The 121,323-nt window shown below is 48.6% G+C and overlaps 2 protein-coding genes across 5 annotated transcripts; both read right to left on the bottom strand.

Moving 5' to 3' along the window:
* Window positions 1–4,155: 4,155 nt before the first annotated feature.
* Window positions 4,156–42,205, bottom strand: DGUOK (deoxyguanosine kinase). Of its 4 annotated transcripts, none has more exons than XM_038746611.1 (7): window positions 42,142–42,205; window positions 34,883–34,995; window positions 26,811–26,986; window positions 19,947–20,091; window positions 16,871–16,986; window positions 7,817–7,916; window positions 4,156–4,612 (listed from the first exon to the last, which is right to left on the bottom strand). In XM_038746611.1, exons 3-7 carry the CDS (start codon window positions 26,957–26,959, stop codon window positions 4,586–4,588), a joined length of 537 nt encoding a protein of 178 aa, XP_038602539.1. In that variant the 5' UTR covers window positions 26,960–26,986; window positions 34,883–34,995; window positions 42,142–42,205; the 3' UTR covers window positions 4,156–4,585. The 4 variants fall into 4 exon arrangements, with proteins under 4 accessions (XP_038602539.1, XP_038602537.1, XP_038602538.1 ...); XM_038746609.1 differs by having other exon boundaries at window positions 26,811–26,989; XM_038746610.1 differs by lacking the exon at window positions 4,156–4,612 and adding an exon at window positions 5,134–5,241 and having other exon boundaries at window positions 26,811–26,989.
* A 3,627-nt stretch (window positions 42,206–45,832) lies between these two features.
* ACTG2 (actin gamma 2, smooth muscle) lies at window positions 45,833–112,595 on the bottom strand. Its single transcript, XM_038746369.1, has 9 exons — window positions 112,516–112,595; window positions 94,098–94,255; window positions 88,956–89,084; window positions 76,095–76,205; window positions 73,335–73,419; window positions 69,230–69,391; window positions 64,785–64,976; window positions 58,277–58,458; window positions 45,833–46,048 (listed from the first exon to the last, which is right to left on the bottom strand). The coding sequence occupies exons 2-9, from the start codon at window positions 94,221–94,223 to the stop codon at window positions 45,905–45,907; spliced, it is 1,131 nt and encodes a 376-aa protein (XP_038602297.1). The 5' UTR covers window positions 94,224–94,255; window positions 112,516–112,595; the 3' UTR covers window positions 45,833–45,904.
* Between the last annotated feature and the right edge of the window lie 8,728 nt (window positions 112,596–121,323).

A 121,323-nucleotide genomic window follows, 5' to 3' on the forward strand; every position in this document is an offset into this window, starting at 1 on the left:
ACTTGGGCTTCCCAAGCGCTTAGTACAGTGCTCTGCACACAGTAAGTGCTCAATAAATATGACTGACTGAATGAATGAATCTCCAGCCTGGTTCTCAAGAAGAACGATAGAAAATGGCAATGGCCTCTCGCCTCCTGCTCTGAATCCCAAAGCCTTGTGGGTAGGAGGGTGGGGGGCCTCCTTCCGGCAGGATAATAATAATAATAATAATAATAATAATAATAATAATAATAATAATAGCATTTGTTAAGTGCTTATTATGTGCAAAGCACTGTTCTAAGTGCTGGGGAGGATACAAGGTGATCAGGTTGTCCCACGTGGGGCTCACAGTCTTCATCCCCATTTGACAGATGAGGTCACTGAGGCCCAGAGAAGTGAAGTGACTTGCCCAAAGTCACACAGCTGACAAGTGGCGGAACCGGGATTTGAACCCATGACCTCTGACTCCAAAGCCCGGGCTCTTTCCACTGAGCCACGACGCTAATGCGGAATCCAGTGCCCGCGAACCAACATACAAGATTTTTCAACTGCGGCATTTTGGGGCCAACATCCATCTCCCCCTTCTAGCCTGTGAGCCCGTTGTTGGATAGGGACCGTCTCTATATGTTGCCGACTTGGACTTCCCAAGAGCTTAGTCCAGTGCTCTGCACACAGTAAGCGCTCAATAAATACGACTGACTGTATGAATGAATCTCCGGCCCGGTTCTCAAGAAGAACAACAGAAAATGGCAACGGCCTCTCACCTCCCGCTCTGAATCCCAAAGCCTTGTAGGTAGGAGGGTGGGGGGCCTCCCTCCAGCAGGATAATAATAATAATAATAATAATGTTAAGCGCTATGTGCAAAGCACTATTCTAAGTGCTGGGGAGGATACAAGGTGATCAGATTGTCCCACGGGGGACTCCCAGTCTTCATCCCCATTTGACAGATGAGGGAACTGAGGCCCAGAGAAGTGAAGTGACTTGCCCAAAGTCACCCAGCTGACAAGCGGCGGAGCCGGGATTTGAACCCGTGACGTCCGACTCCAAAGCCCGGGCTCTTTCCACCGAGCCACGCTGCCTCTCGGGATCCCGCCCACTTCCGCGGTCTCATTAACGGGCCCACTGGATCGGCGCACCCGCGCGGCATCGGGGCTGGCCGTCCCCTTCACGATACAACTTCCGCGAGCTTGTCGTGGGCAAGAATGCGTCTGTTTATTCTTCTATTGTCCGTTCCAAAGCGCTCAATACAGCGCCTTGCGCACACCAAGCACTCAATAAATCGGATTGAATGAACGAAGGAACGAACTCCAAGTCCCAAACCACGCGGCGAGGTGTCGAGGCCCGGAAACTCCTAACTTATTTCCCGTCCCTCAGCCCGGGCCCTTCGTCGGGACGTCCCAGGGGCGAGCTGGCCGTGGCCCGAGCCGTCCGGAGGTCCGGGCCCGGAGGGTGGGCTCGTCAATCAATCAATCAATCAATCAATCGTATTTATTGAGCGCTTACTATGTGCAGAGCACTGTACTAAGCGCTTGGGAAGTGCAAATTGGCAACACATAGAGACGGTCCCTACCCAACAGTGGGCTCACAGTCTAAAAGGGGGATCCCTCGGGGATCCCGTGGGACCGGGCCGCTCCGGTCCTCCGGCCCCTACTCGGACGCCGGGGTTCGGCCAAGCTCTCGATCTCCCGTCCCCTCAGACGTCCAGTACACTGAGGAGAACGCGGTGGGCGTTCGGTGGCGGAAGTCCCCAAGGGAGGAAGAAAATATTCAGGACATTTGCTGGCCGGAGGCCCTTCCTTCCCTGGGCATCTTTGGCCCTGTGTGTGTTTTTGTGGGGAGACGGGGGTGGCGTGTGTGTGTGTGTGTCATTCTGGGTGCGTTTCTGTCCGTCTCTGGGGGAGTGGGGGTATGCCTGAGGGTGGGTGTGCTTGTCTCTGGGGGTGTACGTGTGTGTGTTTGCGTATGTTGTGTCTGTGAGTGTGTGTGTATCTTGGGGGGGTGCAGTGGGTTGTGTGTGTGTCTCTGAGAGCGTGTGTGTCTCTGGGTGTGTGCCTGTCCATCTCTGGGGGAGTGGGGGTGTGCCTGAGGGGGTGTATGCTTGTCTCTGGGGGGGAGTGTGGTGTGTGTGTGTGTGTGGGGGGGGGGGTGCGTCTGTGTCTCTGGGCATGTGTGTGTCTCTGTGTGTGTTTCTGTCTGTCTCTGGGGGAGTGGGGGGTATGCCTGAGGGTGGGTGTGCTTGTCTCTGAGGGGGAGTGTGGGGTGTGTGTGTGGGTCTCTGGGTGCATCTGTGTCTCTGGGCATGTGTGTGTCTCTGGGTGTGGGTCTGTCCATCTCTGGGGGAGTGGGGGGATGCCTGAGGGGGTGTATGCTTGTCTCTGGGGGGTGTGGTGTGGTGTGTGTGTGTGTGTGTCTGGGTGCATCTGTGTGTGTCTCTGGGTGTGTTTCTGTCTGTCTCTGGGGGAGTGGGGGTATGCCTGAGGGTGGGTGTGCTTGTCTCTGGGGGGGAGTGTGGGGTGTGTGTGTCTGGGTGCGTCTGTGTCTCTGGGCATGTGTGTGTCTCTGTGTGTGCTTCTGTCTCTGGGGGAGTGGGGGTATGCCTGAGGGGGGTGTATGCTTGTCTCTGGGGGGGGGGGGGGGGTGGTGGTATGTGTGTGTGTGTGTCTCTGGGTGCGTCTGTGTCTCTGGGCATGTGTGTGTGTGTCTGTGTGTGTTTCTGTCTGTCTCTGGGGGAGTGGGGGTATGCCTGAGGGTGGTGTATGCTTGTCTCCGGGGTGTGTGTGTGTGCTGTGTCTGTGTGTCTCTGGGTGCATCTGTGTCTCTGGGTATGTGTGTGTCTCTGTGTGTGTTTCTGTCTGTCTCTGGGGGAGTGGGGGTATACCTGAGGGTGGGTCTGCTTGTCTCTGGGGGGGAGTGTCTCTGGGGGGGGGGGTATGTGTGTGTGTTTGTGTATGTTGTGTCTGTGAGTGTGTATGTATCTTGGGGAGGGGAGTGTGTTGTGTGTGTGTCTCTGGGTGCGTCTGTCTATGGGAGCGTGTGTGTCTCTGGGCGTGTGTGTGTGTCTCTGGGTGTGTTTCTGTCCGTCTCTGGGGGAGTGGGGGTATGCCTGGGGGGGGGGGTGGTGTTTGTCTCTGGGGGGGAGTGTCTCTGTGTATGTTGTGTCTGTGAGTGCGTATGTATCTCTGGGTGTGTCTGTGTGTGTCACTCTGGGTGTGTGTTTCTCTGGGAGCATGTGTGTGTCTCTGGGTGTGTGTGTGTCTCTGTGTGTGTCTGTCTTTGGGGGAATGGGGGTATGCCTGAGGGGGTGTGTGCTTGTCTCTGGGGGGTGTATGTGTGGGGGGGCCCATTCCCCGGACCTGGAATGCCCCCAATCCCTCTGCCCCTCCGCCAAGCTCGCTCTCTTCCTCCCTTCAAGGCCCTGCTGAGAGCTCACCTCCTCCAGGAGGCCTTCCCACACTCAGCCCCTTCCTTCCTCTCCCCCTCGTCCCCCTCTCCATCCCCCCATCTTACCTCCTTCCCTCCCCCACAGCACCTGTATATATGGATATATGGTTGTACATATTTATTACTCTATTTATTTATTTATTTATTTTACTTGTACATTTCTATCCTATTTATTTTATTTTGTTGGTATGTTTGGTTCTGTTCTCTGTCTCCCCCTTTTAGACTGTGAGCCCACTGTTGGGTCGGGACTGTCTCTATGTGTTGCCAATCTGTACTTCCCAAGCGCTTAGTACAGTGCTCTGCACATAGTAAGCGCTCAATAAATACGATTGATTGATTGATTGATTGATTGATTCATCCCTTCAAGGCCCTGCTGAGAGCTCACCTCCTCCAGGAGGCCTTCCCACACTCAGCCCCTTCCTTCCTCTCCCCCTCGTCCCCCTCTCCATCCCCCCATCTTACCTCCTTCCCTCCCCCACAGCACCTGTATATATGGATATATGGTTGTACAGATTTACTACTCTATTTACTTATTTATTTATTTATTTTACTTGTACATTTCTATCCTATTTATTTTATTTTGTTGGTATGTTTGGTTCTGTTCTCTGTCTCCCCCTTTTAGACTGTGAGCCCACTGGTGGGTAGGGACCGTCTCCATGTGTTGCCAATCTGTACTTCCCAAGCGCTTAGTACAGTGCTCTGCACATAGTAAGCGCTCAATAAATACGATTGATTGATTGATTGATTGATGTGTGTGTTGTGTCTGTGAGTGTGTATGTACCTTGGGGGGCGAGTGTGTGTTTGTATGTGTCTCTAACACGGTGTGTTTGGCTCTGACTGAACAGTCACTTGAGGGACCCAGCTCTCTCTGGTTTCTAAAAAAAAAAATAACGCCCAACAACAAAAACATCCCTCTGCGCCCAAACCAGCCGAAGAGAAGCGGCAGACGAGGGGCGGGAGAGGAGAAGCTCCCCGCGGCCTCTCCTCACCGCTCAGGATCGACAACGACACGCTTCGCCTTCACGCCCCGGGCCTGGCCGACGACAGACAGACAGACAGACGGTCAAGCAGCAGGAGGAAGAGGAGGAGGAGGAGGAGGAGGAGGACGACGACAACGACCGCCCCACCGACCGACCGACGGATTTCGTTCCGAAAACCCTGGTTTCACAGATTCTGCACAAAGGTCTTCACCTACAGGAAGAGAGAGAAATCAATCAATCAATCAATCAATCGTGTTTATTGAGCGCTTACTGTGTGCAGAGCACTGTACTAAGCGCTTGGGAAGTACAAATTGGCATCACATAGAGACAGTCCCTACCCACCAGTGGGCTCACAGTCTAAAAGGGGGAGACAGAGAACAGAACCAAACATACCAGCAAAATAAAATAAGTAGGATAGAAATGTACAAGTAAAATAAATAAATAAATAAATAAATAGAGTAAGAAATATGTACAACCATATATCCATATATACAGGTGCTGTGGGGAAGGGAAGGAGGTAAGACGGGGGGATGGAGAGGGGGACGAGGGGGAGAGGAAAGAAGGGGCTCAGTCTGGGAAGTCAGGGAACCCACGCTGGACGGCCCCCAGAGTGAAAGCAACCAAACCGGGAGGGTTTTCGGGAGGCCGGGGAAACTGAGGCCACAAAAAAAAAATGATGGCATCTATTAAGCGCTTACTATGTGCAAAGCACTGTTCTAAGCGCTGGGAAGGTTACAAGGTGATCGGGTTGTCCCACGGGGGGCTCACAGTCTTAATCCCCATTTTCCAGATGAGGGAATTGAGGCCCTGGTTTCACAGATTCCGCACAAAGGTCTTCACCCACAGGAAGAGAGAGAAAGTCAGGAAGCCCACGCTGGACGGCCCCCAGAGTGAAAGCAACCAAACCGGGAGGGTTTTCGGGAGGCCGGGGAAACTGAGGCCACAAAAAAAAAGATGGCATCTATTAAGCGCTTACTATGTGCAAAGCACTGTTCTAAGCGCTGGGAAGATTAAAAGGTGATCGGGTTGTCCCATGGGGGGCTTACAGTCTTAATCCCCATTTTCCAGATGAGGGAACTGAGGCCCAGAGAGGTGAAGTGACTTGCCCAAAGTCACCCAGCTGACAAGTGACGGGGCCGGGATTTGAACCCACGACCTCGGACTCTTTTCCACTGAGCCACGCCACTTCTCTAAGACGGGACATCACAGCTCGGGGTGAGCCAAGAGGCCGGAGGCCCAGAGCTCCAGTTCCGGGCCATCCTGCAGGATGACATGATTCGTTCAATCGTATTTATTGAGCGCTTACGGTGTGCAGAGCAGGGCAGAATAGCTTACTGCGTGTCAACGGGAGAGCCTGATCTGTTACCGCGTCCAAACAGACGATCTTCGATCAACCCCGGCGCTTAATACAGCGCTTGGTCATTACCATATTTAATCGATCGATTAACTAATTAACCGGGACCTTTCTGCCAGCCTTTCTCTGGGTCGGGGGCATTCATTCATTCATTCAACCGTATTTATTGAGCGCTTACTGTGTGCAGTACTAAGCGCTTGGGAAGTCCAAGTTGGCAACATATAGAGATGGTCCCTACCCAACAGCGGGCTCACAGTCTAGAAGGGGGAGATAGAGAACAAAACCAAACATATTAACAAAATAAAATAAATAGAATAGATATGTACAGATAAAATAAATAAATAAATAGAGTAATAATGCCAGGAGGGCAGAGTTTGACTCCCCTTTCTCCGGAAGGGCCGGGTCAGGGGCACGCGGTTGCCAGCTTCATGGTGACGGAAGAAATTAGAGGGCGATTTGCCATCCTCCCATAGAAACAAACGTTCCCTCGCTTCACATGGGGGCATGGACGGTGCGAAGGTGAACGACAATGAGGTCTCGCGACCCCTTGAATTTTGGGGTTTCCCACTCGGCTCGTTTCATCACAACATCCCCACCAGGAAGCCGGAGAAAGAGGCATTCCTGGCCCCATTTTACAGAGGAGGGAACTGAGGCCCGGAGGGGTTAAGTGGCTCGCCCAAGATCCTGCAGCGGGCCGGGACTAAAACCCAGGGCCTTCTGATTGCCAGGCCCATTCTCCCTGCACCGGCCCAGGGTCCCTGGGTGACGAGGAGGAGGATGAAGACAAGGAGAAGCAAGAGGAAGAAGAGAAAGATGGGGATGAGGAAGAGGATAGGAGGAGAACGAGGAGGAGGAGGAGCAAGAAGAAGAGGAGAACAAGGAGGAGTGGGAAAGAAGGAGAGGAAGATGAGGAGAATGAGGAGGAGCGTCAGGAGGAGGGGAAGATGAAGAGGAGAAGGAGGAGAAAAAAGAGGAGGAGGAGGAAAAGGTGGAGAAGGAGGAGGAGAAGGAAGAGGAGGATCAGGAGGGGAAGATGAAGAGGATGAGGAGGAGGAAGAGGAGGATCAGGAGGAGGGGAAGATTAAGAGGAGGAGGAGGAGAAAAAGGAGGAACAGGAGGAGGGGAAGAGGAGTAGGATGAGGAGGAAAAGATGGAGGAGGAGGAGGAAGAGGAGGATCAGGAGGAGGGGAAGATGAAGATGAGGAGAAAAAAGTGGAGAAGGAGGAAGGGAAGATGAAGATGAGGAGAAAAAAGTGGAGAAGGAGGAGGGGAAGATGAAGATGAGGAGAAAAAAGTGGAGAAGGAGGAGGGGAAGATGAAGATGAGGAGAAAAAAGTGGAGAAGGAGGAGGGGAAGATGAGGAGGATGAGGAAAAAAGGTGGAGAAGGAGGAGGAGGAAAAAGGAGGATGAGGAGCAGGGAGAAAGAAGAAGGAGGAGGGAGAGAAGGAGGAGGAGGAGAAGGAGTGGGAAAAGAAGGGGGAGGGAGAGGAAGATGAGGAGAATGAGGAGGAGGGTCAGGACGGGGGGAAGATGAAGAGGAGGAGGAGATGAAAAAAGAGGAGGATGAGGAGGAGGAAGAGGAGGATGAGGAGGAGGGGAAGATTAAGAGGATGAGGAGGAGGAAGAGGAGGATCAGAAGGAGGGGAAGATTAAGAGGAAGAGGAGAAAAACGGAGGATCAGGAGGAGGGTAAGAGGAGTAGGATGAGAAGGAAAAGATGGAGGAGGAGGAGGGGAAGATGAAGATGAGGAGAAAAAGGTGGAGAAGGAGGAGGGGAAGATGAGGAGGATGAGGAAAAAAGGTGGAGAAGGAGGAGAAAAAAGGAGGATGAGGAGCAGGGAGAAAGAAGAAGGAGGAGGGGAGAGAAGGAGGAGAAGGAGTGGGAAAGACAGAGGAGGAGGAGGAGGAAGGGAAGATGAGGAGGGGGAAAGAAGGAGTAGGAGGAGGCGGAAGAAAAGACTGGAGCAAACCCTTTCGTGGAGAAATGAAGCCAAGGCCCGGCGAGAAGAGGAAAGGCCGGGCCATTAGGGACCCACCCGCCAATCAGAATAGGGTTTGGACCTTTTTCAGAAGCGCCTCCTGTTGCGCCGGGTCATCGGCAAAATCTCTGTCCACGTCAAGCAGGAGCACCGGGGCCTCCTTCAGATCCGCAAAGTGGAGCCTGCGGGAACAGAACAATCACCAAAATCTCCGCGGCACTTGTGAAGCGCTCACCGCGTGGCCAGCGCCGCACCGGGCGCTGGGGGAGACCAGAGGTGAGCCCATCACGGCCCCAGGCCCCGGGGCCGACCCCGGGGCGCGCAGGCCGAGGCCTCGGACCCGCTGTTCCGACGAGGAAACCGAGGCCCAGAGATGGTGAGGGACCGGCCCGAGGTCACCCAGGACTGAGGAACGTAAGGAAGCCGAGCGGAGCCGGGCTGAGGCCCCTCCCTCCTTAACCCTGAAGTTGGGGACCAAAAAAAGAGGATTAAATAATAATAATAATAATAATAATGGTATTTGTTAAGCGCTTACTATATGCCAAGCACTGTCCTAAGCGCTGGGGTAGATACAAGGTGATCAGGTTGTCCCATGGGGGGCTCACAATCTTAATCCCCGTTTTCCAGATGAGGGAACTGAGGCCCAGAGAAGTGAAGTGACTTGCCCAAAGTCACCCACGTGACAAGTGGCGGAGCCAGGATTTGAACCCACGACCTCTGACTCCCAAGCCCGGGCTCTCTCCACTGAGGAAGGACTCTCTCAGAGGAGGACGGGAATTCTGCCGGCCAAGGGGAAGACTCGTCCAACTCCACCATTTAACACTAATGATGGCATTTATTAAGCGCTTACTATGTGCCAAGCACTGTTCTAAGCGCTGCAGCACCATTTGCAGCGTGGCTCAGTGGAAAAAGCCCGGGCTTTGAAGTCAGAGGTCGTGGGTTCAAATCCCGGCTCCGCCACTTGTCAGCTGTGTGACTTTGGACAAGTCACTTCACTTCTCTGGGCCTCAGTTACCTAATCTGTCAAATGGGGATTAAGATTGTGAGCCCACCGTGGGACAACCTGATCACCTTGTAAATTCCCCAGCGCTTAGAACAGTGCTCTGCACATAGTAAGCGCTTAATAAATGCCATTATTCTTCTTCTTCTTATTATTATTATTTGCCTGCTGGGTGACCTTGGGCAAGTCACCTCACTTCTCTGGGCTTCAGTCCCTTCATCTGTAAAATGGGGATTGAGACTGTGAGCCCCACTTGGGACACGAACTGTGTCCAACCTTCATTCAGTTCTATTTATTGAGCGCTTACTGGGTGCAAAGCACTGTACTAAGTGCCTGGGAGAGTACAAAATAACAACAGACACATTCCCTCCTCACAACGAGCTCACTTTCATTCATTCATTCAATCGTATCTATTGAGCGCTTACTGTGTGCAGAGCACTGTACTAAGCGCTTGGGAAGTACAAGTTGGCAACATATAGAGACGGTCCCTACCCGACAGTGGGCTCACAGTCTAGAAGGGAAGACAGACACTAATATACCTAAATAAATAAGTAAATATATTGCAGATGTATACAGATCCATAGGTGCTGTGGGGCTGAGTGGGAGGATGAATCAATCAATCAATCAATCGTATTTATTGAGCGCTTACTGTGTGCAGAGCACTGTACTAAGCGCTTGGGAAGTACAAGTTGGCAACATATAGAGACAGTCCCTACCCAACAGTGGGCTCACAGTCCAAAAGATGAATGAAGAAAGTGAGTCAGGGAGATTCATTCATTCATTCAATCGTACTTATTGAGCGCTTACTGTGTGCAGAGCACTGTACTAAGCGCTTGGGAAGTACAAGTTGGCAACATGCAGAGACGGTCCCTACCCAACAGCGGGCTCACAGTCTAGAAGGAAAGACAGACACTAAAATACCTAAATAAATAAGTAAATATATTGCAGATGTATACAGATCTGTACATAGGTGCTGTGGGGCTGAGTGGGAGGATGAATCAATCAATCAATCAATCGTATTTATTGAGCGCTTACTGTGTGCAGAGCACTGGACTAAGCGCTTGGGAAGGACAAGTTGGCAACATATAGAGACAGTCCCTACCCAACAGTGGGCTCACAGTCCAAAAGATGAAGGAAGAAAGCGAGTCAGGGCGATTCATTCATTCATTCAATCGTACTTATTGAGCGCTTACTGTGTGCAGAGCACTGTACTAAGCGCTTGGGAAGTACAAGTTGGCAACATGCAGAGACGGTTCCTACCCAACAATGGGCTCACACTGCAGAAAGGAGTGGGGGAAGAGACGGGCTTAGTCTGGGAAGGCTTCCTGGAGGAGATGGGCCTTCAAGAAGAAGGGGAGAGGAATTATCTGTCTGATGGTCTTGTATCTACCCCAGCTCTTTGAACAGTGCCTAGCACATAGTAAGCACTTAACAAATTATTATTAAGTGCCGTCGAGTCATTTCCTGTGGTGGCTCAGAGGGAAAGTAACAGCCTTGAAAGGCTGGAGGCCTGGGTTAATTAATTAATTAATTAATAATGGCATTTGTTAAGCACTTACTATGTGCAGAGCACTGTTCTAAGCGCTGGGGGGGGATACAAGGTGATCAAATTGTCCCACGTGGGGCTCACAGTCTTAATCCCCATTTTACAGATGAGGTAACTGAGGTTCAGAGAAGTTAAGTGACTTGCCCAAGGTCACACAGCAGACATAGGGTGGAGTCGGGATTTGAACTCATGACCTCTGACTCCGAAGTCCGGGCTCTTTCCATTGAGCCACGCTGCTTCTCGTTCTAATCCCCTCTCTGGTATGAGAGTTAAAAAAAAAGATTGCAAATACCTAGGAGGGTCTAGAATAGGTCACCTAAGAGTGCTGAGCTAAAATTTCGGTGCTTAGAACAGTGCTTGGCACGTAGTAAGCGCTTAATAAATGCCACCGTTATTATTTCCGATTCCCAGCGACTCCACGGATATACTTTCCCCAAAACGTCGCGTCCTCTGCCACTATCCGCAGCCTTTCTAACGGTTTTCCCGTTAGCGTTGCTCTGGTCTCTCTCCGTCTAGCTGCCGGGCGGCCTTCCACGTTTTCCCTGGACTTTTCCTAGCATTAGCGCTTAAGCGCTTAGTCCAGTGCTCTGCACACAGTAAGCGCTCAATAAATACGATTGAATGGACAAATACTATCATTATTATTATTATGGGGGTGAAGACTGTGAGACAACCTGATCACCTTGTATCTCCCCCAGTGCTTGGCACATAGTAGGCGCTTAACAGATGCCATTATTATCCCCATCCCCCCTGCCTTACCTCCTTCCCCTCCCCACAGCACCTGTACAGATGTATATATGTTTGCACATATTTATTATGTTGCCGATTTGTACTTCCCAAGCGCTTAGTACAGTGCTCTGCACATAGTAAGCGCTCAATAAATACGATTGATGATGATGATGATGATTAGCGTCTTCTCCAGAGAATCCGTCCTCCTGATTTTGTGTCCAAAACACGCTAATCTCCGTCGAGTCATTTGGCCTTCCATCATCATCATCATCAACCGTATTTATTGAGCGCTTACTGTGTGCAGAGCGCTGTACTAAGCGCTTGGGAAGTACAAGATGGCAACATATAGAGACGGTCCCTACCCAACAGTGGGCAAAGACCACTTCGGTTTAATTTGCTCTACGATCCATTTGTTTGTCTTTCGGGCAGTCCGTGGTAATCGGTCTTCTCGACTGTGAGCCCGTTGTTGGGTCGGGACCGTCTCTATCTGTTGCCAACTTGGACTTCCCAAGCGCTTAGTACAGTGCTCTGCACACAGGAAGTGCTCAATAAATACGATTGAATGAATGAATACGATTGAATGAATGCACCACAAAAGCCATCTCCAACACCACATTTCAAAAGAATCCACACAATAAGCGCTCAATAAATTTACGTTGCCAACTTGTACTTCCCAAGCGCTTAGTACAGTGCTCTGCACATAGTAAGCGCTCAATAAATACGATTGATGATGATGAATAAATACGACTGACTGAATGAATGAATGAATCCTTGTTCTTTCTATCCTGTTTTTTCACTGTCCGGCTTTCGGACCCATATATCAATCAATCGTATTTATTGAGCGCTTACTGTGTGCAGAGCACTGTGCTAAGCGCTTGGGAAGTACAAGTTGGCAACGTATAGAGACAGTCCCTACCCGACAGCGGGCTCGCAGTCTAAATATCATCACTGGAAACACCACAGAGTCGACAATTTGTATTTCTGTGGCAATAGTTACATCAGCCCATTTTGTGACTTTTTCCAGGCTCTTCACAGCAAGCCTTCCTAACGTTAATCTTCGGTGTATTTCCTGGCTACTATTTCCCTTATTATTGACTATCGATCCCACGACGGGAAAATTGTCAATTGTTTCAATCTTCTCTCCGTCCGCTACAAATGTGGTAAATAATGGTATTTGGTTACCATTAACCGTTCCCATTAACCAAACGGTGACCCCTTAATAATGGTTAAACAAATGGTATTTGTTAAGAGCTTCCTATGTGCAAAGAACTATTCTAAGCACTGGGGAGGACACAAGGTGATCAGGTGGTCCCACGTGGGGCTCACAGTCTTAATCCCCATTTTACAGATGGGGTAACTGAGGCCCAGAGAAGTGACTTGCCCAAAGCCACCCAGCTGACAAGTGGCAGAGCCGGGATTAGAACCCATGACCTCTGACTCCCAAACTTGCGCTCTTTCTGCTGAGCCACGCTGCTTCTCTGCTGCTTCTTAAAACTGCCAGTCGTCGTGATCGTTGATTTCTTGACTTGACAAATACCATAAAAAGCCCCAAATCGTCATCATCATCAATCGTATTTATTGAGCGCTTACTGTGTGCAGAGCAAATGTCAAGGGAAAGACCATAAGGGACCAAAGGAGGATAGGGAAAGCCCCCTCCCTGCCCACCCACCTCCAGTTTTTCCCATGATCGCCGGCAGGCATGCCGCCTGGAGCGAAAACCAGATTCCCGGAATAATAATAATAATAATAATAATAATAATAATGATGGCATTTGTTAAGCGCTTACTATATGCAAAGCACTGTTCTAAGCGCTGGGGGGGATACGAGGTGATCGGGTTGTCCCACGTAGGGCTCACAGTCTTAATCCTCATTTTACAGATGAGGTCACTGAGGCACAGAGAAGTTAAGTGACTTGCCCAAGGTCACACAGCAGACATGTGGAAAAACTGGGAATAATCCCGGGAAGGGTCTGTGAAACGGAGCGTCCGCAGCTGGAAGAGCCCGGGAGGTGGCCGGAGTTGGAGAAGGTCACCTCTGACCCCTCTTTCTCCCCTTCTAGACTGTAAGTTCGCTGTGGGCAGGGAATAATAATAATGACATTTATTAAAGCGCTTACTATGTGCCAAGCACTGTTCTAAGCGCTGGGGAGGTTACAAGGAGATCAGGTTGTCCCCTGGGGGGCTCCCAGTCTTCATCCCCATTTGACAGATGAGGGAACTGAGGCCCAGAGAAGTGAAGTGACTTGCCCAAAGCCACCCAGCCGACAAGTGGCGTAGCCGGGATTCGAACCCACGACCCCTGACTCCCGAGCCCGGGCTCTTTCCACTGAGCCACGCTGCTTCTCTTTCTATTGGTCTATTTTTCTCTCCCAACTGCTTAGTCCAGTGTTCCGCCCACAGTCAGCGACAGATAAATTACTGTTGTTTTATTAAATAACAATAAAATCAATTAAATAACAATTAAGTATTAGTTACAATTTATTTATAAATACAATAAACATACCTATTTATAAGGCAAATATTATTTGATTATTAAATAACAATAAAATAATGTTATTTTATGAAATAAAATACAATTGAACGAATGAATGAATACTCTTCCAACTGCTTATTCATTCATTCATTCAATCGTATTTATTGAGCGCTTACTGTACGCAGAGCACTGGACTAAGCGCTTGGGAAGTACAAGTTGGCAACATATAGAGACGGTCCCTACCCAACAGTGGGTTCAGTACAGTGCTCTGCGACAGTAAGCGCTCAATAAATATGATTGACTGACGGACCTCTGAAGTAGTGGACTGGGCCTGGAGCATTGTTATTAATAACGATAATAATAATAGCATTTGTTAAGCGCTTAGTATGTGTGAAGTAATTACAGTGGTATTTGTTAAGCGTTTGGTATTCATTCATTCAATCGTATTTATGGAGCGCTTACTGTGTGCAGAGCACTGGACTAAGCGCTTGGGAAGTACGAATCGGCAACAGATAGAGACGGTCCCCACCCAACAACGGGCTCGTGTGACAAGCACTGTACTAAGCGCTGGGGCAGATACGAGAAGTAGCGTGGCGCAGTGGAAAGAGCCCGGGCTTGGGAGTCGGAGGTCATGGGTTCAAATCCCGGCTCCGCCACTTGTCAGCTGTGCGACTTTGGGCAAGTCACTTCACTTCTCTGGGCCTCAGTTACCTCATCTGGAGAATGGGGATTAAGACTGTGAGCCCCACGTGAGACAACCTGATTACCTTGTATCTACCCCAGCGCTTAGAACAGTGTTTGACACATAGTAAGAGCTTAACAAATACCACCATTATTATTATTATTATTCTCTGGGCCTCAGTTCCCTCATCTGTAAAATGGGGATGAAGACTGTGAGCCCCCCGTGGGACAACCTGATTACCTTGTAACCTCCCCAGCGTTTAGAACCGTGCTTTGCACATAGTAAGCGCTTAATAAATGCCATTATTATTATTATTAATATACAAGGTCATCAGGTTGGACACCATCCCTGTCCCAGGTGGCGTTCGCCGTCTTCATCCACTTGTCAGCTGTGTGACTTAACACTCTGTGCCTCAGGTCCCTCATCTGTAAAATGGGGATTAAGATTGTGAGCCCCCCGTGGGACAACCTGATCACCTTGTATCCCCCCCAGCACTTAGAACAGTGCTTTGCACATAGTAAGCGCTGTGAGCCCGCTGTTGGGGAGCGACTGTCTCTATAGGTTGCCAACTTGTACTTTCCAAGCGCTTAGTCCAGTGCTCTGCACACAGTAAGCGCTCAATAAATACGATTGAATGAATGAAATGAATGATGACTTGACACCTGTCCACATGTTTTGTTTTGTTGTCCGTCTCCCCCTTCTAGACTGTGAGCCCGCTGTGGGGTAGGGACCATCTCTATATACCTGTATATATGTATATATGTTTGTACATATTTATTACTCTATTTATTTATTTTACTTGTACCTATCTATTCTATTTATTTTATTAGTATGTTTGGTTTTGTTCTCTGTCTGCCCCTTTTAGACTGTGAGCCCACTGTTGGGTAGGGACTGTCTCTATATACCTGTATATATGTATATATATTTGTACATATTTATTACTCTATTTATTTATTTATTTAGTTTACTTGTACGTATCTATTCATTTTATTTTGTTAGTATGCTTGGTTTTGTTCTCTGTCTCCCCCTTTTAGACTGTGAGCCCGCTGTTGGGTAGGGACTGTCTCTACATATTGCCAATTTGTACTTCCCAAGCGCTTAGTCCAGTGCTCTGCACATAGTAAGCGCTCAATAAATACGATTGATGATGATGATGATGATGATGACTGTCTCTCTATGTTGCCAACTTGGACTTCCCAAGCGCTTAGTCCAGTGCTCTGCACACAGTCAGCGCTCAATAAATACGATTGATGATCGATTGATTGATTGGGAATGTTGACGTTGGTATCCCGGGCCAGGCTCTGAGGAGGACGATTGGTGCCTGGCTCCGGAAACATTCTCCCTCTGTGTGCCGTGGTGGCTGGAATGAGATTCATCCATATGTAATCAATCCATCATATTTTTAAGCGCTTAGTCCAGTGCTCTGCACACAGTAAGCGCTCAATAAATACGATTGATTGATTGATTTCCAAGCTCTTAGTACAGTGCTCTGCACACAGTAAGCGCTCAATAAATACGATTGATTGATTTCCAAGCTCTTAGTACAGTGCTCTGCACACAGTAAGCGCTCAATAAATACGATTGATTGATTGATTTCCAAGCGCTTAGTCCAGTGCTCTGCACACAGTAAGCACTCAATAAATACGATTGATTGATTGATTGATTTCCAAGCGCTTGGTCCAGTGCTCTGCACACAGTAAGCGCTCAATAAATACGATTGATTGATTTCCAAGTGCTTAGTACAGTGCTCTGCACACAGTAAGCGCTCAATAAATATGATTGATTGATTGATTTCCAAGCGCTTAGTCCAGTGCTCTGCACACAGTAAGCACTCAATAAATACGACTGATTGATTGATTTCCAAGCGCTTAGTCCAGTGCTCTGCACACAGTAAGCGCTCAATAAATACGATTGATTGATTGATTTCCAAGCGCTTGGTCCAGTGCTCTGCACACAGTAAGCGCTCAATAAATATGATTGAATGACAAATACCATCATCATCATTATTATTATTATTATTATTATGATCCATCCCCATTTTACAGATGAGGGATTCCCCCTTTAAGACTGTGAGCCCAATGTTGGGTAGGGACTGTCTCTATATGTTGCCAATTTGTACTTCCCAAGTGCTTGGTCCAGTGCTCTGCACACAGTAAGCGCTCAATAAATATGATTGAATGACAAATACCATCATCATCATTATTATTATTATGATCCATCCCCATTTTACAGATGAGGGATTCCCCCTTTTAGACTGTGAGCCCAATGTTGGGTAGGGACTGTCTCTATATGTTGCCAATTTGTACTTCCCTAGCGCTTGGTCCAGTGCTCTGCACACAGTAAGCGCTCAATAAATATGACTGAATGACAAATACCATCATTATTATTATTATTATTATTATTATGACTCATCCCCATTTTACAGATGAGGGATTCCCCCTTTTAGACTGTGAGCCCACTGTTGGATATGTTGCCAACTTGTACTTCCCAAGCGCTTGGTACAGTGCTCTGCACATAGTAAGCGCTCAATAAATATGATTGATGATGATGATGATGAGGGAACTGAGACCCAGAGGAGTGAAGTGACCTGCTCAGGGTCTCGCGGCAAAGTGGCGGAGGGAGGCGGGATTAGAAGGCGGGTCCTTTAGACGCCCGGGCCCCCGGACGGTCCCACGGCGGCGGCCGGGACGACGGACTCTGTACTTACTCTGTGGTCCCGTGTACGAACCAGCCCTCGTGTTGAGCGTGAAGTCTCTCCAGATAATCCAGGCCGACGCCTTTCTCCTCCGGCCGAGCCCGCCGCTGAATCCGCTCCCAGCACACCTACGAGACCGGCCCCGTTTCCCCGCCTGAGACGAGGGGTTGCTCGCTTGGCGTCTGCAATGTTTTCTTTTCGGTGGCACTGGGGAGGCGCTTACTATGTGGGAATCAATCAGTCGTATTTATCGAGCACTTACTGTGTGCAGAACACGGTACTAAGTGCTTGGGAAGTACAAGCTGGCTTGTGGGAAGAGGAGAAGCAGCGTGGCATCAATCAATCAATCAATCGTATTTATTGAGCGCTTACTCTGTGCAGGGCACTGATACTAAGCACTTGGGAAGTCCAAGTTGGCAACATCTAGAGACAGTCCCAACCCAACAGTGGGCTCACAGTCTGAAAGGGGGAGACAGAGAACAAAACAAAACATACTAAGCAAATAAAATAAATAGAATAGATATGTACAGGTAAAATAAATAGAGTAATAAATCTGTACAAACATATATCCATATATACAGGTGCTGTGGGGAGGGGAAGGAGGTAAGATGGGGGGGATGGAGAGGGGGACGAGGGGGAGAGGAAGGAAGGGGCTCAGTCTGGGAAGGCCTCCTGGAGGAGGTGAGCTCTCAGCAGGGCCTGGAAGGGAGGAAGAGAGCGGGCTTAGCGGCGGATGGGCGGAGGGATTGGGGGCATTCCGGGCCCGGGGGAGGACGTGGGCCGGGGGACGATGGCGGGACAGGCGAGAACGAGGCCTAACGGGGAGGAGATTAGCGGCGGAGGAGCGGAGGGTGCGGGCTGCGCCAGAGAAGGACAGAAGGGATGGTGGCATGGTGGAAAGAGCCCGGGCTTGGGAGTCAGAGGTCGTGGGTTCTAATCCCGCCTCTGCCACTGACCGGCTGTGTGACTTTGGGCAAGTCACTTGACTTCTCTGGGCCTCAGTTCCCTCATCTGTAAAATGGGGATTGAGACTGTGAGCCCCACGTGGGGCAACCTGATCACCATGTACTCCCCCAGCGCCTAGAACAGTGCTCGGCACATAGTAAGCGCTTAACAAAGGTCATGGGTTCAAATCCCGGCTCCGCCACTTGTCAGCTGGGTGACTTTGGGCAAGGCACTTCACTTCTCTGAGCCTCCGTTCCCTCATCTGTAAAATGGGGATGATGACTGTGAGCCCCACCGTGGGACAACCTTCTGCGTCGCCCCAACTTGCTCCCTTTATTCATCCTCCCCCCGTCCCAGCCCCACACTACTTACGTTCATTTCCATCACTTATTTATTTTTATTAATATCTGCCTCCCCTCTAGACCATCAGCTCGTTCTGGGCGTCTGCTTATTGTTCTAGTGTCCTCTCCCAGGTGCTTAGTCCAGTGCTCAGCGCCCAATAAGCTCTCAATAAATACGACTGACTGACTGAATAAATGAAAAGGTCTGATTCTACATCCATCCTGGTCCCCGACGCTGGCTCACCTCCTCCAAGAGGCCTTCCCAGACTGAGCCCCCTTTTTCCTCCCCTCCTCCCCATCCCCCCTGCCCTACCTCCTTCCCCTCCCCATGGCAGATTTTGTGCAGATTAAATAACAATAAAATAATGTTATTTTATGAAATAAATACAATTGAACGAATCATCAATCATCAATCATATTTATTGAGCGCTTACTATGTGCAGAGCACTGTACACGAACAAATGAATGAATACTCTCCCGACTGCTTAATACAGTGCTCTGCAACAGTAAGCACATTCATTACACGCTTGCTATGGGCAAAGCACTGTTCTAAGCGCTGGGGAAGTTACAAGGAAAGAGCACAGTCTGTGCAGATTTATTACTCTATTTTACTTGTATATATTTACTACTATTCTATTCTACTATTCTATTTATCTTGTTAATGATGTATATATGTATTATATGTATATAATTATCATTATCATTATAATCAATATATTATCATTATCATTATATTATCATATATAACATCATTATATATATTATATATATCATTATATCATTATAGATCATGATATATATCATGATACATATCATTATATATATACATATGTATATATATATATATATATATACACATCCTGTATATATGTTTCTACATATTTATTACTCTATTTATTTATTTTACTTGTACATACCTATTCTATTTATTTTATTTTGTTAGTATGTTTGGTTTTGTTCTCTGTCTCCCCCTTTTAGACTGTGAGCCCACTGCTGGGTAGGGACCATCTCTATATGTTGCCAACTTGGACTTCCCAAGCGCTCAGTACAGTGCTCTGCACACAGTAAGCGCTCAATAAATACAATTGATTGATTGATTGATATATATGTATATCCTGTATATACGTATATGTTTGTACATATTTATTACTCTATTTATTTATTTATTTTACTTGTACATACCTATTCTATTTATTTTATTTTGTTAGTATGTTTGGTTTTGTCTCCCCGTTTTAGACTGTGAGCCCACGGTTGGGTAGGGACCGTCTCTATATGTTGCCAACTTGGACTTCCCAAGCGCTCAGTCCAGTGCTCTGCACACAGTAAGCGCTCAGTCAATACGATTGATTGATTGATTGATTGATGATGTGCATCTAGCTTTACTTCTATTCGTTCTGACGCCTTGACACCTGTCCCCGTGTTTGGTTCTGTTGTCCGTCTCCCCCTTCTAGACCGTGAGCCCGTTGTCGGGGAGGGACCGCCTCTCGATGCTGCCGACTTGGACTTCCCCGGCGCTTAGTCCGGTGCTCGGGGAGCGCTCAATAAATACGACTGAATTAACGAACGAATGAACCGGGGACCGGTTCTGCGTCGGTCCGGGGCGGGGAGGGGGTCCCGTCCGGGGCTGTCCGGGGCCTCGCCGCAGGGACAGAGTAGGGACTGTCTCTATGTGTTGCCAATTTGTACTTCCCAAGCGCTTAGTACAGTGCTCTGCACATAGTAAGCGCTCAATAAATACGATTGATTGACGGCGGGAGATGGGGTGGGATCGTGGGTCCGTCCGGGGCCGGGCCCGGGGTTACCTGGGGGGCGGCGCGGAGGTAGAGGAAGGCGTCCAGGCGGGCCCGGGGGGCCAAATGGAGCAAGAAGTTGTGCCAGTCTTGGTAGACAGCCCACTCCAGCGCGTTCAGGGACCCGCTCTCGAACAGCGTCTTGGCGAACACGTACCTGGTTGGCGGGAGGACAAGGACGGGCCCGGGGTAGTGGTCAATTCTTCTGTTTTTTTATGGTATGTGTCAACTTGGACTTCCCAAGCGCTTAGTACAGTGCTCCGCACACAGTAAGCGCTCAATAAACACAATTGATTGATTAAGCGCTTACTACTACTACTAATAATAATGATAGCATTTATTAAGCGCTTACTACGTGCAAAGCACTGTTCTGAGCGCTAGGGAGGTTACAAAGTGATCAGGTGGTCCCACGGGGGGCTCACAGTCGTCATCCCCATTTTACAGATGAGGGAACGGAGGCTCAGAGAAGTGAAGTGACTTGCCCAAAGTCACCCAGGTGACAAGTGGTGGAGCCGGGATTTGAACCCATGACTTCTGACTCCAAAGCCCGGGCTCTTTCCACTGAGCCACGCTGCTTCTCTGACAAGCACCGTTATTAATAATAATAATAATTACGGTGTATGTTAAGCGCTTACTATGTGCAAAGCACTTTCCTAAGCGCTAAGGAGGGTACAAGGTGATCAGGTTGTCCCACGGGGGGGGGGGGGCTCACAGTCTTCATCCCCATTTTCCAGATGAGGGAACGGAGGCTCAGAGAAGTAAAGTGACTTGCCCAAAGTCACACAGCTGACAAGTGGCGGGGCTGGGATTTGAACCCATGACCTCTGACTCCAAAGCCCGGGCTCTTTCCACTGAGCCATGCTGTTTCTCTGACAAGCGCTGGGTATATAATAATACTAATAATAATAATGGCATTTATTAAGCGCTTACTATGTGCAAAGCACTTTCCTAAGCGCTAGGGAGGTTACAAGGTGATCAGGTGGTCCCACCGGGGGCTCACAGTCGTCACCACCATTTTACAGATGAGGGAACTGAGGCTCAGAGAAGTGAAGTGACTTGCCCAAAGTCACCCAGGTTACAAGTGGTGAAGCCGGAATTTGAACCCATGACTTCTGACTCCAAAGCCCGGGCTCTTTCCACTGAGCCACGCTGTTTCTCGGCCAAGCGGTGGGTAGATAATAATAATAATAATAATAATAATAATAATAATAATAATAATAATAATAATAATGGCATGTATTAAGTGCTTACTATGTGCAAAGCACTGTTCTAAGAGCTAGAGAGGTTACAAGGTGATCAGGTTGTCCCACGGGGGGCTCACAGTCTTCATCCCCATTTTACAGATGAGGGAACGGAGGCTCAGAGAAGTGAAGTGAGCCCACTGTTGGGTAGGGACTGTCTCTATATGTTGCCAACTTGTACTTCCCAAGCGCTTAGTACAGTGCTCTGCACACAGTAAGCGCTCAATAAACACGATTGATGATGATGATGAAGTGACTTGCCCAAAGTCACCCGGCTGACAAGTGGTGGAGCAGGGATTTGAACCCATGACCTCTGACTCCAAAGCCTGGGCTCTTTCCACTGAGCCACGTTGCTTCTCTGTCAAGCGCTGGGTAGATCCAAATGAGTCAGATGGGACACGGACCCTGCCCCTCGTGGTGCTCCCAGTCTCCATGCCCATTTTCCAGATGAGGGAACTGAGGCCCAGAGAAGTGAAGGGACTTCATTCATTCACTCATTCAATCGTATTTATGGAGCACTTACTGTGTGCAGAGCACTGGACTAAGCGCTTGCGAAGTCCAAGTTGGCAACATCTAGAGACGGTCCCTACCCAACAGTGGGCTCACAGTCTAGAAGGGAGAGACAGACAACAAAACAAAATATGTGGACAGGTGTCAAGTCATCAGAATAAATAGAAATAAAGCTAGATAATAATAATAATAATAATAATGGCATTTATTAAGCGCTTACCATGTGCAAAGCACTGTTCTAAGCCCTGGATAATAATAATAATGACATTTATTAAGTGCTTACTATGTGCAATTCACTGTTCTAAGCGCTGGGGAGGTTACAAGATGATCAGGTTGTCCCACGGGGGGCTCACAGTCTTCATCCCCATTTTCCAGACGAGGGAACTGAGGCCCAGAGAAGTGAAGTGACTTGCCCAAAGTCACACAGCTGACAATTGGCCGGGCCGGGATTTGATCCCATGACCTCTGACTCCAAAGCCCGGGCTCTTTCCACTGAGCCATGCTGCACATCATTAAGAAAATAAATAGAATAGCCCAAGGTCACACGGCAGACAGTGGACGGAGCCGGGATGAGAACCGGGGTCCTTCTGATAATAATAATAATAATAATAATAATAATAATAATAATAATAATAATAGCATTTATAAAGTGCTTACTATGTGCAAAGCACTGTTCTAAGCACTGGGGACATTACAAGGTGATCAGGTTGTACCACGGGGGGCTCACAGTCTTCATCCCCATTTGACAGATGAGGGAACTGAGGCCCAGAGAAGTGAAGTGACTTGCCCAAGGCCACACAGCTGACGAGTGGCGGAGCCGGAATTTGAACCCATGACCTCTGACTCCAAAGCCCAGGCTCTTTTCCACTGAGCCACGCTGCTTCCCCCGATTCCCAGGCCCGGGCTCTTCAGAGAAGCAGCCTGGCGTAGAGGATATAGCCCGGGCTCGGGAGCCAGAAGGTCATGGGTTCTAATCCCGGCTCCGCCACCTGTCTGCTGTGAGACCTTGGGCAAGCCACTTCACTTCTCTGGGCCTCAGTTACCTCACGTGGATAATGGGGATGGAGACTGGGAGTCCCATGCGGGATGGAGACTGTGTCCAACACGATTTGCTTGTATCCTCCCCCCCAGCGCTTAGAACAGTGCCTGGCACGTAGTAAGCACTTAACAAAATTATTAAATATTAATTAATTAATTAATGAGAAGCAGCGAGGCTCAGTGGCAAGAGCACAGACTTTGGAGTCAGAGGTCACGGGTTCAAATCCCGGCTCTGCCAATTGTCAGCTGTGGGGCTTTGGACAAGTCACTTAACTTCTCTGTGCCCGGGATGAAGACTGTGAGCCCCCCGTGGGACAACCTGATCATCTTGTAACCTCCCCAGCGCTTAGAACAGTGCTTTGCACATAGTGAGCGCTTAATAAATGCCATTATTATTATTATTACTATTATTATTACCGTGGGAGACCCGAAAGATTCTGGAAATTCCTCAAGAGCTTCAATCCCGCGTCTCACTCGTACTTAGACTGGTAGCCCCATGTGGGACAGGAACTGTGTCCAGCCTGATGACCTTGTTTCTACCTCAGCGCTTAGTACAGTGCCTGGCACATAGTAAGCGCTTAACACATCCCATAAAACAAACGAAAAAAAAAATGAGGTGAGCAGCCTGGAAAGCTGGTGTGTTTTAGGAAGAAGCCGGCCCTGTGGAAGGGGTGGAAGTCCTGGAAAGTGACGATTCATTCATTCAGTCAATCGCATTTATCATCATCATCATCATCAATCGTATTTATTGAGCGCTTACTATGTGCAGAGCACTGTACTAAGCGCTTGGGAAGTACAAATTGGCAACATAGAGAGACAGTCCCTACCCAACAGTGGGCATTTATTGAGCGCTTCCTGTGTGCAGAGCACTGTACTAAGCGCTTGGGAAAGCACGATACCGTAAGAAACGGCAGAGAAGCAGCGTGGCTCAGTGGAAAGAGCCTGGGCTTGGAAATCAGAGGTCACGGGTTCTAATCCCACGGTAATCTTCTAGACTGTGAGCCCACTGTTGGGTAGGGACCGTCTCTGTATGTTGCCAACTTGGACTTCCCAAGCGCTTAGTCCAGTGCTCTGCACACAGTAAGCGCTCAATGAATACGATTGAATGAATGAATAATCCCGGCTCTGCCACTTGTCGGCTGTGTGACTTTGGACAGTTCGCTTAACTTCTCTGGGCCTCAGTTATCTCATCTGTAAAATGGGGGTGAAGTCTGTGAGCCCCACGTGGGACAACCTGATTATCTTGTATCTGCCCCAGCGCTCAGAACAGTGCTTGGCACATAGTAAATGCTTAACAAATGCCATCATCATTACTATTATTATTATTATAAAACAGACACATTCTCTGCCCAGAGCGAATTTACTCTCCTTTCAGAAGCAGCCGGCTGTGTGACTTTGGACAAGTCGCTTAACTTCTCTGGGCCTCAGTTATCTCATCTGTAAAATGGGGATGAAGACTGTGAGCCCCACGTGGGACAACCTGATTATCTTGTATCTACCCTAGCACTTAGAACAGTGCTTGGCACATAGTAAGCGCTTAACAAATACCATCATCATTACTATTATTATCATTATAAAACAGACACATTCTGTGCCCCACATGGGACAACCTGATTATCTTGTATCTACCCCAGTGCTTAGAACAGTGCTTGGCACATAGTAAGCGCTTAACAAATGCCATCATCATTACTATTATTATTACTATAAAACAGACACATTCTCTGCCCAGAGCGAATTTACTCTCCTCTCAGAAGCAGCTGGCTGTGTGACTTTGGACAAGTTGCTTAACTTCTCTGGGCCTCAGTTATCTCATCTGTAAAATGGGGATGAAGACTGTGAGCCCCACATGGGACAACCTGATTATCTTGTATCTACCCCAGCGCTTTAGAACAGTGCTTGGCACATAGTAAGTGCTTAACAAATACCATCATCATTACTATTTGGAAAAAGCACGGGCTTTGGAGTCAGAGGGCATGGGTTCGAATCCCAGCTCCACCACAAGTCTGCTGTGTGACCTTGGGCAAGTCACTTAACTTCTCTGAGCCTGTTACCTCATCTGCAAAAATGGGGATTAAGACTGTGAGCCCCATGTGGGACAACTTGATCACACTGTATCCCCCCCAGCGCTTTAGAACAGTGCTTGGCACCTAGTAAATGCTTAACAAATGCCATCATCATTACTATTATTATTATTATAAAACAGACACATTCTGTGCCCAGAGCGAATTTATTCCCCTCTCAGAAGCAGCCGGCTGTGGGACTTTGGACAAGTCGCTTAACTTCTCTGGGCCTCAGTTACCCCATCTGTAAAATGGGGATGAAGACTGTGAGCCCCACGTGGGACAACCTGATTATCTTGTATCTACCCCAGCGCTTTAGAACAGTGCTTGGCACATAGTAAGCGCTTAGCAAATTCAATCGTCATTACTATTATTATTATTATTATTATAAAACAGACACATTCTGAGTCCCACATGGGACAAACCTGATTATCTTGTATCTACCCCAGTGGTTTAGAACAGTGCTTGGCACATATAAGCGCTTAACAAATACCATCATCATTACCATTTGGAAAAAGCCCGGGCTTTGGAGTCAGAGGGCATGGGTTCGAATCCCGGCTCCACCACAAGTCTGCTGTGTGACCTTGGGCAAGTCACTTAACTTCTCTGAGCCTCAGTTACCTCATCTGTAAAAATGGGGATTAAGACTGTGAGCCCCACGTGGGACAACTTGATCACATTGTATCCCCCCCAGCGCTTAGAACAGTGCTTTGCACATAGTAAGTGCTTAACAAATGCCATCATCATTACTATTATTATTATTATAAAACAGACACATTCTCTGCCCAGAGAGAATTTACTCTCCTCTCGGAAGCAGCCGGCTGTGTGACTTTGGACGAGTCGCTTAACTTCTCTGGGCCTCAGTTATCTCATCTGTAAAATGGGGATGAAGACTGTGAGCCCCACGTGGGACAACCTGATTATCTTGTATCTACCCCAGCGCTTTAGAACAGTGCTTCGCACATAGTAAGCGCTTAACAAATACAATTGTCATTACTATTATTATTATTATTATTATAAAACAGACACATTCTGAGCCCCACATGGGACAAACCTGATTATCTTGTATCTACCCCAGCGCTTTAGAACAGTGCTTGGCACATAGTAAGCGCTTAACAAATACCATCATCATTACTATTTGGAAAAAGCCCGGGCTTTGGAGTCAGAGGGCATGGGTTCGAATCCCAGCTCCACCACAAGTCTGCTGTGTGACCTTGGGCAAGTCACTTAACTTCTCTGAGCCTGTTACCTCATCTGTAAAAATGGGGATTAAGACTGTGAGCCCCATGTGGGACAACTTGATCACACTGTATCCCCCCCAGAACTTAGAACAGTGTTTGGCACATAGTAAGCGCTTAACAAATGCCATCATTATTACTATTATTATTATTATAAAACAGACACATTCTGTGCCCAGAGCGAATTTACTCCCCTCTCAGAAGCAGACGGCTGTGTGACTTTGGACAAGTCGCTTAACTTCTCTGGGCCTCAGTTATCTCAACTGTAAAATGGGGATGAAGACTGTGAGCCCCACGTGGGACAACCTGATTATCTTGTATCTACCCCAGCGCTTTAGAACAGTGCTTGGCACATAGTAAGCGCTTAACAAATACCATCATCATTACTATTATTATTATTATTATAAAACAGAGCAAATTTACTCCCCTCTCAGAAGCAGCCGGCCCATGCCCCGGACTGGGACTCCCGTCCGGAAAGTGACAATTCATTCATTCATTAAATCGGATTTATTGAGCGCTTCCTGTGTGCAGAGCACTGTACTAAGCGCTTGGGAAAGTACGATACCGCAAGAAACGGCGGAGAAGCAGCGTGGCTCAGTGGAAAGAGCCCGGGCTTGGAAATCAGAGGTCATGGGTTCTAATCCCAGGGTAATTAGGTAATGGGTCTGGAAGGAGACCCCAACCCTCACCCCAACGCTTGAAGGCGGGAGACGGCGACAACGGTAGGCCGGAGGCAGCAGGCCCCGCTCTCTGCCGGCCAGGGCCGTGGGGCGGGTTCCAACCCCTTACCTGTCGCTGTAGACGGACCTCTCGAAGATCTGCGCGGCCCCGGGGGTGCGGGCCAGCCCCTCCGGGAAGGGGGCCAGCTGGGCTTTGAAGCGGCTCAGGCAGGAGAAGGTTTGGAAAGTGTAGGACCAGCGGGTCGGCTCCTGGTACATCAGATCCAGCAGGTTCACCACCGGCCCCTGCTGCGGGGAGGAATTTGTCTCTCCATCTTTCTCTCTTTCGTTTCTTTCTCTCTCATTTCTCTCTCTCTTTCTTTCTCACTCACTATTTCCCCTCTCTTCTTTCTCTCTTTCTCTTTCTATTCCCTTGCTCCCAACTGCCATTCCCATTCCTCCCTTTCCCCTTCCCCTCTCCCACCCAGCTTTTTCCCTCCCTCTCCCCCACCAAGACCAGTCCCCCTCACCCCCTACCAAGGATTCCTCTGTACCAGCGCAGGTCCTCCGCTTCTCCCTCCCGGCCCCCTCCCTCCCCTCCTCCCGGCCCCCACCCCATCCCAGTTCTCCTTTCCCATCGCCACCCCCCTTCCCACGCTCCCCACCCAGGCCCCCGCCAACTCATCCCAATCCAAACCCTCCCCACCCCTCGCACCCTTCCCCCTCCCTCCCCTCCCTCGACAGCTGCTGCCAAGTGTGGCTTTTGGAACCCCCGCTCCGTTTTAAGTAAGATCCCTTTCATCCTGGACCTATTCCTTTCCAGCTCTCTACTCCTTCTCGCCCTAACTGAAACTTGGCTGTCTCCGGACGACACGGTCTCTTCTGCTGCTCTCTGCAGTGTAGGCCTCTTCTTCTCCCACTCCCCCAGGCTCACCGGAAAAGGAGGAGGTGTTGGTTTCCTTCTCGCCCCCCAGTGTCGCTTTCGCACTATCCCTCCTCCCCCTTCCCTTTCCTTCCCTTCCTTTGAAGCCCACATTATTCGCCTCTCCCACCCCCTCCAGATTCTTGTAGCCGGCATCTACCGCCCTCCCGGCCCCACCTCCAACTTCTTTAACGACTTTGACCCCTTCCTCACCTTCCTTCTCTCCTTCTCCATGCCCACTCTGATCCGCGGAGACTTCAACATCCACATGGATATCCCTGATGACTCCTCTGCCGCCGCCTTCTATCTCTCCTTGACGCTGCCAACCTCTTGCTCCACCCCACCTCACCCACCCACCAACTTGGTCATACCCTCGACCTCATCATCTCCTATCGCTGCACTGTGTCCACCCTCACCAACTCTGAAATCCCTCTCTCTGATCATAATCTTCTCACCTGCCTCCTCACTCACACTCCTTTCCCCTGTAAATCCGTATTACTCCCTCACAGAGATCTCCGCTCTCTGGACCCCACCCATCTTTCGGAGCGCCTCACACCCCACCTCGCCACCTTCTCCTCTACCCAGTCTTGATGATCAGATTACTGCTCTCAACTCTACCCTTTCTACTCAGCTAGACTCACTCGCTCCCCTTTCCCTTCGCCGCTCTCGTACCACTAACCGACAGCCCTGGATCACTGCCACTGTCCGCCTCCTTCGCTCTCACGCTCGAGCTACCGAACGCTGCTGGCGAGAGTCTAAACACCATGCCAACCTCATTCACTTCAAATTTATCCTTTCCTGCCTTAACTCAGCCCTCTCCCCTGCCAGACAAAACTATTTCTCCTCCCTCATTGACACCCATGACCATCACCCCCGCCAGCTCTTCCATACATTCAACTCCCTTCTCAGACCCCCAGTTCCTCCCCCTCCTCCTTCCCTCACCCCCAACGATCTGGCCTCCTACTTCATTAACAAAATTAAATCCATCAGGTCCGACCTCCCCAAAGTCACTTCCCCCCCTTCTCCAACCCCCCGGCTCTCAACACTCTCTGCTACTCTCCCATCCTTCAAAGCAGTATCCTCAGAGGAGCTCTCCTCCCTCCTCTCAAGTGCTACTCTGGCCACCTGTGCTTCCGACCCCATTCCCTCTCATCTCATGAAATCTCTCGTTCCATCCCTTCTCCCCTCCTTAACTTCCATCTTCAACCGCTCACTCTCCACTGGTTCCTTCCCCTCCGCCTTCAAACATGCCCATGTCTCTCCCATCCTAAAAATACTCTCTCTTGACCCCACCTCACCTTCTAGTTATCGCCCCATCTCCCTCCTACCATTACTTTCCAAACTCCTTGAACGAGTTGTCTACACGCGCTGCCTAGAATTCCTCAACAACAACTCTCTCCTCGACCCCCTCCAGTCTGGCTTCCGTCCCCTACATTCCACGGAAACTGCCCTCTCAAAGGTCACCAATGACCTGCTGCTTGCCAGATCCAACGGCTCATACTCTGTCCTAATCCTCCTCGACCTCTCAGCTGCCTTCGACACTGTGGACCACGCCCTTCTCCTCAACACGCTATCTGCCCTTGGCTTCACAGACTCCGTCCTCTCCTGGTTCTCCTCTTACCTCTCCGGTCGTTCATTCTCAGTCTCTTTTGCAGGCTCCTCCTCCCCCTCCCATCCCCTTACTGTGGGGGTTCCCCAAGGTTCAGTGCTTGGTCCCCTTCTGTTCTCAATCTACACTCACTCCCTTGGTGACCTCATTCGCTCCCACGGCTTCAACTATCATCTCTACGCTGATGACACCCAGATCTCCATCTCTGCCCCTGCTCTCTCCCCCTCTCTCCAGGCTCGCATCTCCTCCTGCCTTCGGGACATCTCCATCTGGATGTCTGCCCGCCACCTAAAGCTCAACATGTCGAAGACTGAACTCCTTGTCTTCCCTCCCAAACCCTGCCCTCTCCCTGACTTTCCCATCTCTGTTGACGGCACTACCATCCTTCCCGTCTCACAAGCCTGCAAACTTGGTGTCATCCTCGACTCCGCTCTCTCATTCACCCCTCACATCCAAGCCGTCACCAAAACCTGCCGGTCTCAGCTGCGCAACATTGCCAAGCTCCGCCCTTTCCTCTCCATCCCAACCGCTCCCCTGCTCATTCAAGCTCTCATCCTATCCCGTCTGGACTACTGCATCGGCCTTCTCTCTGATCTCCCATTCTCGTGTCTCTCCCCACTTCAATCCAGACTTCACGCCGCTGCCCGGATTGTCTTTGTCCAGAAACGCTCTGGGCGTGTTACTCCCCTCCTCAAAAATCTCCAGTGGCTACCAATCAATCTGCGCATCAGGCAGAAACTCCTCACCCTGGGCTTCCAGGCTGTCCATCCATCCCCTCGCCCCCTCCTCCCTCACCTCCCTTCTCTCCTTCTCCAGCCCAGTCCGCACCCTCCGCTCCTCTGCCGCTAATCTCCTCACCGTTAGGCCTCGTTCTCACCTGTCCTGCAATCGACCCCCGGCCCACATCCTCCCCCGGGCCCGGAATGCCCCCAATCCCTCTGCCCATCCGCCAAGCTCACTCTCTTCCTCCCTTCAAGGCCAAACTGAGAGCTCACCTCCTCCAGGAGGCCTTCCCAGACTGAGCCCCCTCCTTCCTCTCCCCCTCACCATCCCCCCCATCTTACCTCCTTCCCTTCCCCACAGCACCTGTATATATGTATATATGTTTGTACATATTTATTACTCTATTTATTTATTTTACTTGTACATATCTATTCTATTTATTTTATTTTTTTAGTATGTTTAGTTTTGATCTCCGTCTCCCCCTTTTAGACTGTGAACCCACTGTTGGGTAGGGACCATCTCTATATGTTGCCAACTTGTACTTCCCAAGTGCTTAGTACAGTGCTCTGCACACAGTAAGCGTTCAATAAATATGACTAAATGATTGATTGATTGATTCTTTTCTTTCTCACTGTTGCTTTCTCTTTCTGGCTTGTTCTTTCTCCTCTCTCTTCTTTCTTTCTCTTCCTTTTCTTTCTCACTCTCTTGCCTTCTCTTTTGTTTCTCTCTGACTCGCTTTCTCCTCTCTTCTTTCTCTTTTTCTTTTCTTTCTCACTCTCTTGCTTTCTCTTTCATTCCTCTCTTTCTGACTCACTCTTTCTCCTCTCTCTTCTTTCTCTCCTGCTTTCTCTTTCATTTCTATCTTTCTGACAGTCTTTCTCCTCTCTCTCCTTTCTCTTTCTTTTCTTTCTCACTCTTTTGCTTTCTCTTGTTTCTCTCTTTCTCACTCGCTCTTTCTCCTCTCTTCTTTCTCTCTTTCTCTTTCTTTTCTTTCTCACTCTCTTGCTTTCTCTTTTGTTTCTCTCTTTCTCACTCGCTCTTTCTCCTCTCCTTTCTCTCCTCTTTCTTTTCTTTCTCATTCTGTTGCTTTCCCTTTCGTTTCTCTTTCTGACTCGCGCTTTCTCCTCTCTCTTCTTTCTCTCTCTTTTCTTTCTCACTCTTTTGCTTTCTCTTTTGTTTCTCTCTTTCTGACTCGCTCTTTCTCCTTTCTTCTTTCTCTTTTTCTTTTCTTTCTCACTCTCTTGCCTTCTCTTTTGTTTCTCTCTTTCTGACTCACTCTTTCTCCTCTCTTCTTTCTGTTTTTCTTTTCTTTCTCACTCTCTTGCTTTCTCTTTCATTTCTCTCTTTCTGACTCACTCTTTCTCCTCTCTTCTTTCTCTCTTTTCCTTTTCTTTCTAACTTTCTTGCTTTGTCTTTCGTTTCTCTCTTTCTGACTTGCTCTTTCTCCTCTTTTTCTTTTCTTTCTCACTCTCTTGCTTTCTCTTTCGTTTCTCTCTTTCTGACTCGCTCTTTCTCCTCTCTTCTTTCCCTCTTTTTCTTTTCTTTCTCACTCTCTTACTTTCTCTTTCATTTCTCTCTTTCTCACTTTGCTTTCTCCTCCTCTTTCTCTTTCTTTCTCACTCTCTTTTTCCTTCTCTTTTCTCTATTTCTTTCTCTTTCTCTCCTTTCTCTCTTTCTTCCTCTCTTTCTCTTTTCTTTTTCTCTTTCTCTCATTTCCTTTCTCTCTCTCTTCTCACTCTTTTTCTTTCTTTCTCTCTTTTGCAGCTTGGCTCAGTGGAAAGAGCCCGGGCTTTGGAGTCAGAGGTCGTGGGTTCAAACCCCAGCTCCGCCAATTGTGAGCTGTGTGACTTTGGACAAGTCACTTCACTTCTCTGGGCCTCAGTTACCTCATCTGTAAAAGGGGGATTGAGACTGTGAGCCCCACCGTGGGACAACCTGATCACCTTGTAACCTCCCCAGCGCTTCGAACAGTGCTTTGCATGTAGTAAGCGCTTAATAAATGTCATTATTATTATTATTTCTCTCTCTTTTATTCTTCGCTTTCTGCTTTTCTGTCTTTCTTTCTCTCCTTTCTCTTTATTTCTCTCTTTCTTTCTCTCTTCATGGACGGTCTTCATCCCCATTTGACAGACGAGGTAACTGAGGCACAGAGAAGTAAAGTGACTTGCCCAAAGTCACACGGCTGATAAGTGTCAGAGGCGGGATTAGAACCCATGACCACTGGGTACAGTGCTCTGGACCCAGTAGGTGCTCAATAATTACAATTGACTGACTGACATCAAACTGACAGATAACACTATCTCCTCCAGCGCTTAGAACAATGCTTGACACACAGTAAGCAAGTGCTCAATAAATCCAGTTGATTGACTCTGAGTTGAGAGAAGCAGCGTGGTTCAGTGGAAAGAGCATGGGCTTTGGAGTCAGAGGTCATGGGTTCAAATCCCGGCTCCGCCACTTGTCAGTTGTGTGACTTTGGACAAGTCACTTCACTTCTCTGGGCCTCAGTTACCTCTTCTGTAAAACAGGGATGAAGACTGTAGGACAACCTGATCACCTTGTAACCTCCCCAGAACTTAGAACAGTGCTTTGCACATAGTAAGCGCTTAATAAATGCCATCATTATCATTATTATTCTCGATGCCTCAGTTCCCTCATCCGTAAAATGGGGATTAAGACTGCACGTGGGACAACCTGATGACCTCAGCGCTTAAAGCAGTGCTTGGCACATAATAAGCGCTAAACAAATACCATCATTATCATTCTCGGTGCCTCAGTTCCCTCCTCTGTAAAATGGGGATTAAGACTGTGAGCCCACGTGGGACAACCTGATGACCTCAGTGCTTAAAGCAGTGCTTGGCACATAGTAAGCGCTTAACAAACACCATCATTATCATTATTATTCTCGGTGCCTCAGTTCCCTCCTCCATAAAATGGGGATTAAGACTGTGAGCCCACGTGGGACAACCTGATGACCTCGGCGCTTAAAGCAGTGCTTGGCACATAGTAAGCGCTTAACAAATACCATCATTATCATTATTATTCTCGGTGCCTCAGTTCCCTCATCCGTAAAATGGGGATTAAGACTGCACGTGGGACAACCTGATGACCTCAGCGCTTAAAGCAGTGCTTGGCACATAGTAAGCGCTAAACAAATACCATCATTATCATTCTCGGTGCCTCAGTTCCCTCATCCGTAAAATGGGGATTAAGACTGTGAGCCCACGTGGGACAACCTGATGACCTCGGCGCTTAAAGCAGTGCTTGGCACATAGTAAGCGCTTAACAAATACCATCATTATTATTGACAGTGGCCCAACTGACGGACAACATTGCATCTCCCCCGGCATTTAGAGAGGTGTTCGGCACTTGGTAAGCGCTCAATAAATATGATTGATTGATTGATAAATTAATCTGACTGCAGCCAAGTGAATAACCTTGTATCTCCCCCGGCGCTTAGGACAGTACTTGGCACACAGTATGCGCTCAATAAATCCGACCGGCTGACTGCGTCCAAACTGACAGATAACCTTGTATCTCCACCACTGCTTAGAACAGTGCTTGGCACACAGTAAACGTGCTATGACTGACTGAGTATATATGTATATCCTGTATATATGTATATATGTTTGTACATATTTATTACTCTATTTATTCTACTTGTACATATCTATTCTATTTATTTTGTTAGTATGTTTGGTTTTGTTCTCTGTCTCCCCCTTTTAGACTGTGAGCCCACTGTTGGGTAGGGACTGTCTCTAGATGTTGCCAATTTGGACTTCCCAAGCGCTTAGTCCAGTGCTCTGCACATAGTAAGCGCTCAATAAATACAATTGATTGATTGATTGATTGATTGACTGAGGCCAAACTGATCGATAACCTCGTATCTTTCCCAGTGCTTAGGATGGCGTTGGCAGAGAGTAAGCGATATGAGCCCCATGTGGGACAACCTGGTAACTCTGTATCTATCCCAGCGCTTAGAACAGTGCTTGGCTCATAGTAAGCGCTTAATTCATTCATTCATTCATTTAATCGTATTTATTGAGTGCTTACTGTGTGCAGAGCACTGTACTAAGCATTGGGAAGTACAAGTTGGTGACATATAGAGACGGTCCCTACCCAACGACGGGCTCACAGTCTAGAAGGGGGAGGCAGAGAACTGTACTAAGCGCTTGGGAAGTACAAGTTGGCGACATATAGAGACGGTCCCTGCCCAACAACGGGTTCACAGTCTAGAAGGGGGAGACAGACAACAAAACAAAACATGTGGATAGGTGTCAAGTCATCGGCTTAATAAATACCACCATTATTAGGAAGTTAGTAAAAGGGAGAAGCCCCCAGGCAGTTGGATAACACTAATAATAATGATGATGGCACTTATTAAGCGCTTACTATGTGCAAAGCACTGTTCTAAGCGCTGGGGAGGTTACAAGGTGATCAGGTTGTCCCGGTCACAGTCTTCATCCCCGTTTTAGAGAGAAGCAGCGTGGCTCAGTGGAAAGAGCCTGGGCTTCGGAGTCAGAGGTCACGGGTTCAAATCCCGGCTCCGCCAACTGTCAGCTGGGTGACTTTGGGCAAGTCACTTCACTTCTCTGGGCCTCAGTGACCTCATCTGGAAAACGGGGATTAAGACTGTGAGCCCCCCCCGAGGGACAACCTGATCACCTTGTAACTCCCCAGCGCTTAGAACAGTGCTTTAGTAAGCGCTTAATAAATGCCATCATTATTATTCTTCTTTTCCAGATGAGGTCACCGAGGTACCGAGAAGCGAAATGACTTGCCCAAATTGGTGGAGCCGGGACTTGAACCCATGACCTCTGACTCCAAAGCCCGGGCTCTTTCCACCGGGCCACGCTGCTTCTCGGATGGCGGCAGCCCCGAAGCCCCCGCCTCCCAATCAGGGGGGCAACTAGGGCTCCCTCCCCACCCCGCCGCGTCCCCCCAGACCTACCTTTTGGACGCCCCCAGCTTGGACTTTCTGCCAGGTTTCCACGGGCTCCGCCGCCACGTGCCAGTCCGGGAAGGTTTTGGTGAGCAGCTTCACGAAGGTGGATTTCCCCACAGCTGCCGGCCCAGAGGAGGGAATCGGGACACGTCACCGATTAATCAATCAATCAATCAATCAGGCAATCGTAATCTCTGAGCACTTAATTGAGAAGCACTTGAGAATAATAATAATGATGGAATTTGTGAAGCGCTTACTACGTGCAAAGCACTGTTCTAAGCGCTGGGGTAGATACGAGGTGATCAGGTTGTCCCTCGTGGGGCTCGCGGTCTTAATCCCCATTTTCCAGATGAGGGAACTGAGGCCCACAGAAGTGACTTGCCCAAAGTCACCCAGCTGACAAGTGGCGGGGCCGGGATTTGAACCCGCGACCTCTGACTCCCAAGCCCGGGCTCTTTCCACTGAGCCACGCTGCTTCTCTGAGAAGCGCAGTGGAAAGAGCCCGGGCTTTGGAGTCAGAGGTCGCGGGTTCAAATCCCATATCTATTCTATTTATTTTATTTTGTTGGTATGTTTGGTTTTGTTCTCTGTCTCCCCCTTTTAGACTGTGAGCCCACTGTTGGGTAGGGACTGTCTCTACTTGTTGCCAATTTGTACTTCCCAAGCGCTTAGTACAGTGCTCTGCACACAGTAAGCGCTCAATAAATACGATTGATGATGATGATGATGATGATCCCGGCTCTGCCACTTAGCTGTGTGACTTGGGGCAAGTCACTTCACTTCTCTGGGCCTCAGTTCCCTCATCTGGAAAATGGGGATTAAGACTGCGAGCCCCACGAGGGACAACCTGATCACCGTGTATCCCCCCAGCGCTTAGAACAGTGCTTTGCACATAGTAAGCGCTTAACAAACGCCATTATTATTATTATTATTATTTAATTGTGTGCGCCACACTGGACTAAACGCTTGGGAGAGGGTGATGAAACACCCTTAGAGAAGCAGCGTGGCTCAGTAGAAAGAGCCCGGGCTTTGGAGTCAGAGGTCATGGGTTCAAATCCCAGCTCCGCCAATTGTCAGCTGTGTGACTTTGGGCAGGTCACTTCACTTCTCTGGGCCTCAGTTCCCTCATCTGTAAAATGGGGATGAAGACTGTGAGCCCCCCGTGGGCCAACCTGATCACCTTGTAACCTCCCCAGCGCTTAGAACAGTGCACATCGTAAGCGTGAGCCCACTGTTGGGTAGGGACTGTCTCTCTATGTTGCCAATTTGTACTTCCCAAGCGCTTAGTACAGTGCTCTGCACATAGTAAGCGCTCAATAAATACGATTGATGATGATGATGATCATTATTGTTATTATTATTATGAAACAGAGTTGGTGGAAACAGTCCCTGCCCGCAACAGGCTGCCAGTCTAGAGAGGGAGAGAGACAGTAGTAGAAAGAAATGATAGATATGGACACGAGCCAGCGTGGCTCAGTGGAAAGAGCCCGGGCTTGGGAGTCGGAGGTCATGGGTTCTAATTCCGGCTCCACCAGCTGCGTGACTTTGGGCCAGTCACTTCACTTCTCTGGGCCTCAGGTCCCTCATCTGGAAAATGGGGATGAAGACTGGGAGCCCCATGGGGGAAAGACTGATTACCTCAAATAATAATAATAATAATGATGATGGCATTTATTAAGCGCTTACTTTGTGCAAAGCACTGTTCTAAGCGCTGGGGAGGTTACAAGGTGATCAGGTTGGCCCACCGGGGGCTCACAGTCTTCATCCCCATTTTACAGATGAGGGAACTGAGGCACAGAGAAGTTAAGTGACTTGCCCCCAGCGATTAGAACAGTGCTTGGCACATAGCCCGTTGTTGGGTAGGGACCGTCTCTATATGTTGCCGACTTGTACTTCCCAAGCGCTTAGTACAGTGCTTTGCACACAGTAAGCGCTCAATAAATACGATTGAATGAATGAATGGTAAGTGCTTAACAAATATCAAATTATTATAAGTGCTTAGTACAGTGAGCTGCACACAGTAAGTGCTCAATAAATACAATAATAATAATAATAATATTTATTACGCGCTTACTGTGTGCAAAGCACTGTTCTAAGCGCTGGGGAGGTTACACGGTGATCAGTTTGTCCCACGGGGGGCTCACAGTCTTCAACCCCATTTTCCAGATGAGGGAACTGAGGCCCAGAGAAGTGAAGTGACTTGCCCAAAGGCACACAGGTTCGCCACTTGTCTGCTGCGTGACCTTGGGCAAGCCACTTCACTTCTCTGTGACTCAGTTCCCTGGTCTGCAAAATGGGGATTGAGGCTGTGAGCCCCACGTGGGACAGGGACCGTGTCCTACCTGATATGCTTGTATCCACCCCAGCGCTCAGTACAGTGCCTGGCACATAGTAAGCGCTTAACAAACATCATAATTATTATCATTACTATTATTATTAATAACAGTGCTTGACACATGATAAGCGATTAACAAATACCATTATTATTATTATTCATAACAGTGCCTGACACATAGTAAGTGCTTAACGAACACCATAATTATTATTATTATTAACAGGGCTTGACATATAATAAGCGATTAACAAACACCATTAGTATTATTAACAGTGCCTGACACATAGTAAGCGCTTAACATACACCGTAATTATTATTATTATTAATAACGGTGCTTGTCAGAGAAGCAGTGTGGCTCAGTGGAAAGAGCCTGGGCTTCGGAGTCAGAGGTCATGGGTTCAAATCCCAACTCCACCAATTGTCAGCTGGGTGACTTTGGGCAAGTCACTTCACTTCTCTGGCCCTCAGTTCCCTCATCTGTAAAATGGGGATTAAGACTGTGAGCCCCCCGTGGAACAACCCGATCACCTTGTAACCTCCCCAGCGCTTAGAACAATGCTTTGCACATAGTAAGTGCTTAATAAATACCATTATTATTATTATTTACGGTGCCTGACATATAGTAAGCACTTAACAAACACCATAATTAATATTATTATTATTACTAACAGGGCTTGACATATAAGCGCATAACAAATACTATTATCATTATTATTATTATCAGTGCCTGACATATAGTAAGCACTTAATACCGTTATTATTATTATTATTACTATTAACAGGGCTTGACATAAGTGCTTAACAAATAGAGAAGCAGCGTGGCTCAGTGGAAAGAGCCCGGGCTTTGGAGTCAGAGGTCATGGGTTCAAATCCCGGCTCCGCCAATTGTCAGCTGTGTGACTTTGGGCAAGTCATTTCACTTCTCTGTGCCTCAGTTACCTCGTCTGTAAAATGGGGATTAAAAACTGTGAGCCCCCTGTGGGACAACCTGATCACCTTGTAACCTCCCCAGTGCTTAGAAAAGTGCTTTGCACATAGTAGGTGCTTAACAAATGCCATTATTATTATTATTATTATTATTATTATTATCAGTGCCTGACATATAGTAAGCGCGTAACAAGCACTGTAATTATTATTATTATTAACAGGGCTTGACATATAAGCGCTTAACAAATACTATTATCATTATTATTATTATCAGTGCCTGACAGAGTAAGCGCTCAACAAGTACCGTAATTATTACTATTATTAACAGGGCTTGACATATAAACGCTTAACAAATATTATTATCATTATTATTATCAGTGCCTGACAGAGTAAGCGCTTAACAAACACCGTAATTATTATTATTATCAACAGGGCTTGACATATAAACGCTTAACAAATACTATTATCATTATTATTATTATCAGTGCCTGACAGAGTAAGCGCTTAACAAACACTGTAATTATTATTATTATCAACAGGACTTGACATATAAGCACTTAACAAATACTATTATCATTATCATTATTATCGGTGCCTGACATAGAGTAAGCACTTAACAAACACTGTAATTATTATTATTATTAACAGGGCTTGACATATGAGCGCTTAACAAATACTATTATCATTATTATTATTATCAGTGCCTGACAGAGTAAGCGCTTAACAAACACTGTAATTATTATTATTATCAACAGGACTTGACATATAAGCACTTAACAAATACTATTATCATTATCATTATTATCGGTGCCTGACAGAGTAAGCACTTAACAAACACTGTAATTATTATTATTATTAACAGGGCTTGACATATGAGCGCTTAACAAATACTATTATCATTATCATTATTATCGGTGCCTGACATAGAGTAAGCACTTAACAAACACTGTAATTATTATTATTATTAACAGGGCTTGACATATGAGCGCTTAACAAATACTATTATCATTATTATTATCAGTGCCTGACATAGAGTAAGTGCTTAGCAAGCACCGTAATTACTATTATTATTATTATTATTATTATCATTATTATTAACAGGGCTTGACATATAAGCGCTTAACAAATACTATTATCATTATTATTATTATTATCAGTGCCTGACATAGAGTAAGCACTTAACAAACACCATAATTATTACAATTATTAACAGGGCTTGACATATAAGCGCTTAACAAATACTAATATCATTATTATTAGTATCAGTGCCTGACAGAGTAAGCACTTAACAAACACCATAATTATTATAATTATTAACAGGGCTTGACATATAAGCACTTAACAAATACTATTATCATTACTATTATTATCAGTGCCTGACATAGAGTAAGCGCTTAACAAGCACTGTAATTATTATTATTATTAGTAGTAGTAGTAGTAGTATTATTATTATTAACAGGGCTTGACATATAAACGCTTAACAAATACTATCATCATTATTATTATTATCAGTGCCTGACATAGAGTAAGCACTTAACAAGCACCGTAATTATTATTATTATTATTGACAGGGCTTGACACATAAGCGCTTAACAAGAAGCAGCGTGGCTCAGTGGAAAAGAGCCCGGGCTTTGGAGTCAGAGGTCATGGGTTCAAATCCTGGCTCTGCCAATTGTCAGCTGTGTGACTTTGGGCAAGTCACTTCACTTCTCTGGGCCTCAGTTCCCTCATCTATAAAATGGGGATGAAGACTGGGAGCCCCCCATGGGACAACCTGATCACCTTGTAACCTCCCCAGTGCTTAGAACAGTGCTTTGCATAGTAAGCGCTTAATAAATGTCACTATTTTATTACAATTATTATTATTATCAGTGCCTGACATATAGTAAGTGCTTAACACTGTAATTATTATTATTATTATTATTAACAGTGCTTGACACATAAGCACTTAACAAATACTATTATTATTATTATTATTATCAGTGCCTGACATAGAGTAAGCGCTTAGCAAGCACCGTAATTATCATTATTATCAACAGGGCTTGACATATAAGCGCTTAACAAGCACCATAATTATTATTAATATTATTAACAGGGCTTGACATATAAGCGCTTAACGAATACTATTATTATTATTATCAGTGCCTGACATAGAGTAAGCGCTTAACACTGTAATCATTATAATTATATTATTATTATTATTATTATTAACAGGGCTTGACATATAAGCACTTAACGAATACTATTATTATTATTATCAGTGCCTGACATAAAGTAAGCGCTTAGCACTGTAATTATTATCATAATTATTATATTATTATTATTATTAACCGGGCTTGACATATAACCGCTTAACGAATACTATTATTATTATTATCAGTGCCTGACAGAGTAAGCGCTTAACACCGTAATTATTATCATAATTATTATATTATTATTATTAACAGGGCTTGACATATAAGCGCTTAACGAATACTATTATTATTATCAGTGCCTGACATAGAGTAAGCACTTAACGCCGTAATTATTATCATAATTATTATATTATTATTATTAACAGGGCTTGACATATAAGCGCTTAACGAATACTATTATCATTATTATCACTGCCTGACATAGAGTAAGTGCTTAACACCGTAATTATTATCATGATTATTATATTATTATTATTAACAGGGCTTGACATATAAGCACTTAACGAATACTATTATTATTATCAGTGCCTGACAGAGTAAGCGCTTAACACCATAATTATTATAATAATAATTATGTTATTATTATTATTAACAGGGCTTGACATATAAGCACTTAACGAATACTATTATTATTATTATCAGTGCCTGACATATAGTAAGTGCTTAACACCATAATTATAATAATAATAATTATATTATTATTATTATTATTAACAGGGCTTGACATATAAGCGCTTAACGAATACTATTATTATTATTATCAGTACCTGACATAGAGTAAGCGCTTAACACCGTAATTATTATCATAATTATTATATTATTATTATTAACAGGGCTTGACATATAAGCGCTTAATGAATACTATTATTATTATTATCAGTGCCTGACATAGAGTAAGCGCTTAACAAACACCGTAATTATTATCATAATAATTATTATTATTATGTTATTATTATTATTAACAGGGCTTAACATATAAGTGCTTAACGAATACTATTATCATTATTATCAGTGCCTAACATAGAGTAAGCGCTTAACACCGTAATTATTATCATAATTATATTATTCTTATGATTATTAACAGGGATTGACATATAGGCGTAATTATTATCATAATTATTATATTATTATTAACAGGGCTTGACATATAAGCGCTTAACGAATACTATTATTATTATTATCAGTGCCTGACATAGAGTAAGCGCTTAGCACCGTAATCATTATAATAATCATAATAATCAATAGTAATTAATTGTGATATATGATATAATGTTAATAACTATAATAATAATTATATAATATTGACATTAATGATATCAATATAATAATTATATACAATTATAATTATAGTAATAATAATATATTATATTATAATAATTATTAACATGATATCATGTAATCATTATACTAATTATTATATTATTATGATCATTAACATTATACCATCTAATCATTATAATGATTATTATATTATTATAATTATTAACATTGTATCCTATACGTTACAATTGATTACTATTAATCATTATTATTTTATTAACCTAAAAGCGCTTAACAAACACTATGATCGTGATTATTGTTATCAGCGCCTGACACATAGTAAGCGCTTAACCAACACAGTAATTATTATTGTTGATTATTTGATGAATCATAGGATTGATGATTAATACATCATGATGATACTAGAATGATTAATAATAATAATAATCAGAGTAACAGTGAAAATGAACGGGGCTCGTCGGACGTGAGGCCGGTGCTGTGGGGGCGCGCTCCCGCGCCCGCGCGCGCCCCCGTGCCCGGCGCATTACCGATGTTCCCTTCGATGGCCAGCCTGCGCGGCCCGGGGCGCGTGCCCGCGGGCGCGGGAGCGCGCGCCGCCCCCGCCAGGGCCCGCGCGGGTGCCCGCGGCGGCGCCCTCAGCCCCGGCGCCAGCCGCCTCAGCGCCATCTTGCGCCTGCGCGCGCCGCAGCCCCGCCCCGCGCATGCGCCCTGCCGCCTCAGCACGGCCCGGCCCCCCGCCGGCCGTGCGCGCCACCGCAGCTCCCTCCCGCTCCCGGCCTCGACGCGTCTGCGCGTGCGCGGCCTGGGTTCGACTGCGCGTGCGCAACACCTCCGGGGAGGGAGGGGGGGGCCTCAGCGTGTGCTGGTGCGGAGGGCGCGTGCGCATTCCAACGCCCGGCCGCGTTGCCTCCTGGATCAGACTGCGCACGCGCACACCGCCCGCCTCGGCTTCATTCATTCATTCATTCATCCATCCATCCATTCATTCTTTCATTCATTCATTCATTCATTCATTCCTCTCCCCCTCCTTCCCCTCTCCATCCCCCCCCGCCTTGCCTCCTTCCCTTCCCCACAGCACCTGTATATATGGATATATGTTTGTACATATTTATTACTCTATTTATTTATTTATTTTACTTGTACATATCTATTCTATTTATTTTATTTTGTTAGTATGTTTGGTTTTGTTTTCTGTCTCCCCCTTTTAGACTGTGAGCCCACTGTTGGGTAGGGACTGTCTCTAGATGTTGCCAACTTGGGCTTCCCAAGCACTTAGTACGGTACTCTGCACACAGTAAGTGCTCAATAAATACAATTGATTGATTGATTGATTCATTCATTCATTCCACAAGGCCTTCCCAGACTGAGCCCCCTCCCTACTCTCCACCTCTTCCCCCTCCCCATCCCCCCGCTGCCTTACCTCCTTCCCTTCCCCACAGCACCTGTATATATGGATATATGTTTGTACGTATTTATTACTCTATTTATTTTACTTGTACATATCTATTCTATTTATTTTATTTTGTTAGTATGTTTGGTTTTGTTCTCTGTCTCCCCCTTTTAGACTGTGAGCCCACTGTTGGGTAGGGACTGTCTCTATATGTTGCCAATTTGTACTTCCCAAGCGCTTAGTCCAGTGCTCTGCACATAGTAAGCGCTCAATAAATACGATTGATGATGATGATATCTATTCTATTTATTTTATTTTGTTAGTATGTTTGGTTTTGTTCTCTGTCTCCCCCTTTTACACTGTGAGCCCACTGTTGGGTAGGGACTGTCTCTATATGTAGCCAACTTGTACCTCCCAAGCGCTTAGTACAGTGCTCTGCATACAGTAAGCGCTCAATAAATACAATTGAATGATTGATTGATTGATTCATTCATTCCACAAGGCCTTCCCAAACTGAGCCCCCTCCCTCCTCTCCACCTCTTCCCCCTCTCCATCGCCCCCCACCTTACCTCCTTCCCTTCCCCACAGCACCTGTATATATGGATATATGTTTGTACGGATTTCTTACTCTATTTATTTATTTTACTTGTACATGTCTATTCTATTTATTTTATTTTGTTAATGTGTTTTGTTTTGTTCTCTTGTCTCCCCCTTCTAGCCTGTGAGCCCACTGTTGGGTAGGGACCGTCTCTATGTGCTGCCAACTTGTACTTCCCAAGCGCTTAGTCCAGTGCTCTGCACACAGTAAGCGCTCAATAAATACGATTGATTGATTCATTCATTCATTCAATCAATCAATCGTATTTACTCATTCATTCATTCAATCGTATTGATTGAGCGCTTACTGTGTGCAGAGCACTGTGCTAAGCGCTTGGGAAGTCCAAGTTGGCAACATCTAGAGACGGTCCCTACCCAACAGCGGGCTCACAGTCTAGAAGGGGGACTTAATAATAATAATAATAATAGTATTTGTTAAGCGCTTCCTATGGGCCAACTTGGATTTGCCAAGCGCTTAGTCCAGTGCTCTGCCCACAGTAAGCGCTCAATAAATACAATTGAATGAATGAATGAATAAATACGATTGATCGAATGAATGATCGAATGAATGAATGATTGACTGTTCTAAGTGCTGGCGGGGCGGGGGTGGGGGGGATACAAGGTGATCAGGTTGTCCCACATGGGGCTCACAGTCTTCATCCCCATTTGACAGATGAGGGAACTGAGGCCCAGAGAACTGAAGTGACTTGCCCAAAGCCACACACCCGACAAATTCATTCATTCATTCGTATTCATTGAGTGCTTACTGTGTGCAGAGCACTGGACTAAGCGCTTGGGAAGTCCAAGTTGGCAACATATAGAGACGGTCCCTACCCAACAGCCGGCTCACAGTCTAGAAGGGATTAGAACCCATGACCTCTGACTCCAAAGCCTGTGATCTTTCCACTGAGCCACGCTTCTTCTCTAAATAATAATGGTATTTGTTAAGCGCTTACTATGTGGCAAGCATTGTTCTAAGCACTGGGGGGATACAAGGTGATCAGGTTGTCCCACGTGGGGCTCCCAGTCTTCATCCCCATTTCACAGATGAGGGAACTGAGGCACAGAGGAGTGAAGTGGTTTGCCCAAAGTCACACAACTGGTGTTGCTCCATTTATTTTACTTGTACATATCCGTCAACTCCACGATCCCAGATACAGCTTATAAAAAACTCCCGCTGAGTGCTCAGGGTTCTCGGCCTTCCCTAAGGAGCGGAGTCCGCTGTGTGTGTTACACCCAAAGGATCTAAATCCACTGTGGGAGGGAAATTGGATGGGATAATAAAAGCTTGCTTGAGAAAGCGATCCCCTGATTCTTTACTCCCCCATGCGATTCCGGTGTTTTGGCCCGGAATCAATAGAACGGGATTAGAACCCATGACCTGTGGACATGACCTGTGTTCACCTCCTCCAGGAGGCCTTCCCAGACTGAGCTCCTTCCTTCCTCTTCCCCTCGTCCCTTCTCCATCCCATCTTACCTCCTTCCCTTCCCCACAGCACCTGTATAGATGTATATGTTTGTACATATTTATTACTCTATTTATTTATTTTACTTGTACATATCTATTCTATTTATTTTATTTTGTTAGCATGTTTGGTTTTGTCTCCCCCTTTTAGACTGTGAGCCCACTGTTGGGTAGGGACTGTCTCTATATGTTGCCAATCTGTACTTCCCAGGCGCTTAGTACAGTGCTCTGCACACAGTGAGCGCTCAATAAATACGATTGATGATGATGATGATGATAATGCTGGGTAGGGACCGTCTCTAGATGTTGCCAAGTTGGACTTCCCAAGCGCTTAGTCCAGTGCTGTGCACACAGTAAGCGCTCAAAACGATTGAATGAATGCTTTGTACATAGTAAGCGCTTAACAAATACCATTATTGTTAAGAAATACGATCTGTTCTCTGTCTCCCCCTTCTAGACTGTGAGCCCGCTGTTGGGTAGGGATGCTTTGTACATAGTAATCAATCAATCAATCAATCAATGGTATTTATTGAGCGCTTACTATGTGCAGAGCACTGTACTAAGCGCTTGGGAAGTACAAATTGGCATCACATAGAGACAGTCCCTACCCAACAGTGGGCTCACAGTCTAAAAGGGGGAGACATAGTAAGCGCTTAACAGATACCATTATTATCATTATCATTAATAAGTACGATTGAATGAATGAATCCACCCCCCCATCCCTCCACCATCCTTCCCCCCCAGAGACCCAGACAGAGAGCAGGCTTGCAAAATTTTAATATTTCCGGGCGGGGGAGGAGAGGGGAGGATGAGGGGAGGGTTCAGGGCCCGCCGGTCCTCAGAAGCATTTCCGGTGGACGATGGAGGGCCCCGCCTCGTCGTACTCGGGCTTGCTGATCCACATCTGCTGGAAGGTGGACAGCGACGCCAGGATGGAGCCGCCGATCCACACGGAGTACTTCCGCTCCGGGGGCGCGATGATCTGCGCGTGCGCCAAGGACACCGCCGGGAGAGAACGTTCGGGAGGCCCGCCAATCACAAGGCACGCCCGGCCCCGCCCGACCAATCACAAAGCACGCCCGCCTCCCGCAAGCCCCGCCCACGACCGATAGGCCACGCCCACCGACAATAAGCCGCGCCCCCCTCTCCTGGACCACGCCCGTCAGTCCTGGACCACGCCCGTTCATTCATTCATTCATTCAATCGTATTTATTGAGCGCTTACTGTGTGCAGAGCACTGGACTAAGCGCTTGGGAAGTCCAAGTTGGCAACATATACCCAACAGCGGGCTCACAGTCTAGAAAGGGGAGAAGGGGGAGACAGACAACTAAACCAAACATATTAACATACATAGTTATTACTCTATTTATTTATTTATTTATTTATTTTACCTGTACATTTCTATCCTACTTATTTTATTTTGTTGGTATGTTTGGTTCTGTTCTCTGTCTCCCCCTTTTAGACTGTGAGCCCACTGTTGGGTAGGGACTGTCTCTATGTGATGCCAATTTGTACTTCCCAAGCGCTTAGTGCAGTGCTCTGCACATAGTAAGCGCTCAATAAATACGATTGATTGATTGATTGATTAACAAAATAAAATAGAATGAATATGTACAAATAAAATGAGTAGAGTAATAAATACGCACAAACATACATACATATATACGGGTGCTTACTGTGTGTGGAGCACTGTACTAAGCGCCTTGGGAAGTACAAGTCGGCAACATATTCATTCATTCAATTGTATTTCTTCATCATCATCATCAATCGTATTTATTGAGCGCTTACTGTGTGCAGAGCACTGTACTAAGCGCTTGGGCAGTACAAATTGGCAACATATAGAGACAGCCCCTACCCAACAGTGGGCTCACAGTCTAAAAGGGGGAGACAGAGAACAAAACCAAACACACTAACAAAATAAAATAAATAGAATAGATATGTACAAGTAAAATAAATAAATAAATAAATAGAGTAATAAATATGTACAAACATATATCCATATATGCAGGTGCTGTGGGGAAGGGAAGGAGGTAAGATGGGGGGATGGAGAGGGGGACGAGGGGGAGACGAAGGAAGGGGCTCACTGTGGGAAGGCCTCCTGGAGGAGGTGAGTAGGGCCTTGAAGGGAGGAAGAGAGCTTGAGCGCCTACTGTGTGCGGAGCACTGTACTAAGCGCCTGGGAAGTACAAGTCGGCAACATATTCAATCATTCAATCGTATTTCTTGAGCGCTTACTGTGTGCGGAGCACTGTACTAAGCGCCTCGGAAGTACAAGTCGGCATCATATTCATTCATTCATTCAATCGTATTTAGTGAGCGCTTACTGTGTGCGGAATACTGTACTAAGCGCCTGGGAAGTACAAGTCGGCAACATATTCATTCATTCATTCATTCAATCGTATTTCTTGAGCGCTTACTGTGTGCAGAGCACTGTACTATTACTCTATTATTACTCTATTTATTGCTCTATTTATTACTCTATTTATTTATCATTACTCTATTTATTTATTATCACTCTATTTATTACTCTATTTTACTTGTACATATTCCATTTATTTTATTTTGTTAATATGTTTTGTTTTGTTCTCTGTCTCCCCCTGCTAGACTGTGAGCCCACTGTTGGGTAGGGACCGTCTCTAGATGTTGCCAACCTGTACTTCCCAAGCGCTTAGTACAGTGCTCTGCACACAGTAAGCGCTCAATAAATACTATTGAATGAATGAATGAATGAATAAGCGCTTGGGAAGTACAAGTCGGCAACATATAGAGACGGTCATTCATTCATTCAACCGTATTTATTGAGCGCTTACTGTGTGCAGAGCACTGGACTAAGCGCTTGGGAAGTCCAAGTTGGAAACATATAGAGACGGTCCCTACCCAACAGCGGGCTCACAGTCTAGAAGGGGGAGACAGACAACAAAACAAAACATATTAACAAAATAAAATAAATAGAATAAATATATACAAATAAAATAAATAAATAGAGTAATAAATACGTACATACATATATCCATATATACAGGTGCTATGGGGAGGGGAAGGAGGTAAGGCGGGGGGCAATGGGAAGGGAGAGGAAGGAGGTCGCTCAGTCTGGGAAGGTCTCCTGGAGGAGGTGAGCTCTCAGTAGCACTTACTGTGTGCAGAGCACTGTACTAAGCGCTTGGGAAGTACAAGTTGGCAACATGTAGAGATGATCCCTACCCGGGCTCACAGTCTAGAAGGGGGAGACAGACAACAAAACATATTAGCAAAACACAATAAATAGAATAAATATGTACAAGTAAAATAAATAGAGTAATAAATATGTACAAACATATATACATATATACAGGTGCTGCGGGGAGGGGAAGGAGGTAAGGCGAGGGGGATGGGGAGGGGGCCCTTCCCCTTCCCACAGCACCTGCGTATTCATTCAATCGTATTTATTATTCTATTTATTTTATTAATGATGTGTATACAGATTTATTACTCTGTTTCACTTGTACATATTTACTAACCTATTTATTTTATTGTGTTAATATGTGTTGTTTTGTTGTCTGTCTCCCCCTTCTAGACTGTGAGCCTGCTGTTGGGTAGTGATAGTCTCTAGATGTTACCAACTTGTACTTCCCAAGCGCTTAGTACAGTGTTCTGCACACAGTAAGTGCTCAATAAATACGATGAATGAATGAATGAATTTATTGAGCGCTTACTGTGTGCAGAGCACTGTAGTAAGCGCTTGGGAAGTATACTGTACAGCTGTACAGCACTTGGGAGCACTGTAACAAGTACTTGGGAAGTACAAGCTCGAGAAGTGGCGTGGCTCAGTGGAAAAAGCCCGGGCTTGGGTGTCAGCGGTCATGGGTTCGAATTCCGCTCTGACAATTGTCAGCTGTGTGACTTTAGGCAAGTCACTTCACTTCTCTGGGCCTCAGTTACCGCAGCTGTAAAATGGGGACTAAGACTGGGGAACAGGGACTGTGTCCAACCTGATTTGCTTGTATCCACCCCAGGGCTTAGTACAGTGCCTGGCACCGTATATATGTTTGTATGCATTTATTACTCCATTTATTTATTTTACTTATACATATCTATTCTATTTATTTTATTTTGTTAATATGTTTTGCTTTGTTGCCTGTCTCTCCCTTCTAGACTGTGAGCCCGCTGTTGGGTAGGGACTGTCTCTAGATGTTGCCAACTTGTACTTCCCAGGCGCTTAGTACAGTGCCCTGCATTCACTCATTCATTCATTCAATCTTATTTATTGAGCGCTTACGGTGTGCAGAGCACTGTACTAAGCGCTTGGGAAGTCCAAGTTGGCAACATATAGAGACGGTCCCTACCCAACAGTGGGCTCACAGTAAGTGCTCAACAAATACAATTGAATGAATGGCACAATGCAAGCGCTTAACAAATACCATAGTCGTCATTATCCTCTGAGCTGAGCGGTTGCACCCTGGCGGTCCGGCCTCAGTTCCCTCATCTGTCAAATGGGGATGAAGACCGTGAGCCCCCCATGGGACAACCTGATCACCTTGTAACCTCCCCAGCACTTAGAACAGTGATTTGCACATAGTAAGCGCTTAATAAATGCCATCGTGATTACTATTATGATTAATACTCCATTTATTTTACTTGTACATATCTATTCTATTTATTTTACTTTGTTAATATGTTTTGTTTTGTTGTCTGTCTCCCCCTTCTAGACTGTGAGCCCACTGTTGGGTAGGGACCGTCTCTAGATGTTGCCAACTTGGATTTCCCAAGCGCTTAGTCTGCACACAGTAAGCGCTCAATAAATACGATTGAATGAATGAATGAATGATTATGATTATTCTCCCTGGGGCGGACTGCGCATGCGCGCCGTACCTCAGCGCTTGTCGGGCCGTAGTGCGCATGCCCCCCTCAGCGCCATCCCGGCGCCGGTCCAGAGCACGCGTGCGCGCGGACGCTCTGCCTCCGCCCTGCCTGGGCACGACTGCGCCTGCGCGCCGCCACACCCACTGGTCCCACGCCACGCCCACCGTCTCCAGACCACGCCCACGAACCGACCCATTTCAGACAACATAGCCCCGCCCACTAGTCCGTCCAATCACAGTGCAGCCCCGCTCTTTAGCCACGCCCACCAGTTATTTGGCCACGCCCCCATCTCTATGGTTCCCAGCCCCGCCCTCTCAGCCAATAGTAATGATAATGTTGGTAATTGTTAAGCGCTCACTACTAGGGAAGCAGCGTGCGTCAGTGGAAAGAGCCTGGCCTTTGGAGTCAGAGGTCATGGGTTCAAATCCTGGCTCTGCCAATTGCCAACTGTGTCAATCAATCAGTGGTATTTATTGAGTGCTTACTGTGTGCAGAGCACTGTACTAAGCGCTTGGGAAGTACAAGTGTCACTTTGGGCAAGTCACTTCACTTCTCTGTGCCTCAGTTCCCTCATCTGTAAAATGGGGATTGACTGTGAGCCCCACGTGGGACAACCTGATCACCTTGTATCCCCCCCAGCACTTAGAACAAGGCTTTGCACATAGTAAGCACTTAACAAGTACCATTATTATTATTACTACTAATAATAGTAATACCATTATCACTATTATTATTACTACCACTACTAATAGTACCATTAATAATAATAATAATAATATATTAATGAATAATTATTTATAATAATAATTATTATTGTTAATAATGATAGCATTTATTAAGCACTTACTATGTGCAAAGCACTGTTCTAAGCGCTGGGGAGGTTACAAGGTGATCAAGTTGTCCCACGGGGGGCTCACAGTCTTAATCCCCATTTTACAGATGAGTTAATTGAGGCCCAGAGAAGTTAAGTGACTTGCCCAAAGTCACACAGCTGGCTATTGGCAGAGCCGGGATTTGAACCCATGACCTCTGACTCCAAAGCCCGGGCTCTTTCCACTGAGCCACGCTGCTTCTCTACTACTACTACTAGTAGTATTACTACTATTACTACTAATAATAATAGTACCATTATTTTCATTATTATTACCACTAATAATAATAGTAATAATAGTGGCATTTGTTAAGAGCTTACTATGTGCAAAGCAGTGTTCTAAGCACTGGGGGGGATACGAGGTGATCAGGTTGTCCCACGTGGGGCTCACAGTCATTCATTCATTCAATCGTATTTATTGAGCGCTTACTGTGTGCAGAGCACTGGACCAAGCGCTTGGGAACTACAAGTTGGCAACATATGGAGACGGTCCCTACCCAACAGCGGGCTCACAGTCTTCATCCCTATTTTACAGATGAGGTCACTGAAGCTCAGAGAAGTTAATAATAATAATAATAATAATAATAATAATGGTCTTTATTAAGCACTTACTATGTTCAAAGCACTGTTCTAAGCGCTGGGGAGGTTACAAGGTGATTAGGTTGTCCTACGGGGGCTCACAGTCTTAATCCCCATTTTACAGATGAGGTCACTGAAGCTCAGAGAAGTTAAGTGACTTACCCAAGGTCACACAGCTGAGAAGTGGCGGACAGGATTGGAACCCACGACCTCTGACTCCCAAACCTTGGCTCTTGCCACCGAGCCACGGTGTTTCAATCCAGCCCTGCTCACCCAGCAGCCCCGCCCCATCCTACGGCAACGCTCTCCGACCCTCTCATCCCAAATAAATCCCTCTCTTGACCCTACCTCTCCTTCTAGTTATCGCCCTATCTCCCTCCGACCCTTCCTTTCCAAACTCCATGAACGAGTCGTCTACACGCGCTGCCTCGAATTCCTCAACACCAACTCTCTCCTCGACCCCCTCCAGTCTGGCTTCCGTCCCCTACATTCCACGGAAACTGCCCTCTCAAAGGTCACCAATGACCTCCTGCTTGCCAAATCCAACGGCTCATACTCTGTCCTCATCCTCCTCGACCTCTCAGCTGCCTTCGACACTGTGGACCACCTCCTTCTCCTCAACACGCTATCCGACCTTGGCTTCACAGACTCTGTCCTCTCCTGGTTCTCCTCTTATCTCTCCGGCCGTTCATTCTCAGTCTCTTTTGCGGGCTCCTCCGCCCCCTCCCATCCCCTTACTGTAGGGGTTCCTCAAGGGTCAGTTCTGGGTCCCCTTCTGTTCTCGATCTACACGCACTCCCTTGGTGACCTCATTCGCTCCCACGGCTTCAACTATCATCTCTACGCTGATGACACCCAAATCTCCATCTCTGCCCCTGCTCTCTCTCCCTCCCTTCAGGTTCACATCTCCTCCTGCCTTCAGGACATCTCCATCTGGATGTCTGCCCACCACCTAAAACTCAACATGTCGAAGACTGAACTGCTTGTCTTCCCTCCCAAACCCTGCCCTCTCCCTGACTTTCCCACCTCTGTTGACGGCACTACCATCCTTCCCGTCTCACAGGCCTGCAACCTTGGTGTCATCCTCGACTCCGCCTCCGCTCTCTCGTTCACCCCTCACATCCAAGCCGTCACCGAAACCTGCCGGTCTCAGCTCTGCAACATTGCCGAGATCCCCCCTTTCCTCTCCATTCACACCGCTACCCTTCTCGTTCAAGCTCTCATCCTATCCCATCTGGACTACTGCATCAGCCTTCTCTCTGACCTCCCATCCTCCTGTCTCTCCCCACTTCAATCCATACTTCATGCCGCTGCCCGGATTATCTTTGTCCAGAAACACTCTGGGCATGTCACTCCCCTCCTCAAAAATCTCCAGTGGCTACCAATCAATCTGTGCATCAGGCAGAAACTCCTCACCCTTGGCTTCCAGGCTGTCCATCCATCCATCCCCTCGCTCCCCCCCCCCACCTCACCTCCCTTCTCTCCTTCTCCAGCCCAGCCCGCACCCTCCACTCCTCTGCCGCTAATCTCCTCACGGGGCCTCGTTCTTGCCTGTCCCGCCATCGACCCCCAGCCCACGTCATCCCCCGGGCCTGGAATGCCCCCAATCCCTCTGCCCATCCGCCAAGCTAGCTCTCTTCCTCCCTTCAAGGCCCTACTGAGAGCTCACCTCCTCCAGGAGGCCTTCCCAGACTGAGCCCCTTCCTTCCTCTCCCCCTCGTCCCCCTCTCCACCCCCCCATCTTACCTCCTTCCCTTCCCCACAGCACCTGTATATATGTATATATGTTTGTACATATTTGTTACTCTATTTATTTTACCTGTACATATCTATTCTATTTATTTTATTTTGTTAGTATGTTTGGTTTTGTTCTCTGTCTCCCCCTTTTAGACTGTGAGCCCACTGTTGGGTAAGGACTGTCTCTATATGTTGCCAACTTGTACTTCCCAAGCACTTAGTACAGTGCTCTGCACACAGTAAGCGCTCAATAAATACGATTGATGATGATGATGATGATGATGACCTCATTCGCTCCCACGGCTTCAACTATCATCTCTACACTGATGAACCCCAAATCTACATTTCTGCCCCTGCTCTCTCTCCCTCCCTTCAGGCTCGCGTCTCCTCCTGCCTTCAAGACATCTCCATCTGGATGTCTGCCCGCCATCTAAAGCTTAACACGTCCAAGACTGAACTCCTTGTCTTCCCTCCCAAACCCTGCCCTCTCCCTGACTTTCCCATCACTGTAGACGGCACTACCATCCTTCCCGTCTCACGAGCCCGCAACCTTGGTGTCATCCTCGACTCCGCTCTCTCGTTCACCCCTCACATCCGATCCGTCACCAAAACCTGCCGGGCTCACCTCCATAACATCGCCAAGATCCACCCTTTCTTCTCCAACCAAACCACTACCTTGCCACCAGCTATTTCCTCCACACCCACAAACACACACACAAACACCCATCGGAGGGCCAGCTGACCTTCCCCAATCTTCACAATAATAATGATTATTATTATTATTATGGTACTTAATAATAATGATAATAATGGTATTTGTTAAGCGCTTACTACGTGCCAAGCACTGTTCTAATAATAATAATGGCATTTATTAAGCACTTACTATGTGCAAAGCACTGTTCTAAGCACTGGGGGGGTACAAGGTGATTAGGTTGTCCCACAGGGGGCTCACAGTCAATCCCCATTTTACAGATGAGGGAACTGAGGCACAGAGAAGTGAAGTGACTTGCCCCAAATCACCCAGCTGACAATTGGCGGAGCCGGGATTTGAACCCATGACCACTGACTCCAAAGCCCGGGCTCTTCCCACTGAGCCACGCTGCTTCTGTGCTATGCACTGTTCTAAACCCTGGGGTAGATACAACTGAATCAGGTTGAACCCAATCGCTTAGCCGGACCCAAGCGCTTAGTCCAGTGCTCTGCACACAGTAAGCGCTCAATCAATACGACTGAATGAATGACCCAATATGGGTCTCACTCTTCATCCCTCTTTCACAGATGAAGTAATTGAGGCCCAGAGAGGTGAAGTGACTTGCCCAGGGTCACACAGCAGACATGGGGCGGAGGCAGGATTAGAACCCAGGTCCTTCGGACTTCCCATCCTCCTGGCACCCCCACGATGCTGCGACCCTGACCAGCGGCACAACTTCGCAATCGACACCCTCGGTGAGGGGGAAGGGGGAGCAAAACCAGGGGCCTTTCCAGAAAAATCATAAGGTGGTTATCCAAGCGCTTAGTCCAGTGCTCTGCAGAGAGTGAGCGCTCAGTAAATCCCATTGATCTATTGAGCTTTGGATAAGGCAAACATGAAATCTATTAATAATAATAATGGCATTTATTAAGCACTTACTATGAGCAAAGCACTGTTCTAAGCGCTGGGGAAGTTACAAGGTGATCAGGTTGGCCCACGGGGGGCTCACGGTCTTAATCCCCATTTTACAGATGAGGGAACTGAGGCCCAGAGAAGTGAAGTGACCTGCCCAAAGTCACACAGCCGACAGTTGGCGGAGCCGGGATTTGAACCCATGACCTCTGACTCCAAAGCCCGGGCTCTTTCCACTGAGCCACGCTGCTTCTCGTGCTTCTATTCCGCGGGTTGTGGAAACCAAGTCCTTTGCTCTTTGGATTTCTGAGAGCGGAGTAGCCTAGTCAAGCAGCGGTATTTTTTTTTAAGCGCTTACTATGTGTAGTAGGCCCTACTGAGAGCTCACCTCCTCCAGGAGGCCTTCCCAGACTGAGCCCCTTCCTTCCTCTTCCCCTCGTCCCCCTCTCCATCCCCCCATCTTACCTCCTTCCCTTCCCCACTGCACCTGTATATATGGATATATGTTTGTACATATTTGTTACTCTATTTATTTATTCATTTATTTTACTTGTACCTATCTATTCTATTTATTTTATTTTGTTAGTATGTTTGGTTTTGTTCTCTGTCTCCCCCTTCTAGACTGTGAGCCCACTGTTGGGTAGGGACTGTCTCTATATGTTGCCAACTTGTACTTCCCAAGCGCTTAGTCCAGTGCTCTGCACACAGTAAGCACTCAATAAATACGATTGATTGATTGATTGATCTCTGTGCCTCCGTTTCTCCATCTGTAAAATGGGAATAACAGTACCCGCCCGTCCCATTCTCCCAGAGACGACGTGAAGATGAAATGAGATCCCTTTCGGCCAGTGCTTTGGGGAAAGACCTACAGGAGCAGCCTGGCCAAGCGGAAAGAGTGGGAAGAGTGGGAAGCAGGGTGGCTCAGTGGAAAGAGCACGGGCTTGGGAGTCAGAGGTCATGGGTTCGAATCCTGGCTCCGCCACTTATCGGCTGTGTGACCTTGGGCAAGTCACTTCACTTCTCTGTGCCTCAGTTCCCTCATCTGTAAAATGGGGATTAAGATTGTGAGCCCCCCGTGGGACAACCTGATCACCTTGTATCCCCCCCAGCGCTTAGAACAGTGCTTTGCACATAGTAAGAGCTTAATAAATGTCATCATCATTATTACTAAAGAGCGTGGGCTTGGGAGTCGGAGGATCCGGGTTCTGATCCCGGTTGTACCACTTGCCTGCTGTGGGACCTTGGGCAAGTCAGCGTGGCTCAGTGGGAAGAGCCCGGGCTTTGGAGTCAGAGGTCATGGGTTCAAATCCCCGCTCTGCCAATTGTCAGCTGTGTGACTCTGGGCAAGTCACTTCACTTCCCTAGGCCTCAGTTCCCTCATCTGTAAAATGGGGATTAAGACTGCGAGCCTCCCGGGGGACAACCTGATCACCTTGTAACCTCCCCAGCGCTTAGAACAGTGCTTTGCACATAGTAAACGCTTAATAAATGCCATCATTATTATTATTATAAGTCATTTCACTTCCTCAGTTTTGTGAAACGGAGATTCAACTCAAACTGTGAACGCCTCGTGGGACGGGGTCTGTGACCGACCCGATCAATCTGTATCTACCTCAGCGCTTAGAACGGTGTTTGACACACAGAAAGCGCTTAACAAATAATAGAAATACTAATTATGGTATTTGTTAAGCGCTTACTGTATGTCAGGGACAGAAGAAGCATGGCTCAGTGGAAAGAGCACGGGCTTTGGAGTCAGAGGTCGTGGGTTCAAATCCTGGCTCCGCCACTTGTCAAGTCACTTCACTTTTCTGTGCCTCAGTTCCCTCATCTGTAAAATGGGGATTGACTCCCCGTGGGACAACCTGATCACCTTGTAACCTCCCCAGCGCTTAGAACAGTGCTTTGCACATAGTAAGTGCTTAATAAATGCCATTATTATTATTATTATTACTAAGCGCTGAGGTACATACAAGCAAATCGGGTTGGACACAGTGCCTGTCCCACATGGGGCTCACAGTCTCAATCCCCATTTTAAAGAAGAGGTAATTGAGGCGCAGAGAAGTGAAGTGACTAGCCCAAGGTCACACAGCGGACAAGCGGCAGAGCCGGGTTGAGAACCCATCTTCGAGACTGTGAGCCCACTGTTGGGTAGGGACCGTCTCTATATGTTGCCAACTTGTACTTCCCAAGCGCTTAGTACAGTGCTCTGCACACAGTAAGCGCTAAATAAATATGACTGAATGAATGACCTTTTGACTCCCAAGCCTCTGCTCTAATAATAATAATGATGGTATTTGTTAAGCACTTACTATGTGCAAAGCACTGGGGAGGATACAAGGTGATCAAGTTGTCCCACGGGGGGCTCACAGTCTTAATCCCCATTTTACAGATGAGGGAACTGAGGCTCAGAGAAGTTAAGTGACCTGCCAAAGCTGGCAAGGGGTGGAGCTGGGATTTGAACCCATGACCTCTGCCTTCCCAAGCCCGGGCTCTTTCCACTGAGCCACGCTGCTGCTCTATCCACTCTACCCCGCTGCTTCTAAACACCCTAATAATAATCATATAAGAACAATCCTCCACACGGCAGTGTTTTCCACATTCTCCCTGAATGAAATTACTGTCAATAAACCTGACCAAGAAAGAAAGGTTCACTGAAGTAGTTTTCAGTCATAATTTGAAATAAAATTAAACCCAGCTTTGAACTTCTCTTTGAAACTATTGAAGTTAAAGCAGCTTGTTTATCATGACCAGTAATATTTACGGAACATAGCACTGTTCTGCAGGCTTGAGAGACTGCAGTTAATATTGCGTATTAACTGTATGCAATATTAACTGTATTAACTGTATATATGTATATATGTTTGTACATATTTATTACTCTATTTATTTATTTATTTATTTATTTTACTTGTACATATCTATTCTATTTATTTTATTTTGTTAGTATGTTTGGTTTTGTTCTCTGTCTCCCCCTTTTAGACTGTGAGCCCACTGTTGGGTAGGGACTGTCTCTATATGTTGCCAATTTGTACTTCCCAAGCACTTAGTACAGTGCTCTGCACATAGTAAGTGCTCAATAAATACGATTGATGATGATGATGATGAACAGTAATGCTGCTCTATCCACTCTACCCTGCTGCTTCTAAATACCCTAATAATAATCATATCATCATCATCATCATCAATCGTATTTCTTGAGCGCTTACTATGTGCAGAGCACTGTACTAAGCGCTTGGGAAGTACAAATTGGCAACATATAGAGACAGTCCCTACCCAACAGTGGGCTCACAGTCTAAAAGAACAGCAAGCACTCAGTACCTTCTCGACCGTGAGCCCGCCGTCGGGCAGGGACCGTCTCTAGATGTTGCCGACTCGGACTTCCCAAGCGCTCAGTCCAGTGCTCTGCCCACATTAAGCGCTCAATAAACGAATGAACGAAATACGACTGAACGGATTCACCGGAGGGATGGCCGCCACGGGCCCCATCTGCGAGGCGAGAGGCGCAGGCCGCGCTCAGGCTGGAGGCGTCCTGTCCACTTCCCTCCCTCCCTGGTGGTCCGCGGGGGGCCGCGGGGTCTGACCTTGATCTTCATGGTGCTGGGGGCCAGGGCGGTGATCTCCTTCTGCATGCGGTCGGCGATGCCCGGGTACATGGTGGTGCCGCCCGAGAGGACGTTGTTGGCGTACAGATCCTTGCGGATGTCGATGTCGCACTTCATGATGGAATTGTAGGTGGTCTCGTGGATCCCCGCCGACTCCATGCCTGCCGGGGAGCACGTCCCAAGTCACGCCTCCCCCGGCCCTCCCCAGGCTCCCCCCTAGGCGCCCTGCCCTCGGCCCTTTTTTTAATACCTACATATAATCATAATGATGGCATTTGTTAAGCGCTTACTATGTGTGAAGCGCTGTTCTAAGCGCTGCGGGGATACGAGGTGATCAGGTTGTCCCACGTGGGGCTCACAGTCTTCACCCCCATTTTCCAGATGAGGGAACTGAGGGCCAGTGAAGTGGCTTGCCCAAGGTCACACAGCAGACCGGTGGCGGAGCTGGGATTCAAACCCTTGACCTTTGACTCCCAAGCCCGTGCTCTTTCCACTGAGCCATGCTGCTTCTCTAAATTATATAAATTATATTATATAATTTAATAGGTAATAATAATAATAATGATGATGGCATTTGTTAAGCGCTTACTATGTGCAAAGCACCGTTCTAAGCGCTGGGGGGATACAAGGTGATTGGGTTGTCCCGCGTGGGGCTCCCAGTCTTCATCCCCATTTTACAGGTGAGGTCACTGAGGCCCAGAGAAGTTAAGTGACTTGCCCAAAGTCACCCAGCTGACAAAATTAATTATAATTATCTAAATAATAATCATAATGATGGCATTTGTTAAGTGCTTACTATATGCGAAGCGCTGTACTAAGCGCTGCGGGGATACAAGGTGATCAGGTTGTCCCACGTGGGGCTCACAGTCTTCACCCCCATTTTCCAGATGAGGGAACTGAGGGCCAGTGAAGTGGCTTGCCCAAGGTCACACAGCAGACCGGTGGCGGAGCTGGGATTTGAACCCTTGACCTTTGACTCCCAAGCCCGTGCTCTTTCCACTGAGCCATGCTGCTTCTCTAAATTATATAAATTATATTATATAATTTAATAGGTACAATAGGTAATATAATAATAATAATGATGATGGCATTTGTTTAGCGCTTACTATGTGCAAAGCACCGTTCTAAGCGCTGGGGGGATACAAGGTGATTGGGTTGTCCCGCGTGGGGCTCCCAGTCTTAATCCCCATTTTACAGATGAGGGAACTGAGGCCCAGAGAAGCGAAGTGGCTTGCCCAAAGTCACCCAGCTGACAAAATAAATTATAATTATCTAAATAATAATCATAATGATGGCATTTGTTAAGCGCTTACTATGTGCGAAGCGCCGTTCTAAGCGCTGCGGGGATACAAGGTGATCAGGTTGTCCCGCGTGGGGCTCCCAGTCTTAATCCCCATTTTACAGATGAGGTCACTGAGGCCCAGAGAAGTTAAGTGACTTGCCCAAAGTCACCCAGCTGACAAAATAAATTATAATTATCTAAATAATAATCATAATGATGGCATTTGTTAAGCGCTTACGATGTGCGAAGCGCTGTTCTAAGCACTGCGGGGATACAAGGTGATCAGGTGGTCCCACGTGGGGCTCCCAGTCTTAATCCCCATTTTCCAGATGAGGGAACTGAGGGCCAGAGAAGCGAAGTGGCTTGCCCAAGGTCACACAGCAGACCAGTGGCGGAGCTGGGATTCGAACCCTTGACCTTTGACTCCCAAGCCCATGCTCTTTCCACTGAGCCATGCTGCTTCTCTAAATTATATAAATTATATTATATAATTTAATAGGTATAATAGGTAATATAATATAATAGGTATATTAAATAAATTATAATTATCTAAATAATAATAATAATGATGGCATTTGTTAAGCGCTTACTATGTGCGAAGCGCTGTTCTAAGCGCTGCGGGGATACAAGGTGATCAGGTTGTCCCACGTGGGGCTCACAGTCTTCATCCCCATTTTCCAGAGGAGGAAACTGAGGGCCAGAGAAGCGAAGTGGCTTGTCCAAGGTCACACAGCAGACCAGTGGTGGAGCTGGGATTCGAACCCTTGACCTTTGACTCCCAAGCCCGTGCTCTTTCCACTGAGCCATGCTGCTTCTCTAAATTATATAAATTATATAATTTAATAGGTATAATAGGTAATAGAATATAATATATAATAGGTATATTAAATAAATTATAATAATCTAAATTATGTATAGCCTTCATTAAGCACTTACTATGTGTCGAGCACTGTTCTAAGTACCGGGATAGATCCAAATTAATCAGGTTGGATCCGCCTGGGGCTCACAGTCGAAGTAAGGAGGAGTAGGATTTAGACTGTAAGCCCACTGTTGGGTAGGGACTGTCTCTATATGTTGCCAACTTGGACTTCCCAAGCGCTTAGTACAGTGCTCTGCACACAGTAAGTGCTCAATAAATACGATTGATTGATTGATCGATAGGATTTTAATCCCCATTTGGCTATCGGGGATACAGCGTGAAGCAGGGTGGTTTAATGGTTTCGAGCCATTAATCAATGCCCGGACTTAGGAGTCCGAGGACACGGGTCCTAATCCCAGTGCCGCCATTTGTCCGCTCTGTGGCCTTGGGCAGGCTGCTTCCCTTCTCTATGCCTCGGTTACCTCATCTGAAAAATGGGGATTAAGATCGTGAGCCCCACGTGGGACAACCTTCATCTGTCCCAGCGCTAAGAACAGTGCTTGGCACATAGTAAGCTCACCTTCACAACATTGCCAAGATCCGCCCTTTCCTCTCCATCCAAACCGCTACCCTGTTCGTTCAAGCTCTCATCCTATCCCGTCTGGACTACTGCATCAGCCTTCTCTCTGATCTCCCATCCTCGTGTCTCTCCCCACTTCAATCCATACTTCACGCCGCTGCCCGGATTGTCTTTGTCCAGAAACGCTCTGGGCATGTTACTCCCCTCCTCAAAAATCTCCAGTGGCTACCAATCAATCTGCGCTTCAGGCAGAAACTCCTCACCCTCGACTTCAAGGCTGCCCATCACCTCGCCCCCTCCTACCTCACCTCCCTTCTCTCCTTCTCCAGCCCAGCCCGCACCCTCCGCTCCTCCACCTCTAATCTCCTCACCGTACCTCGTTCTCACCCGTCCCGCTATCGACCCCCGGCCCGCGTCCTCCCCCTGGCCCGGAATGCCCTCCCTCCTCACATCCGCCAAGCTAGCTCTCTGTACATATCTATAATTCTATTTATTTACATTAATCCCTGTTCAATAATAATAATAATGATGATGGTATCTGCTAAGCACTGTTCTAAGCGCTGTTTGCTTGTTTTGATGTGTATATATCTATAATTCTCTTTATTTATATTGATGCCATTGATGCCTGTTTACTTGCTTTGATGTCTGTCTCCCTCCTTCACGACTGTAAGCCCGCTGTGGGCAGGGATTGTCTCTCTTTATTGCTGAATTGTACCTTCCAAGCGTTTAGTTCAGTGCTTTGCACACAGCAAGCACTCAACAAATATGACTGAATGTGAGCCCACTGTTGGGTAGGGACTGTCTCTATCAGTTGCCAACTTGTACTTCCCAAGCGCTTAATACAGTGCTCTGCACACAGTAAGCGCTCAATAAATATGATTGATGATGATGATGATGATGAATAATGATGGCATTTATTAAGTGCTTACTCTGTGCAAAGCACTGTTCTAAGCGCTGGGGGGGATACAAGGTGATCGGATTGTCCCACGTGGGGCTCACAGTCTTCATCCCCATTTTCCAGATGAGGCACTGAGGCACAGATAAGTGAAGTGACTTGCCCAAGGTCACACAGCAGACACATGGTGGAGCCGGGATTAGAACCCGTGACCTCTGACTCCCAAGCCCGGGCTCTTTCTACTGAGCCCCGCTGCTTCGATGAATGAACAAGTACCATCATTATTATTATTCTAGAAGAGGTCACTGAGGCCCAGAGAAGTGGAGTGACTTGCCCAAGGTCACCCAGCCGACAAGCGGCGGAGCCGGGATTAGAACCCGCAACCTCTGAATTCCAGGCCCGGGCTCTTGTCTGTTTGTTTGTTTGTTAATAATAATGATGGCATTTGTTAAGCGCTTACTATGTGCAAAGCACTGTTCTAAGCGCTGAGGGGGATACAAGGTGATCAGGCTGTCCCACGGGGGGCTCACAGTCTTCATCCCCATTTTACCGATGAGGTAACTGAGGCTCAGAGAAGTTAAGTGACTTGCCCAAGGTCACACAGCAGACATGTGGCAGAGCTGGGATTCGAACCCATGACCTCTGACTCCAAAGCCCAGGCTCTTTCCACTTTAACAAACAAATGCCTCCCCCACATGTCTGCTGTGTGACCTTGGGCAAGTCACTTCACTTCTCTGGGCCTCGGTTCCCTCATCTGTAAAATGTGGATTAAGACTGTGAGCCCCCCGTGGGACAACCTGATCCCCTTGTGTTCCCCCCAGCGCTTAGAACAGTGCTTGGCACATAGTAAGCGCTTAACAAATGCCAACATTATTATTTTTATTTACTGAGCTCTTACTCTGTGCAAAGCACCGTTCTAAGCGCTGGGGAGGTTACGAGGTGATGAGGTTGTCCCACGGGGGGCTCCCAGTCTTCATCCCCATTTTCCAGATGAGGGAACTGAGGCCCAGAGAAGTGAAGTGACTTGTCCAAAGTCACACAGCTGACAAGCGGCGGGGCTGGGATTCGAACCCACGACCTCTGGCTCCAAAGCCCGGGCTCTTTTCACCTGAGCCACGCTCTCCTCCTCCTAGACTGTTAATGGTGTGCATTTAGCTTTAATTCTATTTATTCTGATGACTTGACGCCTGTCCACATGTTTTGTCATCTGTCTCCCCCTTCTAAACTGTGAGCCCGTTGTTGGGTAGGGACCGTCTCTATATGTTGCTCCCAAGCGCTTAGTCCAGTGCTCCGCACACAGTAAGCATTCAATAAATGCGATTGAATTAATGAATGAATTTAGCTTTAATTCTATTTATTCTGATGACTTGACGCCTGTCCACATGTTTTGTCGTCTGCCTCCCCCTTCTAAACTGTGAGCCCGTTGTTGGGTAGGGACTGTCTCTATATGTTGTTCCCAAGCGCTTAGTACAGTGCTCTCAGTAAGCATTCAACAAATATGATTGAATTAATGAATGAATTTAGCTTTAATTCTATTTGTTCTGATGGCTTGACGCCTGTCCACGTGTTTTGTCGTCTGTCTCCCCCTTCTAAACTGTGAGCCCGTTGTTGGGTAGGGACCGTCTCTATATGTTGCTCCCAAGCACTTAGTCCAGTGCTCCGCACACAGTAAGCATTCAATAAATGCGATTGAATTAATGAATGAATTTAGCTTTAATTCTATTTATTCTGATGACTTGACGCCTGTCCACATGTTTTGTCGTCTGTCTCCCCCTTCTAAACCGTGAGCCCGTTGTTGGGTAGGGACCGTCTCTATATGTTGTTCCCAAGCGCTTAGTCCAGTGCTCTGCACACAGTAAGCATTCAATAAATACGACTGAATTAATGAATGAATTTAGCTTTAATTCTATTTATTCTGATGACGCCTGTCCACATGTTTTGTTGTCTGTCTCCCCCTTCTAAACCGTGAGCCCATTGTTGGGTAGGGACTGTCTCTATATGTTGCTCCCAAGCGCTTAGTCCAGTGCTCCGCACACAGTAAGCATTCAATAAATACTACTGAATTAATGAATGAATTTAGCTTTAATTCTATTTGTTCTGATGGCTTGACGCCTGTCCACATGTTTTGTCGTCTGTCTCCCCCTTCTAAACCGTGAGCCCGTTGTTGGGTAGGGACCGTCTCTATATGTTGCTCCCAAGCGCTTAGTCCAGTGCTCCGCACACAGTAAGCATTCAATAAATACGACTGAATTAATGAATGAATTTAGCTTTAATTCTATTTGTTCTGATGGCTTGACACCTGTCCACATGTTTTGTCGTCTGTCTCCCCCTTCTAAACCGTGAGCCCGTTGTTGGGTAGGGACCGTCTTATATGTTGTTCCCAAGCGCTTAGTCCAGTGCTCCGCACACAGTAAGCATTCAATAAATACGACTGAATTAATGAATGAATTTAGCTTTAATTCTATTTGTTCTGATGGCTCGACGCCTGTCCGCACGTTTTGTTGTCTGTCTCCCCCTTCATCATCATCATCAATCGTATTTACTGAGCGCTTACTGTGTGCAGAGCGCTGTACTAAGCGCTTGGGAAGTACAAATTGGCAACATATAGAGACAGTCCCTACCCAACAGTGGGCTCACAGCCCCCTTCTAGGCTGTGATCCAGTTGTTGGGGAGGGACCGTCTCTATCTGTTGCCGACTTGGACTTCCCAAGCGCTTAGTACGGCGCTCTGCCCACAGGAAGCGCTCAATAAATATGATTGAATGAATGAATGAATGAATGCTTCCTCGTCTTCCTCCTCACTTGGCCCACTCCTTGCCCGCAGGTGCTTCCCCAAGGTCCGAGGGCCGGGATGCGGAGACAGGGGGCTCACCGATGAAGGATGGTTGGAAGAGGGTCTCGGGGCAGCGGAAGCGCTCGTTGCCGATGGTGATGACTTGCCCGTCCGGAAGCTCGTAGCTCTTCTCCAGGGAGGAAGAGGAGGCCGCCGTGGCCATCTCGTTCTCGAAGTCCAAGGCCACGTAGCACAGCTTCTCCTTGATGTCACGCACGATCTCCCTTTCGGCTGCGGGCGAGGGAAGGCCGAGCCGGAGGTCGGCCGGTCAGTTAGTCGTATTTATTGAGTGCCTACTGGGCGCAGAGGACGGCGCTAAGCGCTTGGGAGAGGATAATAATAATAACGATGGCATTTATTAAGCGCTTACTACGTGCAAAGCACCGTTCTAAGCGCTGGGGAGGTTACAAGGTGATCAGGCTGTCCCACGCTGGGGGGGGCTCCCGGTCTTCATCCCCATTTGACAGATGAGGCCCAGAGAAGTGAAGTGACTTGCCCAAAGTCACACAGCGGACAATTGGCGGAGCTGGGATTTGAACCCACGACTGGGTTCCAGTGATTTGACCCAAATCCCGGCTCCGCCAATTAGCTGTGTGACTTTGGGCGAGTCACTTCGCTTCTCCCGGCCTCAGTTCCTTCATTTGTAAAATGGGGATGAAGACCTGTATATGTGTATATATGTTTGTACATATTTATTACTCTATTTATTTATTTTACTTGTACATATCTATTCTATTTATTTTATTTTGTTAGTATGTTTGGTTTTGTTCTCTGTCTCCCCCTTTTAGACTGTGAGCCCACTGTTGGGTAGGGACTGTCTCTATATGTTGCCAATTTGGACTTCCCAAGCGCTTAGTACAGTGCTCTGCACACAGTAAGCGCTCAATAAATACGATTGATGATGATGACTTCACAGCCCCTGCTCTTTCCACTGAGCCACGGGAGCGTTTACTGTGTGCAGAGCACTGTACTAAGCGCCTGGGAAGTACAAGTCGGCAACAGATAGAGACGGTCCCTACCCACACCTGACCAGTGTCTCCCCAGCTTCTGTCCGGGGCTGGGCCGGACCGCGGCGGGCAGCCAGACTCCTGAGAGGCTCGGCTCATTGTGGAGCCCGAGTCTAACCAGTGTCCCCCCAGCTTCCATAATAATAATAATGATAATAATAATAATAATAATAACAATAATAATAATAATAATAGTATTTGTTAAGCACTTCTTTTGTGCCAAGCACTGTTCTAAGCGCTGGGGAGGTTCCAAGGTGATCAGGTTGTCCCACGGGGGGCTCACGGTCTTAATCCCCATTTTACAGATGAAGGAACTGAGGCGCAGAGAAGTGAAGTGACTTGCCCAAAGTCACACAGCTAAGTCCAGTGCTCTGCACACAGTAAGCGCTCAATAAATACGATTGAACGAATGAATTGGCGGAGCCGGGATTTGAACCCATGACCTCTGACTCCGCAGCCCGGGCTCTTTCCACTGAGCCACACTGCTTCTCTGTTGTTCTCAATAGAACAATAAACAAATATATTCCCCACCCACGATGGGCTTACAGTCAGCCGGCCCCTCTAATAATAATAATGATGGCATTTATTAAGCGCTTACTATGTGCAAAGCACTGTTCTAAGCGCTGGGGAGGTTACAAGGTGATCAGGTTGTCCCATGGGGGGCCTCACAGTCTTCATCCCCATTTTACAGATGAGGGAACTGAGGCCCAGAGAAGTGAAGTGACTTGTCCAAAGTCACACAGCTGACAATTGGCGGAGCCGGGATTCGAACCCGTGACCTCTGACTCCAAAGCCCGGGCTCTTTCCACTGAGCCACGCTGCTTCTCTAGACTGTAAACTCATTGTGGGCAGGGACTGTGTCTACTAATTCTGTTTCAATGGACTCTCCCAAGCACTTAAGTAATAATAATAATAATTGGGGTACTTGTTAAGCGCTTACTATGTACCAAGCCCTGTCCCAAGCGCTGGGGTAGACTCAAGTTCATTCATTCATTCATTCATTCAATCGTATTTATTGAGCGCTTACTGTGTGCAGAGCACTGGACTAAGCGCTTGGGAAGTAAATTAGTCCAGTTGAACACAATCCCTGTTCCGCATAGGTCTCACACTCTCAATCTCCTGCTGAGAAGCGGCATGGCCCAGTGGCTAGAGCCCGGGCTTGGGAATCAGAAGGTCATGGGTTCTAATCCTGCCTCTGCCACCTGTCTGCTGTGTGACCTTGGGCAAGTCACCTCACTTCTCTGGGCCTCAGTTCTCTCACCTGTAAAATGGGGGTGAAGACCGTGAGCCCCACGTGGGACAACCTGATTGCCTCGTATCTACCCCAGGGCTTAGAACAGTGCTTGGCACATAGTAAGTGTTTAACAAATACCATCTTTTTTTTTTTAATCCCCACTTTCCAGATGAGGGAACTGAGGCCCAGAGAAGCGAAGCGACTTGCCCAAGGTCACACAGCAGACATGTGGAAGAGCTGGGATTAGAACCCATGGCCTTCTGAATCCCGGGTCTGGGCTCGATTCTCGGCAAACAGTAAGCGCTCAATAAATACCATCGATTGATTGATTGATTGACCCGAGCTTGGGATCCCCAGGATTGTAATAACATCGTAATAACAACAATAATAGTATTGGTTAAGCGCTTACTAAGTGCCAGGTACTGTTCTAAGCGCTGGAGTACAGCACTTATATACATATCTGTAATTTTATTTATTTGTATTGATGTCTGTCTCCCCTGCTCTAAACTGTAAACGCACTGTGGGCAGGGAATGTCACTGATTATTGTTTTATTGTACTTTCCTCAGCGCTCAGTACAGTGCTCCGCACTGTAAGCGCTCAATAAATACAATTTAATGAACAAATACGAGATAGCTGGGTCGGATACAGTCCCGGGCCCACACGGGGCTCACACTCCCAATCCCCATTTTCCAGATGAGGGAACTGAAGCCCGGAGACCACAGTGACTTGCCCAAGGTCACCCGGCAGACAGGTGGCAGAGCGGGATTAGAACCCAGGTCCTTCTGACTTCCAGAGAAGCAGCGTAGCTCAACGGAAAGAGCACGGGCTTTGGAGTCAGAGGTCACGGGTTCAAATCCCGGCTCCGCCAATTAGCTGTGTGACTTTGGGCAAGTCACTTAACTTCTCTGTGCCTCAGTTCCTTCATTTGTAAAAGGGGGATGAAGACTGTGAGCCCCCCGTGGGACTATCTGATCGCCTTGCAACCTCCCCAGTGCTTAGAACAGTGCTTTGCACGTAGTAAGCTCTTAATAAATGCCATCATCATCGTTATTATTATTATTAGAACAGTACTTTGCACACAGTAAGCGCTTAATAGACTGTGGCTTCTAGGCTTCTAGACTGTGAGCCCACTGTTGGGTAGGGACCGTCTCTATTTGTTGCCAACTTGTACTTCCCAAGCGCTTAGTACAGTGCTCTGTACACAGTAAGCGCTCAACAAATACGATTGATTGATTGATTAATAAATGCTATTATCATTATTATTATTATTATTATTATTCCAGGCCCGGGCTCTATCCACTAGGCCGTGCTGCTTCCTCTGTCTATCTGGGGATGGGGTAATAATAATAATAATAATGTTGGCATTTGTTTAGTGCTTACTATATGCAAAGCACTGTTCTAAGCGCTTGGGGGGGATACAACGTGATCAGGTTGCCCCACGTGGGGCTCACAGTCTTCATCCCCATTTTACAGGTGAGGTCACTGAGGCTCAGAGAACTGAAGTGACTTGCCCAAGGTAACACAGCAGACATGTGGCGGAGCCGGGATTCGAACTCATGACCTCTGACCCCGAAGCCCGGGCTCTTTCCACTGAGCCACGCTGCTTCTCAAGGGGGTCGTCCAGAGCTGGGCAGGGTAATAATAATAATAACAATGATGGCATTTGTTAAGCGCTTACTATGCGCACAGCACTGTTCTAAGCGCTGGGGACGTTACAAAGTGATCAGGTTGTGCCACGGGGGGCTCACAGTCTTAATCCCCATTTTCCAGATGAGGGAACTGAGGCCCAGAGAAGTGAAGTGACTTGACCAAAGTCACACGGCGGAAAAGTGGCAGAGCCGGGATTCCTCTCCCCCTCATCCCCCTCTCCATCCCCCCATCTTACCTCCTTCCCTTCCCCACAGCACCTGTATATATGGATATATGTTTGTGCATATTTTTATCTGTACATATCTATTCTATTTATTTTATTTTGTTAGTATGTTTGGTTTTGTTCTCTGTCTCCCCCTCTTAGACTGTGAGCCCACTGTCGGGTAGGGACCGTCTCTACGTGTTGCCAACTTGTACTTCCCAAGCGCTTAGTCCAGTGCTCTGCCCACAGCCAGCGCTCAATAAATACGATTGATGATGATGATTCAAACCCACGGCCTCTGGTTCCCAAGCCCGGGCTCCTTCCACTGAGCCACGCGGCTTCTCTAGGTCGGCGGGGGCAAAAGGCCGGGGCCCGGGCGGGCGACGGTACCTGTGGTGACGAAGGAGTAGCCTCTCTCGGTGAGGATCTTCATGAGGTAATCGGTGAGATCTCGGCCCGCCAGGTCCAGGCGCATGATGGCGTGGGGGAGGGCGTAGCCCTCGTAGATGGGCACGTTGTGGGTCACTCCGTCCCCCGAGTCCAGGACGATGCCTGCCGACCGAGAAACCGTCTCTCCCACCCTTGGCCTCCCCGCCCCACCGCGCCGCTTCCTCTCTCGGTCTCTTCGTCTCTTAATTCTGTCCGTGTTGCGCTCTCCCCAGAGCTGACTACAGCGCTCAGCACATAGTGAGCGCTCTGCTGCCCGGATGATCTCTCTACAGAAACGCTCTGGGCGTGTCATTCCCCTCCTCACAAATCTCCAGTGGTGGCCTATCAAACTTCGAATCAAGCAAAATCTCCTCACTATTGGCTTCATAAAGCCGTCCATCCCCTCACCCCGTCCTCCCTCACATCCCTTCTGTCCTTCTCCAGCCCAGCCCGCACCCTCCGCTCCTCTGCCGCCGCTCACCTCCTCCCTGGGCCTTGTTCTCTCCCGTCCCACCATCGACCCTTCTTCTCTCCTTCTTCAGCCCAGCCCGCACCCTCCGCTCCTCTGCCGCTAATCTCCTCACCGTTAGGCCTCGTTCCCGCCTGTCCCACCATCGACCCCTGACCCACGTCCTCCCCTGGGCCTGGAATGCCCCCAATCCCTCTGCCCACCCGCCAAGCCCGCTCTCTTCCTCCCTTCAAGGCCCTACTGAGAGCTCACCTCCTCCAGGAGGCCTTCCCACACTCAGCCCCTTCCTTCCTCTCCCCCTCGTCCCCCTCTCCATCCTCCCATCTTACCTCCTTCCCTTCCCCACAGCACCTGTATATATGTATATATGTTTGTACAGATTGATTACTCTATTTTACTTGTACATATCTATTCTATTTATTTTATTTTGTTAGTATGTTTGGTTTTGTCTCCCCCTTTTAGACTGTGAGCCCACTGTTGGGTAGGGACTTTCTCTATATGTTGCCAATTTGTACTTCCCAAGTGCTTAGTACAGTGCTCTGCACACAGTAAGCGCTCAATAAATACGATTGATGACCCCCAGCCCACATCCTTCCCCTGGCCTGGAATTCCCTCCCTCCACACATCTGCCAAGCTCGCTCTCTTCCTCCCTCCAAATCCCTACTGAGAGCTCACCTCCTCCAGGAGGCCTTCCCACACTGAGCCCCCCTTTTCCTCAGCTCTCCCTCCCCTCCCCTTCGCTCTGTATATGTACATATCTATAATTCTATTTATATTAATGCCTGTTTACTTGTTTTGATGTGTATATCTCGATATATCATCATCATCATCATCATCATCAATCATATTTATTGAGCGCTTACTGTGTGCAGAGCACTGTACTAAGCGCTTGGGTAGTACAAGTTGGCAACATCTAGAGACAGTCCCTACCCAACAGTGGGCTCACAGTTTAAAAGGGGGAGACAGAGAACAAAACCAAACATACTAGCAAAATAAAATAAATAGAGCCTTCTCTAAGTGGCTTAGAGAAGCAGTGTGGCTCAGTGGAAAGAGCACAGGCTTTGTAGTCAGGGGTCATGGGTTCGAATCCCAGCTCTGCCAATTGTCAGCTGGGCGACTTTGGGCAAGTCACTTCTCTGAATTATATCAATAATTCGATGTATTTATATCGATAATAATAATAATGATGGTATTTGTTAAGCACTTACTATGTGCCAAGCACTGTTCTAAGCGCTTGGGGGATACAAAGTAATCAGGATGTCCCATGTGGGGCTCACAGTCTTAATCCCCATTTTAACAGATGAGGGAACTGAGGCCCGGAGAAGTTAAGCGGCTTGCCCAAGGTCACCCAGCTGACAAGTTTCCGGGATTCGAACCCGTGACCTCTGACTCCCAAGCCCGGGCTCTTTCCACTGAGCCACGATGCTACCGATGCCTGTTTACTTGTTTTGATGTCTGCCTCCCCTCTTCTAAACTGTGAGCCCACTGTGAGCAGGGGTCGTCCCTGTCGCTGAATTGTACTATCCAAGCGCTTAGTACAGTGCTCTGCACACAGTAAGCGCTCAGTAAATATGATTGAATGAATGAATGAATGAATAAATACCATTGGTTGATTGATTAGCCTCTTACCCAAGGGGCAGCCTGGGGGCTGGGAGTGGGCTGGGTTCTATCTCGATGCCCATGTCCTGCCTCTGGGGCTTGGAACGCCCTCCCTCCCCAAATAATAATAATAATAATAATGATGGCATTTATTAAGCGCTTACTATGTGCAAAGCACTGTTCTAAGCGCTGGGGAGTTTACAAGGTGATCGGGTTGTCCCATGGGGGGCTCGCAGTTTTCATCCCCATTTTCCAGATGAGGGAACTGGGGCCCGAAGAAGTGAAGTGACTTGCCCAAAGTCCCACAGCTGACAAGTGGCGGAGCCGGGATTTGAACCCCTGACCTCTGACTCCAAAGCCCGGGCTCTTTCCACTGAGCCACGCTGCTTCCCCCAAATCCCACAGACAATAACTCTCCCCCCACCCCTTCATTTATTCATTCATTCAATGCTATTTAATCAATCAATCAATCAACCGTATTTATTGAGTGCTTACTGTGTGCAGAGCACTGTACAAAGCGCTTGGGAAGTACAAGATGGCAACATATAGAGAATGAACATTTAATAATAATGATGGTATTTGTTCAGCGCTTACTACATGTCAAGCACTGTTCTAAGCACTGGGGAGGTTGCAAGGTGATCAGGTTGTCCCACGTGGGGCTCACAATCTTAATCCCCATTTTCCAGATGAGGTAACTGAGGCCCAGAGAATAATAATAATAATAATAATGGCATTTATTAAGCGCTTACTATGTGCAAAGCACTGTTCTAAGCACTGGGGAGAAGTGAAGTGACTTACCCAAAGTCACACAGCTGACAATTGGCGGAGCCGGGATTTGAACCCGTGACCTCTGACTCCAAAGCCCCGCTCTTTCCACTGAGCCACGCTGCTTCAACATTTACTGTGTGTGGAGCACTGTACTAAGTGCTTGGGAGAAGACAAAACCACAGTAAACAGATGCATTTCCCGCCCACAACGAGCTTACAGTCTACAGGACTGTAAAGTCTTCACAGCCTTATTGAAGGCCTGTCTCCTCCAAGAAGCCTTCCCTGACTTGGCCCTTCTTTCCTCTTCTCCCACTCCCTTCTGCGTCGCCCTGACTCGCTCCCTTCCTTCATCCCCCCATCCCAGCCCCACACCACTCCAGTGGAAAGAGCCCGGGCTTTGGAGTCAGAGGTCAGGGGTTCAAATCCTGCCTCTGCCAACTGTCAGCTGTGTGACTTCGGGCAAGTCACTTCACTTCTCCGGGCCTCAGTTCCCTCATCTGGACAATGGGGATTCAAATTGTGAGCCCCACGTGGGACAACCCGATCACCTTGTATCCTCCCCAGCGCTTAGAACAGTGCTTTGCACATAGTAGGCGCTTAGCAAATGCCACAATTATTATTATGTCCGTAGCTCTCATTTATTTCTTTCTATTCATGTCTCTCTTCCCCTCTAGACCGTCAGCTCCTTGAGGGCAGGGAACCCGTCTGTTCTATTGTTCTTTTGTTCTATTGTTCTGTTCTATTCTATTCTCCCCCTTTTATCATCATCATCATCATCAATCGTATTTATTGAGCGCTTAGTATGTGCAGAGCACTGTACTAAGCGCTTGGGAAGTACAAATTGGCAACATATAGAGACGGTCCCTACCCAACAGTGGGCTCACAGTCTAAAAGGGGGAGAACAGTCTAAAAGTCTAAAAGGCCCACTGTGAGCCCACTGTTGGGTAGGGACTGTCTCTATATGTTGCCAATTTGTACTTCCCAAGCGCTTAGTACAGTGCTCTGCACATAGTAAGCGCTCAATAAATACGATCGATTACGATTATTATGATTATGATTATTGTTGGATCGTCCTCTCCCGAGCGCTGAGTCCAGTGCTCTGCACACAGTAAGCGCCCACTACATACGACTGTCCGACCGAGGGGCAGTCGGAGGCCGGGAGCGCTCAATAAATAGCACTGATTGACGGGTCGAAGCCCCAGAATCCATCCCAGAAGAAGCGGGAGCTCACCGGTGGTTCGGCCGGAGGCGTAGAGGGACAGCACGGCTTGGATGGCCACGTACATGGCGGGGACGTTGAAGGTTTCAAACATGATCTGAAAGGTCAACAGGGAGGGAAAGGTCACCGAGGGGTCAAAGGTCATCGAGCCGGGGGGAAGGCCAGTCCAGGGTGAGAGGTCGGCAGGAGCCCACTGTTTTTAGACTGTGAGCCCACTGTTGGGTAGGGACTCTCTCTATATGTTGCCAATTTGTACTTCCCAAGCGCTTAGTCCAGTGCTCTGCACATAGTAAGCGCTCAATAAATACGATTGATGATGATTGATGATGTGAGGGGTCTCCACGGGGTGAGCCCGTCGTTGGGTAGGGACCGTCTCTATATGTTGCCGACTTGTACTTCCCGAGCGCTTAGTCCAGTCTCTATAAGTTGGGTAGGGACCGTCTCCCAAGCGCTTAGCACAGTGCTCTGCACGCAGTAAGCGCTCAATAAATACAACTGAATGAATGCTGATGGCAAGTGAAAGGTCCCGGAGAGGGAAGCGCCCCAGACTGAGCCCCCTCCTTTCTCTCCCCCTCCTTCCCCATCCCCCCCACCTTACCTCCTTCCCCTCCCCACAGCACCTGTATATATGGATAGATGTTTGTATGGATTTATTACTCTATTTATTTATTTTATTTGTACAAATTTATTCTATTTATTTTAGTTTGTTAATATGTTTTGTTTTGTTGTCCGTCTCCCCCTTCTAGACTGTGAGCCCGCTGTTGGGTAGGGACCGTCTCTAGTTGTTGCCGACTTGTACATCCCGAGCGCTTAGTCCAGTGCTCTGCACACAGTAAGCGCTCAATAAATTCATTCATTCATTCAATCGTATTTATTGAGCGCTTACTGTGTGCAGAGCACTGGACTAAGCGGTTGGGAAGTCCAAGTGGGCAACATCTAGAGACGGTCCCTACCCAGCAGCGGGCTCACAGTCTAGAAGGGGGAGACAGACAACAAAACAAAACTTACAAACCAAATAAAATAAATAGAATAAATATGTACAAGTAAAATAAATAGAGTAATAAATCTGTACAAACATATATACATCAATCAATCAATCAATCATATTTATTGAGCGCTTACTGTGTGCAGAGCACTGTACTAAGCCCTTGGGAAGTACAAGTTGGAAACCTATAGAGACAGTCAATCAATCAATCAATCAATCGTATTTGTTGAGCGCTCACTGTTTGCAGAGCACTGTACTAAGCGCTTGGGAAGTCCAAGTTGGCAACATATAGAGACAGTCCCTACCCAACAGCGGGCTCACAGTCTAAAAGGGGGAGACAGAGAACAAAACCAAACATACTAACGAAATAAAATAAATAGAATAGATATGTACAAGTAAAATAAATAAATCAATAAATAGAGTAATAAATCTGTACAAACATATATACATATATACAGGTGCTGTGGGGAAGGGAAGGAGGTAAGATGAGGAGGATGGAGAGGGGGACGAGGGGGAGAGGAAGGAAGGGGCTAACATATACAAACATGCAAACATACTGTACAAACATATATACAGGTGCTGTGGGGAGGGGAAGGAGGTAAGGCGGGGAGGATGGGGAGGGGGCTTGGGGGAGAGGAAGGAGGGGGGCTCAGTCTGGGGAGGGGGATACATAGTAAGCGCTTAGAAAATATTATTATTATTATTATTATTATTATTAGTAGTAGTAGTAGTAGTAGTAGTAGTAGTATGAGGGGCTCAGTCTGGGGATGGGGATACATAGTAAGTGCTTAGAAAATATTATTATTATTATTATTATTATTAGTAGTAGTAGTAGTAGTAGTAGTAGTAGTAGTAGTAGTAGTAGTAGAGGCCTTCCCAGACTGAGACCCTTCCTTCCTCTCCCCCTCGTCCCCCTCTCCATCCCCCCATCTCACCTCCCTCCCTTCCCCACAGCACCTGTATATATGTATATATGTCTGTACAGATTTTTTTACTCTACGTATTTATTTATTTAATTTATTTGTACATATCTATTCTATTTATTTTATTTTGTTAGTATGTTTGGTTTTGTTCTCTGTCTCCCCCTTTTAGACTGTGAGCCCACTGTTGGGTAGGGACGGTCTCTATATGTTGCCAATTTGTACTTCCCAAGCGCTTAGTACAGTGCTCTGCACATAGTAAGCGCTCAATAAATACGATTGATGATGATGATGATAGTAGTAGTAGTAGTAGTAGTAGTATGAGGGGCTCAGTCTGGGGATGGGGATACATAGTAAGCACTTAGAAAATACCATCATTATTATTATTATTATTATTATTATGAGAGGTTGGGAGGACCTTGGGGCGGGGGGCGGTGTCTCATCAGAACTCATCAATCGTATTTATTGAGTGCTTACTGTGTGCAGAGCACTGTATGAAGCGCTTGGGAAGTACATGTTGGCAACACATAGAGACAGTCCCTACGCAACAGTGGGCTCACAGTCTAAAAGACTGGCCCAAAGGCCCCCCTCCACACCTCCGTATCCTTCCCTCCTTCCCCGAAACAACTGGAAATAAGTCCGGAACGGGAGCTGGGAGCTAAGATTCATTCATTCAATCGTATTTATTGAGCGCTTACTGAGTGCAGAGCACCGTACCGAGCGCTTGGGAAGTACAAACACAACCTGATCACCTTGTAACCTTCCCAGCGCTTAGAACAGTGCTTGGCACATAGTAAGCGCTTAATAAATGCCGTTAAAAAAAAAAAATTGAAGGAGTGAAAGGTCAGCGGCGCGACGCGGCCTCACCTGGGTCATCTTCTCGCGGTTGGCTTTGGGGTTGAGCGGGGCCTCCGTGAGCAGGGTGGGGTGCTCCTCCGGGGCCACTCGCAGCTCGTTGTAGAAGGAGTGATGCCAGATCTGCACCGGACACAAGACGGGGGGGACAACGGTCAGACTCGGGGCTCCGCGCCCAGCTGGTGCGGCCCGGCCCGGCCCGGATGCAAAGGCTCGGCCTCTGCCGGGAGCCGATGATTAGAGAATCAGCGTGGCCTAGCAGCGAGAGCGCGGTCTTGAGAGTCAGAGGACGTGGGTTCTACTACTACTACTAATAATAATGGCATTTATTAAGCGCTTACTATGTGCCAAGCACCGTTCTAAGCGCTGGGGAGGTTACCAGGTGATCAGGTTGTCCCACGCGGGGGCTCACAGTCCTCATCCCTGGGCTTCAAGGCTGTCCATCCCCTGGCCCCCTCCTACCTCACCTCCCTTTTCTCCTTCTACAGCCCAGTCCGCACCCTCGGCTCCTCCACCGCTGATCTCCTCCCCATACCTCGCTCTCGCCTGTCCCGCCATCGACCCCCGGCCCATGTCCTCCCCCGGGCCCGGAATGGCCTCCCTCTGCCCATCCGCCAAGCTGGCTCTCTTCCTCCCTTCAAGGCCCTGCTGAGAGCTCACCTCCTCCAAGAGGCCTTCCCAGACTGAGCCCCTTCCTTCCTCTCCCCCTCGTCCCCCTCTCCATCCCCCCCATCTTACCTCCTTCCCTTCCCCACAGCACCTGTACATATGTATATATGTTTGTATATATTTTTTACTCTATTTATTTATTTTACTTGTACATATCTATTCTATTTATTTTATTTTGTTAGTATGTTTGGTTTTGTTCTCTTTCTCCCCCTTTTAGACTGTGAACCCACTGTTGGGTAGGGACTGTCTCTATATGTTGCCAATTTGTACTTCCCAAGCGCTTAGTACAGTGCTCTGCACATAGTAAGCGCTCAATAAATACGATTGATGATGATGATGATGATCCCCATTTTACAGATGACCGTCTCTATATATTGCCAATTTGTACTTCCCAAGCGCTTAGTACAGTGCTCTGCACACAGTAAGCGCTCCATAAATACGATCGATGATGATGATGATGATGATGAGGTAACTGAGGCCCAGAGAAGTGAAGTAACTTGCCCAAAGTCACCCAGCTGACAACTGGCAGAGCCGGGATTCGAACCCCTGACCTCTGACTCCAAAGCCCGGGCTCTTTCCACGGAGCCACGCTGCTTCTCTACTTCTGCTGCTTCTCTACAAAGACCATGCGACTGAGAACTTTCTAATGTTCTATTATTCTAATCCCGGCTCTGCTCCGCGTCTCCCGGGTGACTTCACTTCTCTGGGCCTCAGTTCCCCCATCTGTAAAATGGGACTTTCATTCATTCATTCAACCGTATTTATTGAGCGCGGAGCACTGGACTAAGCTCTTCGGAAGTCCAAGTCGGCAACGTCTAGGGACGGTCCCTACCCGACAGCGGGCTCACAGTCTGGAAGGGGGAGACAGAGAACAAAACAAAACGTATTAACAAAATAAAATAAATAGAATAAATATGCACAAATAAAGTAAATAGAGTAAAATAAATAGAATAAATATGCACAAATAAAGTAGAGTAAAATAAATAGAATAAATATGCACAAATGAAATAGAGTGATAAATTCATACAAAAAGCAGCATGGCTCAGTGGGGAAGCAGCATGGCTCAGTGGAAAGAGCGCGGGCTTTGGAGTCAGAGGTCATGGGTTCAAATCCCGGCTCCACCACTTGTCAGCTGTGTGACTTTGGGTATGTCACTTCACTTCTCTGGGCCTCAGTTCCCTCATCTGTAAAATGGGGATTAAGACTGTGAGCCCCCTGTGGGACCAGCTGATCACTTTGTAAACTCCCCAGCGCTTAGAACAGTGCTTTGTACATAGTAAGCGCTTAATAAATGCCATTATTATTATTATTATTATTATATTCGGAAGTATCCTGGGACATGGTTCACTCAACCAGTGAATCCTACTCATTGAACGTTTACTGTGTGCGGAGCACTGTACTAACCACTTGGGAGAGTACAATATAACAGAGTTGGTAAAATGCCTGACCACATCGAGCTTACGGTCTAGAGGGGGATGACAGACATTAATAACAAATAAATGAATAATGGATCTGTCGAAAAGCGTTGTGAATAAAAGGGGCAGATCAATTGCAAGGGTGACACAGTTTGTTGCATTCCTTATTGTAAAACAGGAATGGGAGTTATTTGAACTGCTTTATCATCATCATCATCATCATCAATCGTATTTATTGAGCGCTTACTATGTGCAGAGCACTGTACTAAGCGCTTGGGAAGTACAAATTGGCAACATATAGAGACAGTCCCTACCCAACAGTGGGCTCACAGTCTAAAAGGGGGAGACAGAGAACAAAACCAAACATACTAACAAAATAAAATAAATAGGATAGATATGTACAAGTAAAATAAATAAATAGAGTAATAAATATGTACAAACATATAGAAGCAGTGTGGCTCAGTGGAAAGAGCCCAGGCTTTGGAGTCGGAGGTCATGGGTTCAAATGCCGGCTCTGCAAACTGCCAGCTGTGTGACTTTGGGCAAGTCACTTCACTTCTCTGGGCCTCAGTGACCTCATCTGTCAAATGGGGATTAAGACTGTGAGCCCTCCGTGGGACAACCTCATCACCTTGTAACTTCTCCAGCGCTTAGAACAGTGCTTTGCACATAGTAAGCGCTTAATACATGCTATTATTATTATTATTATTATTATTAAGATTTGGAAGAAAGATGTTTGGAGAAGGGATTCGGTGGTGAGCGTTTCCCCTCTTTGCCTCAACAGAGAGATAGAGAGCCCAGGTAGACCATAGAATGGGAAAACTTAGAAAGGGACTTAAGACTGTAAGCCCAGTGTGGGCCAGGGACTGGGTCCAAACTGATTTGCTTGTATCCACCCCAGGGAGTCAGAGGACGTGGGTTCGAATCCCGGCTCCGCTCCGCGTCTCCTGGGTGACTTCACTTCTCTGGGCCTCAATTTCCTCATCTGTAAAATGGGACTTAAGACTGTGAGCCCAGTGTGGGACAGGGACTGGGTCCAACCTGATTTGCTTGTATCCACCCCAGGGAGTCAGAGGATGTGGGTTCTAATCCCGGCTCCGCTCCGCGTCTCCTGGGTGACTTCACTTCTCTGGGCCTCAGTTTCCTCATCTGTAAAATGGGACTTAAGACTGTGAGCCCAGTGTGGGACAGGGACTGGGTCCAACCTGATTTGCTTGTATCCACCCCAGGGAGTCAGAGGATGTGGGTTCTAATCCCGGCTCCGCTCTGCGTCTCCTGGGTGACTTCACTTCTCTGGGCCTCAGTTTCCTCATCTGTAAAAAGTGTGGGACAGGGATTGTGTCCAATCTGATTTGCTTGTATCCACCCCAGGGAGTCAGAGGACGTGGGTTCGAATCCCAGCTCCGCTCCGCGTCTCCTGGGTGACTTCACTTCTCTGGGCCTCAGTTTCCTCATCTCTAAAATGGGACTTAAGACTGTGAACCCAGTGTAGGACAGGGATTGTGTCCAACCTGATTTGCTTGTATCCACCCCAGGGAGTCAGAGGACGTGGGTTCAAATCCCGGCTCCGCTCCGCGTCTCCTGGGTGACTTCACTTCTCTGGGCCTCAGTTCCCTCATCTGTAAAATGGGACTTAAGACTGTGAGCCCAGTGTGGGCCAGGGACTGGGTCCAACCTGATTTGCTTGTATCCACCCCAGGGAGTCAGAGGACGTGGGTTCTAATCCCGGCTCCGCTCTGTGTCTCCTGGGTAACTTCACTTCTCTGGGCCTCAGTTTCCTCATCTGTAAAAAGTGTGGGACAGGGATTGTGTCCAACCTGATTTGCTTGTATCCACCCCAGGGAGTCAGAGGACATGGGTTCTAATCCCGGCTCCACTCTGCGTCTCCTGGGTGACTTCACTTCTCTGGGCCTCAGTTTCCTCATCTGTAAAATGGGACTTAAGACTGTGAACCCAGTGTGGGACAGGGATTGTGTCCAACCTGATTTGCTTGTATCCACCCCAGGGAGTCAGAGGACGTGGGTTCTAATCCCGGCTCCGCTCCGCGTCTCCTGGGTGACTTCATTTCTCTGAGCCTCAGTTTCCTCATCTGTAAAATGGGACTTAAGACTGTGAGCCCAGTGTAGGACAGGGACTGGGTCCAACCCGATTTGCTTGTATCCACCCCAGGGAGTCAGAGGACGTGGGTTCTAATCCCGGCTCCGCTCCGCGTCTCCTGGGTGACTTCACTTCTCTGGGCCTCAGTTCCCTCATCTGTAAAAAGTGTGGGACAGGGATTGTGTCCAATCTGATTTGCTTGTATCCACCCCAGGGAGTCAGAGGACGTGGGTTCGAATCCCAGCTCCGCTCCGCGTCTCCTGGGTGACTTCACTTCTCTGGGCCTCAGTTCCCTCATCTGTAAAATGGGACTTAAGACTGTGAGCCCAGTGTGGGACAGGGACTGGGTCCAACCTGATTTGCTTGTATCCACCCCAGGGAGTCAGAGGACGTGGGTTCTAATCCCGGCTCCGCTCTGTGTCTCCTGGGTAACTTCACTTCTCTGGGCCTCAGTTTCCTCATCTGTAAAAAGTGTGGGACAGGGATTGTGTCCAACCTGATTTGCTTGTATCCACCCCAGGGAGTCAGAGGACGTGGGTTCTAATCCCGGCTCCGCTCCGCGTCTCCTGGGTGACTTCATTTCTCTGAGCCTCAGTTTCCTCATCTGTAAAATGGGACTTAAGACTGTGAGCCCAGTGTAGGACAGGGACTGGGTCCAACCCGATTTGCTTGTATCCACCCCAGGGAGTCAGAGGACGTGGGTTCTAATCCCGGCTCCGCTCCGCGTCTCCTGGGTGACTTCACTTCTCTGGGCCTCAGTTTCCTCATTTCTAAAATGGGACTTAAGACTGTGAACCCAGTATGGGACAGGGATTGTGTCCAACCTGATTTGCTTGTATCCACCCCAGGGAGTCAGAGGACGTGGGTTCTAATCCCGGCTCCGCTCCGCGTCTCCTGGGTGACTTCACTTCTCTGGGCCTCAGTTTCCTCATCTGTAAAATGGGACTTAAGACTGTGAGCCCAGTGTGGGCCAGGGACTGGGTCCAACCTGATTTGCTTGTATCCACCCCAGGGAGTCAGAGGACGTGGGTTCTAATCCCGGCTCCGCTCCGCGTCTCCTGGGTGACTTCACTTCTCTGGGCCTCAGTTTCCTCATCTGTAAAATGGGACTTAAGACTGTGAACCCAGTGTGGTACAGGGATTGTGTCCAACCTGATTTGCTTGTATCCACCCCAGGGAGTCAGAGGACGTGGGTTCTAATCCCGGCTCCGCTCCGCGTCTCCTGGGTGACTTCACTTCTCTGGGCCTCAGTTCCCTCATCTGTAAAATGGGACTTAAGACTGTGAGCCCAGTGTGGGACAGGGACTGGGTCCAACCTGATTTGCTTGTATCCGCCCCAGGGAGTCAGAGGACGTGGGTTCGAATCCCGGCTCCGCTCCGCGTCTCCTGAGTGGCTTCACTTCTCTGGGCCTCAGTTTCCTCATCTGTAAAATGGGACTTAAGACTGTGAGCCCAGTGTGGGCCAGGGACTGGGTCCAACCTGATTTGCTTGTATCCACCCCCCGGGGAGTCAGAGGATGTGGGTTCGAATCCCGGCTCCGCTCTGTGTCTCCTGGGTAACTTCACTTCTCTGGGCCTCAGTTTCGTCATCTGTAAAAAGTGTGGGACAGGGACTGGGTCCAATCTGATTTGCTTGTATCCACCCCAGGGAGTCAGAGGACGTGGGTTCTAATCCCAGCTCCGCTCCGCGTCTCCTGGGTGACTTCACTTCTCTGGGCCTCAGTTTCCTCATCTGTAAAATGGGACTTAAGACTGTGAACCCAGTGTGGGCCAGGGATTGTGTCCAACCTGATTTGCTTGTATCCACCCCAGGGAGTCAGAGGACGTGGGTTCGAATCCCGGCTCCGCTCCGCGTCTCCTGGGTGACTTCACTTCTCTGGGCCTCAGTTTCCTCATCTGTAAAATGGGACTTAAGACCGTGAACCCAGCATGGGACAGGGATTGTGTCCAACCTGATTTGCTTGTATCCACCCCAGGGAGTCAGAGGACGTGGGTTCTAATCCCGGCTCCGCTCCGCATCTCCTGGGTGACTTCACTTCTCTGGGCCTCAGTTTCCTCATCTCTAAAATGGGACTTAAGACTGTGAGCCCAGTGTGGGCCAGGGACTGGGTCCGACCTGATTTGCTTGTATCCACCCCAGGGAGTCAGAGGACGTGGGTTCTAATCCCGGCTCCGCTCCGCGTCTCCTGGGTGACTTCACTTCTCTGGGCCTCAGTTCCCTCATCTGTAAAATGGGACTTATGACTGTGAACCCAGTGTGGGACAGGGATTGTGTCCAACCTGATTTGCTTGTATCCACCCCAGGGAGTCAGAGGACGTGGGTTCTAATCCCGGCTCCGCTCCGCGTCTCCTGGGTGACTTCACTTCTCTGGGCCTCAGTTTCCTCATCTGTAAAATGGGACTTAAGACTGTGAACCCAGTGTGGGACAGGGATTGTGTCCAACCTGGTTTGCTTGTATCCACCCCGGGACTTAGTACAGTGCCCGGCACAATGTAAGCGCTTAACAAATACCACAGTCATCATCATCCTCTGAGCTGAGCGGCTGCACCCCGCGGTCCGGCCCGGCCCAGCCCTGGATGGAAGCCGGGAGGACACTGATCCTCCAAGAAGACCAGCTGGCCCTCACAATCCCGCTCAGCCTACCCGTGGCTCAGTGGAAAGAGCCCGGGCTTTGGAGTCAGAGGTCATGGGTTCGAATCCCGGCTCTGCCAACTGTCAGCTGGGTGACTTTGGGCAAGTCACTTCACTTCTCTGGGCTTCAGCTCCCTCATCTGTAAAATGGGGATTAAAGCTGTGAGCCCCCCGTGGTACAGCCTGATCACCTTGTAACCTCCCCAGTGCTTAGAACAGTGCTTTGCATGTAGTAAGCGCTTAACAAATACTATTATTATTATTATTATTATTATTATGGAAGCTGGGGGGGACACTGGTTAGACTCGGGCTCCACAGTGAGCCGAACCTCTCAGGAGTCTGGCTGCCCGCCGCGGTCCGGCCCAGCCCCGGACAGAAGCTGGGAAGACACTGGTCAGATGCGGGTGGGGTCCATATCTCTCTGTTCATCATCATCAATCGTATTTATTGAGCGCTTACTATGTGCAGAGCACTGTACTAAGCGCTTGGGAAGTACAAATTGGCAACATATAGAGACAGTTCCTACCCATCAGTGGGCTCACAGGCTAAAAGTCTCTGTTGCCGACTTGTACTTCCCAGGCGCTTAGTACAGTGCTCTGCACACAGTAAGCGCTCACGTGGCTCAGTGGAAAGAGCCCGGGCTTTGGAGTCAGAGGTCATGGGTTCAAATCCCGGCTCCGCCACTTGTCAGCTGGGTGACTTTGGCAGTTCGGGGCCTCAGTGACCTCATCTGTAAAATGGGGATGAAGACTGTGAGCCCCCAGTGGGACAGTCTGATCACCTTGTAACCTCCCCAGTGCTTAGAATAGTGCTTTGCACCTAGTAAGTGCTTAATAAATGCTATTATTATTATTATTGTTATTAATAAATATGATTGAATGAATGAATGTATGTGGGCTTCACAGGGAACTGAAGCTCAGAGGAGACCGGCTGCCCCCCATGGTCTGGCCCAGCCCCGGACAGAAGCTGGCGGGACACTGGTCAGACTCAGGCTCCACGGGGAGCTGATTCTCTGAGGAGACTGGCTGCCCCTCATGGTCCGGCCCAACCCTGGACAAAAGCTGAGGGGACACTGGTTAGACTTAGGTTCCTTGGGGAGCTGATCCTCTGAGCAGCCCGGCTGACCCTCACGGTCCGGCCCAGCCCTGGACAGAAGCTGGAGGGACACTGGTCAGACTCAGGCTCCACGGGGAGCTCATTCTCTGTGGAGACTGGCTGCCCCTTACAGTCCGGCCCAGCACCGGACAAAAGCTGGGGGGACACTGGTCAGACTCAGGCTCCACAGGGAGCTGATTCTCTGTGGAGACTGGCTGCCCCTTACAGTCCGGCCCAGCCCCGGACAGAAGCTGGAGGGACACTGGTCAGACTCAGGCTCCACAGGGAGCTGATCCTCTGAGGAGACTGGCTGCTCCTCACGGTCCGGCCCAGCCCCGGACAAAAGCTGGGGGGACACTGGTCAGACTCAGGCTCCACAGAGAGCTGATTCTCTGTGGAGACTGGCTGCCCCTCATGGTCCGGCCCAACCCTGGACAAAAGCTGGGGGGACAATGGTTAGACTTAGGTTCCTTGGGGAGCTGATCCTCTGAGCAGCCCGGCTGCCCCTTATGGTCCGGCCCAGCCCCAGACAGAAGCTGGGGGGACACTGGTCAGACTCAGGCTCCACGGGGAGCTGATTTTCTGAGGAGACTGGCTGCCCCTCATGGTCCGGCCCAACCCTGGACAAAAGCTGGGGGGACACTGGTTAGACTTAGGTTCCTTGGGGAGCTGATCCTCTGAGCAGCCCGGCTGCCCCTCACAGTCCGGCCCAGCCCCAGACAGAAGCTGGGGGGACACTGGTCAGACTCAGGCTCCATAGGGAGCTGATTCTCAGAGGAGACTGGCTGCCCCTCATGGTCCGGCCCAACCCTGGACAAAAGCTGGGGGGACAATGGTTAGACTTAGGTTCCTTGGGGAGCTGATCCTCTGAGCAGCCCAGCTGACCCTCATGGTCCGGCCCAGCCCCAGACAGAAGCTGGAGGGACACTGGTCAGACTCAGGCTCCACGGGGAGCTGATTTTCTGAGGAGACTGGCTGCCCCTCATGGTCCGGCCCAACCCTGGACTAAAGCTGGGGGTACACTGGTTAGACTTAGGTTCCTTGGGGAGCTGATCCTCTGTGGAGACTGGCTGCCCCTCACGGTCCGGCCCAGCCCCGGACAGAAGCTGGAGGGACACTGGTCAGACTCAGGCTCCACGGGGAGCTAATTCTCTGAGGAGACTGGCTGCCCCTCATGGTCCGGCCCAACCCTGGACAAAAGCTGGGGGGACAATGGTTAGACTTAGGTTCCTTGGGGAGCTGATCCTCTGAGCAGCCCGGCTGCCCCTTATGGTCCGGCCCAGCCCCAGACAGAAGCTGGGGGGACACTGGTCAGACTCAGGCTCCACGGGGAGCTGATCCTCTGAGGAGACTGGCTGCCTCTCATGGTCCGGCCCAACCCTGGACAAAAGCTGGGGGGACAATGGTTAGACTTAGGTTCCTTGGGGAGCTGATCCTCTGAGCAGCCCGGCTGCCCCTTATGGTCCGGCCCAGCCCCAGACAGAAGCTGGGGGGACACTGGTCAGACTCAGGCTCCACAGGGAGCTGATTCTCAGAGGAGACTGGCTGCCCCTCACAGTCCGGCCCAGCCCTGGACAGAAGCTGGAGGGACACTGGTCAGACTCAGGCTCCACGGGGAGCTGATCCTTTGAGGAGACTGGCTGCCCCTCACAGTCCGGCCCAGCCCTGGACAGAAGCTGGAGGGACACTGGTCAGACTCAGGCTCCACGGGGAGCTGATTCTCTGAGGAGACTGGCTGCCCCTCATGGTCTGGCCCAACCCTGGACAAAAGCTGGGGGGACACTGGTTAGACTTAGGTTCCTTGGGGAGCTGATCCTCTGAGCATCCCCCTTTTAGACTGTGAGCCCACTGTTGAGTAGGGACTGTCTCTATATGTTGCAAATTTGTACTTCCCAAGCGCTTAGTACAGTGCTCTGCACATAGTAAGCGCTCAATAAATACGATTGATGATGATGATGATGATGATGATGAGCAGCCCGGCTGCCCCTCACAGTCCGGCCCAGCCCCGGACAGAAGCTGGGGGGACACTGGTCAGACTCAGGCTCCACGGGGAGCTGATCCTCTGAGGAGACTGGCTGCCCCTCACAGTCCGGCCCAGCCCTGGACAAAAGCTGGGGGGACACTGGTTAGACTTAGGTTCCTTGGGGAGCTGATCCTCTGTGGAGACTGGCTGCCCCTCACAGTCCGGCCCAGCCCCGGACAGAAGCTGGAGGGACACTGGTCAGACTCAGGCTCCACGGGGCGCTGATCCCCAGAGGAGACCGGCCGCCCCCCACGGTCCGGCCCAGCCCGGGACGGAAGCCGGGGGGACACGGGTCAGACTCGGATTCCCGGGGAGCTGCGGCTTCCAGGGTTGGTGGGCCAAAGAGGCAGCGGGGTCCAGGAGAAAGAGCACAGGGCTGGGAATCAGACGACCTGGGTCCTCATCCCAGCTCTGTCACATCTCTGCTGTTTGACCTTGGACCAGTCACTCAGCCTCCCCGGGACTCAGTTTCCTCATCTGTAAAATGGGGATTCAACCCCTGTTCTCCCTCCCGCTTAGACCGTGAGCCCCATGTGAGACAGGGACTGTGTCTGATGTAATAATAATTTTGGTATTTGTTGAGTATTTCTTACGTGGCAGTGACTGTACTAGAGAAGCAGCGGGGCTCAATGGAAAGAGCCCGGGCTTGGGAGTCAGAGGTCATGGGTTCAAGTTCCGGCTCCGCCAATTGTCAGCTGTGTGACTTTGGACAGGTCACTTCACTTCTCTGGGCCTCAGTTCCCTCATCTGTAAAATGGGGATGAAGACTGTGAGCCCCACGTGGGACAACCTGATCACCTTGTATCCTTTCCAGTGCTTAGAACAGTGCTTTGCACATAGTAAGCGCTTAACAAATGCCATCATTATTGTTATTATTACTAGGCGCTGAGGTTGATGCAAGGGGGTCAGGTCAAAGTCCCTGACACATGTGAGACTCACCGTCTGAACAGGAGAGAGAACAGGGATTGACTCCCCATTTTGTAGATGAGGAAACTGAGGCCCAGAGAAGTGAAGCGGCTTGTCCAAGGTCACACAGCCAACAAGTGGCAGGGCCAGGATTAGAACCCAGGCCCTCTGACTCTCAGGCATCGGCTCTGCGCACTAGGCTTTGCTGCTTCTCTGGTCTGACCGTATTGTATCTGCCCGCAGAGCTTGGCACGTTGTAAATGCTTAACAAAAACCACAATTAGTATTATTATCTGGTTCTGGGGAAAATAATAATAATAATGATAATTATGGTGGTACATGCTTAGAGAAGCAGCATGGCTCAGTGGAAAAAGCACGGGCTTTGGAGTCAGAGGTCATGGGTTCGAATCCCAGCTTCGCCACATGTCTGCTGTGTGACCTTGGGCAAGTCACTTCACCTCTCTGGGCCTCAGTTACCTCATCTGTAAAATGGGGATTAAGACTGTGAGCCCCCCGTGGGACAACCTGATCACCTTGTATCCCCCCAGCACTTAGAACAGTGCTTTGCACATAGTAAGCGCTTAACAAATGCCATCATTATTATTATTACTGTGTGCCAAGCACTGTTCTAAGCCCTGGGGTAGATACAAGGTCCCTGTCCCACCTGGAGCTCACATTAAGACATCCCCATTTTACAGATGAGGTAATCGAGGCAGAGAGAAGTGAAGTGACTGGCCCACAGTCACACAGCAGATAAGCGGCACTTTTGCCGCTAGGCCATGCTGCTTCCTAATAATTGCGGCATTTGTTAAGTGCTTACTCTGTGCCAATCAATCAATCAATCAATCATATTTATTGAGCGCTTACTGTGTGCAGAGCACTGTACTAAGCGTTTGGGTAGATACAAGCAAATCGGGCTGGACACAGTCCCTGTCCCACACAGGGCTGACACTCTTCATCCCCATTTTCCAGATGAGGGAACGGAGGCCCAGAGAAGTGAAGTGACTTGTCCAAGGTCACCCAGCAGACAAGTGGCAGCACCGGGATTAGAACCCATGACCTTCTGACTCTCAGGCCCGGGCTCTATCCATTTCATGATGCTGCGACCTTTTAGCCTGTGAATCCTGTGTGGGATGGGACTGGATCTGATCTGATCCTCTTCTCTACCGGGTTTATTCTGAAAATTGGTAAAGCAGTGTGGCTCAGTGGAAAGAGCGCGGGCAGGGAGTTCAGAGTCATGGGTTCGAATCCCAGCTCTGCCACTTGTCTGCCTTGTGACTTTGGGCAAGTCACTTTACTTCTCTGTGCCTCAGTTACCTCATCTGTAAAATGGGGATTAAGACTGTGAGCCCCCGTGGGACAACCTGATCACCTTGTAACCTCCCCAGCACTTAGAACAGTCCAAGCACTTTGTCCAGTGCTCTGCACACAGTAAGCGCTCAATAAATACGATTGATTGATTGCTTTGCACATAGTAAGTGCTTAATAAATGCCATCATCATCATCATCACATGGGACAACCTGATCACCTTGTATCCTCCCCGGCGCCACATAGTAAGTGCTTAACAAATACCAAAATTATTATTTTTAATAATAATAATTTTAATAATAATAATATTTAATAATATTATTATTTTAATAATAATAATAATTTATTATTGTTAAAGCAATAAATGCCACCTTAATCTGTGGGTCAGGGGGACGGCGGGCAGCGGGAGGAGACGGGGAAAGGGGATGGATGCACCCACAGCACCTGTATATATGTATATATGTTTGTACATATTTATTACTCCATTTATTTATTTTACTTGTACATATCTATTCTATTTATTTTATTTCGTTAATAGGTTTGGTTTTGTTCTCCGTCTCCCCCTTCTAGCCTGTGAGCCCACTGTCGGGTAGGGACCGTCTCTAGATGTTGCCAACTTGGACCTCCCAAGCACTTAGTCCAGTGCTCTGCACACAGTAAGCGCTCAATAAATACGATTGATTGATCGATTGATTGATTGATTGCTGGATGGATGGCTCCGCCTCACCTTCTCCATGTCGTCCCAGTTGGTGATGATGCCGTGTTCGATGGGGTATTTGAGGGTGAGGATTCCCCTCTTGCTCTGGGCCTCGTCTCCCACGTAGCTGTCCTTCTGTCCCATCCCCACCATCACGCCCTGGAGGCCGCCCGCGGGGAGAGACAGGGAGAGACGGAGAGAGAAACGACAGTATATATGTATATATGCTTGTACATATTTATTACTCTATTTATTTATTTATTTATTTATTTTACTTGTACATATCTATTCTATTTATTTTATTTTGTTAGTATGCTTGGTTTTGTTCTCTGTCTCCCCCTTTTAGACTGTGAGCCCGCTGTTGGGTAGGGACTGTCTCTACATGTTGCCAATTTGTACTTCCCAAGTGCTTAGTACAGTGCTCTGCACATAGTAAGCGCTCAATAAATATGATTGATTGATTGATTGTTTGACAGTGAGCTGAGCCTTCTGCGGTGGAAATATCTGCCCCGGTTGCCAGGGAGAGGACTGGAGGCTGGACAGGGAAAGAGGGCACCCATCCTGAATGCTGGAGAGTGGACATCTCTACTAGGTGTTGGAGAGCGGTCATCTACGCAGAGAAGCAGCGTGGCTCAGTGGAAAGAGCCCGGGCTTTGGAGTCAGAGGTCTTGGGTTCAAATCCCAGCTCTGCCAATTGACAGCTGTGTGACTCTGGGCAAGTCACTTAATTCTCTGGGCCTCAGTTAGCTCATCTGTCAAAATGGGGATAAAGACAGTGGGACAACCTTGTAACCTCCCCAGCGCTTAGAACAGTGCTTTGCACATAGTAAGCGCTTAATAAATGGTTCTAATCCCGGCTCTGCCACTCGTCAGCTGTGTGACTTTGGGCAAGTCACTTCACTTGACTACATATCTATTCTATTTATTTTATTTTGTTAGTATGTTTGGTTTTGTTCTCCGTCTCCCCCTTTTAGACTGTGAGCCCACTGTTGGGTAGGGACGGTCTCTAGATGTTGCCAAGTTGGACTTCCCAAGCGCTTAGTACAGTGCTCTGCACACAGTAAGCGCTCGATAAATACGATTGATTGATTGATTGATTCACTTCTCTGGGCCTCAGTTCCCTCATCTCTAAAATGGGGATGGAGACTGTGAGCCCCACGTGGGACAACCTTGATTACCTTGTAACCCCCCAGCGCTTAGAACAGTGCTTGGCACATAGTAAGCGCTTAACAAATACCAACATTATTATTATTATTATTATTATTATTATTATTATTATTATTATTATTATTACACTGGTCGCTGGAAAGAGGTCAACTACCCTGGACCCTAGAAAGAGATCCTCAATGCTGGATGCTGGAGAGTGGACATAATAATAATGGTAATAATGATGATGGTATTTGTTAAGCGCTTACTATGTGCCGAGCACTGGTCTAAGCGCTAGGATAGATACATGGTTATCAGGTTGTCCCACGTGGAGCTCAGAGTCATCATCCCCATTTTCCAGATGAGGGAACTGAGGCCCAGGGAAGTGAAGTGACTTGCCCAAGGTCACACAGCTGACAAGTGGCGGAGCTGGGATTAGAACCCATGACCTCTGATTCCCAAGCCCGGGCTCTTTCCGCTGAGCCACGCTGCTTCTCTACATCTACACTGGACAGTGGAGAGTGGACATCCACACTGGATGCCAGAGAGAAGACCTCTATACTGGATGCTGGGAAGAGGTCATCTACACTGGATACTGGAGACTGGATATCCACACTGAAGACTGGACATGCCCTCCCTCTGCCCATCCGCCAAGCTCGCTCTCTTCCTCCCTTCAAGGCCCTACTGAGAGCTCACCTCCTCCAGGAGGCCTTCCCACACTCAGCCCCTTCCTTCCTCTCCCCCTCGTCCCCCTCTCCATCCCCCTCATCTTACCTCCTTCCCTTCCCCACAGCACCTGTATATATGTATATATGTTTGTACATATTTATTACTCTATTTATTTATTTATTTTACTTGTACATATCTATTCTATTTATTTTATGTTGTTAGTATGTTTGGTTTTGTTCTCTGTCTCCCCCTTTTAGACTGTGAGACTATTGGGTAGGGACTCTATATGTTGCCAACTTGTACTTCCCAAGCGCTTAGTACAGTGCTCTGCACACAGTAAGCGCTCAATAAATACGATTGATGATGATGATGATACACTGGAGACTGGAGACTGGATATCCACACTGAAGAGTGGACATCCAAACTGGGAGGTGATCTATACTGGAAGGAGGTCTTGGGCCCTGGATGCTGGAGAGCAGACATAAATACAGGATACCAGACACTATCTCTCCTCACTTTCCTGCCTCGCTGTCATTCATTCAGTCCTATTTATTGAGCACTTACTGTGTGCAGAGCACTGTCCCAGGTCCCTTCCCCGTCTAGATGTCCCACCTCCCTCTCCCACTTTCCTCTCCTGCTTCACCATCTCTCCTCACTTTCCTGCCTCGCTGTCATTCATTCAATCCTATTTATTGAGCACTTACTGTGCACAGAGCACTGTCCCAGGTCCCTTCCCCATCTAGATGTCCCACCTCCCTCTCCGACTTTCCTCTCCTGCCTCACCATCTCTCCTGGCTCTCCCACCTCCTTCTTCCACCCCCCTGTCCCAACTCAATTCTCCTGCTTCACCATTTCTCCTCACTCTCCTGTCTCACCATTTGCGCTCACCCTCCTCCATTTACTCATTAAATCAGTCGTATTTATTGCACGCTTACTGTGCGCAGAGCTCTGTACTAAGCACTTGGGAAAGTACAATACAACAGTGAACAGTGACAGTCCCTGCCCACAACGAGCTAATGGTCTAGAGGCGGGGAGACAGACATCAAAGTCTCTCCTCCCTCTCGGGCCTCACCATTTCTCCTCACAGCCCTGCTTCCCCACTCGTCCTCACTCTCCTGTCGCAGACTGTCCTCCTTTTCCTGCTTCATCATTTCTCCTCACTCTTCTGCCTCACAGCCTCTTCTCCCTCTCTGGCCTCGCCATTTCTCCTCACTCTTCTGCCTCAGCCTCTCCTCTCTCCTACCTCACCGTCTCTCCTCACTCTCCTGCCTCCCTGTCTCTCCTCGCTCTCCTGTCTCACCATCCCTCCTCATTTTCCTGTGTCACTCTCTTCTCTCTCCTGTCTCCATCTCTCCTCTCTCTTTTGTCTCACTGTCTCTCCTCACTCCTGTTTCCCTGTCTCCCCTCACTCACCTGTCTCCCTGTCTCTCCTCTCTCTCCTGTCTCCCTGTCTCTCCTCGCTCTCCTGTCTCACTGCCTCTCCTCACTCACCTGTCTCCCTGTCTCTCCTTGCTCTCCAGCCTCCCTGTCTCTCCTCGCTCTCCTGTCTCACCATCCCTCCACATACTCCTGCCTCTCCATCTCTCTTCGCTCTCCTGCCTCCCTGTTTCTCCTCACTCCTGTTTCAGTTTCTCCTCACTCACCTGTCTCCCTGTCGCTCCTCACTCACCTGTCTCACTGTCTCTTCTCCTCCTGTCTCCCTGTCTCTCCTCACTCTGTCTCCCTGTCTCTCTTCGCTCTCCGGTCTCACTGTCTCTCCTCTCTCTCCTGTCTCCCTGTCTCTCTTCGCTCTCCTGTCTCACTGTCTCTCCTCTCTCTCCTGTCTCCCTGTCTCTCCTCACTCTCCTGTCTCCCTGTCTCTCCTCGCTCTCCTGCCTCCCTGTCTCTCCTCACTCATCTATCTCACTGTCTCTCCTTTCACCTGTCTCCCTGTCTCTCCTCCCTCTCCTGTCTCCCTGACTCTCCTCACTCTCCTGCCTCCCTGTCTCTCCTCGCTCTCCTGTCTCATCATCCCTCCTCATTCTCCTGCCTCTCCACCTCTCTTCGCTCTCCTGCCTCCCTGTTTCTCCTCATTCCTGTTTCACTGTCTCTCCTCACTCACCTGTCTCACTGTCTCTTCTCCTTCTCCTGTCTCCCTGTCTCTCCTCACTCTCCTGTCTCACTGTTTTTCCTCTCTCTCCTGTCTCCCTGTCTCTCCTCCCTCTTCTGTCTCCCTGTCTCTCCTCCCTCTCCTGTCTCCCTGTCTCTGCTCGCTCTCCTGCCTCCGTCTCTCCTCACTCATCTATCTCACTGTCTCTCCTCTCACCTGTCTCCCTGTCTCTCCTCACTCTCCTGCCTCCCTGTCTCTCCTCGCTCTCCTGTCTCATCATCCCTCCTCATTCTCCTGCCTTTCCACCTCTCTTCGCTCTCCTGCCTCCCTGTTTCTCCTCATTCCTGTTTCACTGTCTCTCCTCACTCACCTGTCTCACTGTCTCTTCTCCTTCTCCTGTCTCCCTGTCTCTCCTCACTCTCCTGTCTCACTGTTTTTCCTCTCTCTCCTGTCTCCCTGTCTCTCCTCCCTCTCCTGTCTCCCTGTCTCTGCTCGCTCTCCTGCCTCCGTCTCTCCTCACTCATCTATCTCACTGTCTCTCCTCTCACCTGTCTCCCCTCACTCTCCTGCCTCCCTGTCTCTCCGCACTCTCCTGTCTCACCATCCCTCCTCATTCTCCTGCCTCTCCACCTCTCTTCGCTCTCCTGCTTCCCTGTTTCCCCTCACTCCTGTTTCACTGTCTCTCCTCACTCACCTGTCTCACTGTCTCTCCTCACTCACCTGTCTCACTGTCTCTTCTCCTTCTCCTGTCTCACTGTCTCTCCTCTCTCTCCTGTCTCTCTGTCTCTCCTCGCTCTCCTGTCTCTCTGTCCCTCCTCACTCTCCTGTCTCTCTGTCTCTCCTCACTCTCCTGACTCCCTGTCACTCCTCGCTCTCCTGACTCCATCTCTCCTCACTCCTGTCTCTCTGTCTCTCCTCACTCAACTGTCTCACTGTCTCTCCTCATTCCCCTGCCTCACTGTCTCTCCTTCTCACTGTCTCTCCCGTCTCACTGTCCTCATTCTCCTGTCTCTCCGTCTCTCCTCACTCTCCTGCCTCGCTGTCTCTCCTGGCTCTCCTGTCTGACCGTTCTGCTTCCCTCTCCTACCACCCAGCCTTCTCGCTCCCCATCTTGCTCTCTCGCCGCCCTCTCCCATCTCGCTCTCCGACCTCCCCGTCCCGCCTGGCTAGCCCACGTCTCTGTCCCCCTCGCTCCCCTGCCTCTCTCCCGTCCCCCGTTGTCCCTGCAGCCCACGATGGGGCCTGGGCCCGGGCTTGCGGACACAGACCTGATGGCGGGGGCGGCCCACGATGGAGGGGAAGACGGCCCGGGGGGCGTCGTCGCCGGCGAAGCCGGCCTTGCACAGACCGGACCCGTTGTCGCACACCAGCGCGGTGGTCTCCTCCTCACACATGGCGGAGCTGGGCTAGACCGAGGGGACGGAGCCTGGGGGAGAGAAGCCCGAGGTCAACTGCGGCCTTCAGCCCCAACGCAGGCCGTGGCCAGAAAGGGACTCCCATCTTCCCTGCTGTGGCCACCAGCCCACCTCCCACCAATTCCTCCCCTTCCCAGCCCCCCACTCCTGAATCCCCCTTGCATCCCCCTTACATATCCCCCCTATAGAGAAGCAGCATGGCCTAGTGGATACATCCCAGGACTGGGAGTCAGAAGGTCACGGGTTCTAATCCCAGCTCTGCCACATTCATTCAATCATATTTATTGAGCGCTTACTGTGTGCAGAGCACTGGACCAAGCGCTTGGGAAGTCCAAGTCAGCAACGTCTAGAGACGGTCCCTACCCACCAACGGGCTCACAGTCTAGAAGGGGGAGGCAGACAACAAAACAAAACATGTGAACAGGTGACAAGTCACCAGAATAAATAAAAATAAAGCCACATGTCTGCTGACTGGCCTTGGGCAAGTCACTTCACTTCCCTGGGCCTCAGTGATGCTCATCTGTAAAATGGGGATTGGGACTGTGAGCCCCATGTGGGACCGGGACTGTATCCAACCCGATTGGCTTGTATCCACCCTAGCACTTAGTACAGTGCCTGGCACATAGTAAGTGCCTAACAAATACCACAATTATTATTATTATTATCCACCTAGCGCTCCTGGGACTTCTTCCCTGACCTCCCTGGAACAGAGATTCATTCATTCAATCAATCGTATTTTTTGAGTGCTTACTGTGTGCAGAGCACTGTACTAAGCGCTTGGGAAGTACAAGTTGGCAACATATAGAGACAGTCCCTACCCAACAGTGGGCTCACTGTTCAAATTCCAGCTCCGCCACTTGTCAGCTGTGTGACTTTGGGCAAGTCACTTCACTTCTCTGGGCCCCAGTTATCTCATCTGTAAAATGGGGATTAAGACTGTGAGCCCCCTTGGGACAACCCGATCACCTTGTAACCTCCCCAGTGCTTAGAACAGTGCTTTGCACATAGTAAGTGCTTAATAAAATGCCATTATTATTATTATTATTCATTCAATTGCATTTATTGAGCAGTTACTGTGGGCAGAGCACTGTACTAAGCACTTGGGAGAGTACAATATAAGAATTAACAGACTCATTCTCTGCCCACAGTGGGCTGACAGTCTAGAGGGGAGATAGACATTAATATAACTAAATGAGAGATACTCATTCAATTGCATTTATTCATTCAATCAAATTTATTGAGCGCTTACTGTGTGCAGAGCACTGTACTAAGCGCTTGTAAAGTACAAGTTGGCAACATATAGAGACGGTCCCTACCCAACAGAGGGCTCATGGACATAAGTGGTGGGGGGCTGGGAGGGGGGAAGAATAAAGGGAGCAAGTCAGGGGGATGCAGAAGGGAGGGAGAGAAGAGGAAAGGGGGGATTAGTCAGGGAAGGCCTCTTGGAGGAGACGGGCCTTCAATAAGGCTCTGAAGTGAAGGGAGAATCGTTGTCTGTGGGATCAATCAATCAATCGTATTTATTGAGCGCTTACTGTGTACAGAGCACTGTACTAAGCGCTTGGGAAGTACAAGCTGGCAACATATAGAGACGGTCCCTACCCAACAGTGGGCTCACATCATCATCATCATCATCATCAGTCGTATTTATTGAGCGCTTACTATGTGCAGAGCACTGTACTAAGCGCTTGGGAAGTACAAATTGGCAACATATAGAGACAGTCCCTACCCAACAGTGGGCTCAAGCACTGTTCTAAGCACTGGGGGGGTTACAAGGTGATCAGGTTGTCCCACAGGGGGCTCACAGTCTTCATCCCCATTTTACAGATGAGGGAACTGAGGCACAGAGACGTCAAGTGACTTGCCCAAAGTCCCACAGCTGACAATTGGCAGAGCCGGGATTTGAACCCATCACCTCTGACTCCGAAGCCCGTGCTCTTTCCACTGAGCCACGCTGCTTCTCATCTGCTGTGTGACCTTGGGCAAGTAACTTCACTTCTCTTAGCCTCGGTTCCCTCATCTGTCAAATGGGGATGAAGACTGTGAGCTCCCCGTGGGACAACCTGATGACCTTGTATCCCCCCCAGCGCTTAGAACAGTGCTTTGCATATAGTCAGCGCTTAACAAATGCCATCATTATTATTATTAATAATAATAATTGTGGTATTTAAGTGCTTACTATGTGGCAGGCACTGTATTCATTCAATCATATTTATTGAGTGCTTACTATGTGCAGAGCACTGTACTAAGCGCTTGGGAAGTACAAATTGGCAACATATAGAGACAGTCCCTATCCAACGGTGGGCTCACAGTCTAGAAGGGGGAGACAGAGAACAAAAGCAAACATACTAGCAAAATAAAATAGAATAGATAGGCACAAGTAAAATAAATAAATAGAGTAATAAATATGTATAAATTTGTGTGGGATGTGAGGAGGGACGGCATTCCAGGCCAGAGGTGGGATGGGGGCCAGGGCTCGGTGGCAAGATGGAGGCCCAGTGAGCAGCTTGGCATTAGAGGAGCGAAGTGTTTTTGTTTGTCGCAGAGGTGGAGGGGCAACCACCGGTGCGGGGAGGTGAACAAGCAGAGGGGGACACCCTGAGGATGGGGTCGGGCTCTTTACCCTGTAGACATTACCACCGGCCCTGGCCCGGGGACCCTTTCCCAAATCCGGAAGGCCGTGGGGAACGGCAGGATAAAAGTCACACTGGGCCTGGGAGTTGGGGGGAGCCGGGATGGGGGTGAGGATGGCAGGTGAGGGGGGCCGAAGGAAGGCAGCCGGAGGTTGTGGGGAATAATAAGAAGCAGCGAGACTCAGTGGAAATCAATCAATCAATCAATCGTATTTATTGAGCGCTTACTATGTGCAGAGCACTGTACTAAGCGCTTGGGAAGTACAAATTGGCATCACATAGAGACAGTCCCTACCCAACAGTGGGCTCACAGTCTAAAAGGGGGAGACAGAGAACAAAACCAAACATACCAACAAAATAAAATAAGTAGGATAGAAATGTACAAGTAAAATAAATAAATAAATAAATTAATTAATAGAGTAATAAATATGTACAACCATATATACATATATACAGGTGCTGTGGGGCTGTGCTGTGGAAAGAGCCCAGGCTTGGAAGTCAGAGGTCATGGGTTCTAATCCTGGCTCCGCCACACTAGCAATTAATGATGGCATTTGTTAAGCGCTTACTATAATAATAACGATGGCATTTATTAAGCGCTTGCTATGTGCCAAGCACTGTTCTAAGTGCTGGGGAGGTTACAAGGTGATCAGGCTGTCCCACGGGAGGCTCACAGTCTTAATCCCCATTTTACAGATGAGGTAACTGAGGCACGGAGAAATTAATCAATCAATCAATCGTATTTATTGAGCGCTTACTGTGTGCAGAGCACTGGACTAAGCGCTTGGGAAGTACAAGTTGGCAACATATAGAGACAGTCCCTACCTAACAGTGGGCTCACAGTCTAGAAGTTAAGTGACTTGCCCAAAGTCACACAGCTGAGGAGTGGTGGAGCCAGGATTTGAACCCCCTGACCTCTGACTCCAAAGCCCGGGCTCTTTCCACTGAGCCATGCTGCTTACTATGTGCAAAGCACTGTTCTAAGCGCTGGGGGGGTTACAAGGTGATGAGGTTGTCCCACGGGGGCTCACAGTCTTCATCCCCATTTTACAGATGAGGGAACTGAGGCACAGAGAAGTCAAGTGACTTGCCCAAAGTCCCACAGCTGACAATTGGCAGAGCCGGGATTTGAACCCATCACCTCTGACTATGAAGCCCGTGCTCTTTCCACTGAGCCACGCTGCTTCTTGTCCACTGTGTGACCTTGGGCAAGTCACTTCACTTCTCTGAGCCTCAGTTCCCACATCTGTCAAATGGGGATGAAGACTGTGAGCCCCCCGTGGGACAACCTGATGACCTTGTATCCCCCCCAGCGCTTAGAACAGTGCTTTGCATGTAGTAAGTACTTAACAAATGCCATCATTATTATTATTAATAATAATAATAATAATTGTATTTAAGTGCTTACTATGTGGCAGGCACTGTATTCATTCAATCGTATTTATGAGAAGCAGCGTGGCTCAGTCAAAAGAGCACGGGCTTTGGAGTCAGAGATCATGGGTTTGAATCCCGACTCCACCACATGTCTGCTGTGTGACCTTGGGCAAGTCACTTAGCTTCTCTGAGTCTCAGTTACCTCATCTGTAAATAGGGGATTAAGACTTTGAGCCCCACGTGGGACAACTTGATCACCTTGTATCCCCCCCAGTGCTTAGAACAGTGCTCTGCACATAGTAAGTGCTTAACAAATGCCATTATTATTATTACTATTATTATTATTGAGCGCTTACTGTGTGCAGAGCACTGTACTAAGCACTTGGGAAGTACAAGTTGGTAACATCTAGAGCCGGTCCCTACCCCACAGTAGGCTCACAGTCTAGAAGGTGGAGACAGACAACAAAACTAAACATATTAACAAAATACTAAGTGCTGGTTAGATACAAGTTAAATCAGGTTGGACCCAGTCCCTGTCCCACATGGGGCTCACAGTCTCCACCCCCATTTTACAGATGAAGTCACTGAGGGCCCGAGAAGTCAAGTGACGCCCAAGGTCACCCAGCAGACATGTGTCCCTCCTTCCTCTCCCCCTCGTCCCCCTCTCCATTGCCCCCCATCTTACCTCCTTCCCTTCCCCACAGCACCTGCATATATGGATATATGTTTGTACGGATTTATTACTCTATTTATTTATTTATTTATTTTACTTGTACATATCTATTCTATTTATTTTATTTTGTTAATATGTTTGGTTTTGTTCTCTGTCCCCCCCTTCTAGACTGTGAGCCCACTGTTGGGTAGGGACCGTCTCTATATGTTGCCAACTTGAACTTCCCAAGCGCTTAGTACAGTGCTCTGCACACAGTAAGAGCTCAATAAATACGATTGATTGATTGATGTGGAGGAGCCAGGATTAGAACCCAGGTCCTCTGACTCCCAGGCACGGGCTCTCTTTCCACTAGGCCACGCTGCTTCTTTAATCATGTCCAGGCAAAATCCCTGTCCTTCACGGGGTTCACGGTCTAAGGAGGAAGGAGAACAGGTATTGAACCCCCATTTTGCAGAGGAGGAAACTGAGGCCCAGAGCAGTGAAGAGACTTGCCCGACATCACACGCGGATAAGTCCGCCAAGCTCGCTCTCTTCCTCCCTTCAAAGCCCTACTGAGAGCTCACCTCCTCCAGGAGGCCTTCCCACACTGAGCCCCCTCCTTCCTCTTCCCCTCCTCTCCCTCCCCATCCTCCCCGCCTTACCTCCTTCCCCTCCCCACAGCACCTGTATACATGTATAGATGTTTATATGTATTTATTACTCTATTTATTTTATTTGTACATATTTATTCTATTTATTTTATTTTGTTAATATGTTTTGTTTTGTTATCCGTCTCCCCCTTCTAGACTGTGAGCCCGCTATTGGGTAGGGACCATCTCTAGAGGTTGCCAGCTTGGACTTCCCAAGCGCTTAGTACAGTGCTCTGCACACAGTAAGCACTCAATAAAGACGATTGAATTGATTGATTGCCAACTTGTACTTCCCAAGCACTTAGTACAGTGCTCTGCACACAGTAAGCGCTCAATAAATAGAATTGAATGAATGAATGAATGAAGTGGCAGAGCCGGGATTAGAACCCAGTAAGCACTCAATAAATACGATTGAATGAATGAAATGAATAATAATAATAATAATGGCATTTATTAAGCGCTTACTATGTGCAAAGCACTGTTCTAAGTGCTGGGGAGGTTACAAGGTGATCAGGCTGTCCTGCAGCAGGGCTCACAGTCTTCATCCCCATTTTACAGATGAGGTAACTGAGGCCCAGAGAAGTGAAGTGACTTGCCCAAAGTCACACAGCTGACAATTGGAGGAGCCGGAATTCGAACCCATGACCTCTGACTCCAAAGCCCAGGCTCTTTCCACTGAGCCACGCTACTTCTCTAATGAATGACAACTTGACACCTGTCCACATGTTTTGTTTTGTTCTCTGTCTCCCCCTTCTAGACTGTGAGCCCACTGTTGGGTAGGGACCGCCTCTGTATGTTGCCAACTTGTACTACCCAAGTGCTTAGTACAGTGCTCTGCACACAGTAAGCGCTCAATAAATACGACTGAATGAATGGGCTCCACTTTACTATGTCACAAGCAGTGGTCTAAGCACTGGGATAGATAATAATAATAATAATAATAATGGCATTTATTAAGCGCTTACTATGTGCAAAGCTCTGTTCTAAGCACTGGGGGGGATACAAGGTGATCAGGTTGTCCCACGTGGGGCTCACAGTCTTCACCCCCATTTTACAGATGAGGGAATGAGGCCCAGAGAAGTGAAGTGACTTGCCCAAGGTCACACAGCTGACAAGTGGCAGAGCCGGGATTTGAACCCCTGACCTCTGACTCCGAAGCCCGGGCTGTTTTCCACTGAGCCACGCTGCTTCTGGAGGCCTTCCCAGACTGAGCCCCCTCCTTCCTCTCCCCCTCGCCCCCCTCTCCATCCCCCCGTCTTACCTCCTTCCCTTCCCCACAGCACCTGTATAGATGGATATATGTTTGTACAGATTTATTACTCTATTTATTTATTTATTTTACTTGTACATATCTATTCTATTTATTTTATTTTGTTAATATGTTTGGTTTTGTTCTCTGTCTCCCCCTTCTAGACCGTGAGCCCACTGTTGGGTAGGGACCGTCTCTAGATGTTGCCAACTTGTACTTCCCAAGCGCTTAGTACAGTGCTCTGCACACAGTAAGTGCTCAATAACTATAACTGATTGATTGATTGATTGATTGATTGATTGATTCTGGTAATCAGGTTGGACACAGTCCCTGTCCCACATGGGGCTCACAGTCTTCATCCCCATTTTACAGATGAGGGAACAGAGGGGCAGAGAAATGACTTACCCAAGGTTCCCACTGCAGACGCGGGATTAGAACCCATGTCCTCCGACTTGTCCTTCCCAAGCGCTCAGTCTAGTGCTCCGCACACAGTAAGTGCTCAATAAATACGACTGAATGAATGAAAAGCCCGGGGTCTTTCCACTAGGCCACGCCGCTTCCCTAGCCCATCCTTCCTCCCTCTTGAGACCCCCATGTTCCGGGGGAAGAGAGGGGTGGGATGGTCCCAGGGGTTACTGCCGTGTGTGTGTGTGTGTGTGTGTGTGTCTGTGTGTGTCTGTGTGTGTGTGTGTGTGTGTGTGTGTGTCTGTGTCTGTGTCTGTGTGTGTTTGTGCAGCTGTGGTCACTGACGGTGGGCAAGAGCTGAGTTTCAGACCCATCGGTGCGACCTCCACAGTTGTATCGTTTTCTAGCCCCTGTTTCTCCTGGAGCAGCGGCTAGGAGCTAATCCCAGTTGGGCCACTTCATTCGTTCATTCGATCATATTTACTGAGCGCTTACTGTGTGCAGAGCACTGTACTAAGCGCTATGAGAAGCAGTGTGGCTCAGTGAAAAGAGCCCGGGCTTCTGAGTCAGAGGCCATGCATTCTTTCATTCATTCATTCATTTATTCAATCGTATTTATTGAGTGCTTACTGTGTGCGGAGCACTGTACTACTACTACTACTACTAATAATAATTATTACTGTACTACTAATAATAGTACAGTACAGTACAGTAATTAGTACAGTAATTAGTACAGTACAGTACAGTAATTAGTATTACTGTACTACTACTACTAATAATAATAAAGCATTTATTAAGTGCTTACTATGTGCAAATCACTATTCTAAGTGCTTGGGAAGTATTATTTGGCAACATCTAGAGACGGTCCCTACCCAACAGCGGGCTCACAGTCTAGAAGGGGGAGACAGGCGACAAAACAAAACATATTAACAGAATGGGTTCAAATCCTGGCTCCGCCACTTGTCAGCCGTGTGACTTACTTCACTTCTCTGTGCCTCAGTTCCCTCATCTGTAAAATGGGGATGAAGACTGTGAGCCCCACCGTGGGACAACCTGGTCACCTTGTATCTCCCCCAGCGCTTAGAACAGTGCTTTGCACATAGTAAGCACTTAGTGAATGCCATTATTATTATTATTATTCTCTGTCCCTCAGTTACCTCATCTGTAAAACGGGGATTAAGACTGTGAGCCCCACGCAGGACAACCTGATCACCTTGTGACCTTCCCAGCGCTTAGAATAGTGCTTTGCACATAGTAAGCGCTTAATAAATGCCATTATTATTATTATTACAAGTCGGCAACAGATAGAGATGGTCCAGCTTGTACTTCCCAAGCGCTTAGTACAGTGCTCTGCACACAGTAAGCGCTCAATAAATACGATTGATTGATTGATTGATACGCAACAATGGGCTCACAGTCTAGAAGGGGGAGACAGACGACAAAACGAAACCTGGAGACAGGTGTCAAAATCGTCAGAATAAATAGAATTAAAGCTAGAGGCACATCATTAACAGAATAAATAGAATAGTAAATATGTACAAGTAAAATAGAGTAATAAATTTGTACAAACATATACAAGTTCTGTGGGGAGGGGAAGGAGGTAGGGTAGGGGGGATGTAGTGGCTAGAGCCCGGGCCTTGGCATCAGAAGGTCCTGAACTCTAACCTTGGGCTCCCCAACTTGTCTGCTGTGTGATCTTGGGCGAGTGATTTCACTTCTCTGTGCCTCAGTTGCCTCATCTGTAAAATGGAGATTGAGCCTGTGAGCCCCACGTGGGACGGGAACCATATCCAACCTAATTGCCTTGTATCTACCCCAGCGCTTAGTACAGTGCCTGGCACAAAGTTAGTGGCACATAATTATTGTCTGCTGTGTGACCTTAGGCGAGTCACTTCACTTCTCTGGGCCTCAGTTGCCTCATCTGTAAAATGGAGATTGAGCCTGTGAGCCCCACACGGGACAGGAACTATATTCAACCTGATTGCCTTTTATCTACCCCAGCGCTTAGTACAGTGCCCAGCACAAAGTTATTGGCCCATAATTGTTGTCTGCTGTGTGACCTTAGGTGAGTCACTTCACTTCTCTGGGCCTCAGTTGCCTCATCTGTAAAATGGGGATTGAGGCTGTGAGCCCCACGTGGGACAGCGACGGTGTCCCTCCCAATTTGCTTGCCTCCACCCCAGTGCTTAGTACAGTGCCGTGCTTAGGCTGTGAGCCCACTGTTGGGTAGGGACTGTCTCTATATGTTGCCAACTTGTACTTCCCAAGCGCTTAGTACAGTGCTCTGCATACAGTAAGCGCTCAATAAATACGATCGATTGATTGGCACATAATTATTGTCTGCTGTGTGACCTTAGGCGAGTCACTTCCCTTCTCTGGGCCTCAGTTCCCTCATCTATAAAATGGGGATTAAGGCTATGTGGGACAGGGACTGCTTCCAACCCGATTATCCTGTATCTACCCTGTGCCCAGCACATAGTAAGCGCTTAACAAATGCCATCGTTATTATTAGCGTGACAATTAAGCGCTTCCTAAGTGCAGAGCTGTACCACCAAGCGCTTGGGAGAGGACGATATAACGGACACACTCCCTGCCTAATTAATTAATTAATAATGGCATTTATTAAGCGCTTACTATGTGCAAAGCACTGTTCTAAGGAGTTGACAGGCTAGAGGTCACACCTTGCCCAAACTGTGGCAGGACGGCGTCCCCCGCGGTGTGTCCGGCCTGCGTCCCCGGCCTCAGGAGGTCGGAGGTCAGAGGTCAGAGGTCAGACCCAGAGACCGGCATTATGGAATCGGACTCTGGCCTCTCCCCTTCATAATAATAATAATAATAATAATTGGCATTTGTTAAGCGCTTACTATGTGCAAAGCACTGTTCTAAGCGCTGGGGAGGATACAGGCTGATCAGGGTGTCCCACGTGGGCCTCACAGTCTTAATCCCCATTTTCCAGATGAGGCCACTGAGGCCCAGAGCAGTGAAGTGACTTGCCCAAGATCACACAGCAGACATGTGGTGGAGTCGGGATTCGAACCCATGACCTCTGACTCCAAAGGCCGGGCTCTTTCCACTGAGTCCGCTGCTTCATGCGGGGACATGGCTTTGGAAGCGACGTGGCTCGGTGGAAAGAGCCCGGGCTTTGGAGTCAGAGGTCATGGGTTCAAATCCCAGCTCCGCCACTTGTCAGCTGGGTGACTTTGGGCAAGTCACTTCACTTCTCCGGGCCTCAGTTACCTCATCTGGAAAATGGGGATTAAGACTGTGAGCCCCCCGTGGGACCACCTGATCACCTTGTAACCTCCCCAGCGCTTAGAACAGTGCTTTGCACATAGTAAGCGCTTAATAAATGCCATCATTATTATTCTAGACTGTCAGCTTGTCGTGGGCGGGGAATGGGTCCGTTTATCGTTCTATTGTCCTCTCCCAAGCGCTTAGGACAGTGCTTTGGACAAAGTAAGCGCTCAATAAGTACGACTGACTGACTGTAAGCTCATTGTGGGCAAGGAATGTGTCAGTTTATTGTTATATTGTACTCTCCCGAGTGCTTAGTACAGTGCTCTGCACAAAGTAAGCGCTCAATAAGCAGGATTGAATGAACGAACGAATGACTCCTGGATGTCAAACGCCTTCTCCAATGGCCACCCCTGGGCCAGGGCCACACTACCCCTTTCCCAACCCCACGGCTCTTTCATTCCTTCATTCCTTCAATCAATCATACTTATTCATTCATTCATTCATTCAATTGTATTTATTGAGCGCTTACTATTAAGCGGTTACAAGGTGATCAGGCTGTCCCACGTGGGGCTCACAGTCTTAATCCCCATTTTCCAGATGAGGTAACTGAGGCCCGGAGAAGTGAAGTGAGTTGCCCAAAGTCACCCAGCTGACAAGTGGCGGAGCTGGGATTTGAACCCATGACCTCTGACTCCAAAGCCCGGGCTCTTTCCACTGAGCCACGCCGCTTCCAAGGCCGTGTCCCCGCATGAAGCAGCGGACTCAGTGGAAAGAGCCTGGGCTTTGGAGAAGCAGTGTGGCTCAGTGGAAAGAGCCCGGGCTTTGGAGTCAGAGATCATGGGTTCAAATCCCGGCTCTGCCAACTGTCAGCTGTGTGACTTTGGGCAAGTCACTTCACTTCTCTGTGCCTCAGTTACCTCATCTGTGAAATGAGGATTAAAACTGTGAGCCCCCTGTGGGACAACTTGATCACCTTGTAACCTCCCCAGCGCTTAGAACAGTGCTTTGCACATAGTAAGCGCTTAACAAATGCCATCATCATCATCATCACTATGTGCAGAGCACTGTCCTAAGCTCTTGGGAAAGGACAATACAACAATAAACGGTCACATTCCCAGCCCACAACAGGTACACAGTCTATAGAGTGGGGGAGACAGACATCAACACAAATGAAGAAAATGTTAGATTTATACCTAAATTCTGGGGGCCGGGGAGGGAGAGACGAGTAAAGGGAGCGAGTCAGGGAGATGTGGAAGGGAGTAATAATAATAATAATAATTTTGGTATTTGTTAAGCGCTTACTATGTGCCAAGCACCGTTCTAAGCGCTCGGGAAGATACAAGGTAATCAAGTTGTCCCACCTGGGTCTCACAGTCTTCATCCCCATTTTCCAGATGAGGGAACTGAGGCACAGAGAAGTTAAGTGACTGGCCCAAGATCACACTGGGGCTCAGCCACCGGGCTCAGTGGAAAGAGCCTGGGCTTTGGAGTCAGAGGTCATGGGTTCAAATCCCAGCTCCTCCACTTGTCAGCTGTGTGACTCTGTGCAAGTCACTTCATCATCATCATCATCATCAATCGTATTTATTGAGCGCTTACTGTGTGCAGAACACTGTACTAAGCGCTTGGGAAGTCCAAGTTGGCAACATAGAGAGACAGTCCCTACCCAACAGTGGGCTCACAGTCTAGAAGGGGGAAACGGAGAACAAAACCAAACATACTAACGAAATAAAATAAATAGATTAGATATGTACAAGTAAAATAAATGAATAAATAGAGTAATAAATATGTACAAACATATATCCATCTATACAGGTGCTGTGGGGAAGGGAAGGAGGTAAGATGAGGGGGATGGAGAGGGGGATGAGGGGGAGAGGAAGGAAGGGGCTCAGTCTGGGAAGGCCTCCTGGAGGAGGTGAGCTCTCACATGGGTCTCACAGTCTTCATCCCCATTTTCCAGATGAGGGAACTGAGGCACAGAGAAGTTAAGTGACTGGCCCAAGATCACACTGGGGCTCAGCCACCGGGCTCAGTGGAAAGGGCCCGGGCTTTGGAGTCAGAGGTCGCGGGTTCAAATCCAGACTCCGCCACTTGTCAGCTGGGTGACTCTGGGCAAGTCACTTCACTTCTCTGAGCCTCAGTTCCCTCATCTGGAAAATGGGGATGAAGACTGTGAGCCCCTTGTGGTACAACCTGATCACCTTGTAACCTCCCCAGTGCTTAGAACAGTGCTTTGCACATAGTAAGCGCTTAATAAATGCCATTATTATTATTATCACACAGCTGATAAGTGGCGGAGCCGGGATTTGAACCCACGACCTCTGACTCCAAAGCCCGGGCTCTTTCCACTGAGCCACGCTGCTTCTCTATAGCCACGCTGCTTCTCTATAGTAGGAGATGGGGAAAAGTGGGAATTAGTCGGGGAAGGCCTCCTGGAGGAGATGGGCCTTCAGTAGGGATTTGAAGGCGGGGAGAGTCATCGTCTGCGGGATTTGAGGAGGGAGGGCATTCCGGGCCAGAGGCAGGACGTGGGCCGGGGGTTGGCGGCGATGAACAGATCCTTTTAGACTGTGAGCCCACTATTGGGTAGGGACTGTCTCTATATGTTGCCAACTTGTACTTCCCAAGCGCTTAGTACAGTGCTCTGCACACAGTAAGCACTCAATAAATACGATTGATGATCCTTAAATTAGACATTTCTCCCCTCCTCCCCCTCCCCATCCCCCCCGCCTTACCTCCTTCCCCTCCCCACAGCACCTGTATGTATGGATATATGTTCGTACGGATTTATTACTCTATTTATTTCTTTATTTTATTTGGACATATTTATTCTATTTATTTTATTTGGTTAATATGCTTTGTTTTGTTCTCTGCCTCCCCCTTCTAGACCGTGAGCCCGCTGTTGGGTAGGGACCGTCTCTATACGTTGCCGACTTGGACTTCCCAAGCGCTTAGTACAGTGCTCTGCACACAGTAAGTGCTCAATAAATACAATTGAATGAATGAATGAACACTAGAAGTGACTTATTCGTTCCTATCAAGGTCCGTCTCCCCCTTTAGACTGTAAGCTCATTACGGGCAGGGAATGGGTCTACCGACTCTATTATACTGTTATATTGCGCTCTCAATCAATCAATCAATCAATCGTATTTATTGAGCGCTTACTGTGTGCGGAGCACTGTACTAAGCGCTTGGGAAGGACAAGTTGGCAACATGTAGAGACGGTCCCTACCCAACAGTGGGCTCACAGTCTAAAAAGGGGAGACAGAGAACAAAACCAAACATACTAAACAAAGCTCTAAATGCGGAGCTCTGCACATAGTAAGCGCTCAATAAATTCCACTGATGGATTGATTGAGCGATCGCACGGGGAAACAACCTCCAGAAGTAACGTGGCTTAGTGGCAAGTCACTTCGCTTCTCTGTGCCTCAGTTCCCTCACCTGTAAAATGGGGATTAAGACTGTGAGCCCCCCGTGGGACAACCTGATCTCCTTGTAACCTCCCCAGAGCTTAGAACAGTGCTTTGCACATAGTAAGCGCTTAATAAATGCCATTATTATTATGATTATTAGTGTGGAAAACCCAGGCTTTGGAGTCAGAAGGCCATGGGTTCTAATCCCAGCCCCCTGCCATGGCCTGCCGTGTGGCCTTGGGCACGACACTTCCCTTCTCCGGGCCTCGGTTTCCTCATCTGCAAAATGGGGATTCAATCCTACTCCCTCCTACTTAGACCGTGAGCCCCAGGAGAAGCAACGTGGCTCAGTGGAAAGAGCCCGGGCTTGGGAGTCAGAGGTCGCGGGTTCTAATCCCGCCCCTGCCACTTGTCAGTTGTGTGACTTTGGGTAAGTCACTTCACTTCTCCGGTCCTCAGTTTCCTCATCTGTAAAATGGGGATGAAGACTGTGAGCCCCACGTGGGATCACCTGATCACCTTGTATCCACCCCAGCGCTTAGAACATCATCATCATCAATCGTATTTATTGAGCGCTTACTATGTGCAGAGCACTGTACTAAGCGCTTGGGAAGTACAAATTGGCAACATAGAGAGACGGTCCCTACCCAACAGTGGGCTCACAGTCTAAAAGGGGAAGACAGAGAACAAAACTAAACATACTAACAAAATAAAATAAATAGAATAGATATGTACAAGTAAGATAAATAAATAGAGTAATAACTATGTACAAATATGTACAAACCTAAATATGTAGAAGGGAAAGAACTGGAAAGTGGGGGAAGGAAGGAGGGAATTGAGGGAATTGAGAGAGGGGGAGGAAGGTGGGGAGAGAGATGGAGAAAGGGACACTCCCTTTAGATCTAGAGAAGCAGCGTGGCTCAGTGGAAAGAGCCCGGGCTTTGGAGTCGGGGGTCATGGGTTCGAATCCCGGCTCTGCCAATTGCCAGCTGTGTGACTTTGGGCAAGTCACTTCACTTCTCTGGGCCTCAGTTCCCTCCTCTGGAAAACGGGGACGAAGACCGTGAGCCCCCCGTGGGACAACCTGATCTAACTGTAACCTCCCCAGTGCTTGGAACAGGGCCTTGCACATAGTAAGCGCTTAATAAATAATAATAATAATAATAATGATGGCATTTATTAAGCGCTTACTATGCGCAAAGCCCTGTTCTAAGCGCTGGGGAGGCTACAAGGTTACAATAAATGCCGTCACGATGACGATGACGATCTCCGGCTTCGGGACTGGCTTGGCACATAGAAAGCGCTTAACAAATGCCATCATTAATATTATTATTATGAGGGACGGGGACTGCGACCCAACCTGATGATCCTGTATCTGCCCAGCACCTAGCATGGTGCTTGGCTACACATCAATCAATCAATCAATCATATTTATTGAGCGCTTATACTGTGTGCAAAGCGCTGTACTAAGTGCTTGGGAAGTACAAGTTGGCAACATATAGAGACAGTCCCTACAAAACAGTGGGCTCACAGTCTAAAAGGGGGAGACAGAACAAAACCAAACATACTAACAAAATAAAATAAATAGAATAGATATGTACAAGTTGAATAAATAAATCAATAAATAGAGTAATAAATCTGTACAAACATATATCCATATATACAGGTGCTGTGGGGAAGGGAAGGAGGTAAGATGGGGGGATGGAGATGGGGATGAGGGGGAGAGGAAGCGCTTAACACATATTGCCATTATGAAAAGCAGCATGGTATAGTGGATAGAGCATGGGCCTGGGACTCAGAAGGTCATGGGTTCTAATCCTGATTCCGCCACTTGTCTGCTGTGTGACCTTGAGCAAGTCACTTTGCTTCTCTGGGCCTCAGTTACCTCATCTGTAAAATGGGGATTGAGAATGAGCCCCACGTGGGACAGGGACTGTGTCCAACCCAATCTGCTTGCATCCACTCCAGCACTTAGTACAGTGCCTGGCACTCAGTTAAGCGCTTAACAAATACCATTATTATCTTCTAGACTGTGAGCCCGCTGTTGGGTAGGGGCCGTCTCTATATGTTGCCAACTTTTACTTCCAAAGCGCTTAGTACAGTGCTCTGCACACAGTAAGCGCTTAATAAATACAATTGAATGAATGAATACAGTGCCTGGCACACAGTTAAGCGCTTAACAAATACCATTATTATCTTCTAGACTGTGAGCCCGTTGTTGGGTAGGGACCATCTTTATATGTTGCCGGTTTGTACTTCCCAAGTGCTTAGTACAGCGCTCTGCACACAGTAAGCTCTCAATAAATACGATTGAATGAATGAATAAATGAATGAATAAATACAACTAAATGAATGAATGAATCTGTCACCATATTGTACTTCCCAAGCGCTTAGTACAGTGCTCTGCGCACAGTAAGTGCTCAATAAATACGATTGAATGGATGAATGCTATTAAAAATGATAATAACTTAGGAACACCTCCGTGTGACTCAAATCTAACATCTCAGAGAATCAATTACAATCAACAGTGGTATTTATAATAATAATAATAATAATAATAATAATAATAATAATGGCATTTATTAAGCACTCGCTAGGTGCCCTAGTGTGACTGTGAGCCCCCCGTGGGACAACCTGTTCACCTTGTAACCTCCCCAGCGCTTAGAACGGTGCTTGGCACGTAGTAAGCGCTTAATAAATGCCATCATCATTATTATTAGGTGCCAAGCACTTGGGGGAGTCCAATATAACAGAGGTGGTGGACGCGTTCCCTGCCCATAAGGCGCTTACAGTGTAGCTCACGATAAGGGTGGACAAATGACAATCTGTAAAATGGGGAAGTCAATCCCCGTTCTCCCTCCCGCTTTGACTGTGGGCCCCGTGTGTGATCCGATGGTATTTTCCCCAGTGTTTAGAGCTCCCCAGTGTCAAGCGCTTAGTACAGTGCTCTGCACACAGTAAGCGCTCAATAAATACGATTGATTGATTGATTGATTTAGCACAGTGCTTGGCACAGAGAGATCTGTATCATCTTCTTGCCTCGACGTTTATGCTGCGTCCACTCAGTTCGCTGGAGTGGCCAAATCTCCCCCGCAATCCGGAGGCCCCCGGCATAATAATGATAAGAACAATAATCACCATCATGGTATTTGTTAAGCGCTTAGTAAGTACGTGCCAGGCACTGTACTAAGCGCTGGGGTGGATCCGAGCAAATCGGGTTGGACACAGTCCCTGTCCCACGGGGGGCTCCCAGTCTCAATCCCCATTTTCCAGATGAGGGAACTGAGGCCCAGAGAAGTAAAGTGACCTGCCCCAAGGTCACACAGCAGACAAGTGGCGGAGCGGGATTAGAACCCACGACCTTCTGACTCCAGGCCCTCCACCACGCTGCTTCCCTTGTATCGACTCCAGCGCTCAGACCAGTGGTTGACGCATAGTAAGCGCTTAACAAGTCCCGAAATTATCATTATTATCCAGCCTTGAGTGTCCCGGAGCTGTCTGATCAATCAATCAATCAATGGTATTTATTGAGCGTTTACTGTGTGCAGAGCACTGTACTGAGCGCTTGGGAAGGCCAAGTTGGCAACATCTAGAGACGGTCCCGACCCAACAGCGGGCTCACGGACTAGAAGCGGGAGACAAAGAAACAAAACAAAACATATTAACAAAATAAAATAAATGGAAGAAATATGTCGTACCCACCCTGCCCACCGTGGATGAGCAGCGAGCGGGCAAGGGGCACGGCCATCTGTGGAGATGGATAAGACGGACAGAGAAGCAGCGTGGCTCAGTGGAAAGAGCCCGGGCTTTGGAGTCAGAGGTCATGGGTTCAAATCCCGGCTCCACCAATTGCCTGCTGTGTGACTTTGGCAAGTCACTTCACTTCTCTGGGCCTCAGTTCCCTCGTCTGGAAAACGGGGATGAAGACTGTGAGCCCCCCGTGGGACAACCCGATCACCTTGTGATCTCCCCAGCGCTTAGAACGGTGCTTGGCACATAGTAAGCGCTTAATAGATGCTATCATTATTAGTATAATAATAACAGAGGAGCAGCGTGGCTCAGTGGAGAAGGGCACGGGCTTTGGAGGCAGAGGTCATGGGTTCGAATCCCGGCCCCGCCACATGTCTGCTGTGTGACCTTGGGCAAGTCACTTCACTTCTCCGAGCCTCAGTGACCTCATCTGCAAAAGGGGGATTAAGACTGTGAGCCCCACGTGGGACAACTTGATCACCTTGTATCCACCCCCAGCGCTTAGACTGCACATAGTAAGCGCTTACCAAATGCCATTATTATTATTATTATTATAAGAGGCCTCCACAGCCTCCCCTGGGGGGCCTGTCCGCGACGGTGGAAAGTTCTGGATCGAGGCAGGCCCGTCCCGGCTCTCGTTGGCATCACGGGCGAGGTGGCTCGTCCCTCCCAGAGCGCCCAGAGCCCTCCCACCGTGCCCCCCATGCCCCTGCCAGCCCTCCCTGGGGATGGTGGGCAGTGCCAGGACACCCGGCCGACACAGAGCAGTCGTCATCCCGTGGGGTCTCCTCCAGTTTCGCCGCCGGCCCGCGAGGTCAGGACGGGGGTCAATGCCGGAATCCCCTGCCTCCGTCCCGGCAGCCTCGGGGAAGGGACCGGTCATCGCCCCCGCGACGGGGGCCACTCACCGATCCACGGACGAGACCTCCTTCCCTCTGGGACCGGGCTCTGCTGCGTCTGGAGGAGAAATACCAGAGAGAATTTAAAAGCTCAGGGCGGCCCTCCGCTCCAGGCCAGCCCCTAAAAAGGCTAAGCGCCGGCCTGCTGACCGCATGGCCATATAAGGCCTTCTATCCCGATATCCCGGAGCCGGGAGAGGAGCGGATTACCCCTGGAAAAATGGGCGCAGATCATGACAACCCCCCGCTGCCGGCGGGACTCTTCCTTTTCTGCTTTACTTGGATAAACAGGGCCCGCACAAGTCCTTATAAGCTGCCTCGGGGACGGGGCGGAAGAACCGTCGACGACTCCCGGGACAGAAGGATACCAAGAATGGCAGTGGGGGGCTACCCTGCCTCTCGGCCCCCACCTCTCCGACTCCCGCAGGGGGGAGAGGAGGCCCCGTCTCCCCACCCCGGACCGCACGGAAACCAGGGACGGCGGTTGGGGCGGCCGGGAGGGCGGGTATTTACTGAACGCTTAGTAAGAATTGATAATAATTGCGGCCTTGGTTAAGCGCTTACTGTACGCCGGGCCCGGTGCCTAGCGCTGAGGGTGGAGAGGAGCAAATCAGGTTGGACGCGGACCCTGTCGATCAATCAATCAATCAATCAATCATATTTATTGAGCGCTTACTATGTGCAGAGCACTGTACTAAGCGCTTGGGAAGTACAAATTGGCAACATATAGAGACAGTCCCTACCCAACATTGGGCTCACAGTCTAAAAGCCTGTCCCGCCTGTAACTCACTGTCTTCATCCCCTTTTTACAGAGGAGGGAACTGAGGCCCAGAGAAGTGAGGTGACTTGCCCAAGGCCACACAGCAGACAAGTGGCGGAGTCGGGATTAGAACCCACGACCTTCTGACTCCAGGCCCTCCACCACGCTGCTTCCCTTGTACCGACTCCAGCGCTCAGGACAGTGGTTGACGCATAGTAAGTGCTTAACTAGTCCCGAAATTATCATTATTCCCCCAGCCTTGAGTGTCCCGGAGCTGTCTGATCAATCAATCAATCAATCGTATTTATTGAGCGGTTACTGTGTGCAGAGCACTGTACTAAGCGCTTGGGAAGTACGAGTTGCTTCCTGTGGGCAGAGCGCCGCACTGAGGGCTAGAACACTGTACTGAGTGCTCGATTGATGATGAGGATGGTGTTTGTTAAGTGTTTATTATGTGCCAAGCACTGTTCTAAGCCCTGGGATAGATACAGGCTAATCATCATCATCATCATCAATCGTATTTATTGAGCGCTTACTGTGTGCAGCGCACTGTACTAAGCGCTTGGGAAGTACAAATTGGCAACATATAGAGACAGTCCCTACCCAACAGTGGGCTCACAGTCTACAAGGGGGAGACAAAACCAAACATACTAACAAAATAAAATAAATAGAATAGATATGTACAAGTAAAATAAATAAATAGAGTAATAAATATGTACAAACATATATCCATATATACAGGTGCTGTGGGGAAGGGAAGGAGGTAAGATGGGGGGGGGGACACGGTCCCCGTCCCACAGAGAGCTCCTAGTTTTAATCCCCGTTTTACAGACGAGGGAACTGAGGCCCAGAGAACTTAAGTGACTTGTCCAAGGTCACACAGCAGACAAGTGAACAGAGAAGCTGCGTGGCTCAGCGGAAAGAGCCCGGGCTTTGGAGTCAGAGGTCATGGGTTCAAATCCCAGCTCCGCCAATTGTCAGCTGGGTGACTTGGGACAAGTCACTTCACTGCTCTGGGCCTCAGTTCCCTCATCTGGAAAACGGAGATGAAGACTGTGAGCCCCCCGTGGGACAACCTGATCACCTTGTGACCTCTCCAGCGCTTAGAACAGTGCCTTGCACATAATAATAATAATGATAGCATTTATTAAGCGCTTACTATGTGCAAGGCACTGTTCTAAGGGCCGGGGAGGTTACAAGGTGATCAGGTTGTCCCACATGGGGCTCACAGCCTTCATCCCCATTTTATAGATGAGGTAACAGGCACAGAGAAGTGAAGTGACTCACCCCAAGTCACACAGCTGGCAATTGGCGGAGCCGGGATTTGAACCCATGACCTCTGATTCCAAAGCCCGGGCTCTTTCCACCGAGCCATGCTGCTTCTCTAGTAAGCGCTTAATAAATGCCATCAAAAGAGATGGCAGAGAAGAAGCGTGGCTCAGTGGAAAGAGCCCGGGCTTTGGAGCCAGAGGTCACGGGTTCAAATCCCGGCCCTGCCACTTGTCAGCTGTGTGACTTTGGGCAAGTCACTTCACTTCTCTGGGCCTCAGTTACCTCATCCGTAAAAGGGGGATTAAGACTGTGAGCCCCACGTGGGACAACGTGATTACCTTGTATCCCCCCAGTGCTTAGAACAGTGCTTTGCACATAGCAAGCGCTTAACAAATACATCATCATCACATGCCATCAAAGAAAAAAGTGACCATCACTAAATCCTGTCAGACCCCCTTTGCAACCTCCCTCCTCAAATCATCATCAATCGTATTTATTGAGCGCTTACTATGTGCAGAGCACTGGACTAAGCGCTTGGGAAGTACAAATCCCACACACAATGACTCTCCTCCTCTTCAAAGCCTCATTGAAGACCCATCTCCTCCACGAAGCCTTCCCAGATTAAGCCCCCACTTTCCCTCTTCTCCCACTCCCTTCCGTGTCACTCCGACTCGCTCCCTTTGTTCTTAGAGAAGCAGCGGAAAGAGCCCGGGCTTTGGAGTCAGAGGTCATGGGTTCAAATCCCGGCTCCGCCAATCGTCAGCTGTGTGACTCTGGGCAAGTCACTTCACTTCTTATATGTTGCCAACTTGTACTTCCCAAGCGCTTAGTACAGTGCTCTGCACACAGTAAGCGCTCAATAAATACGATTGATTGGTCCTGTGGGCCTCAGTTACCGCATCTTTAAAATGGGGATGAAGACTGCGAGCCCCCCCATGGGACAACCTGATCACCTTGTAACCTCCCCAGCGCTTAGTACAGTAAGCGCTTAATAAATGTCATTATTATTATTATTCCTCCCTCACAGCCCCACAGCACTTATGTCCACATCTATTTATTTTTTTCTACTGATGTATGCCTCCCCCCTCCAGACCATCAGCTCGTTGTGGGCAGGGAATGTGTCTGCTTCTTGTTGTATTGCCCTTTCCCAAGCGCTCAGTCCAGTGCTCCGCACACAGTAAGCACTCAATAAATACGATGGAATGAATGAATGAAGTGACCGAGTCAGGATTAGAACTCAGGTCCTTCTGACCCCCCCGAGGCCGCCGCTCTATCCACTCCATTCGTTCCCTGGTTCCGAGCGGCCGGGAGACTCTGGATTTGGCTTGGGAGTTTCCCCCTTCCTCGCCCTCCCCCCTGCCTTACCTCCTTCCCCTCCCCACGGCACCTGTATATATGCATATATGTTTGTACAGATTTATTACACTATTTATTTATTTTATTTGTACGTATTTATTCTATTTATTTAATATGTTTGGTTTTGTTCTCTGTCTCCCCCTTCTAGATTGTGAGCCCACTGTTGGGTAGGGACTGTCTCTATATGTTGCCAACTTGGACTTCCCAAGCGCTTAGTACAGTGCTCTGCACACAGTAAGCGCTCAATAAATACGATTGAATGAATGAATGAATGGAGAGAAGCGGTCACTTACCCTCTGCCCAGCTCCGTGGCTTCTCCCCGGCCACATCCAGGGAGCAGGATGGACGTCCAGTAGACGGGCGCCATGCCCACTCAGGTCCTGCCCATTCCGGCTCGGCTTCTCTCACCTTCCGCGATTGATCAAGCGATGAATCAATCATTGGGATTATAGAGTACCAACTTGTACTTCCCAACCGCTTAGTACAGTGCTCTGCACACAGTAAGTGCTCAATAAATACGATTGATGGATATAGTACTGAGTGCTTGCCTTCATTCATTCATTCATTCAATCATATTTATTGAGCACTTACTGTGTGCAGAGCACTGGACTAATAATAATAATGGCATCTGTTAAGTGCTTACTATGTGCAGAGCACTGTTCTAAGCGCTGGATACAAGGGATCAAGTTGTCCCACATGGGGCTCACAGTCTTAATCCCCATTTTACAGATGAGGTAACTGAGGCTCAGAGAAGTTAAATGAGTTGCCCAAGGTCACACAGCAGACATGTGGCAGAAGCGGGATTCGAACCCATGCCCTCTGACTCCAAAGCCCGTGCCCTTCTCCATTGAGCCACGCTGCTCCCTTGGGAAGCACAAATCGGCAACAGAGACGGTCCCTACTCAACGACGGGCTCACGGTCTAGAAGGGGGGAGACGGACAACAAAACAAGTCACTTAACTTCTCTGTGCCTCAGTTCCCTCATCTGTAAAATGGGGATGATGATGATGGCATTTGTTAAGAGCTTACTATGTTCAAAGCACTGTTCTAAGCGCTGGGGAGGTTACAAGGTGATCAGGTTGTCCCACGGGGGGCTCACAGTCTTCATCCCCATTTTACAGATGAGGGAACTGAGGCACAGAGAAGTTAAGTGACTTGCCCAAAGGCGCACAGCTGACAGTTGGCGGAGCCGGGATTTGAACCCATGACTTCTGACTCCAAAGCCCGGGCTCTATCCATCGAGCCACGCTGCTCAATGGGATGAAGACTGTGAGCCCACTGTAGGACAACCTGATCACCTTGTCACCTCTCCAGCGCTTAGAACAGTGCTTGGCACATAATAATAATAATAATAATAATGGCATTTATTAAGCGCTTACTATGTGCAAAGCACTGTTCTAAGCGCCGGGGAGGTGACAAGGTGATCAGGTTGTCCCGCGTGGGGCTCACGGTTTTAATCCTCATTTTACAGATGAGGGGACTGAGGCACAGAGACGTTCAGCGGCTTGCCCAAAGTCACCCAGCTGACAAGCGGCGGAGCCGGGATTTGAACCCATGACCTCTGACTCCAAAGCCCCGGCTCTTTCTTCTAGATTGTGAGCCCACTGTCTCTATATGTTGCCAACTTGTCCTTCCCAAGCGCTTCGTACAGTGCTCTGCACACAGTAAGCGCTCAATAAATACGATTGATTGATTGATTGATTTCCACTGAGCCACGCTTGCTTCTCAAGGACAGAAGGACATAGTAAGTGCCTAACAAACGCCATCATTATTGTTATTATTATCATTATTATTATTATTATTAAGTAGACAGGTGTCCATACCATCAACACGTCTTGTCTTCATCATCATCAATCGTATTTATTGAGCGCTTACTATGTGCAGAGCACTGTACTAAGCGCTTAGCACTTGTCTTACGCTGTTGGGTCGTCTCCGACCCATAGCGACGCCTTGGACGCATCCCAGCAGTTAGAACAGTGCTTGGCACGTAATAAGCGCTTAACAAATGCCACCATCATCATCATCATTTTTTCCTGAACATCCCGCCTCCGTTTGCCGTCGTTCTGGTGGTGGATCCACAGTTTTCCTGGGAAAAATCCGGACGTGGTTGACCACTGCCTCCTTCCGCGCGGTCAACTCGAGTCGCCGCCCTCGGCTCTCTCCCGGTGCCACCCTGAGAGGGAAACTGAGCGCTTGGAAGAGGACAATAAAATCGGGTTGGCAGACATGATCCCTGCCCATAAGGCAGTGTACTGAGCGCTTGGAAGAGGTTCTCCGAAAAGTGACGTCGTGGTTGGACCCCCCCGGGCCTGGGAGTTGTGGGTTCTAATCCCGGCTCCGCCATTTGCTGCTGTGTGACTTTGGGCAAGTCACTTCGCTTCTCTGGGCCTCGGTTCCCTCACCTGGGAAATGGGGATTGGGAGCGTGAGCCCCACGTGGGACAGGGACTGTGTCCAACCCGATTGGCTTGGATTCACCCCAGCGCTTAGTACAGTGCCTGGCACATAGTAAGCACTTAAATGCCGTTATTATTATTATTATTATTATTATTATTATTATTATTATTGACCAGCCTTCCTGGAGCCCCCAACCCACCCTTTCCCAGCCCGTCCGCAAACAGGCCCTCTGGCTCATCCCTGGGCCCGCGTCCCCATTCATTCAATCCTACTTATTGAGCTTTTGCTGTGTGCAGGGCACTGTACTGAGCGCTTGTGCGATTTACTGGCAATCAATAGCGCTTACTACTGAGAAGCAGCGTGGCTCAGCGGAAAGAGCCCGGCCTTGAGAGTCGGAGGTCATGGGTTCGTATCCCGGCTCCGCCACATGTCTGCTGTGTGACCTTGGGCAAGTCACATAACTTCTCTGAGCCTCAGTTCCCTCATCTGTAAAATGGGGATGAAGCCTGTGAGCCCCACATGGGACAAACTGATCACGTTGTATCCCCCCCAGCGCTTAGAACAGTGCTTGGCACATAGTAAGCGCTTAACAAATGCCATCATTACTATTATTACTGAGCAGGGACAGCACATGGAGCGCTCCTTCCTGACGTCACGTTCCCTCAGATTCACGGTTCATATCTCTCAAGTCAAGTCTACCCACTTCTCCGGACTCTTTTTGGACGCCTCAAGCGTCCAGTCCACTTCCTCCCCTTCCCTCGCGGGTTTCCAAGGCCCCGGGATTCAGCGCCCGGCCGAGAGGCAGGCGCGTGGTCCCTGGGGTCCCCCCCATCCCTAACCCCCTCCAGAAGAAAATCCTGCCAAGGAGCCGTGGATCGGGGCTACGATGAAAAGCCCGGGTACCAGCCCGCCAATCTCTTGGACTTCTTTCATGATGCTATTTGTTAAACGCTTCCTAGGAGCTGAGCACTGTTCTAAGCGCTGGGTTAGATCCAAGGTCACGAGGTTAATAATAAAAATAATAGTGGCATTTATTAAGCGCTTACTATGTGCAAAGCTGTTCTAAGCACTGGGGAGGCTACAAGGTGATCAGGTTGTCCCACATGGGGCTCAGTCTTCATCCCATTTTCCAGACGAGGTGACTGAGGCCCGGAGAAGTGACGCGACTCGCCCCAAGTCACACAGCTGATAAGTGGCGGAGCCGGGATTCGAACCCACGACCTCTGACTGCCAAGCCCGGGCTCTTTCCACTACGCCACCCTGCCGGGCCATCGCTTGCTGCTGCTTTTTTTTACGGTATTTGTGAAGCGCTCACTCTGCGCCGGGCACCGTACGAAGCGCCGCGGTAGATACAGGCTCATCAGGTTGGACGCAATCCCTGGCCCACATTCATTCAATCGGATTTATTGAGCGCTTACTGTGTGCAGAGCACTGTGCTAAGCACTCGGGAAGTCCAAGTTGGCAACATATAGAGACAGTCCCTACCCAATAGTGGGCTCACAGTCTAGATGAGGTCACGATCTTAATCCTCATTTTACAGATGAAGTGACTGAGGCACAGAGAAGTGTGAGCCCACTGTTGGGTAGGGACTGTCTCTATATGTTGCCAATTTGTACTTCCCAAGCGCTTAGTACAGTGCTCCGCACATAGTAAGCGCTCAATAAATACGATTGATGATGATGATGATGATGAAGTGAAGCGACTCACCCGAGGTCACACGGCCGAGAAGCATCGTGGCCTAGCGGAAGGAGCCCGGGCCCGTGAGTCGGAGGACCAGGGTTCGAATCTAGCTCTGCTGCTCACCTGCTGTGTGACCTCGGGTAAGTCACTTCACTCCTCTGGGCCTCCTTTGTAAAACCGGGATTAAATCCCTGGCTCCCTCCTATTTAGACTATGAGCTTCGTGCGGGACGGGGACGGTGTCCAAACTGAGGACCCTGTATCTACCCCACCGCTTAGGACGGTGCTTGGGATGTAGTAAGCGTAGCAACCGTGGCTCAGTGGAAAAAGCCCGGGCTTGGGAGTCAGAGGTCGTGGGTTCGAATCCCGGCTCCGCCACTTGTCAGCTGGGTGACTTTGGGCAAGTAATTTAACATCTCAGGGCCTTAGTTACCTCATCTGTAAAATGGGGATTAAGACTGTGAGCCCCCCGGGGGCAACCTGATCACCTTACAGAAGCAGCGTGGTTCAGTGGAAAGAGCACGGGCTTTGGAGTCAGAGGTCATGGGTTCGAATCCTGACTCCGCCACATGTCTGCTGTGTAACCTTGGGCAAGTCACTTAACTTCTCTGAGCCTCAGTTACCTCATCTGTAAAATGGGGATTAAGACCGTGAGCCCCACATGGGACAACCTGATCACTTTGTATCCCCCAAGCGCTTAGAACAGTGCTTTGCACATAGTAAGCGCTTAACAAATGCTAACATTATTATTATTATTATTCTCAGGGCCTTAGTTACCTCATCTGTAAAATGGGGATTAAGACTGTGAGCCCCCCGTGGGACAACCTGATCACCTTAGAGAAGCAGCGTGGCTCAGTGGAAAGAGCCCGGGCTTTGGAGTCAGAGGTCATGGGTTCGAATCCTGGCTCCGCCACATGTCTGCTGTGTAACCTTGGGCAAGTCACTTAACTTCTCTGAGCCTCAGTTACTCATCTGTAAAATGGGGATTAGGACCGTGAGCCCCACGTGGGACAACCTGATCACTTTGTATCCCCCAAGCACTTAGAACAGTGCTTTGCACATAGTAAGCGCTTAACAAATGCCATTATTATTATTATTATTCTCAGGGCCTTCGTTACCTCATCTGTAAAATGGGGATTAAGACTGTAAGCCCCCCGCGGGCAACCTGATCACCTTAGAGAAGCAGCGTGGCTCAGTGGAAAGAGCCCCGGCTTGGGAGTCAGAGGTCATGGGTTCAAATCCCAACTCCGCCAATTGCCAGCTGTGTGACTTTGGGCAAGTCACTTCACTTCTCTGGGCCTCAGTTCCCTCATCTGTAAAATGGGGATGAAGACTTTGAGCCCCCCGGGGGACA

This window comes from Tachyglossus aculeatus, chromosome 5 (assembly GCF_015852505.1).
Source record: "Tachyglossus aculeatus isolate mTacAcu1 chromosome 5, mTacAcu1.pri, whole genome shotgun sequence".
NCBI classification, from domain to species: domain Eukaryota; kingdom Metazoa; phylum Chordata; class Mammalia; order Monotremata; family Tachyglossidae; genus Tachyglossus; species Tachyglossus aculeatus.

What these genes read in the sequence shown, in the direction of transcription:
- DGUOK (XM_038746611.1), bottom strand. Translation starts at nt 26,959, where the DNA reads ATGTACCAGGAGCCGACCCGCTGGTCCTACACTTTCCAAACCTTCTCC. An exon ending in ACCTCCGCGCCGCCCCCCAG is followed by an intron (nt 16,987 to 19,946) that starts GTAACCCCGGGC and finishes CCGGTCTCGTAG; the next exon opens with GTGTGCTGGGAGCGGATTCA. An exon ending in AGGAGGCGCTTCTGAAAAAG is followed by an intron (nt 4,613 to 7,816) that starts GTCCAAACCCTA and finishes CTCTTCCTGTAG; the next exon opens with GTGAAGACCTTTGTGCAGAA.
- ACTG2 (XM_038746369.1), bottom strand. Translation starts at nt 94,223, where the DNA reads ATGTGTGAGGAGGAGACCACCGCGCTGGTGTGCGACAACGGGTCCGGT. An exon ending in ACCGCGAGAAGATGACCCAG is followed by an intron (nt 73,420 to 76,094) that starts GTGAGGCCGCGT and finishes TTGACCTTTCAG; the next exon opens with ATCATGTTTGAAACCTTCAA. An exon ending in CCAGCACCATGAAGATCAAG is followed by an intron (nt 46,049 to 58,276) that starts GTCAGACCCCGC and finishes GCGCACGCGCAG; the next exon opens with ATCATCGCGCCCCCGGAGCG.